A 125858-nucleotide genomic window follows, 5' to 3' on the forward strand; every position below is an offset into this window, starting at 1 on the left:
GTATGTACATACAAACAAACAAACAAACAAACAAACAAACACTGGCACTAGCTTGACTTACCCCCTGGGCTTTATGAAGCTAGCCCTGCAACTTGGCATTACCAAAACTGGGTCCAGGGTAAAAGGCGGATCTAGACGGATCCTCATGAATTCATATGATTTTTTCATTCAAATGAAAAAAAACCACCATGATACTGTAGACCACATCTCACTCTATATGTAGCATCAAAAAAAATCATGCATCCACTGTATTGTGGGGCCACAATGGTGCAAAAACTTGTTTAAAAAACACGGATCCTCATGGATCCTCATGATTTCTGCATTGGGACACCCCAAACTCACCGTCAAATCACATATCATGTCCAGGGGCACAGCCTCCACCACAAAAATCTGGGATCCATGGCTTCCTCGCGACAATATGGCGCAAAAACTTGGTTTTGAAGCACGGATCCTCACGGATCCGCACCCTTTTTGCATTGGGCTACCCCTAACTCACCGTCAAATCACACATAATGTCCAGGGGCACAGGCTGCACCACAAAAAACACGGATCCACGGCATCCTGGCAACACCGTGGATCAAAAACGTGGTTCTGAAGCGTGGATCCTCACGGATCCTCACCCTTTTTGCACTGGGCCACACCAAATTCACCGGCAAATCACACATCATAGCACGGGGCACAGCCTGCACCACAAAAAACACGGGTCCACCGCTTCCTGGCGACACCACGGCCCAAAAACGGGGTTCTGCACCACAAAAAACATAGATCCGAGGCATGGATCCACATGAATTCATATGATTTTTATATTGAAACAAAACAAAACCACCATGATACTCTAGACCAAATATTAATCTATAGGCAGCACCAAAAAAATCACGTTTCCACTATTCCGTGAGGCCGCAATGGCGCAAAAACATGGTTCTGAAGCACGGATCCTCAGGGATCCGCACCCTTTTTGCACTGCGCCACATCAAACTCACCGGCAAATCACACATCATAGCCAGGGGCACAGCCTGCACCACAAACATCATGGATTCACCGCTTCCTGGCAACACTAGGGCCCAAAAACGTGGTTCTGAAGCACGGGTCCTCATGGATCCGCACCCTTTTTGCACTGCGCCACATCAAACTCACCGGCAAATCACACATCAAAGCCAGGGGCACAGCCTGCACCACAAAAAACACGGGTCCACCGCTTCCTGGCGACACCACGGCCCAAAAACGGGGTTCTGAAGCGCGGATCCTCACGAATCCGCACCCTTTTTGCACTGCGCCACATCAAACTCACCGGCAAATCACACATCATAGCCAGGGGCACAGCCTGCACCACAAACATCATGGATTCACCGCTTCCTGGCAACACTAGGGCCCAAAAACGTGGTTCTGAAGCACGGATCCTCATGGATCCGCACCCTTTTTGCACTGCGCCACATCAAACTCACAGGCAAATCACACATCATAGCCAGGGGCACAGCCTTCACCACAAACATCATGGATCCACCGCTTCCTGGCGACACCACGGCCCAAAAACGGGGTTCTGAAGCACGGATCCTCATGGATCCGCACCCTTTTTGCACTGCGGCACATCAAACTCACTGGCAAATCACACATCATAGCCAGGGGCACAGCCTGCACCACAAAAAACACGGGTCCACCGCTTCCTGGCGACACCACGGCCCAAAAACGGGGTTCTGAAGCGCGGATCCTCACGAATCTGCACCCTTTTTGCACTGCGCCACATCAAACTCACCGGCAAATCACACATCATTGCCAGGAGCACAGCCTGCACCACAAAAAACACTGATCCACCGCTTCCTTTGCGACACCACGGCCCAAAAACCGGGTTCTGAAGCGCGGGTCCTCATGGATCCGCACCCTTTTTGTATTGGGCCACCCCTAACTCATTGTCACATCACATATCATATCCAGGGGCACAGCCTGCACCACAGAAAACACGGATCCACAACATCCTGGCGACACCGTGGACCAAAAATGTTGTTTTCAAGCGCGAATCCTCATGGTTTTTGCATTCTGGGACCCCAAATTCACCCTTAATTCAAACATCTTGTACATAACCACAGATCTGACCACAAAAAGCATGGATCTACTGCTTCGTGGTCCTGGCCAGATGCTGCCCTGGATATAATGGCCAATATTTAGGTCTGTGTGCTGGGATGCAGGAAATGGAGTCGGCTGAATCTCAATCCATTAAAGATGGGGGTCCAATGGCTTGGCCGGAATGATTTTGGTTCGGTTTGCCAGCTCCCAGCTCTTGATGATGCACAATAGTCACCTGTACCCGCCATCAGGAGTCTGGGTGTGATCCTGGATGCTTTTGTCTCTATGGAGGCACTGGTCACAAATGTAGCCAAACTGGCATTTTAAAATCTTTACAGGTTAGGCAATTGGTACTGTACCTGTACCCCTTCATGGATCACTGCCTTGTCGTGGCGAAGGGGCTTGAATTACTCAGGCAAGCTATGGACAGGTCAAGATGGACAGGTCATAGCGGAGAGTTTGGACCAAACGTGATCCACCTGGAGAAGGAACTGGCAAGCCGCTCCAGTATCCCTGCCAAGAAAACTCCATGGACAAAGACAACAGGCATATAAAAGATATGACGCTGGAAGATGAGCCCCTCAGGTCGGAAGGCGTCCAACTTGCTACTGGGGAAGAGCGGAGGACAAGTACAAGTAGATCCAGAGCTGATGAAGCGGCTGGGCCAAAGCCGAAAGGACGCTCAGTTGCGGATATGCCTGGAAGCGAAAGGAAAGTCCAATGCTGTAAAGAAAAGTATTGCATAGGAACCTGGAATGTAAGAACCATGAACCTTGGTAAGCTGGATGTGGTAAAAAATGAGATGGCAAGAATAAACATTGACATCCTAGGCATCAGTGAACTAAAATGGACAGGAATGGGCGAATTCAGTTCGGATGACTATCATATCTACTACTGTGGGCAGGAATCCCGTAAAAGAAATGGAGTGGCCCTCATAGTCAACAAAAGAGTGGCGAAAGCTGTACTGGGATGCAACTTCAAAAATGATAGAATGATCTCGATACGAATCCAAGGCAGTCCTTTTAACATCACAGTAATCCAAGTTTATGCACCAACTACCAGTGCTGAAGAAACTGAAATTGATCAATTCTATGAAGACTTACAACACCTTATAGAAATGACACCAAAGAAGGATGTTCTTCTCATTATAGGGGATTGGAATGCTAAAGTAGGAAGTCAAGAGATAAAAGGAACAACTGGCAAGTTTGGCCTTGGAGATCAAAATGAAGCAGGGCAAAGGCTAATAGAGTTCTGTCAAGAGAACAAGCTGGTCATCACAAACACTCTTTTCCAACAACACAAGAGACGACTCTACACATGGACATCACCAGATGGGCAACATCGAAATCAGATTGATTATATTCTCTGCAGCCAAAGATGGAGAAGCTCTATACACTCAAGACCTGGAGCTGACTGTGGCTCAGATCATCAGCTTCTTATAGCAAAATTCCAGCTTAAACTGAAGAAAGTAGGAAAAACCACTGGGCCAGTAAGATTCAATCTAAATCAAATTCCTTATGAATACACAGTTGAAGTGAAGAACAGGTTCAAGGATTTAGATTTGGTGGATAGAGTACCTGAAGAACTGTGGATGGAGGCTCGTAACATTATACAGGAGACAGCAACGAAAACTATCCCAATGAAAAAGAAATGCAAGAAAGCAAAGTGGCTGACCAATGAGGCCTTACAAATAGCGGGGGAGAGAAGACAAGCAAAATGTGAAGGAGATCGTGAAAGATACAGGAAATTGAATGCAGATTTCCAAAGAATAGCAAGGAGAGACAAGAGGGCCTTTCTAAACGAGCAATGCAAAGAAATAGAGGAAAATAACAGAATGGGAAAAACCAGAGATTTATTCAAGAAAATTGGAGATATGAAAGGAACATTTCGTACAAAGATTACCACAATTAAGGACAAAAGTGGAAAGGACCTAACAGAAGCAGAAGACATCAAGAAGAGGTGGCAAGAATACACAGAGGAATTATACCAGGAAGATATGGAGGTCTCATACACCCCAGGAAATGTGGTTGCTGACCTTGAGCCAGACATCCTGGAGAGTGAAGTCAAATGGGCCTTAGAAAGCCTTGCTAACAACAAGGCCAGTGGAAGTGATGATATTCCAGCTGAACTATTTAAAATTTTAAAAGAGGATGCTGTTAAGGTGCTGCACTCAATATGCCAGCAAGTTTGGAAAACTCAGCAGTGGCCAGAGGATTGGAGAAGATCAGTCTACATCCCAATCCCAAAGAAGGGCAGTGCCAAAGAATGCTCCAACTACCGCACAATTGCACTAATTTCACACGCTAGCAAGGTTATGCTTAAAATTCTACAAGGCAGGCTTAAGCAGTATGCGGACCGAGAACTCCCAGAAGTGCAAGCTGGATTTCGAAGGGGCAGAGGAACCAGAGACCAAATTGCAAACATGCGCTGGATTATGGAGAAAGCCAGAGAGTTCCAGAAAAACATTTACTTCTGCTTCATTGACTACGCAAAAGCATTTGACTGTGTCGACCACAGCAAACTATGGCAAATGCTTAAAGAAATGGGAGTGCCTGATCACCTCATCTGTCTCCTGAGAAATCTCTATGTGGGACAAGAAGCTACAGTTAGAACTGGATATCGAACAACTGATTGGTTCAAAATTGGGAAAGGAGTACGACAAGGCTGTATATTGTCTCCCTGCTTATTTAACTTATATGCAGAATTCATCATGCGAAAGGCTGGGCTGGATGAATCCCAAACCGGAAATAAGATTGCCGGAAAAAATATCAACAACCTCAGATATGCTGATGATACTACCTTGATGGCAGAAAGTGAGGAGGAATTAAAGAACCTTTTAATGAGGGTGAAAGAAGAGAGCGCAAAATATGGTCTGAAGCTCAACATCAAAAAAACTAAGATCATGGCCACTGGTCCCATCACCTCCTGGCAAATAAAAGGGGAAGAAATGGAGGCAGTGAGAGATTTCACTTTCTTGGGTTCCATGATCACTGCAGATGGTGACAGCTGTCACGAAATTAGAAGACGCCTGCTTCTTGGGAGAAAAGCAATGACAAACCTAGACAGCATCTTAAAAAGCAGAGACATCACCTTGCCGACAAAGGTCCGTATAGTTAAAGCTATGGTTTTCCCAGTAGTAATGTACGGAAGTGAGAGCTGGACCATCAAGAAGGCTGATCGCCGAAGAATTGATGCTTTTGAATTCTGGTGCTGGAGGAGACTCTTGAGAGTCCCATGGACTGCAAGATGATCAAACCTATCCATTCTTAAAGAAATCAGCCCTGAGTGCTCACTAGAAGGACAGATCCTGAAGTTGAGGCTCCAGTACTTGGGCCACCTCATGAGAAGAGAAGACTCCCTATAAAAGACCCTGATGTTGGGAAAGATGGAGGGCACAAGGAGAAGGGGACGACAGAGGATGAGATGGTTGGACAGTGTTCTCAAAGCGACTGGCATGAGTTTGGCCAAACTGCGAGAGGCAGTGAAGGATAGGCGTGCCTGGCGTGGTCTGGTCCATGGGGTCACGAAGAGTCGGACACGACTGAACGACTGAACAACAACAACAACAACAACAACAAGCAGATTCATATTTCTCTTCTTCTTTAATACTTCAGCATGAATTTGATCTGTTCTTGAAGACGAACCATATCTTGGTACAATATATAGTCGTACATTCTCCTCTTGGCTCTAATAAAAACGTTCCAGTGGTCACATTAACAGTGCAGGAGAGGGTATTTTTGTGTTTAATGTGGTGCAACATGATTTTTGTGGTGCAGGTTGTGCCCCGGGCTATGATGTGTGATTTTCCGGTGACTTCTGGGTGGCCCAAAACAAAAAGGGTGAGGATCCATGAGGATCCGTGCTTCAGAACCACGTTTTTGGGCCGTGGTGTCGCCAGGAAGCGGTGGATCCATGATGTTTGTGGTGCAGGCTGTGCCCCTGGCTATGATGTGTCGTTTGCCAGTGAGTTTGATATGGCGCAGTGCAAAAAGGGTGTGGATCCATGAGGATCCATGCTTCAGAACCACGTTTTTGGGCCGTGGTGTCGCCAGGAAGCGGTGGATCCATGATGTTTGTGGTGCAGGCTGTGCCCCTGGCTATGATGTGTCGTTTGCCGGTGAGTTTGATATGGCGCAGCGCAAAAGGGGTGTGGATCCATGAGGATCCATGCTTCAGAACCCCGTTTTTGGGCCGTGGTGTCGCCAGGAAGCGGTGGACCCGTGTTTTTTGTGGTGCAGGCTGTGCCCCTGGCTTTGATGTGTGATTTGCCGGTGAGTTTGATGTGGCGCAGTGCAAAAAGGGTGCGGATTCGTGAGGATCCGCGCCTCAGAACCCCATGTTTGGGCCGTGGTGTCACCAGGAAGCGGTGGACCCGTGTTTTTTGTGGTGCAGGCTGTGCCCCTGGCTTTGATGTGTGATTTGCCGGTGAGTTTGATGTGGCGCAGTGCAAAAGGTGCGGATTCGTGAGGATCCGTGCTTCAGAACCCCGTTTTTGGGCCGTGGTGTCGCCAGGAAGCGGTGGACCCGTGTTTTTTGTGGTGCAGGCTGTGCCCCTGGCTTTGATGTGTGATTTGCCGGTGAGTTTGATGTGGCGCAGTGCAAAAGGTGCGGATTCGTGAGGATCCGTGCTTCAGAACCCCGTTTTTGGGCCGTGGTGTCGCCAGGAAGCGGTGGACCCGTGTTTTTTGTGGTGCAGGCTGTGCCCCTGGCTTTGATGTGTGATTTGCCGGTGAGATTGATGTGGCGCAGTGCAAAAGGTGCGGATTCGTGAGGATCCGTGCTTCAGAACCCCGTTTTTGGGCCGTGGTGTCGCCAGGAAGCGGTGGACCCGTGTTTTTTGTGGTGCAGGCTGTGCCCCTGGCTTTGATGTGTGATTTGCCGGTGAGTTTGATGTGGCGCAGTGCAAAAAGGGTGCGGATTCGTGAGGATCCGCGCTTCAGAACCCCGTTTTTGGGCCGTGGTGTCGCCAAGAAGCGGTGGACCCGTGTTTTTTGTGGTGCAGGCTGTGCCCCTGGCTTTGATGTGTGATTTGCCGGTGAGTTTGATGTGGCGCAGTGCAAAAAGGGTGCGGATTCGTGAGGATCCGCGCTTCAGAACCCCGTTTTTGGGCCGTGGTGTCGCCAGGAAGCGGTGGACCCGTGTTTTTTGTGGTGCAGGCTGTGCCCCTGGCTTTGATGTGTGATTTGCCGGTGAGTTTGATGTGGCGCAGTGCAAAAAGGGTGCGGATTAGTGAGGATCCGCGCTTCAGAACCCCGTTTTTGGGCCGTGGTGTTGCCAGGAAGCTTTGGACCCGTGTTTTTTGTGGTGCAGGCTGTGCCCCTGGCTATGATGTGTGATTTGCCGGTGAGTTTGATGTGGCGCAGTGCAAAAAGGGTGCGGATTCGTGAGGATCCGCGCCTCAGAACCCCGTGTTTGGGCCGTGGTGTCACCAGGAAGCGGTGGACCCGTGTTTTTTGTGGTGCAGGCTGTGCCCCTGGCTTTGATGTGTGATTTGCCGGTGAGTTTGATGTGGCGCAGTGCAAAAGGTGCGGATTCGTGAGGATCCGTGCTTCAGAAACCCGTTTTTGGGCCGTGGTGTCGCCAGGAAGCGGTGGACCCGTGTTTTTTGTGGTGCAGGCTGTGCCCCTGGCTTTGATGTGTGATTTGCCGGTGAGTTTGATGTGGCGCAGTGCAAAAAGGGTGCGGATTCATGAGGATCCGCGCTTCAGAACCCCGTTTTTGGGCCGTGGTGTCGCCAGGAAGCGGTGGACCCGTGTTTTTTGTGGTGCAGGCTGTGCCCCTGGCTTTGATGTGTGATTTGCCGGTGAGTTTGATGTGGCGCAGTGCAAAAAGGGTGCGGATTCGTGAGGATCCGCGCTTCAGAACTCCGTTTTTGGGCCGTGGTGTCGCCAGGAAGCGGTGGACCCGTGTTTTTTGTGGTGCAGGCTATGCCCCTGGCTTTGATGTGTGATTTGCCGGTGAGTTTGATGTGGCACAGTGCAAAAAGGGTGCGGATTCGTGAGGATCCGCGCTTCAGAACCCTGTTTTTGGGCCGTGGTGTTGCCAGGAAGCTTTGGATCCGTGTTTTTGTGGTGCAGGCTGTGCCCCTGGCTTTGATGTGTGATTTGCCGGTGAGTTTGATGTGGCGCAGTGCAAAAAGGGTGCGGATCCGTGAGGATCCGCGCTTCAGAACCATGTTTTTGCGCCATTGCAGCCTCACGGAATAGTGGAAACGTGATTTTTTTGGTCCTGCCTATAGATTAGTATTTGGTGTAGAGTATCATGGTGGTTTTATTTTGTTTCAATATAAAAATCATATGAATTCATGTGGATCCATGCCTCGGATCTATGTTTTTGTGGTGCAGAACCCCGTTTTTGGGCCATGGTGTCGCCAGGAAGCGTTGGATCCGTGTTTTTTGTGGTGCAAGCTGTGCCCCTGGCTATGATGTGTGATTTGCCGGTGAGTTTGATGTGGCCCAGTGCAAAAAGGGTAAGGATCCGTGAGGATCCGCGCTTCAGAACCATGTTTTTGCGCCATTGCGGCCTCACGGAATAGTGGAAACGTGATTTTTTTGGTGCTGCCTATAGATTAGTATTTGGTGTAGAGTATCATGGTGGTTTTATTTTGTTTCAATATAAAAATCATATGAATTCATGTGGATCCATGCCTCGGATCTATGTTTTTGTGGTGCAGAACCCCGTTTTTGGGCCGTGGTGTCGCCAGGAAGCGTTGGATCCGTGTTTTTTGTGGTGCAAGCTGTGCCCCTGGCTATGATGTGTGATTTGCCTGTGAGTTTGATGTGGCCCAATGCAAAAAGGGTGCGGATCCGTGAGGATCCGTGCTTCAGAACCACGTTTTTGGGCCGTGGTGTCGCCAGGAAGCGGTGGATCCGTGTTTTTTGTGGTGCAGGCTGTGCCCCTGGCTATGTTGTGTCATTTGCCGTTGAGTTTGATGTGGCGCAGTGCAGAAAGGGTGAGGATCCGTGAGGATCCGCGCTTCAGAACCATGTTTTTGCGCCATTGCGGCCTCACGGAATAGTGGAAACGTGATTTTTTTGGTGCTGCCTATAGATTAGTATTTGGTGTAGAGTATCATGGTGGTTTTATTTTGTTTCAATATAAAAATCATATGAATTCATGTGGATCCATGCCTCGGATCTATGTTTTTTGTGGTGCTACAGCGCAGCAAAGTGTTGGATTCCCGTTTTTTATGCTCCACACTGTAGGCGTGGCTTCTAGATGTGATTTGACACTAAATTTTTTGCAGTTATTTGTAAAAATATGGAGGATCCATGAGGATCCGTCTAGATCCGCCTTTTACCCTTTTCCCATAGGAAATGAACCAATACTAATAATAATCGCCATAAGCGTGGCTCTCGGCGGGCCGCCCCCTTGGGCGCCGGGCCCCAGGGCCTTGGCCGCGGCGGGGCTTGTGTGGGTGTCCCGGGGGCTGAGCTTGGCCCTGGGCCCCAAATCCTGCCCGCCTGCCCCTCCCTGTCCCGGCTGCTGCTGAGGCGGCGGGGAGCCGGCGAGGCCCGCCGGTCGGAGAGGGCGCCTGGTTGGCCCAGCCCTGCCGTGCCTGCCGCAGCAGCAGCCTCCCCCGGCGGGCGGCGCCCCACTCGGCGCCGCTGCTCCGCCCCGGGCCTTGGATTGGCGGGAGGCCGCGGCTCCTCCCAGCGCGGGTCGGGGGCCGAGCGGGGGAAGCGGGACGGAGGAGACGTCGGCGAAGGTAGCGCCGGAGGAGGAGGAGGAGGAAGGAGGAGGAGAAGCGCCGCCGCCAGCAGAAAGAGAAGGAGCGTCGGAGGCCCCAGAGCCGCCCCCTCGCCAGGTGAGGCGAGGCCGCTCGCGGGAGGGCCCGCGCCGGGGGCTCGCGTGGAACCCGCCGCGGGCCTCGGGAACCACAGCGGGGGGGGTCTTCCTTCACCCCCTCACCCTTGGGAGCCGCACACCCCCAATTCCCGCTTTTCAGCGCTATAATAGGACCTGCCCCCCTTATATGAGGGTTTCCCTCCCCCTTGAAGGATTGTAGGGGAATTCTCCTTCCCTTTTTGTTGGGGGAGAGGTGATATTTGAGGCGGGGTCGTTCGGGTTCCAGCCTCATACTGGGAAGAGGAATCCCTGCTCCCCTGCACATATTTTGGGGTGTCTGTGGGGTGGAAATCGAGGCGTGGACTCGAGGTGTCTCCATCCTTTTTGGTGGGGGTCTGGACCTCCTTCTCTTTAGCTTTGGGGTGTGTGGGGACTTCTCCGTATTCAGGGCTTAAAGAGGGGGGGCCCTGCAGGATTTGGGCTGCCTTTGCATTTCAGGGTTGTTTTTTTTTGTGGGGCGGAGGCTTCTTGTCCCCATTCCCCCCACCCCCTGCTTGAGTGTAGGAGGACCCCTATATTTAGGATTTTGTCGTGCTTGGGGAATAAGGAGTTGGAGTCCCTGCTGCTTCCAGGGTTTGGGATGATGGGGAGATTTTATGTTTCCAGGAGGCAGGGATTTGAGGTGAGGACTCCTTTCTTCACACTCGTATTCTTTTCCCCTACCCCCTTTTCCCCTACTCTTTGGGATTTGAGTCTGTGCCTTTTGAAGGCTGCCCCTAAGCCAAACGGTTCCCTTAAATTCAAAAGAGGAGGATTTACACTCCTGCTTGAATTGCAAAGACCTCCTTGTTCCATCCCCTAGCACATCTCAGCCCCCTTCACATCTCGGCCCCATTTTGGCTTTGGGGATTAGGAAACTGGAGCAATTGCCGGGCTCCTTATGACGGGATGAATTTGCAACACAGAATGCACTGCCTGCTGTGTAAGAACTGGGAGCAAGCCCTGTTGAATTCAGTAGGATTTACTTCCGAGTAGCCAAACTGCGAGAGGCAGTGAAGGATAGGCGTGCCTGGCATGCTCTGGTCCATGGGGTCACGAAGAGTCGGACACGACTGAACGACTGAACAACAACAGCAGACATGGCGCTGTGGGGTAAACCACAGAGCCTAGGGTTTGCCGATCAGATGGTCGGAGGTTTGAATCCCCGCGACGGGGTGAACTCCCATTGCTCGGTCCCTGCTCCTGCCCACCTAGCAGTTCGAAAGCACGTCAAGTGCAAGTAGATCAATAGGTACCGCTATGGCGGGAAGGTAAACGGCGTTTCCGTGCGCTGCTCTGGTTCGCCAGAAGCGGCGTAGTCTTGCTGGCCACATGACCCGGAAGCTGTACGCCGGCTCCCTCGGCCAGTAAAGCGAGATGAGCGTCGCAACCCCAGAGTTGTCCGCGACTGGACCTAGCGGTCAGGGGTCCCTTTACCTTTACCTTAGACATGATTGTGATTATTTTGCTGTTGCATTTGTTACTCTCTTTTCTTACAAAGGTAGCTCTTTTGCACCGAAGCCAGTTAAAAGGCAATAAAAACCTAAAACACGGCGATTTGATGCAGTTAACAACAACAACAAAAAGGCTGGACTACAAGTCGTGCTTGGTATTGTGCTGTACGTTAATGTAGATGGGACTTTATTTGTTTCTGTCTGTGTCTGCATATAGTTAACTGGACATGCTTCCAAAGATTTCAGTGAGCTAGCATATATTTTGCCCTTCAATTTACTCACTTATTTTTGTAATTTTAAACTTGTTTTAAACTGGATTTAATAATGTGTTTTAATTGTTGCTTCCCGCCCTGGGATCTTAGCGTGAAGGGCAGGCAATAAATTGTAATAGTAATAGTAAGGGAAACCGTGTATGCCTGCGTACACAATTTTTCTCTTACCTGCACAGGTAATTGGCATGTGTGACTGTCATGTGTTTCTTTCCAAAGGGAAGGTTTGAGAAGGGACTGTGCACCCTCAGTGCTGGAGTCCTCAGTCTTTGCTCCTTGGCTGTAAAAATATAAGGTATATTCAGGCATCTCTGTTTTGTTTGAGCTATGAGGAATCCATGATGGGCATGACTGTTGCCTTTGAGTTGGTGGTAGAATAAGTGGGATTCCTGTGGTAGAATAAGTGACTTTTCACCGGTGCACACTTGTGGATATGAAGAATGAGCCCCATGGTGTTGACCTCTTACAGGATTTGTTAATGCATGTGTTTTGGGGTGCTCCCAGAGAATAAAAATGAATGGTGTTTTTGCTAATGCTATACAAATACTAGCATTCTTCTAAGCTAGTTATGCAATATGTGATCTCGTAAAATGTATTGACCACTGTACCTTAGAAGAGCTAGTTCTTTGGGGGAAAAAACCTACACCTTCCCATTGCTACCTCTATAGTAGATGTTCCCATGTCAGCCATTCATCCCTTTCCCTTTAAAGAACACCTGCCATTGCTACTGATGCTTCTGGGGAAAAGCAATTAATTACCCCATAACTAGGGTTCCTGCCAGCCAGTGTAACTTAGGAGAGCATTACCTGCCTGCTCCTTTTTCCACAAGGGCTGTCACACCAGTGTAGCTGTTGCTCCGGTGGAGGAAACAGATGAAACAAGAAGGTGATGCTGATAATAGGGTTGTCATATCTTGAAGAACACAAAAGAGGACAGCCAGAGCCAGGGAAAGAGGGGTGCTGGTGTGTGGGGCCACTGCTGCGCCAGTGTGCCTCTTTCCCCAACTTGGGCTTGGGTTGGCAGCGGCTGCAGTGTGCAGAGCCGCCTGAGCCAAGCCACAAATAAATACCCCCCCCCCCAAATCCCAGACATTTCCTTTAAAATATAATAATCCCCCGGATGGGCCTGTTGGTCCCCCCAAAAGAGGACATGTATGGGATTTCCCAGACATATGGCAACCCTAGCTGATAAAGAATTTGCTAATGGTACCTCATTCCCTTGAATCGGAATGGGGACCGGCTGCAGAGGTGATCTGTCAGTTTCGCTTTTCGCTCCTGCATTAGAGCCAAGCTGTGCATGCCTCATATTTTATCTTTAAAAATCTTCAGTTGGCAAGCTTTGTTCCCTTCGTCTCTGCTGTCCAGCTGCTACAGTTTTCAGGTAAAATGGTGCAAAGTTGAGAGACCCCCTGTCCCGACTGACACCAGCTACAAAAGCTGAGGCTGCTGAACAGGCTCTTGAGCTGCGGTGTTGTTTTGTTGGGTGTTGTTGTTGGGTTTTTGTGATTTACAGTATGTAGAAATTCTTCAGTTTGCTTGTTTATATTTTGATGTTTTATTTGTTGCTTATGACTACAGCTGTGTTGCAGTTATGTATTTTTTTCATGTTGTAAGCTGCCTGGAGTATGGTTCGAATTGTGGAAAGGTGGCAGACAAATAAATATATATGCATGCATGTATGTATCCAGTGTTTGAAATTAGTGAACAACATTTTGCACCTGGCTTCTGACCACATGCGACCAAGTGCAGATGTCCGGGCACCAGGATGGCGCATGATGTCTCCACCATCTGGAGGTGCATGCCTGGGGATCATTGGATCTGGACTGTTTACACACACTAATACCCCATCCTGTAGAATTCTGTCAGTTATATTTTATCTGCACAACAGAATGAATTTCTGGAACCAAAATGCTTTTTTCTATGCAGCCTGAGCAGGAGTGGAGCTTCATGCTCTGGAACCGGGGGGGTGGGGTGGGGTGGGAAGCAGGCGGGGGCGGGGCTGGCGTGCGTTCTGGGGGCGTGGCACGCTGCCTGCAGGGGCGGGGCGTGCGTTCTGGGGGTGTGGCGTGCTGCCTGCAGGGGCGTGGCGTGCGTTCTGGGGGCGTGGCACCCTGAGATGGAACCCTATCGGGATCTCGCTGCCTGGGGCGCCCCACCCCCTGCGCCCTGCCCTTCCTATGCCAGTGAGCAGGCGCAGTCTCCATTAAGAAGAAGAAGTTGGAATAGTCCAATATATATCTGGACTGTCCCTGGATCAAGGGACTTTTCTTCTTTAAGTTATCAAAGCTCCACACCTAGCTCAGGGTCTGAACTAGCCAAATGTTTAATTGATAATCAATCACAGTCAGTCCATCATTTGAAAAATAAGACATTAGAGCCATCTTCCCCCAAAATGGCAACTAGGTATTCTGTTTTGGCGCCTGTAACCTTGGTTTAAGGAGCCATTTTGCTCCTAGCTTATATACCGGTATCTGAGTTTCTAACGCCGAATGTATCATAAGCCATATATCAGTCAAGAGAGACCAAAGTGCTACCTTGGACCACACTTGAAAGATCATACAACTATGGCAAAAGCTCCAAAGATAATGGCTGGGAGAAATCTAGACCGAACCTTTCTCCCTAACATGCTAGATAACATTCATAGTTGAGTACTGAAATATGCCATTCCCACCTGCGGCAGCCTGAAGTGGCTCAATCCAGGAGAAGCTTTACTATTTGATTTTACTGAGAGTATAAACTGGTTCTTGCCAGTTTCTGTGTCCACAGTACCAAATTACCCATCTAATGTTAGGAATGAAATCCATGCCATACAAACTAGCAGCACAGTGTCTTAGCGGCAGCTGTGTTTTTCTAGGCGGGCTCTGCAAATGCAGTCTATTAAAATGCAGTGGACATTTTTTAAAAATAAAAAGTGATGCGTATCTTTTCATTCCTGTTTTCGTGCTTGTATGATCGATTCTGTTCCCTTCCCTTTCTTGGTCTCACTGCTGTGTGGCAGTTACATAAAGAGCGTATTGTGGAACTGGATTGGACAGAGTGTCGTCAGATGCGCAGTGACACTTCAGGATTCACTGACGATGCTCTGCAATGGGCTCGACACAGCGTGCACCGAGTGAGCTGGCACTCCTTTTCTTTTCAATTCCTTTTCTTGTAGCCTCAGCGTTGCGCTCATACTAATTGCATGGTTTTGGGTAGGTTAAATATGCTTATGCCATTTTTAAACAAAGGGCATAATGACAGTAGCTTGCGATTCTTGCTTTGGTGTTTGAGGCTTAAAGAATGTCTATGATGTGCGTTTTGAGCCGCGGTTCCAAATATGTTATTAGGATGCCAGCCTGAATCTTTTATTAACAAACGGAAGAATGTGACCCTAGGTTGCTGGGGTGGTGTGTGTGTGTGTGTGCGCGCGCGCCTGTGCGTAAGGATTTTTTTTTAAGTACAGCCTTTCTCTAATGGTTCTACCAATTAATAAGCCAACATGTTGCCATGAATAGAGTGATGGGAATTCACAGCGAATGCAAACTTGAGAGCCATATCAAAATGTGCTGCATCTCTTTTTCTATAGGAGGCACTTGCTCTTTATTTCCAGCCTGCCTTGCTTCTCCACCCTCCCACCCAAATGTTCTTCCATTAACAAATGGACTTCAGGACTCTCCCCAGACAATGCCGCTCACCAGCCCTGCTCCCCATCCTCCGAAGTGCCTTCACTGCCTTCACCTGGCTTTACCTGTGATAAAGGTAAAGAGACACCTGACCATTAGGTCCAGTTGCGGACGACTCTGGGGTTGCGGTGCTCATCTCGCTTTACTGGCCAAGGGAGCCGGCATACAGCTTCCTGGTCATGTGGCCAGCATGACTAAGCCGATTCTGGTGAACCAGAACAGCGCACAGAAACGCCGTTTACCTTCCCGCTAGAGCGGTACCTATTTATCTACTTGCACTTTGACGTGCTTTCGAACTGCTAGGTGGGCAGGAGCAGGGACTGAGCAATGGGAGCTCACCCCGTCGCGGGGATTCGAAACGCCGACCTCCTGATCAGCAAGCCCTAGGCTCTATGGTTTAACCTACAGCGCCACCCACGTCCCTTACCTGTGATAATTACTCCATATATCCTGGATGGAGAATTGTGTGTGGGTGTCGGGAACCTCTGACAAAAGCCAGAAGCCTTTGACTTCTGTGTTGCTGGAATACAGCGGACTGTACAAAAATAAGGCTTGCATCTGTTTCTCTGCCTACTTTTGCTTCTGGTCCCACCCACGATTTGCATGCGGCCCTTGGAAGATTGGCCATGGCGGAATGAAAAGTTTCCCTGTCACAGCTTTGACATGGTGGTTTGCGAGGTGGGCCCCTTCCTGCCTGCCTCCTAGTGAGCAGTCCTTCATTAAATACATTTTCATTCCCTCCTGTATACCCTGCTAGGTGAATAATAGAGCTGCTCTCCACATATCTGCTCAAAGTGCTTGGCTTCCCTACAAGCTGGAAAGGAAAACCGCTGTGTCACTACAAGGAGAGCAGATGCAGACACACACACACCCCATTATGTAGGTGTTGGTTGATTGAGAACACAACTATTCAATGCATCCTCTCTGTCTTGAGAGCTCCGAGCTTTTGCTGTTGCTTTTGACTCAAGAAATGTTCCTGGTGTTGTTGTTTTCTGGACGGCTGGGGTCATATACACTTCAGGGACCTCGTTTCAAACCTCAGCTTGGCTATGAGCATGCTTGTTGGCCTTCTGAAATGTCTCAAAGATGGAAGTATTAATGGCTTAAGCCAATAAGACAGTGTTAGAAACATAGTTATAAAAACTAGGCGCCAAATGGCTCCTTAAAGCAGGGTTGTTGTTTAGTTGTTTAGTTGTGTCCGACTCTTCGTGACGCAATGGACCAGAGCACGCCAGGCACTCCTGTCTTCCACTGCCATCCGCAGTTTGGTCAGACTCATGTTGGTAGCTTCGAGAACACGGTCCAACCATCTCGTCCTCTGTTGTCCCCTTCTCCTTGTGCCCTCCAACTTTCCCAACATCAGGGTCCTTTCCAGGGAGTCTTCTCTTCTCATGAGGTGGCCAGTGTCTTGGAGCCTCAACTTCAGGACCTGCCCTTCCAGTGAGCACTCAGGGCTGATTTCCTTAATAATGGATAGGTTTGATCTTCTTGCAGTCCATGGGACTCTCAAGAGTCTCCTCCCGCACCATAAGCAGGGTTACAGTCGCCAAAATGGAATGCCTAGTTGCCGTTTTTGGACCACATGGTTCGAAAGTCATATTTTTCAGTATGATGTTTTGGTTCCTGAAATTCATTCTGATTGTGCAGATACAATATAGTGAATAGAATTCTACAGAATGTGTGTGAAAACAGTCAAGACTCAAGGATCCTCAGGCATGCACCTCCAGATGGTGGAGACACCAGGCGCCATCCCGGTGCCCTGGCACTGATAGCCAGGTGCAAAATATTCCTTGCGCCTGACGAATTTTGAACACTGCAATAAGGATACTGTAAAGTCGACATAAAAAATGGGTGCAAAGCACCTTACAAGCTAAAAGCACATTTGAACTTTAGGGGTAGGGCCTGCCGGTAGTTTGGTTCCCAACTGAGCTCCATAATGAATGGTCTGGAGTTCATCGTTAGCCAAACCTGCATTTCCCATCTTCTCTTTTCCAGGGTTTGTTATGCTTACAGGATTATGTGTGACTGTGCAATGTTGTCTCGTTACTAAAGTGGAGAAAGCATGTTGTGCCTTACTTATACATAGAGATGAGCTGTATTTTTTGTGAATTAGGTTGGCTAGACATTTGAACCCATGAAATCAAGAGTAGCTGTGCCTCCGACTGTTGAGAAGTCTGAATCTGTTTGGAAACCAGCAGGGTGCCCTGGAGGGGATCTTGTAAGCAAGCACACAGAGAAGCCCAATACTAAATGAGACTTAAGGACTTCCGGCGGCTGGCGCCATTGCGGATGGTCCTGGGTTGCTTCGGTGGCGAGGCACCCAGTTCATCCCGGGGGTTAGGAGCCCTGCAGCCGCATGCAGGGCTCTGGTTGGGGCGCGGGAAGAGCGTCCCGCGCCCTGGGCTCCCCGGCTATGCCCGTTGTGCTCCGAACCCTTCCCCCGCGCCCCCTGTAAGGGGGGAGTGGGGGTGAAGGGACCACGGAGTCGGGCTTCAGGGGACATGCCCCAACCGGGATGTTTACATGCGGCGGCAAAGTCCGTGAGGAGCGTCTCTGTTCTACCTGTCATTAAGAAGTTGCTAAGAAACCAGAAGCTGTGAGTAATTGACTGACTCTTTGTACTTCGGGAAAAGCTCTGGGATCAAAAGAAAAGGCAGCCCGCCTCTCTCCCTTCGGGGGTTGGAAGGAATTAACTCTTTAAGTGACTGCTGCTACACTAATCACTTGAAAGTGCTTGGAATTTGAAAACTGACTCTGTAGAGATTCCCTCTCAGGGGTTAATTGAGGAAAAATATCTCCATTTGAAGTTTTGGTCTTTATACTCTGGCTTCGGAAGAAATGGCGGCGATTTGGAATTGCGCAGGAGAAAATTGAGACAAAGGAGGAAAAAGACAGGAAATGTAATTTGATACCCACCTCCCTTCCCCGAAGATGTTGGACTTTGCGCTCATGCTGGCACAGAAGGACTGGGAGGTAGAGGAAAAGCTCACTGTCTTTCAATTGGAGCTGGCTAATCGAAAATTAAGAGTCTTGTGTGGGATTATAAATGGAAATAATCTGTATTCCACAGAGGAGGCTTTCCAAAAAATTTACTCAATGGAAACAGACTTTTGCAAAGAGCTGGAAGATGTGCTGGAAGGATGGTCTGAGATGGCAGAGCAAATCCGATTGGAACAGGGACTGTTTTCAGGGGGTGGCAGAAACCCTGAAACGGAAAGTTTTTTAATATCTAGATTCCGAGGTGGCAGCTCGGGGTCGAGGGACAGAGAATTAAGATTTCTACAAGAAGAAGAATTTTGGTACAAAGCTACGGAGAAGCTCAGAATGCAGAGGATGAACATCTTGGAGCTCGATGCAGGGTTTGTTGTGGTTGTAACCTGGATCTGTGGACATTCAGAAGCATACAATAGGGGATTCGGTTCTGGTGAAAGACAGGAGAAGACAATGGACAAAAGGGGAGTGGGTTGAATTAATCATTGTATAACATAGATGGTCTGCCATGGTATCCGAAATCGGAGTGTGAAGTTTGTTAAATAAGTTTATTTTAAATAAGTAAGGAGATATTGAATTTAAGTTAAAAGCAGCATGCTAAATGATAGAAGAAATAAGTTTAGCTCTAAGAATATTTGGTTAAGTTTTAGGTTATAATGCAAAAGATAAGACAAAGGTGTTTTTTCTTTCTATATCAAGATAAGTTAAACTTCTATGGAGAAAAGATGTTAAGGAGAAAGTGTATTGTATTAAAACCGAAGGTGTATAGGCGGGGGAAGTCAAGTGTCAAGATTCGGAACTAGAATTTTTTTTTTTTTTTTTTTTTTCTATAGCAAGATATACAGATAAGAAGAAGAATCCTGACATTATGTGTATGTGTAATTGTATTTGTGTTTGTTTTGATATTTGTAGGTGTGGGGGTTGGGTTTATGTTGTTTTGTGAAAATGCCAATAAATTCTGTTAAAAAAAAAAAAAAATACTAAATGAGACTTAAGATAAGCGGTGAGAAGGAATGGTCAGGCACTGACCTCCTTAGCTTCAGAGATGGAGACTACACCACCAGGTGCCTTCAGAGCATCTGATAGCAGCTTGCAAGCTAATGATGGGGGATAATAAAACCCCCTCTTCAGATGCCGATCTGAAGTGTTGGTCCCAAGGCTGACATAAACTGGGAGTGGAACATCTGGCGTAATTTCTGATCAGCGCCTTCTTAAGAAGGTAGGCAATACACTGCAGCTTTTCTCTTACGGTTTATAGCTTCCTCAAGTCTACCATTGACTCTTCTCTCCCCAGTCATAACATGTAAATGCACTTGTTCCGCTCATAAACGTCGCTTCCCCTCTGGACTTTCACTTGTGATGAGTTTGGCCTTTGAAACCATAGCTGGCAAGTTCTCTGCCGTGCGTTTCCTCTTTAATAAATGGATAATCTTTTGCTTCGGGGACTGGGTGTGTTTGGGATACTGAGTGCAAAAGAGGGAAGGAGTGTCCAAACAGCTAGGGAGTGAAAGAGTCTCATTCACTAGTTGTGCTGGCACTGCATCCAGCATGTGCCTGCTGTTTCATGGCACTGCCTATCAGCGGTTTTTATTGGGTTTTCAGCAAACGCATGGCAGCAGCTGAAATAAAAACTTGGGTGATGAACAGTCATTAAACAATCAACGCCACTCCCTTACGCTCACCCTGTTTCTTCCTAGTCTTGTGTGAGTTGCTCCCTTCTAGAAAATACATTAAAAAAACAACAGCTGGGCTCAGATCTCTTTGCACACATTTCATCGTATATGGGCCGTTATTTTTGTTGCCATCCATCTGACTCAATAGACAATGGAGTGCGCCTCCAGGGGTGAAGTCAAACAGCTGTGTTAGCGGTACTGAAGCGACCTACCCGGGGTGCAAGCCTGGCCAGTGTGCATGGAGGCCCTGGGCTGCCCAGACGAAAGACCCCCCTCTTGGACTCACTGATGTGGTCCCAAGGAAAGCAGAGCAATACATTTGGCTGGAAGAGTCTCCTGTCTAAAACCCTGGCACATGGAAGATGGAACAAGCTTGTTTTCTCCTGCTGCAGAGGGTAGGGCTCGAAGCAATGGCTTCAAGTTACGAGAAAGGAGATTCCAACTAAACATCAAGAGTAACTTTCTGACAGATAAGAGCTGTTCAGCAGTGGAACAGACTCCCCCGGCATTAGTGCCTCCAACTGTGAAGGCAGAGCATAGCCATCGTGGCTAGTAGAGTCATCTTCAAATATCTGGAGGGCTGTCACATGGAAGAGGGAACCAGCTTGTTTTCTTCAGCTCTGGAGGGAGGACTCGAACCCATGGCTTGATGGAGATTCCGACTAAACATCAGGAGGAACTTTCTAAGAGTGAGAGCCGTTTGACAGTGGAACAGTCTCCCTCAGGAGGTGGCGGACTCTCCTTCCTTGGAGGTTTCCAGGCAGAGTTTGGATGGCCATCTGTCATTGATGCTTTAGTTGAGGTTCCTGCATTGCAGGGGGTTGGCCAAGATTACCCTTGGGGTCCCTTCCAACTCTACAATTCTACAATTCTATGATCCTGAAGGGCTGCTGCCATGAGTGTAGACAATACTGAGCTTAGATGGACCAATGTCCTTGACCTCCATATAAAGTAGCTTCCTATGTTCCTGTATCAGTTGCAACAGGACCTCACATGTTTATAGAACAAGATACTGGGCCATCATGAGAACCTACTGATCTAGACACTGCCTGTTTCCATTTTCAGGAGGGTTGGAGCTTGGGTGAGACCTGCTGTTTCAGCGGTGAAGCTGTTCAGACTGACAGCTGCTGATCCGTGCCATACCCACACTGGTTTCTGAATGTTGCATGTGGAATACCCCGTTAGCTGGGGGAAATCTTTTGTAGGAACAAGATCGGCCAGGTTTCTCCAACTGCGCCAGTCTGCAGGTGGCTAAAGAAGTGTCTCGTAGAAATCTGGTGGTTGACCCACAACTCGCACTTGGGGGCTTAGAGTTTTGTGTGGTGGAAGATTAGATAGTGTATTTGACTCTGAAGACATAGAGGGAGCGCACACAGGAGTAGTTGTAGATCATTTCCTGAAGTGAGGAGGGTAGGAGTGTAGTAAACTGCACCCCGAGTCGCATTGATTCACCCAGCCCCGTATTGTCCACATTGAGTTCAAGCAGCTCTCCATCCCTACCTGAAGATGCCAAGGACTGAAACTTGGAAAGTTGTGCTGTACCACTAAACTACAGTCCTTGAAAAGAAGGGAAACGTCACACCTGTTTGCCTTTTTGTGTTTTAAAACAGCTCTACTGCCCTCCTGCCTGTATCTGGATACAATTCAGAGTGCTGTTTTTAACTTTCAGGCACCCATTACGGCTATGACTCAGGGCACAGGTAAGGACTGCCCACTCCCATACAAACCACAGGCATTTGGGGGTCCCTTTTGGAGGCTGTTCTCTGGGTGTCTCCAACACTGGAGGGGCAGCGGGTGGCAAATGTGTTGGGTGCTGCCCTTTCAGAGGGCAGCACCCAACTACAGCATATCCTCTCCACAGAGAACACATGCAGGGTTAAGTTTTAGGTGCTTGGGTGATGACTTCACTAGCCTGTGCTTTTAATGAATGGTGGTTTCATAGAATCATAGAGTTGGAAGAGACCACAAGGACCGTCCAGTCCAACCCCCTGCCAAGCAGGAAAAGGTTTTGATCTCTTCTGCTGAGAACTTCTGCATGTTGTTGTTTTTGCTTCTTGATGGCTGCTTTTTTAGCACACCATTTTGATCTGACTCTTTTAAACTTAAAAAACAATAGCCATCTCTGTGTTGTTTCTATTGCACCACTGCTTTTGTTTTCAGTTATTCCCCATTCCCCCAAATGTACACGGTACAAAGAAATAAAAGTGAGAGACAGACAGATATCTTTGAAATGGACTGGAAAAATTTCAAAATGTCATGCTTATGCCTAGCATCCTGAAGCATTTCTCCAGCTGACATAGACCTAGCGGTTGTGTGTAGTTTAGCCTTAAAACCTCACGGTGCTGTTTTCCCGTTTGGTGTATGTGCACAAGGGAAGGGTAGGCTGGGAGCCTGCATAGATGTAGCTTTTTGCTATCAAAATGCTGTGTGTCTTTCGACCTTCTGATTTTATCTTTTTTAAAACAACATAAGCTGGGGAGACATGGTTGATGATTCCCCCTCCCTGTTTCTTATTGGAGCGTAGTGGCCCATGAAAATCCAAATACGCTTTCAGTTTAGAGAAATGCACAATTGCAAACAATAAGTGACTTTTTCAAAATGCCCTCCAGCGGCGGCAATTTCTCCTTGCGCACAAAGCAGTCCTGTTTACAACTTGGGAGAGTTATGTTAAGTGGTTTTTCCAGCAGATATTTTGAATCCTTTGAAGCTGCCTCCTAGCCATACAAGCCTAGAACATAGGTGCGAAAACCACAGGGGTACCATTTGCTGCTCAAAAGACCTGTTCTTTCCTTGAGGGCAGTTTTATTTTGCTAGTTGTTTTCCAGAAAACCCACATTATGCCCCCCCTCCCTTGTGAGCAGTTTGTGGGTTCAAAGGTCACAGTAACTTAAACATGTGTGCTTTTCTGTGCATTTGGCTGTCTGGAGGACCGTAGGAACTGAGCTGCGTGATTGGGCTGAATTAACTGCGTCTGTTGCGTTTCTTGTACTGCATTATTTTCCAAAAAGAAAATAAAAATGTGTTAACACAACCTGATTCCTAATTGGAATTTTCCCAACCTTGCGTCCAAAGCCATGGGTTGTACCCAACAGAGTTGTCTATTTAGTGCAAGGACTTCCCCCCTTCTCTCCCCACCCCCTTGTCCCCTTTTCCTGCCCAGATCTGCTCCAGAGGGTTGGTGGGAGGTCCAGAACAGACTGGGGCAGGGAGATGACACGTGAGCCAGTGTGGTGTAGTGGTTAAGAGCGGTAGACTCGTAATCTGGTGAACCGCGTTCGCGTCTCCGCTCCTCCGCATGCGGCTGCTGGGTGACCTTGGGCTAGTCACACTTCTCTGAAGTCTCTCAGCCCCACTCACCTCACAGAGGAAGGGAAAGGAGAATGTGAGCCGCTTTGAGACTCCTTGGGGTAGTGATAAAGCGGGATATCAAATCCAAACTCTTCTTCACGTCCATGGCTTCTTTAGATACAGATCCATGGACTTCTTTAGATACAGATCCATGCCACTCAATAGCAGTTGGTAGAAATCTCAAGTGGGGTTTGGGGCGCAGCAAATGACGCTGCCGGGTACCTTAGCCCTCAAGGTAACCCCCCTTGAGGTGACCGGGTCCGCTTAGCCTTTGCGCGACCCCTAATCCCCCTCAGTACGCTCGGAACTCCCGAGAGGGAATTTCCACGATCCGACGATGGCTGCAGCTCCACCGGAAGTCTTTAGATACAGATCCATGCCACTCAATAGCAGTTGGTAGAAATCTCAAGTGGGGAGAGGGGCTGTTGCGCTCAGCTCCTTTGTTCAGGCTTCCCATTGAGGCATCTGGTTGACCACTCTGAGAGCAGGATGCCGGACTAGATGAGCTACCGGTATTCCCTTTACCCAGAAGCCAGGCGCTTTGATGTTCTTAACAAGTGGATTTCTGCCCTTCGCTGCTGCTTCCTACGTGGGAATCTAGCTTGTGCCGAGTCAGACGATTGGTCCATCTAGATCAGTCTTACCTACACAAATGTTTCTCAGACTTGGATCTTCAGCTGTTGTGGGACTACAACTCCCATTGCCCCTAGCTAGCAGGACTAGTGGTCAAGGTCAGGGATGATAGGAGTTGTAATCCAGTAACAGCTTGGGAACCAAGTTTGAGGAACACTGTTCTACACTGATTAGCAGTGGTTCTTCAGGGTTTCAGACCAGGAGACTTTCCCATTCCTACCTGGGATTTAACCAGGGACCTGTTGCATACGAAAGCAGATCCACAAGCAGCCCCAGGACTCTCCAGATTGCAGTTTGAAAACCACTGGTCTGGCGGGATGCTTAGTTTCTTCTTATCTCCCTTTCTTTCCTTGCCATTTTTCGTATCCACAGCCAGGATTTTACCCTAGCAGTCTTCCTGCTTTGGTAATGCTGATTTTTTGCGTGGTGGGGTGTTTGCTTCTATCTGCTTGCAGTTCTCTCTTTAAGTTTGTGATTTTGAGCGGTAACGTCAAATGACACTCTGCTGCAGGAGAAGGTCCTGCTGATTAGAACCAGCTAACTTGTGGGGGAAAGTGAGCGTGACGCTGCCGAGGTCACGAGGGTTTTCAAAACAGCAGAATGCGGTGAGCTGCAACAGCTGCAAAAAGCGACGTGTTTAGATGACGCCTGGAGTTGGGCTCTTGCCAGTTTTTAAAGGATAATTGGTTGTAATTCGACAAGCAGTGCGCTGGTTTTGCGGTGCTTGGATGCACACCTGCGTCTCTTCCTGATGGGAGCCAGAGAGGACACTCGTGATTCAGAATTCGACAGATGACAGGGTTGGCTCGTTCACATGCTTCGTTCATGTGCGTATGGGGCTGGTTTCAGCCCTTTTACCGAATAAAGAGAGACTGATGAATGACCACGTAAGCTGCCGTTGTGATTGCTCATGCATTCCAGCAGAGTTCACACACCGCTGCTCTTGGTATTAGATCAGAAGGACTGCTTTGCTGTGTCAAACCAGTGTCAACCTATCCCGGCACCTTGTCTGCTACCGTGAACAGCCAGTGGCCTCCAGATGCTTACTAGCAGAACTTGGAAAAAGATGGCCACCCTCTATATCAGCCTTCCCCAACCCTGGCACCCTCCAGATGTTTGGGGCTGTGATTCCCATCAGCTGTGTTGGCTGGGGTTGATGGGTAGTGTAAATCCAAAATGGGTGGCACAGCACCTGTGAATTGTACCTCTGCATAACCAGACCTCCAGTGAGTGACAGGTCCCACTCTCATCCACAAGCAGTCCCCACTTTTGTTTGTTTGCTTATTAAATTTGTATACTGCCCTATACCCTGTAGGTCTTAGGGCTGTTCACAACACAAAGTTACAGCAGCACAAAATACTTAATAAAAATAATTACAACAATTAACAATACTAATGTATATAAACTAATAAAAAAAATACGCTCCCCAACAGAAGCCTCTAAACAATCCCCCAGCCCACCGATACCAATACAAAAATCCAAATTAACACGTAACATTTTTTAAAAGCCCCACCCTCCAGATAATACAACACCCACCCAAGTTAAAACCCCACCCCTGGTTAAAACAACCTAGCAATTTCCCGCTGGTCTGCTCATTTGCCCTCCACCAGTGCCTGCCTTACTCAAGCAGTAAAAACAGGAGGGTGGGGAAGCGACACAAAAAAGCAGAGTTTCTCTATCCCCACCCCCCACAGAAAACCCCTTTTTGTAGCTGATGCTCTGTTTGAGCTTTATCCTGCCCATCCTTTCCTTTCCAAAGGCGGGCGGTCTGCCTCGGTTACCCTTAAGGAAGAGTTTAGGCTTAACTCGCAGCAACGATGGCGGTGAAATCAAAAGCCATGGATGCCGAACAGTAGTGGCTCTGCTGCTTTTAGTGCATAGGAAAGTCCCTTGCCCGTTATAAGGGGCTGTGCTTTGCTCTGACATGCGATCCCTTAAGGTGCTGCCCATCTTGGCATATACTGAAAAAATGACAAGAATGTCTGTTGGAAATGGCACATCAAAATAAAATAAAAAATTCCTTCCAGTAGCACCTTAGAGACCAACTAAGTTAGTTCTTGGTATGAGCTTTCGTGTGCACGAAAGCTCATACCAATAACTAACTTAGTTGCATGCACATTTCTTCAGGTACAGGTCTCTAATGTGCTACTGGAAGGAATTTTTTATTTTATTTTGTTTTGACTATGGCAAACCAACACGGCTACCTACCTGTAACTGGAAATGGCACATCTATTCCAATGGAGTCTTGCATTTGCAGCTCCCATTATTTCCTCTGGCTGTTGTCTCTGGTGGGTCATCCTTGTCATTCCTTTTAGTACATCCCATCAGTTTTTGCCTATTGCTTCTCAGAACCTTTGCTTCTGCCGATGGGCGGGTCCAGATGCCAAAGTGGGTGGAGCAATGTATGTAAATTTTACCTTTGTTTTGCAGGCTACTTTCTGCACACGCTTGCACATGCATGTACCCTTCCCCCAAGCAAGAAGTATTATTGGAGTTCAGCTCGGAAGAGGGTGCAAAGCAGTGCCAGGTAGGGGTGTGGTCTAGGGAAAGGGGGTGTGGTTTGGGAGAGTCCCAGGGGCCAGATAGCGGAAGACGGAAGGGCCGCTTTTGGCTTCTGGAAAGAGGCAATTGAAATTCAGCAAGTTCAGATCTCTCATAATGTTTGAAGCTGCATTGGGTCTAGCCACACTTTCAAGTCTCAGAGGAGAAAATAATAAGAAGAAGAGTTTGGATTTGATATCCCGCTTTATCACTACCCGAAGGAGTCTCAAAGCGGCTAACATTCTCCTTTCCCTTCCTCCCCCACAACAAACACTCTGTGAGGTGAGTGGGGTGAGAGACTTCAGAGAAGTGTGACTAGCCCAAGGTCACCCAGCAGCTGTATGTGGAGGAGTGGAGCCGCGAACCCGGTTCCCCAGATTACGAGTCTACCACTCTTAACCACTACACCACACTGGCTCTCATATTTATTTGCTTTTTTTAGTTCTTGAAGTTCTTGATGGTGGCAAGTCCTACTTTTCCAGTTTACCTCTTTCTTTCAGAGATGCATGGAGGCCAAGAAAAATAAACCGGTACTTGCTCATTAGCTTTGACGCGAGGCACAAATAAGCTTGACAGCTTCGGAACAACTGATGCTATCAATAGTGGGGATTGTCGTCACTCTTGTGGTTTGCGGTGATCTCTTTATTATGATTTTGGAGATAATAAGAGCTTATTCATACATGGTAAGGTATGAATGGTTTTCTCTGCCGTAATAATAATAATAATAATAATTTATTATTTGTACCCCGCCCATCTGGCTGGGTCTCCCCAGCCACTCTGGGCGGCTTCCATCAAACATTAAAATACATTTAAAATATCACAGTTTAAAAACTTCCCTAAACAGGGCTGCCTTTAGGAATTTTATGAATGTCAGGTAGTTGTTTATTCCCTTGACTTCTGATGGGAGGGCGTTCCACAGGGCGGGCGCCACTACCGAGAAGGCCCTCTGCCTGGTTCCCTGTAGTTTTGCTTCTCGCAGTGAGGGAACCGACAGAAGGCCCTCGGCGCTGGATCTCAGTGTCCGGGCTGAATGATGGGGGTGGAGACGCTCCTTCAGGTATACAGGACCGAGGCCGTTTAGGGCTTTAAAGGTCAGCACCAACACTTTGAATTGTGCTCGGAAACGTACTGGGAGCCAATGTAGATCTCTCAGGACCGGTGTTATGTGGTCCCGGCGGCCCCTCCCAGTCACCAGTCTAGCTGCCGCATTCTGGATTAATTGCAGTTTCCGGGTCACCTTCAAAGGAAGCCCCACATAGAGCGCATTGCAGTAGTCCAAGCGGGAGATAACTAGAGCATGTACCACTCTGGCGAGACAGTCCGCGGGCAGGTAGGGTCTCAGCCTGCGTACCAGATGGAGCTGGTAGACAGCCGCCCTGGACACAGAATGAACCTGTGCCTCCATGGACAGCTGTGAGTCCAAAATGACTCCCAGGCTGCGCACCTGGTCCTTCAGGGGCACAGTTACCCCATTCAGGACCAGGGAGTCCCCCACACCCACTCGCCCCCTATCCCCCAAAAACAGTACTTCTGTCTTGTCAGGATTCAACCTCAATCTGTTAGCCGCCATCCATCCTCCAACCGCCTCCAGGCACTCACACAGGACCTTCACCGCCTTCACTGGTTCTGATTTAAAAGAGAGGTAGAGCTGGGTATCATCCGCATACTGATGAACACCCAGCCCAAACCCCCTGATGATCTCTCCCAGCGGCTTCATATAGATATTAAAAAGCATGGGGGAGAGGACGGAACCCTGAGGCACCCCACAGGTGAGAGCCCAGGGGTCTGAACACTCATCCCCCATCACCACTTTCTGAACACGGCCCAGAAGGAAGGAGCGGAACCACTGTATAACAGTGCCCCCAGCTCCCAACCCCTCTAGCCGGTCCAGAAGGATGTTATGGTCGATGGTGTCAAAGGCCGCTGAGAGATCCAGCAGAACTAGGAAACAGCTCTCACCTTTGTCCCTAGCCCGCCGGAGATCATCGACCAGCGCGACCAAGGCAGTTTCAGTCCCATGATGAGGCCTGAATCCCGATTGGAAGGGATCCAAATGGTCCGCATCCTCCAGGCGTGCCTGGAGTTGTTCCGCAACCACCCGCTCAATCACCTTGCCCAAGAATGGTAAATTTGAGACTGGGCGATAGTTGGCCATATTGGCCGGGTCTAAAGATGTTTTTTTAAGAAGCGGTTTAATGACCGCCTCCTTCAGCGGGTATGGGAAGACTCCCTCACAGAGGGAAGCGTTCACCACCCCGCGGAGCCCATCGCCCAGTCCTTCCCGGCTCGCTTTTATTAGCCAGGATGGGCAAGGATCAAGGACACAGGTGGTTGGTTTCACTCGTCCAAGCAGCCTGTCCACATCCTCGGAGGTAACAGATTGAAATTGATCCCATGAAACATGACTAGACAGAGCTCTAGCACTCTCCCGCCCCAGCCCTGCTCCCACGGTGGAATCTACCTCCTTCCGAATCTGAGCGACTTTATCTGCAAAAAACTTTGCAAAAGCATTGCAGGAGATCTTGGGGTCCCTACCAGGCCCCGATGACGATGGTGGTTCTGCTAAACTGCGAACCACCTGGAAGAGTCTCCTGCTGCTGTTTTCTGCAGATGCAATAGAAACGGTGAAGAAGGCCCTCTTCGCCGTTGCCATTGCCACTTGGTAGGCTCGAAGTTGAGCTCTAGCCAGTGTCCGGTCAGATTCAGAATGAGTTTTCCGCCACCGGCGCTCTAGCCGTCTCAGCGACTGTTTCATCGCCCTCAGCTCCGGGGAAAACCACGGGGCTGTCCGGGCTCCATGCAATCGGAGAGGGCGCTTCGGAGCCAGACAGTCAATAGCCCTGGTTAACTCCACGTTCCAGCGGGTCACCAGGGAATCAACTGAAAGGCCATCAACATGGGATAAAACATCCCCCACCACTCTCTGGAAGCCCATTGGATCCATTAAGTAGTGGGGGCGGACCATCCTAATTGGTCCTACCTCCCGGCAGAGGGGAAAGGTCGCGGAGAAGTCCAGTTGGACCAGGAAGTGATCTGACCATGGCACTTCTTTTGTTTCACTTTTACTTAATGTCAGATCACTAACATCCATAGAGGTGAATACCAGGTCTAAGGCATGTCCGCGGCTATGAGTTGGGCCAAACTTATTCAGGGACAGCCCCATGGAGGCCATGCTTTCCACGAAGTCCCGAGCGGCCCCTTGTAAGGTCGTGTCGGCATGGATATTAAAGTCCCCCAAGACAACCAAGCTAGGTGTCTCCAGGAGCACATCCGCCACGACCTGAAGCAGCTCGGACAGGGAATCCTTGGTGCAGCGGGGAGGTCGGTACACCAAAAGGAATCCTGTACTGCCCCTATTGCCCAACTTCCAGAACATGCACTCAGAAAACTCGGTCTTCCCAATAGGACGCCTGGTGCAAACTAATGACTTCCTAAAAATCACTGCAACCCCCCCTCCCCGCCCAGATGGCCTGGGTTGCTGTGCGTAAGAGAAACCTGGTGGGCAAGCAGCGGCAAGGACAGGCCCATCTGCTTCATCCAACCAAGTCTCTGTTACACATGCCAGGTCAAATCCTCCATCCACAATCAAGTCGTGGATGGCAGTAGTTTTGTTCATCATTGACCTGGCATTACACAGCAACACTTTCAGGTCATGTGGGTATCCCTTGTTGATTCCAGTATCCGTCCGGTCAGGACCAGACCCGGAGGCAGGGATAGTCCTCAAACAACGACTAAGCCTGCCTCCTCGGTAATGACATGGTCTGGTTTTAGCGTGACTCCTCCTCCTGCCCATGATCACTGAGATCGGGTGTACTAGTGCATCCCCCCCTGTGGAACATGCCCCAGCCATTCTGTTGGCTGAGGCCCACTCCCAGGCAGCTCTGATCCCACCCCTTAAAACAAAACAAAACTATACAACAACCAATAAAACAAAAACAGAACAATTATACTAAAATTAATCCCCAACAAAATATCCACCCCACCCAGCCACCCCCCCCCAACAACCCAAAAGGAGGAAAAAAAAGGAGGAGAAAAATTGAAATGCCATCGACAGCTTAAGGACATTTTCTAGCCCCACTCTCTAAGCACTAGAGTGTCATTTTTATGGCTGGGAGTGTGAGGTTTGGGCCCCGCCCCCTAGGCCAGCTGGAAAAGGCCTTGGAAGGGAGCAGGCCCTGCAGTCCTCACCACAGCCGCTGATGGTCCAACAAGAGTTGGGCCTACGTAAGGTATTGCGGAGAGAAGGTTAGTAATAACGGTAGCTCCTCAGAAGGATATTTGTCCTCATGGTAATACATAGCCTATGAAAGCTGTGGCTATCACTATTAGAAGGAGAAGGATTCCAATGTTTCAGGTTTCAGTATAGATGTAGGAGCCATAGTATAACCCACGTCCAATGTGGAGGTAAATGCAGATAAAGAATATGGATGCGCCGTTAGCGTGTAGATTACGAATTAATCATCCATGTTGTACATCTCGGTGAATATGGGCTACAGATGAAAATGCAGAGGAGATATCTGCAGTATAATGTATGGCTAAGAAGAGGCCTGTAATGGTTTGAATAATGAGGCATAGGCCTAGTAGTGATCCAAAGTTTCATCAAGCAGAGATGTTAGATGGAGTTGGGAGGTCAATGAAGGAGGCATTGATGATTTTAAAGATGGGGTGTTGTTTTCGTAAATTAAGCGTCATTGGTTAATTTTAGTAGTTGAATACAACGGCGGTTTTTCAAGTCGCAGGTTTTGGTGTAAGGCCAGATTAAAATGGTGATATACCTCATTGAGTTTTTTTTAGTTTGTTTTGTTATTAGTTTAGTTGGAATTGCGTGTAATCCATCTCCTTATTTTGGGGCGGGAAGTTTGGTTATTGCTGCTGGCTTAGGGTGTGGGGTTTTAATTTTGTTAGGAGGCTCTTTTGTGTCTCTTGTACTCTTGTTAATTTATTTGGGTGGTATGTTAGTTGTTTTTGCTTATTCTGTTGCTTTAGCATCAGATCCATTTCCTGAGTCTTGGGGTAATTTAGGGGGTTATTTAATCAGTTATGTTTTTTTAATAGTATTATTAGTGTTCATGTTTGGTGAAGGGGAATTTATTAGTTTAGGGGTTAGTGGGATAGATTCGTGTGGGTTATCCGTTGTTCGTGTGGATTTAAGTGGTGTGTCATTATTATATTATTTAGGTGGAGGAGGTTTGTTGATTTGTGGTTGAGCATTATTGTTGACGTTGTTTGTTGTATTAGAATTAACTCGTGGGTTAGTGCGGGGGAGTCTTCGTGTTGTTAGGTTCATAAAATTGTGATGAAGCATGCTGAAGTAATGATGAAGATTGAAAGATAAAATTTTATTAACCCCTTTTGTGCGGTGGTACTGGCTTTAATGTTAGGGAGGTTTAAAGAGATGAGTCCTTTTGGCCCCGTTTTTTCTAGTCAAAGTAGATCGTTAATGTGTAGGGCTATAGTTTGTCCTGAGAATAGGGAAGTTAGTGGGAAAAGGCGATGTAGTGTTGGATTAAAAAATCCTAGTTGGTTAGAGAATTCTTGATATTTTAGTCGTTTAGTGGTTATAAGTCAAGTCGTTTTTTTTGCAACTTGTAGGGCAAATAGGGCTCCTAAAATGGTAATAATTAGGGCACAGAGTTTCATGGTAGTAGGCATTGTGGTTGGGGTAGGTTTTGTTGGAAGTAGGGTTGTTACAAGGATTAGGCCTGTTAAAAGACTTCCAATAGCGAGGCGAATAAGGGGATTAGTAAGGGTGGGGGGTAGCTCATTTATGGCTGATGTTGTTGTTCGTGGTGTATTAAGTTGAACATAAAAGACTATTCGTATCGTATAGGTGGCAGTTAGTGTTGTTGCGAAGAGTGTAATTGCTAGGGCTCAGGCGTTTAAGTAGGAGCTATTTATAGTTTCAATAATTGTATCTTTTGAGTAAAAACCTGATAGGAAAGGAGTTCCTGTAAGGGCGAGGCTTCCGATAGTTAGACATGTAGCTGTGGTTGGTAATATTTTTTGTATGCCCCCTATTTTTCGGATATCTTGTTCGTCATTAAGGTTGTGAATAATTGCGCCTGAACATAGGAATAGTATGGCTTTAAAGAAGGCATGGGTAGAGATGTGAAGGAAGGCTAGTTGAGGTTGGTTAAGGCCAATAGTAACTATTATTAGGCCTAGTTGACTGGAAGTTGAGAAAGCAATAATTTTTTTGATGTCATTTTGTGTTAGGGCACATAAAGCTGTAAATAGCGTAGTAAGTGCCCCTAGACATAGGCAAATAGTTAGGGCAATTTCATTATTTTTTAAGATAGGATGAAGTCGGATTAGAAGGAATACACCGGCAACAACTATAGTGCTGGAGTGTAGTAGGGCTGAGACAGGTGTTGGACCTTCTATAGCTGCAGGGAGCCATGGGTGTAATCCGAATTGAGCAGATTTACCGGCTGAGGCGAGGATTAGGCCAAATAGAGGCAAGAGGGGTGGATTTTTGGTTTGAATGGTTATTTCTTGGATGTTTCAGGTTGCTAGATGTGATGCTAGTCAAGCAAGTGCTAGTATTAGTCCGATATCTCCTACGCGATTAAAGATAATGGCTTGGAGGGCTGCTGTGTTAGCATCGGGGCGTGTAAATCATCAGCCAATTAGTATAAAAGATATAATACCTACTCCTTCTCAGCCGATAAATAGTTGAAATATGTTGTTAGCTGTTACAAGTATTAGTATGGCTAATAGAAATACTAGGAGATACTTAAAGAATCGAGTTATATAAGGGTCTGATGATATATACCAGTTGGCAAACTCAAGGATAGATCATGTGACGAATAGGCTAATTGGGATAAATGTAAGTGAGTACATATCTAAAACAAGGCTGATATTAATGTCTATGTTGGCGATATTGGTTCATGTAAAGTTAGTTATTGAAGCTTCTATTCCGTAGTTTATAAAAATGGCTAGAGGGATTAGGCTGATTTTGAATGCTAGTTGTACGGCGGTTTTTGCGTAAAGTATACCTCATCCTATTATAAGAGGGATGGGGTTTATTGTTGTGAGAATAGGGTGGATTAAAATGAAGAGAACTGTTAGTATGGTTGAATGAAGGAGGAGGTCGTGCATTCTTACTTTTACTTGGAGTTGCACCAAGATTTTTGGTGCCTAAAACCAATGGATTACTGCTTTCCTATAGAAGTAAGAGGTCTAAGGATTTTATTCTTAGTTATTTGAGTTAGCAGCTCTAATTGTTCATACACCTCTTGGTAAATAAGAAGATCTTGCTTCTATCTTTAGAGTCACGGTCTAATATTTTGATAAACTATATCTACAGGTGAACAAGCCTGAAATCAGGGTTGGTTTAAGAATAAGAAGGGCTATAGGTAGAAGATGGAGGGTTAGGATTAAATGTTCTCGGGTGTGGGTGGGGGAAAATAGACGGAATTGAGTTGAGATAACACCCCGTTGGGTTATTAAAAATATGTAGAGAGAGTAAATAGCGGTAACAAGTGTTCCAGTTCCGGTAATAATAATAGTGGGATGTGATCAGTTAAACAGGGAAGTAATAATTGTAAGTTCACCAATAAGGTTGATTGTTGGTGGTATGGCTATATTAGTTAAGTTAATAAGAAGTCATCAGGTTGATATTAAGGGTAGGGCAAGTTGTAAGCCTCGAACAAGGAGAAGAGTTCGGGTGTGTGTGCGTTCGTAGTTGGTGTTTGCTAGGGTAAATAGGGCTGAGGATGAAAGACCATGTGCAATTATAAGGGTTATAGCTCCAGTTAGGCCTCATGGTGTTTGTAATATGATAGCGGTGATTACTAGGCCTATATGGCTTACAGATGAGTAAGCAATGAGGGCTTTTAGGTCTGTCTGTCGTAGGCAGATGGAGCTAGTTATTAGAATACCCCATAGGGCTAGAATTATAACTGGATACATGAAGGTTGATGGGTGGGGGTTTAATATGGGTAGTATACGAATGAGGCCGTATCCACCGAGCTTTAATAAAATTGCGGCAAGTACTATTGAACCAGCGATCGGGGCTTCTACATGAGCTTTTGGAAGTCAAAGGTGAAGACCATACAGTGGTAGTTTAACTATAAAAGCTAAAAGAGAAGCTAGTCAGAACATGGGGTTAGGGCTTGTAGAAGATAGTTCTGGTTGATTAAGGTAAAAAAGTTCTATTGAGGTGTGGGCATATTTGTTGTTTAGATATAGTATAGCAATTAGAAGGGGTAAGGAGCTTGTTAGTGTATAAAATAAAAAGTAGAGGCCGGCATTTAAACGTTCGGCTTGGTTTCCTCAACGTGTAATAATAATTAAAGTAGGAATCAGGGTGGCTTCAAATAGAATATAAAATAGAATAAACTCTGAGGCAGAAAAGGTTAAAATAAGAGTTGTTTGTAGGGTTGATAAAGTCATTAAAAACATGCGTTTTCGGTATAAGGGTTCGGTCTTTAGGTGGTTTTGGCTTGCCAGAATTATAAGTGGAAGGAGCCAGCAAGAGAGGATAATAAGAGGGGTTGAGGTAGTGTCGGTAGTAAAATAAGTAGTTGCATTGGAGATTTTAAGGAGTATTGGGTGATTAAACATTAAAAGGCTAAGAAGGGATAAAAGTATCGAATATCCAACTATGGTTGAGAAGAGAATATTTGGGTTGAGTAAAAGAGCGGATGGTGTTAATAAAGCTGTTGGAATAATAATTTTTAACATTTTAGGAGATTAAGAGTTTTCATGTGATCTGTTCCGTGTGTTCGAGTTGTAGCAACTAAGAGAGCTAGTCCTGTGCTGGCTTCGCAGGCTGATAATGCTAAAAGTAGAATGGGTAGTATGGCAGTAGTTGGGGTGTTAGTAGAAGATATAAGTGTAGTTATTATTAAATATGGGATTAGTATTATTGCTTCAATGCAGATAAGAACAGATATAAGATGGGTGCGATGAAATGATAGGCCTAATAAGCCAAGTAAAAATGAGGTGTTTAATAGAAAAAGGATTGTTGACATGTTAGGGGTTCTGGTATATCAGAATTTATTAAGTCGAAATTAATGGTCTTGTTTAGACTAACCCCTTATTCGGCTCAGTCTAGACCGCCTTGTGTTCACTCATAGATGAGGCCTAGGGTTAAAAGGGTAATAATTGTGTACACTCATGTGATTGTTATCGTAGGGTAAGGAAGATTTGTTGCTAAGGGGGTTGGGAGTAAGAGGGCAATTTCTAGGTCGAAAAGAAGAAATAAAATGGCTACTAGAAAGAATCGGATAGAGAAGGGGAGTCGTGCAGAGCCTAATGGGTCAAACCCACACTCGTATGGGGAGAGTTTTTCTATGTCTGGTAGTATTTGGGGGAGTCAGAAGCTAATTAAGATAAGGATTGTTGAAATTAAAGTAGTAATAATAAGTATTGTTACAAGGTTCATTACTTTTTCTCAGGTTTGTGCTGAGGTTGGATGAGTGGAAGTCATCTATATTAATTATATTAAAAAAGTATGAGCCTCATCAGTAGATTGATACATATAAGAATAATCATACGACGTCTACAAAGTGTCAATATCAGGCAGCGGCTTCGAATCCAAAATGGTGATTTGTTGTAAAATGGTGAGATAGTTGTCGAATAAGACAGACAAGAAGAAAGGTTGAGCCAATAATTACGTGAAGGCCGTGAAACCCTGTGGCTACGAAGAAAGTAGCGCCGTAGACGCTATCTGAAATTGTGAAGGGGGCTTCATGATATTCGGCGGCTTGAAGGATTGTAAAATATAAGCCAAGTAAGATTGTTAAGGTAAGTGCTTGAATTATGTCTTTTCGTTTGCCTTCTATTAAAGCATGGTGGGCTCATGTTACTGTTACTCCAGAGGCTAATAGGACAGCAGTGTTAAGCAGTGGAACTTCAAAGGCGTTTAAGGGTTCAATTCCGGTCGGTGGTCATTGGTTTCCTAGCTCTGGGGTTGGGGCTAAACTTGAATGATAAAAAGCTCAAAAGAAGCCTGCGAAGAATAGTACTTCTGAGGTAATAAATAAGATTATGCCATATCGTAGTCCCTTTTGTACGGGTGCTGTATGTTGTCCTTGATAAGTTCCTTCACGGATGATGTCTCGTCACCATTGTTGTATTGTTAATAATAAGACAACTAGGCCGAGGTATATTAGGTTAGTGTTATTAAAATGAAATCATGCTGCTAGACCTGATGTCATTAATAATGCGGCGATAGCTCCTGTTAATGGTCAGGGACTTGGGTCTACTATGTGAAACGGGTGTGCTTGGTGGGTCATTAAATGTTTTCTTGTAGGTAGAGGGTTAGAAGTAGTACAAATACATAGGCTTGGATTAAGGCAACAGCTATTTCTAGGCAAGTTAGCAGAATAAGTACAACTAAGGTTATGGATGCTGTAATGGTTATAGTATTTAGGAGGGCAAATACTGCTGTTGAGGTAAGTTGGATTAATAAATGTCCGGCTGTTAAGTTAGCTGTTAGTCGTACTCCTAATGCAATAGGTCGGATAAGTAGGCTAACAGTTTCGATTAAAATTAGCATAGGGATAAGTAAAGTAGGGGTGCCTTCCGGTAGAAGGTGACCTAATGAGGCGGTAGGTTGATTTCGTAGTCCAATAAAGATAGTTATTAATCAGGTTGGGATAGCAAGGGCTATATTTATTGAGAGTTGAGTGGTTGGGGTGAAGGTGTAAGGTAGCAGGCCTAGTGTGTTGAACAGTATAAGTATCAACATAATTGTTACAAAGGTGCCTGCTCACTTATGCCCTGTGGTGTTAATTGGTAATATCATTTGTTTTGTAATATAAAAAGTGAAAGAGGATTGAATGGTTGAATATCGGTTTTGGATGAGGCGATTTGTTGTAAATCAAATAATTAGAGGGAACAATAAAGCTGGGATTATTAAAGGAATGCCCAGGATGTTAGGGATACTAAATTGATCAAAGAAGCTTAAAGTCATGGTCAGATTCAGTGGTGGTTACTAGGTTGCTTATAACATTGTGAGGTTGTGAGGGGGGGGTTGTTATTTAAGGTTTTTGTAAAAAATATGATGAGGAATACTCAGATTAGAGTAAAGACTATAAATCAAGGGGTGGGATTAAGCTGGGGCATTTCACTGAGGGAAACTGTTTTCCCCTCTCTAGCTTAAAAGGCTAGTGCTGAATGTAGCTTCTCAGTGATGAGTTTACTATTAGTTTAGATCAGTCTTCAAAGTGTTTTAGGGGTGTTGATTCTACTACGATGGGTATAAAACTATGATTTGAGCCACAAATCTCTGAACATTGGCCATAGAATAGACCTGGGTGGGATGTAATTAAGGTTGTTTGGTTAAGTCGACCTGGGACTGCGTCTGTTTTAATACCAAGTGCTGGAATTGCTCATGAGTGTAGAACATCTTCTGCTGAAATTAAAATTCGGATTGGTGATTCTGTAGGAATTACAACTCGGTGATCTACTTCTAAGAGGCGAAAGTTTCCAGGTAATAGGTCACATGTTGGGGTCATATATGAATCAAATAATAGGTTTTCGTAGTCTGTGTATTCATAGCTTCAATATCACTGGTGTCCAATAGCTTTAATAGTAAGGTGGGGGTTGTTGACTTCGTCTATGAGATAGAGGATTTGAAGGGAGGGAAGTGCAATTATAATTAAGATAATTGCGGGAAGGATGGTTCAGATTATTTCTACTTCCTGGGCATCTATTGTGTTAGTATGAGTAAGTTTTGTTGATAATATTAGGCTAATAATGTATAGAACTAGAGCGCTGATTAAGAAGACAATTATTAGTGCATGATCATGAAAGTGGAGGAGCTCTTCTATAATAGGGGAGGCTGCATTTTGGAAACCTAGTTGTGCTGGATGTGCCACTAAGGTTCACAGGTTTTAATCTGTAATTTAGCACTGACAGAGCTATGTAATTAATTTACTAGAACCCTATAAGGGGAGAAACATAAGAGGGTGTGTGACTAGCTTGAAACTAGTTAGAGGTGGTTCAAGTCCCCCCTCCCTTGAGGTTTGTACATAGGTTGCTTCTTCATAGGTGTGGTATGGAGGTGGACAGCCGTGAAGTCACTCTAGGTTGGTGTTAGTCAATTCGAGGGTAAGTACTTCTCGTTTAGCTGCTAAGGCTTCTCAAATAATAAATATTATTATAATTACAGCTGTTAGTGAGATTAGAGAGCCAATTGATGAAATGGAGTTTCAAAGGGTGTATGCATCTGGATAATCAGAATAGCGTCGGGGTATGCCTGCTAATCCTAGGAAGTGTTGTGGAAAGAATGTTATATTGACGCCAGTAAACATTACACCAAATTGAGCTTTTGTTCATGAGTTGTGCAGAGTGTATCCTGTAAAGAGTGGGAATCAATGAACAAATCCGCCTATGATGGCAAAGACAGCCCCTATTGATAAAACATAGTGGAAATGGGCAACTACGTAGTATGTATCATGGAGGACAATATCTAATGAGGAGTTGGCTAAAATAATGCCTGTAAGACCCCCCACAGTAAATAAGAAAATAAACCCTAGAGCTCAAAGTATGGCTGCATCTCATTTAATGGTTCCACCGTGAAGGGTTGCAAGTCAGCTAAAAACTTTTACCCCTGTGGGAATAGCAATAATCATTGTGGCTGAGGTAAAGTAAGCTCGGGTATCGACGTCCATTCCTACTGTAAATATATGATGAGCTCATACAATAAAGCCTAAAAAACCAATTGATATTATGGCTCAAACTATACCCATATAGCCAAAGGGTTCTTTTTTTCCTGCATAGTATGTGACAATGTGAGAAATTATGCCGAATCCTGGGAGAATTAGGATGTAGACTTCAGGGTGCCCAAAGAATCAAAATAGGTGTTGGTAAAGAATTGGGTCTCCTCCTCCTGCAGGGTCAAAAAATGATGTATTTAGATTTCGGTCCGTAAGAAGTATTGTAATACCTGCGGCCAGTACGGGGAGGGATAGAAGCAGTAATACGGCTGTAATTAAAACTGATCAAACAAATAAAGGGGTTTGGTATTGTGTTATATTAGGGGGTTTTATATTAATGCAGGTGGTAATAAAGTTAATTGCGCCTAAGATTGAAGAAACCCCAGCTAAATGTAATGAAAAAATAGTGAGGTCAACTGATGCTCCTGCGTGAGCGAGGTTTCCGGCCAGGGGTGGATAAACAGTTCAACCAGTTCCGGCGCCAGCCTCAATACCGGAGGAGGATAAAAGCAGAAGAAGAGAAGGGGGTAGGAGTCAAAAGCTTATGTTATTTATTCGTGGGAATGCTATATCAGGGGCACCAATTATTAATGGAACCAATCAGTTCCCAAATCCACCAATTATAACAGGTATAACTAAGAAAAAAATTATAACGAAAGCATGAGCTGTAACAATTACATTATATACTTGGTCATCTCCAAGGAGGGTGCCAGGTTGACTTAATTCTGTTCGGATTAGAAGGCTAAGGGCTGTGCCGGATATACCAGCTCAGGCGCCAAAGAGTAAATATAAGGTGCCGATATCTTTATGGTTTGTTGAAAATAATCAACGAATAAGTGACACAGGTAGGATGGCTGAGTAATTAGGCAGAAGGCTGTAAACCTTCTTACGGAGATCTTAACTCCTCCTATCAGACCTAGTTCCGAGGTGTTTACGTCAAAATGCAAATTTGAAGACGCACCCTTAAAGGTGCCGGGGCTTCCCCCGTTTTTTTTCTAACGGGGGAAGAAGACGGATGGAAGCCCGCTGGGTAGGGTTTTTAGCTGTTAACTAAAGTTTTGCAGGATCGAAGCCTGTCCATCTAGTTAGGCCTTAGCTTAATTAAAGTGTTTGGGTTGCATTCAGAAGATGTATATTAAAATTATACAGGTCTTAAACAGAAGCTAGGGATTGGTTCCCTATTTGAGGCTTTGAAGGTCTCTGGTTTGAAGTTAACCTAAGTTTCTAGATTAGAATTAATGGGGTAATGGGTAGTAGGAGTAGTGTGGGTATAATTAATGGGGAGGGGTTGATTGTTTTAGTGGGTTTGAATCGCCACTTTATTGAAAGATTAGTTGTGTTTGGGGAAATAGTTAGTGTTGTAACATATGTTAAACGCATGTAGAATATTAAGCTTAGTAGGGAGGTCAGGGCGATTGAAGTTGCTAGAGGGGTGAGATGATTAATTGTTAATTCTTGTAAAATAAGTCATTTAGGAGTAAAGCCAATTAATGGAGGGAGGCCGCCTAGTGCTATAAGGGTAATTATTGTAGTTGTAGAGAGTGTGGGGGAGGTTGCTCATAATACCCCTAAGTCTTTAGTAGTTTTTGCTGTTGAGAAAATTAGTGTTATGAATATGGAAGTGGTTATTAGTAAGTAAATTATAAGGGTGAAGAGTAGAAGTTCATTGGAGATGGTTGAGATAGTAAGTATTCAACCCAGGTGAGCAATTGATGAGAATGCTATAATTTTTCGTAGTTGGGTTTGATTTAAGCCAGACCAACCTCCAATTAGGACTGATAAAACAGCTAGGAGTAACACGATTATAGTTGGAAGTTGGTGAGTAGTTAAATATAGTAGTGCTATTGGTGGTAGTTTTTGTCAGGTTGTTATGATAAGGGCAGTTGATGTGTTGATTCCTTGTATGACCTCTGGGAGTCAAAAGTGTATTGGGGCAAGGCCTAATTTTATAGCTAAGGCAATTGTTAATAAGGTAGGGGTGGGGTGTGTGGTAAGTTGAGTAATATCTCAGGTTCCGGTGTGTCAGGCGTTAATGATGCTTGAAAGTAAAATGATAGATGAAGCTGTTGCTTGGATAATAAAGTATTTTGTTGCTGCTTCAGTGGCTCGTGGATGGTGTTGTTTAGCTAGTATTGGAATAATGGCTAGGGTATTTAATTCTAATCCAATTCAGGCTAGAAATCAATGATAGCTGGCAGCGACAATAATTGCTCCAAGGGCTAAGTTAGAGATAAGTAGGGATGAAATGATGGGGTTCATTAGTAAAGGAGGGGTTTATACCAACATTTTTGGGGTATGGGCCCAAAAGCTTTATTAGCTGACTTTACTAGAAGATAGTATAATGGGAGTACGGAGGGTTTTGGAGTCTCAGGTGTGGGTTCGAATCCCATTCTTCTAGAGGAGGTGAGGGGTTGTAATCCCTGTCGTTTACTCTATCAAAGTAACCCCTAAGTTCTCGGGCACACATCCTAGTAGGATTAGTTTATTGGTGGAAGTCCTGACAGTGCAATTGGAAGTGAGATATATCAAAGGTATAGAGCTAAGGTGGCAGGGAGGAACTGTTTTCATAGAAGATGTATTAGTTGATCATATCGGAATCGTGGGTATGAGGCTCGAGTTCATAGGAAAACCATGGTTAGTAATGTGGTCTTAATTATTAGGTTTATTGTGAATAGTTCTATTTGTATGGTGGTAGTTGGGCTAAAGAATAAAATGCATGTTAGTGTATTTATTATTAGAATATTTATGTATTCGGCTAAGAAGAATAATGCGAATGGTCCGGCTGCGTATTCGACGTTAAATCCTGAGACAAGTTCGGATTCTCCCTCAGTTAAGTCAAAAGGTGCGCGATTTGTTTCTGCTAGGGTTGAGACAAATCATATTATTGCAAGGGGTCATAATGGGAAGATTAATCAGGTGTGTTCTTGTGTGGTTATTAGGGTGTGTATTGTAAAAGCGCCGGAAAGTATAATAACAGAGAGGAGAATGATGCCTAAGGTAACCTCATATGAGATTGTTTGTGCGATAGCTCGTAGGGCTCCGATTAGGGCATATTTTGAGTTTGATGCTCATCCAGATCATAAAATTGTATAAACTATCATACTTGAAAGAGCTAGTAGGAATAGAAGGCCTAGGTTTATATCTGCTAAGGAGTATGGCATCGGTAGTGGAGCTCATATTATTAGGGCTAATAGGAGGGCTAGGGTTGGTGCTAAAATGAATAGAATAGGAGATGCCTGTGTTGGGCGGAGGGGTTCTTTAATAAATAGTTTTACACCATCAGCAACGGGTTGTAATAGTCCAAGGGGCCCTACTACGTTTGGACCTTTTCGTAGTTGTATATAGCTTAAAATTTTGCGTTCAAGCAGAGTTAAGAATGCTACAGCAATGAGGATGGGAATAATATACAGGATAGGGTTAATAATATGAGAAAAAAGTTTATGCATTATTAAGAAGGGAATTTGCTTCCCTGTAGAAAGATTTTAGGTCTTTTGCATTACTTGACTCTGCCACCTTAATAAGCCCTTGTTTAGGGGGAAAGGGGTGCATGTTTAATACTTTAGCAGTAATCAGTAACTTTAATTAAGACGTTCTTTTGGAAGAGGTCTTACTATCTTGGTCCTTTCGTACTAAAGATAGTGCTGCATAGATAGAAACCGACCTGGATTTCTCCGGTCTGAACTCAGATCACGTAGGACTATTAATCGTTGAACAAACGAACCTTTAATGGCGGCTGCACCATTGGGGTGTCCTGATCCAACATCGAGGTCGTAAACCTCCTTGTCGATATGGACTCTAAAAGGAGATTGCGCTGTTATCCCTGGGGTAACTTGGTTCATTAATCAGACTAACAGTTAGTTGCTGGGTCTAGTGGGCTAATTTTGGTGTGTTAACCTTAATAAAATTTATTTCATTTTGGAAGTTTTTTTATATTCCGAAGTCGCCCCAACTAAAAAATCCAAGGAGCATGCTGGGTGGTTTGGTTTTGAAGCTCCACAGGGTCTTCTCGTCTTATGAGTATATCCCAGCTTTTGTACTGGGAAATCAATTTCATTGGCTGGTCCGTAAGAGACAGTTTAGTCCTCATTTAGCCATTCATTCTAGTCCTGATTTAGAGGACAAGTGATTATGCTACCTTTGCACGGTTAGGATACCGCGGCCGTTTAAAGAGTCACTGGGCAGGCGGAACCTTTAATACTTGTAAAGCTAAAGGCTATGTTTTTGGTAAACAGTTGGGACAATATATTGCCGAGTTCCTTTTACGGCTTTTTACCTTTCTTTTTTGCACACCTGTGTTGGGGTGACAATGTTGAGTCAACATTTTAGCTGGTATGAGAAGGGGTTGGTTTTTGTTAAGTATCAGTAGTTTTTCTGTTCTGATTCAAGGGGGTGCAAAGAGAAATAACTATTTCTTATTACTAATTTTAGCATTGGTGCTTCTATTTTGGTATAGAATAACTCAGACTATATCGGGAGGATGTGTGGGTTATTGAAATTATTTTGTTTGTGCTGTAACGCAGTTTTTGGTGGCTGCTTTGAGGCCTACTAAAAGGGAAATAAGGAAGTCTCTCGGTTCGGGCTGTATTCCGGTTCAATAGGGCTGTACCCCTATTGAATTTCTTTAGGTTGAGAAGGAAAAGTTTAAGAAGTCTTATAAAAACCTAAAGTTGAACTTAAATTCTTTTATGAGTAGCCAGCTATCACCAAGCTCGATAGGCTTTTCGCCTCTATTTTTTGGTCTTCCCACCCTTTTGCTACAGGGACGGGTGTGCTCTATTTGCTGCCAAAAAATAGCTCGTTTGGTTTCGGGGAATCAGGCTAAAGTTTCTCTTTGTCTGATGATGTTTTGCTAGACCATGATGCAGGAGGTACAGGAGTTTATCTTTGCTATTTTTTGCTTAAGTTTTCATTATTCTTTCATTTTTCCCTTGTGGTACTTCTGAGGCCAAATGGTGGGGTTTAATCTCATTTACTGGCCGAAATAAATGTTTTGGTTAGGTTTTAAGGCAGGTTTGGATGTTTGATTGGCTTGTTTTTAGGCTCAAAAAGGTCGTAGTGTTTGACATCTTCTAGTTGTAAGCTAGGTGCTTTTATAAGCTACTTTTTGTTAAACCAAGCACACCTTCCGGTACGCTTACCATGTTACGACTTGCCTCCTCTATTTAACTTTCTTGGATTATAAAGATAGTTTATGTTGTTTGAGGAGGGTGACGGGCGGTGTGTACGCGTCCCAGAGCGTTGTTAAAATAGACACTCTTATCTGTTTTACTACTAAATTCACCTTCATGTACAGTTTCATAGTACTTTTCGTGTTTTTTATTATAAAAAATGTAGCCAATCTCTACCCTAACATTTGCTACACCTTGACCTGACGTACTAGCGGTGATGCTATTGAGTCTACTGTTAGACCTTCATAGGGTAGGCTGTCGACGGCGGTATATAGGCTGATATTTTGCTAGTTAAGGTTGGGTGAAACGTGGAGTATCGATTATAGGACAGGCTCCTCTAGGTCGATATGGGACACCGTCAAGTCCTTTGAGTTTCAAGTTTTTCACTTGTAGTTCTCTGGCGGAGAAGTTGTATAATGGCTAATCAATGTTTAGGGCTTAGCATAGTAGGGTATCTAATCCTAGTTTGTTTCTAAGCTTTCGTGTGGTCAAGAATTTAAAGCAAAAATATTTGTTGATTTTCTTCATTATCTGAGTGTTTTACGACTAGGTCATGGGTTTAAATATTTTTAACATTAAAAGTCTCTAGTCACATTTTACGCCGTTTGTCGTTGTTTTGGGCTTTTCGTATAACCGCGGTGGCTGGCACGAAATTAACCAGCCCTATTAATCATAACTGGGTCAGGCTTTCACCTATGGCCCAATGTTTATTACTGCTGATAGCCCGTGGGGGTGTGGCAAAGCAAGGCGTTGTGGGCTTGAATTTCAGTGCCTGATGCCTGCTCCAACTGCCTTTTTAAGGGTTAAGGGCATTTTCACTGGTGTGTTGAAACTTGCATGTATAATTTTGAAAAAAAACAACGGTAAGTCTAGGACCAAGACTATTGTCTGTGGAGGTTTTCCTTTTCCTCATCTCGGCATCTTCAGTGCCGCGCTTTTAAAAAATAAGCTACAATGACATGTTTTTGTCCTGAGATATATAATAAAAGTTGCTAAGGGCATCAAAATTTTAATATATATATATGAAGCAAAAAATTTTTTATGAAAATGTAGTTTGGTCCAAACAAACATAATAAATCATATAAAAGGCTTTGTAGTTTGATCCTGACAAAGCTAACATATTTTTTACAAATTAAACAAGTTTTTTATAAGTGTGTTAGAAAGTTTCAGGTAAAAAAAGTTTGATAACGAATCAAATTTTAACAAGGGTTTGAACAAAAAATTATAGTTGTATCATTTGTAAAAGAATGTAGTACTGACTGTAATTAACCGATAATTGATCAGTTTAGTTGAATCTCGTTTTAGGGGTTTGGCGAGAAAAAAAATTTGACTAAACATGAAAAATCATTGGTAGGGGGGTAGGGGGGTTTGCCATAAAAAAAATGTATTTTATTTTAATTAAATTTAAATATTTATGATAAGTTTTAGTAGTATAATAAATTTGTTTATTGTAGAATATTTATTGTTAAATTTTTTTGTTTTTTGTAATGAGTATGGATCGCGGGTAATGATGTTAATAAAATTGTGTTAGAAAGTTTTAGGCTAAAGTTTTAAAAGTTTGTTAAAAGTTTGTTAAAAATTCGTTAAAAATTTATGAAGTTTTTCAGGGGTGCTTTGTTGGTGTTAAAAAATATGTCTACCAAGCATTAAGACAATAATACCATATAGGAAGCTTGCGCGAAGACCATTGCACTGTTAGCTCGGGCTAGAAACCGGATAGGTAGGAGCACTTGAGATGTGATCTGAAGGGAAAGAGAAATAAAAAATACCAGCCGCCAGGAAAACCAGTTATGCTATGAGCAAGGGTACGAGGGTAACTAACCCATTAACCAGAGGCCTTGGAAAAGGTGAGAAAGTGGTGATGGAGAGTAGGATGGTCCTGACCTAACAACCAGAGGCCTTGGAAAAAGTGAGAAAGTGATGCAACCTCAAGTTATGGACGTGATACTAGGGAGGGGGGCCTTACTGACAGGGGTTGATGATTCTCACGTGAGAAGCCAGATCAATAAATAACCATGTATAAAATACACTTCCGTGTTGAAGAGAAATATTTCAGGTAATGTCCAAATGTAAGATTATGCAGGGTAGTGATTAGTGGATATCCATGAGTTTATACAGTAATGCACGATATATATAAAACGTTCTTAAGTCAAATATATAGGATATAATACCTAAATAATAGTCGTATGGTATATAATAGTATGTACTTAAAACAGTTATGTATTATGTAAAATATATAGATACTAGTATATATAAGGATATTCATGGGGTAAATATATTAATGCATAATTATACATATATGTATTATGTCTTATTAATAGGATAATGTACTAATAATTTTTCATGGGGTAATTCAGTTAATGCACTATATACATAATAGTATATAGATCATCACCTGTAAAAATACTAAAGCAAAGTTGAGCGGCGGGGTGTAAAGGCAAAAAAGCCGCTCTTTGAGCGGCATGATATGGAGGCAAAAAAGCCGCTCTTTGAGCGGCATGATATGGAGGCAAAAAAGCCGCTCTTTGAGCGGCATGATATGGAGGCAAAAAAGCCGCTCTTTGAGCGGCATGATATGGAGGCAAAAAAGCCGCTCTTTGAGCGGCATGATATGGAGGCAAAAAAGCCGCTCTTTGAGCGGCGGGTTCAAAAGATAGTTTAGAAAAAATACTAGTTTTGGGGGCTAGTGATGGGGGATTAGAGCCTTCTCTTTTGATGGCATATGTGTTGGTGTTGTCCTAGGGGAGTGAGTCCCATTTTTGGTTTACAAGACCAGTGCTTTGTAGGTTTAAGCTACTAGGGCAGGTTATCATTTGAGAAGCTTATTTTCTAGTAGGGCTAGGGCGGGCATAAAGAGGAGAAAAATTATAAAATAAAGGGTGGAGGCGAGTTGGCCAATAATAATGAATGGATGCTCTACTGGTTGGCCTCCAATTCATGTTAAAATAATAATATCTGAGATAAGTAATCAGAATAGTATTTGAGATAGTGGGCGGTATGTTAAGGTGCGTTGTTTTGATAAATGAAGTATTGGGGAAGTAACTAGGATTAGGATTGAAAATAAGAGGGCTAAAACACCACCTAGTTTGTTTGGAATTGAGCGGAGGATTGCATAGGCAAAAAGGAAGTATCACTCTGGTTTAATGTGTAGGGGTGTTACTAGGGGGTTTGCGGGTGAGAAATTTTCTGGATCGCCTAAAAGGTTCGGTAAGAACAGGGCTAAAGATAGGAGGCATATTAATATAAATAGGGCACCGAAAAGATCTTTATATGAGTAGTAGGGGTGGAATGGGATTTTATCTGTGTTGGAGTTGAGGCCTGTAGGATTGTTTGATCCTGTTTCATGAAGGAAGAGGAGATGGACTATGGAAGTGCCTATAATAATAAAGGGTAATAAAAAGTGGATGGTGAAAAAGCGAGTGAGGGTTGCGTACTGAAATTAACGCCCTGGAATTCTTTTGATAGTCAGGCACACCCCGTTTTGGACCATTCTGGCTCATACACAGAGAGAGCACTGTGGTGTAGTGGTTAGAGTGTTAGACCAGGACCTGGGAGAGCAAGGTTCAAATCCCCGCCCAGGAATGAAGCTCACTGGGTGAGTCTCTCAGCCGAACCCACCTCACAAGTTTGCTCTGTCAGCATAAAATGGGGAGGGGGAGAACCATGTATCCTTCCTTCAGCTCCTGTTTATAGGTCTGGAAACTCCATATTTTGGAGATGATAACCTTGATATTTCTATATTCAGCAATATGGTCCCTTTTCTGTGTTTTTAACTGCTATTCCCATCAGGTCCAGCCAGTGCTGGGGAGGGCTCCAGATTGCTGAAGTACTGGCTTACATGGTCAGGGATGGAAGAGCCAGCGTTTTCCGTTTTCTTTGACCAGATTGAGCCTTAGAACGATCTATGGGTAGGCTGTTCAGTCTCATGTGAAAGTGAATGCCAAGATGTCCATAACTATCGTACTCAAATGTAGGTTTCCATGTGTCCTGAGACATGGGTGTTGTGTGTGCCAGTGACAATGATTAGTGGAGTGGCTCTTTCAGCTTCCCCCTTCATATGGAGGATGATACACCTACCCTCCAAATTCCTAGAAGTTCACCTTATCAGTGCCTCTTAGTCATGATGGCCGTATTCTATGGTCAGTGTGCTCATTAAGGAACAGAAATGGATGCTGAACAAGGCATACCTTTTGTCTCATCCTGCCAGGTTCTTTCATGTCCTCATGTTTTTCTGATGACTCCAAAGCAATCTGAATTAATGCTTTTATTTCACCTTTAAAAGCCTGCAGAATCCACATTTGATGACAGCATTTTCTGTTACCTCTTAAATGAACCTGGATGAAACAGATTCCTTTTGCAGAGGATATTCAATACCCCCTTCATTGTTGGTATCATTTGTAGAGGGACGTTGTTCCTTCGTCTGTGCTTCTTAACGTTTAACAACCTGGGGAATTTGTGTAACCTTTCCAACAGCATTAAATCTCTCTGACGGAGGGCTTCTCCGATTTATCTTGTTGCTGCTGTTTTAGTGTTCCCAGCATTTCTGAACTATTTTTAGCTTGGCTTGTCATTTGGTACTAGGTGTTCTTGAGAACTATTAATTATTAAGTTCACTGGAATTCTTTTGTTGTGCCACTGCTGGTGTTGCTGTGCACACACACACACATACACACAGAGAGAGATCAGAACATAGATTTTTCACTAGAAGATTTATTGCTCTGGGTCGTCCCCCCCCCGTATTTAGCAGGCAAATTAACTTAAAGCAGGTGATGTAGTCTTAAAGCAAGGCTTTCCCATAATTTTCATAAGAACTTAGGAAGTTGCCTTATACCAAGCCAGACCCTTGTCCCATCTAGCTCAGGACTGTCTATACCAGGCATGTCCAAAGTCCGTTTTGGGGGCCCGCTGGTCGATTTAATCTGGCCCCTCCCGTGGCAGTACATGCCCTGGGGTAATTCAATCCTAAATAAAGCTTAACAACTTTGGGATAAAATTGTAAAAAAAAAGCTTAACAACTTCAATCCTAAAAAAAGCTCAACAACATGTTCACTTCATCAAATCTGGCCCTCTTTGGAAAAAGTTTGGGCACCCCTGGCCTACACTGACTAGCTGCCAGAGTTTCAGATAGGGAACTTTTTTAACCCTACCTGCAGGTGCTGGGGATTGAATCAGAACCTTCTGCACACAGATCAGATGCTGCTATTCTCCGTTCTTCTTCTTCTTCTTCTTCTTCTTCTTCTTCTTCTTCTTCTTCTTCTTCTTCTTCTTCTCCTCCTCCTCCTCCTCTCTCTCTCTCTCTCACACACACACACACACACACCTTTTGGTCCTTATTAGTATCTTGCATAAACTAAATTGGTTCCTTTCTGGAAAGTGTACGCTATTACATTTACATACATTTAATACTCCGCTTTTTTTTGTTTGTTTGTTTCTGGTGTCTTTTCTCACCTTTTCAATAAGGAGCAAGTGAAGCATAACTTTTTATTACATCAAATAATACCGAACATGCTGGCAATGACAGCTCTCGATGCTCTAAGAACTTCTTCAGGCATGTCCAAGGATTTTCTAAAAAAAAAAAAAAAATCAAATGTATTGCTTAACTTAAAGTCATCCCCTGCCCCAGTTAAAACATGGAGACAATAATGGCTCGGTTCTTGTAGACAAAAGTGGTGTTGGATAAAATCGACCTATGCCAGTTTTATTTACTCACCTGAGAGCAGGTAGTGTTTTTGCTTGCCTGACCATCAGGTCCAGTTGTGTCCGACTCTGGGGTTGCGGCGCTCATCTCGCTCTATAGGCCAAGGGAGCCGGCATTTGGCCGCAGACAGCTTCCGGGTCATGTGGCCAGCATGACAAAGCCACTTCTGGCAAACCAGAGCAGCACATGGAAACGCCGTTTACCTTCCCACTGAAGCGGTCCCTATTTATCTACTTGCACTTTGACGTGCTTTCGAACTGCTAGGTGGGCAGGAGCTAGGACCGAGCAATGGGAGCTCACCCCGTCATGGGGATTCGAACTGCCGACCTTCTGCTCAGCAAGCCCTAGAGTCTGTGGTTTAACCCACAGTGCCACCTGGGTCCCTTCTCTGCCAGGTTGGTTGTTCACAAATGCTACCACAAACCCAACCTGGAAAAAAACAGGGGGTCTTGTCTTTTCTTTTGCAGAGCAAACCTCTAACCTTTTTGGTGCTGGACATCTGATCGGTTCCTTGCTGCTTCTGTTATTTAAGCCAGGAATGGGGATCCTGCGTCCCTCCAGCTGTTTGCTTGACTCCGAATCCCATCTGCCCCAGCCAGCATGACCAATGGTGAGGCATGATGGGAGTTGCAGTGCAACTGCATCTGGAGGGTCTACATCCCTCCACCACTCTGTGGCTGATTATTATTAAACTTGGATGTTAGCAGCTAATTATTATTTTATTATTAAATTTATAAAACGCCCTTCATCCGAAGATCTCAGGGCGGTTCACAAGATAAGAATACAGGATAAAAGCACAAAATAAATAGTTAAAACAGTAAAAAACAAAACATAAAAACCTTGCCACAAGCACATTTAAAAAGCTGTAGAGAATATTAATTGGCCACTGAGAGCAGCCTCCCTGAGATCCAAGCTGCCTAGAGAGCTTGGGATAGGAGACACTGCACAGTAGCCGTGTGGATCTCTGTGGGAGAAGAGGATTTTGGGTTGCGGAATGAAATCTGGAGTACGGGGAGTGGTAGAGAAGGAATCTTGCTCTTTGGCTGTTGTGTTTTATGTAAAGCAAAACACAGAAAAGGACGCAAAACCCAAATAGGCCTCTGCTCCAAAGCAGCAGTTTCTGAGCCAAGCATCTACCGGTATTGAGGTTAGATGGGCTTTTTAACCGGGGAAACTATTAAGAGTCTTGATTAGGACTTCCAAGGCTTCCAAGACGTCCTTTCTTTGCTTGACATATTTATTGCAGCGCTGTGGTTTTAATAAGATGCTGAACGCCAGCATCCCGAGGACTTTCGTACGCAGGGAATATTCCTCCCTTGCACGTCCAGCTGTCCTTCCCTTGCGGAGCCGGTAGTGTGGGAAGCCGTAATGCAGACCTGCAAGCTGCTGACCCTGTTCCAAGAGAGGCAACGAGGCCAATTTTATAATAAACGGCATGGGATTATCTGTCATTCTGTGCTTGCTGCAGAGCAATATTTAATTGCATTCTGCACGTCTAAGCAGACTTCAAAGGAAGGTTTCACTTTTTAGAAAATCATTCCACCACACCCATGGTGCTGTAATAACTTGCACACAGCTCCCAGTGAACTTGGCCTATTAAACTTGCTGGATTTGTTATCCCACCCCAGGGTTAGAATAAATAGGCCTCCTGTGCTTCTTAGATGCTCTCCATTTCATAATCCACTTCCTAGAGGGGCATGACGCTTAATGCAGTGGTAGACCCATTGACAAATCCCTTTTCCCTTTGGCGGCTGTTGGTGTGTAAGGAGGTACAGTCATACCTTGGGTTACGGCCGCTTCAGGTTGCGCGATTTCAGTTTGCGCACCGCGTCGGACCCGGAAGTAACAGAACGGGTTACTTTCAGGTTTTGCATGTGCAGAAGCGCTAAATTGCGCTATGCACAGAAGCGCCGAATTGCATCACACGCATTTGTAGACGCAGCGGCGTGGGTTGTGAACGTGCCTCCCGCGCATTCACAACCCGCCCGAGCGTCCACTGTAATTTTCAAATTTTACACAGAGTTGCAACTTCCTGCTTTATTTGCCCAGTCTTCTTTTCATTGTGTTAGTGGGCGTTTGAATAATGTCTGTGATGTGGAATTAGTGGAGGCAAACAAGGAAACTTAGATTGCAGCAGGTAGATCATTAACAACTTGTGTTTTCCTTACGACTTAAAACTTCCTCCTCCTGAGCGAAGCTGTTCTGTGGCATTCATCCCCATAGATGCTTAATTCTCTAATAAGGAAGTGGATTTGGTGGACGCCAGCTGCTGGGAATCGGAGGGTGGGGAGAGTGCCTTTGCTCTCAGCTTCTGCTTGTGGGCTTCCCATAGGGGTGTCATGGTGGCCGCTTTCAGGATAGGATGATGGACTAGAAGAAGAAGAGTTTAGATTTGATATCCCACTTTATCACTCCCCTTAAGGAGTCTCAAAGCGGCTAACATTCTCCTTTCCCTTCCTCCCCGACAACAAACACTCTGTGAGGTGAGTGGGGCTGAGAGACTTCTCTGAAGTGGGACTAGCCCAAGGTCACCCAGCAGCTGCATGTGGAGGAGCGGAGACACGAACCCGGTTCCCCAGATTACGAGTCTACCGCTCTTAACCACTACACCACACTGGCTCTGCATGACTAGATGAGTGTTTCGCCCGATCAGTGGTTTTGGTAGTGGTAGAATGAGATTCATAGCTGTTTTAAGACCAACATGGATGCTATCTTGTTCCGCCTGTCTTTGTTTATTTTATTTTTTATTTTTTTGAGACATGGGACCTGTTATGTTTTGCAGCCCGCATAAGGGAGAAAATATCTGTTGCGCTCAGCTGGCTGTTTTAATCACTGTTTGCACAGTAATTTGAGCCTCCCAGAGGCTGGGAGCCAAATTTGCCGGTCTCTCCCTCTTCATTCCGGCTGGGAATGCAGGTCACTGGGCAGCGGATGGAATTTTTTTCCGGCTGGGTTTACTTTTTGCTGTTCAGCGAAACAACAAAGGAACTCTCTCACCCGCTTAACAGGGTGGCTTTTCCCGTGGTCTTGCCCGTAATGCCCCTTTGGGTCTCGTTCCAGTTCCTAACAGACTGTGAGACTCTCCAGGCAAGGACCAAACGGTTCCTGGGATCTGCTGCTTCAGATTGCTTTTGCATGCTTGAATGTTGCCTCTGTGGGGGTGGGAGGAATTTTTAAACACGTGGAAGACAAGTGTTATTGGGGAGAAGAGCCTTCATTATACACCCATAGCTGTCAACCATCCCTGCTGTTTCCAAATGCTATAATAAGGGAATTTCCCGCAAAAAAGGAAAAGGTTGACAGCTATGTACACCTTTAGGCGCCAGGCAATAAGTTCCTTTTTAACCAGGCCTATGGTTGATTTGATTGACATCCTGTGCCCTTTTAAAATGTGCTTTTTTGGGGTGGGGTTATTGGGTTGTTGTTGTAGTTTTTCCTTTGATTATGTATTTTGTGGTTTTGTGATTTGATTTGATTCTGTGAACCGAACTGAGACCTGCAGGTATAGGGCGGCAAATAAAATAAAGTAAAATAAAATAAAACTTTCACAACATCTGCTTTTTGAACCAAGTGGAATACAGTCAGTTCTCGAACGGCTCCATTTTCGAACGTTTCGACTCCTGAACGCCGAAAACCCGGAAGTAATTGCTCCAGTTTTCAAACGATTTTCGGCAGCCGAACATGCTACGCCGCTTCCGTTTTGAGTTCCCCTATTGTATTGAGGCTTCTGCTTTCAATTTTCGGTTGTCGAACGGTCTTCCGGAACGGATTACATTCAACAGTTTGACTGTACTTAGTTATGTGATCTCCCCCCTCACCTGCAATCTGAAGTGGTACAGTCCAGGAACATTTTACCCTATGGCGAGCAGTCCCTCTGGCTCAGTGTTGTCCACACTGACTGGCAGCAGCTCTCCAGTGTTTCAGGAAGGAGTCTTTTTCCAGGCCAGCTAGAGATTGAACTGGGGACATTTTTCATGCGAAGCAGAAGATCTTCCGCTGAGCAGGACCGTTCCAGAATATATCTACACCTATCTCTCTGTACGTATGTGTGTACCCCACCAAGCATGCCACATGGAATCCTGAGTGATTCGAACACCACAATATAAAAACAGCATTAAGCAACACAACATTTAAATAGTATTAATCAAAAGCAGTACAGAAGTGAGTGGAACCAAATGGAAAAACCTGCCCAGCACAAATGCCAGTGTCAGCTCATAGTGTTCTGAGATGCCACTCGCTTCCCTGTGCTGGCACCCCTGAGTATTGCATGCATGCGCAGCCCGATGGAAGCACAGCACACTCATTCCCGTTGCAGAAATGAACTGCCCTGGGATCTAGAGATGAAGGACACTATGCAAAATAAACAAATAAACCAGTAGCCTTATGCTGATCATGGGCCGCTTAGCTGGTGCTTCCTGGGGTGGGGGTGAGCTGTTACATTCAGGTGCCGCTTGCAGGCTTCCCATGGGCACCATGTGGGGCTTTGTGAGAGCAGAGTGCTGGACCAGAAGTGCCCTTATTAAGAATTACATGTGCTTTTCAACTAGAAGCATCCGAAACGGTTTTTCCTACAGGCATAAATGGCTCTGCAGAGGCCCACCGAGCCCCTGTGCCGTTAGATGTTGAAAAGCTGTGCGCCCAAGAGAAAATAAGTGAGCTCTGTGCAGCATGGCTTTCCCATGGCTGAAAGCACTAACCCCAGAAGCCTGGCAATTAATAGCACTGACAGCGGCGTGGGCTTTTTCAGTGCAGTGGGCTCAAAATCTTCCAACAGGCAATGTGCAAAAAAGGGTGTTCTCCCTCTCAACCCCCCTACATGCACACTTAATGAATTTTGGAAGCAAACCAGCTGCGATCTGAATAAAGAGCAACAAAGGTTTTTAGCTGGCCACAGTTACACGTTTCACTTCTGGTTTGCTGCCATCTGCTCTCTTGCTGTGGAGTTAGCACTTTCCTGCTGCTGGTTGAGTGTAAAAATCCAAATTAGTTTCCTCTGGGAGATCTAGCAAGTAGTTCTGAGGCTCTCTGGAAGTGGGAGTTTGGGGGGGGGGATGACATTAGCGGTATAATGCAGGCAGGTCTAGTAATTTGGAGCCGGCTGCTTCTGTTGCTGTAGAAAGTGAATATAACCTCATCTTGTTAGCTCTCAACTTCATAGAGGATTTCTGTTTCCAGGATAAAGTGTGGGAAGGGAGAAACTGGTGCAAAAAGAGAGCAATTTTGTCAGAGTAACTGAAGCTGGAATAGAAGGCGGGAAGTGAGCCTGTAAAACAGCTCAGAGCTTGTTCAGTAGCTGGCAAGTGGCGAGAAACAGCTCTTCTCTTTCTAAAGGCATCTTCAGAAGCCCTGTTTCTGGAGCCTTTGCCCTGATTTGCTTATACAGCAAATGTAATATAATTTGCTTATATAATTCGTTCCGCAAGTGCTACCGTATAGCGGAGATTTCGTCTTGCGAAGCACGGTCAGAGGAAGCGCGGCTTTACGGGGGGGAAACCCGCAAAACGTTTTCGTTTTGCGAGTCGCGGCCATAGGAAACTTCGTCTTGCGAAGCACCCTTTCGCTAGCGGATGCCTTTCGTCTAGCGAGTTTTTCGTCTAGCGAGGCATTTGTCTAGCGAGGTACCACTGTACAAAGCTTATGCAGCAGTTAGATGATTCCCAGTCTTTATTCAGCATTTGTTTATGGCAGGGGTGTCCAACTCCTGAGAGACTGTGATCTACTTTCAGAATTAAAATCTGGCAATGATCTACCCCCGTTTTCTGGGGGTTCAGGTCAAAGTTGCTGAGCTTTTTTTAGGAGGAGGAAAGCCTCGTTTTTATACTAATACTTTCTTAGGAGGGAAGTTCCATTTCAGTTTCAACGACGCTGAGGCAAGGGAGCCGGAGATCGACCTGCAATCTACCAAACCTTCGTGGGGATCTACCAGTAGATCGCGATCGACCTGTTGCACATCCCTGGTTTATGGAATGGTTAGATGACAATGACCATTAATTCTGATTTGCTTGGGCTTTGCTTACAAGTCCTCCTGTTAACAATTCAGTCACTCCACACCCCTTAGTGCCTTTCCTCGCAACTTTCCTAACTGCAAAAAGTTCATTTTTTTTTTTGAAAGAGTTATGCTATGGCGACAGAACGTTTTACCCATTTTAATTGTGCAAACCTAAATTTCCGGCATGCGTTTGAATCCCTTCTGGAAAAGAGTGACTGTCTGCGGGCCCCATAAAACTGTCTTGCACCTCCTGTTTTCTCATTTAATGCTCAAAGGAGCAAAGTAGGTCGTAGCCAGTATAAAAGCTTTTTAGAAATGAAATTAATAATGCTGCTAATAATAACAACAATAATAACAAATCTCATTGTAAAAAAAGGCACCTAGACATTCAGTTGTGGTGACTGTAACCTAGGATTAAGGTGCTATTTGACGACTAGATTAAATATCTTGAGTTTCTAACACTGCTTGGAGGGTCTCTCTCTCGCTCTCTCCCTCCCTTTCTTTCTCTTTCTCTTGTAGCCATAAGTTTATTTAAAAGGTGTAAGGTCCGTGTGGTGGTTGCTCGCGAGTAATGAGACAAAAGTCCAGCCTGTCTTTTAACAGGTTTATTGTGCATACTATGTACAGTGCAAAGCTACAATTCCATGTCTGTTTCAGTTGCTCGCAGAATCCGGGAGTGGCCCCTTCCGGTTGCGACCCCAACATAAGAATTTCGGCACCCTCAGTCTCCGCCTCCCCTCCTTGTGTTTCACCCCTCTGTGCGGTTCAGGCGCCAGAAATGGCGTGCCTCCCTCCTCGCCTGTTGGGCGAGAGGAGCGCAGGGCCTCTACAGCATCCCCAGAGCCCCTATGCTCAGTCCTCTGCTGGAGGAGGTGCGGCTGGGGCTCCCTGTAGCCTCCCGAGAGCCCTTCCACCACCTTGCGCTGAACCGGGACAGTTCCCTGACAAAAGGCTTGCAGTCGAATCATGTGCACATTTACCTGGAAGGAGGTCCCCCTGTGACATTTAGGAAGAGAAGTAGCTACTCAGCAGGGACAGACTTCTAATTCAAAGAGGTGCAGCCTTGGGTGGTTGGTCTGCAGTAAGCAGTCTTGATTCAGTAAGGGTGGCATTTCCCCCTTTCCTATTTTTGACGGTGTCCCCTTTTACCAACCCTGGATTTCGTTGTTCCTCCCTAGATGAGCTTAAAAGAGAGAGAGGGAAGCACATTCCTGAGAATGTGAAATGCCAAACAAGGACCCTAGCTTCTTGAATGCGAAACGGTTTTTGTTTGGGTCCAGGAAGTGTTGTGTGGCGTTGCCTTCCTTACGGGCTCCTACATCTTGGTCTATTAATAAGCTGCGGGTCTATACTTAGCCGAGCAGCAAGGGGTGGGTGTACCGCTAATGCTGCTGCTGCTGCCGCCTGCCAGGGCCTGGCGTTCTTGGCCTACTTCTGTGCAGCAGAGTGTGTTTGATGGAATCGTGCCTGCAGCTTCACAGCCTGCCGTTGTGGTGAGTGAATGGGAAGGTGCATCGCATGCTTTGCTGCACTCAGGGCACTTGAGGTATTAGAACGGATTGCGCTGTTCGTTGTTCTCCTGGTATTCTTCTGTACAAATGTCACACATCAGACGCTTCAGCTGCCCAGGCAAGTTCAGAATCCGGAATAAAGGCTTCCGCACAAAATGTGTAGACGTAACAGGATTGGGATGAGCTGTGCTCATGTAGAAGATGCAGGGCAGTTAAAATACAGGACTTCTTCACACCGTGCGTGGCTAAACTGGAATTCTCTCCCACAAGAGGCAGTGATGGCCACCAACTTTGGATGGCTTCAAAAGACAAATTCATGGACGATAAAGCAATTGTTGGGTAGGAGCCACAGTGGCCGTGTTCCTCCACCCTGTTGCAGGCAGTAAATGCCTCTTGGATGCCAGTCGCTGTGAGGAGGAGAGTGATCTTGTCCTTGGGTCATGCTTGTGAGTTTCCCATTGCGGCATCTGGTTGGCCACTGTGAGAACAGGATGCTGGGTGGGCCATTGGCCTGATCTAGCAGGACTCACCTTTCCTTCTAGCTAAACTAAGGAGGAAGTGCCCGAGCAGCCTCTGAAAGGGGCTGGTGATGTCAGAACCTGGACTCCCTCCAGGCAAATCACACACTGTACTCAAGGTTTCAGGGGTGAGCTCCTGCTGCTTTGTCCCAGCTCCTGCCAATCTAGCAGTTTGAAAGCATGCCAGTGCAAGTAGATAAATAGGTGAATGGCATTTTCATGCATTCTGGTTTCCATCACGGTGTCCCGTTGCACTAGAAGCGGTTTAGTCCTGTTGGCCACATGACCCGGAAAGCTGTCTGTGGACAAACGCCGGCTCCCTTGGCCTGAAAGTGAGACGAGCGACACAACCCCATAGTCACCTTTGTCTGGACTTAACCATCCAGGGGTGGTTTTACCTTTTTACCCAAGGTTTGTTCTTGACTTGCTGCTTGGTTTTTTTGTCTAGGGGAGACAATCTCTGTAAATGGCAAAGAGTCTCCCTCCCCTCTGAAACTTGAGGAAGGGGAAGAAAACCTCAGATTTTCCTGAGTCACTGGAAGGCTATTGTTCTAGGGCTGCCCCTGTAGGGTCTTGGGATAAGCTGGCAGGACTGGGAAGGGCTGTCACTCCGTGGCAGAGTTTGCCGTGCTTTGCACGTGGACTGTCCCAGGTGCCATCTCAAGCATCTCCAGAAGGTGACCTCTGCCTGCTTCTTTGTCCCAGCTCCTGCCAATCTAGCAGTTTGAAAGCATGCCAGTGCAAGTAGATAAATAGGTACCGCTGTGGCGGGAAGGAGGGGACCTCTGCCTGAGACCCTGAAGAGGTGTTTCTAGATGAACTGATCACATGAGTTGCATGAATAACACTGAATTAGCCGAAACAATGGCATTTGGGGCATTTCTGTTGTGTGCAGTGATTTTGCCCATACACTGAGTGTATGAAGAAGATGATGATCCGTCCATCTGACTGGGTTTCCCCAGCCATACACTACATATTTTGCAGTGGTGTTTTGTGACTGTCCTTGAGCTTTCTGTGTCGAGGAGAGCTATAAATATCCAGGAGACGAGAGGTTGCGGCTGCTCTTGCCTACCGTAGCTTTTGGAAATTCATGGCCCTCTCTTTCCACTTTGAGTTGTCATTCCCAACACCCTCCAGAGGGAAGAGGCCTGTGATGTTCTGGGCGGCAGTGCTTTTAATACATCTGGTTGATTGTGTCCTCTGGTAATTTTTATGATGTGTCCTTTTTATAAAGATGGAATGTTTGCTGCCTGCTAATTGCTTGCTGCCCTCTAACCTCCCCTTCCCTTTTGCTTTTCAGAAATGCCCTTCAAAGGATTGTGCCGAACACCGAGGGTGCTGTGATGTCTGAAACTGCGCAGAGGGGCTTCTCCCTGAAGGTACTGCTCTCAATTTGCCCCAGCGTGGTGCCTATGTGCAGCTCTACGTATTTGTTTTTGCCATTTTGGGGGTGATGTGCAGAAAATCTCTTCCTATTTATACAGTTTGGATGCTGACGTTTTTATTTTTAAAACGGGTGGGGAGGGGATCTTTCATTGTAGCAAGAGACTGCTTGGGAGCTTCCTTCTGTTTTGCACTTTACATGTTCCAGTCAAGAGGTATACCCAGATCTGGTATTTTTTTATATTGATTGATTGATTCATTGAATTTATAAACCGGCCTATACCTGGAGGTCTCAGGGCGGTTCACAGAACAAAATCAACAACCCAATAACCTCTCCCCCCCCCCCAACAACCCTACATTTTAAAAGGGCATAGGTTGTCAATCAAATCAACTGAAGGCCTGGTTAAAAAGGAACATATTTGCATGGCGCCTAAAGGTGTATAATGAAGGCGCCAGGCAAACCTCTCTTGGGAGAGCATTCCGCAGACGGGGAGCCACTGCAGAGAAGGCACCTTGTCTGCATCCTCGAGCCTTGCCAACTAAAACTCATCCAACACAACAGGACTAGACTGTGCTCCGGACAAAAGGCCCTGTAAAACCTGGAAAACCTCTGCCGGATGACATAATGAGGATGCAAATGGAGGCAGCAATATATGCCTTCTTTGCTGCCTTCACTACCACTAGGTAGGCTCGATAATGTGCCCTTACCAGTGTTTGGTTGCATTCATTCATTCATTCATTCAGATCTCTCCTCCACTTGCGTTCAAGCTGTCTCCCAGCTTGTTTCCTCGCCCTAAGCTCTGGAATATACCATGGGGCCAAACGGGTTCCATGAAGTGGGAGAGGATGCTCTGGGGCGATCGTGTTAATAGGCTGAGCTGTTTCGGTGTTCCAGAGGTCAGCCAGGGCTTTAACAGGGGTGCCAGTCATATCAGCTGGAAACACACACCCCCACGAGCCGTTTGGAATCCCACTGGATCCATCAGCCTCCGAGGGCGGACCTTCCTAATAGGCCCACCACCTCTGCGTAGGTGGAAAGTTGCTGACAGCCTAAATCTCAACAGGAAGTGATCTGCCCATGACAAAGGACTGGTGTCAATGTCCCCCACTTTCATATCAACCTCTGCCCAGTTGAGAAAACAAGGTTCAGAGTGTGGCCTGCCATGTGCATTGGGCCAGTGACATGTTGAGACAGCCGCATAGTTGTCATGGCGGTCATGAAGTCCTGAGCCGCCCCAGAGCCAGCTGCCTTGGCATGGGTGTTGAACTCTCCCAGAACCAGCAGGCTGGGAGTCCTCAACACCGCCTGCTCAGGCAGGGAGACTGCTGGTGGGTGGTAAACCAGCAGAATCCCTCTTGATTCCCCCCCCCCCAAGTGGACAGAGCACCTGGAGATAGAGAGAGAATCTCTATAGACCACAGCAACTCCCCCTCCCCAACCCTCAAGTCTGGCCTGATGCTGCAGCAAGTACCCAGGTGGGCACAGCTGGGTGAGACCAACTCCACCCTGTTCACCCACCCGGGTTTCAGTGAGACATGCCAGATCAGCCTCTTCACCCATAATCAGATCATGGATGAGGGAGATTGTTTCCTGGGCTGATCTGGCATTGCAACAGCAGCAGTCGCAGACCCCAGGGCTGGCTGATATGACAACCACAATTCCCCAGTTTGGGGGAGGGACTGGCACATGGCACAGCACAGTCACTAACTGCCTGTGCTGTGTGCCCCTTACCTGGTCTGCCCCTCCTCCAATGCCATACCTCCCCCTACCCAGAACCACTGAAATTGGGCCTCCCCCTTCTCTTCCCCGCTCCTCTCCTCCCAGGAACATCCCATGAAATGCCCTTAAAACCCACTTAAAAACAGTTTAAACACTAAAAAAAACCAATTTAAAAGGATATAAAAATCAATTTAAAAGCAATTTAAAAGAAAAAGCCCTCTCTGCTCAGCAGCAGCAGCAGCGCTTATAAAACCTGTCAGGCCCTGCCCTAGGCCTGGTGGAGAGAGGCAGGAGCAGAACCCTCAGGGTCTCATTTATTTATGACTTTTTTCTTCCAAGGAGCTGTCCCAAGGTGATGTATGTGGTTCTCCTCTCTTTCATCCTTAACAACAACCCTGTGAGGTAGGTTAGACTAAGAGATGGTGACTGGCCCAAGGTCACCCACTCAGCTCCATGGCTAAGTGCGGATTCGAACCCTTCACTCCCAGGTCATGGTCCAACACTGAACCATTATGCCACACTGGCTTTCATGCAGAAGGTAGCTGGACACAAGCAAATATTACAAGTTCAAAAAGGCAAATTCTTTCTAGAATGGAACAGTAAGATGCATGTCCCCAGTTTTAATTCAGGAGAAAACTGGACCTTGGCTGTCTGAAATCTGGGGAAACTTGTTGTTGTTTAGTCATGTCCAACTCTTTGTGACCTCATGGACCAGAGCACGCCAGGCACTCCTGTCTTCCACTGCTTCCCGCAGTTTGGTCAAACTGTACTCAGTGCAGTTACAGGTAGGTAGCCGTGTTGGTCTGCCATAGTCAAAACAAAATAATAATTAAAAAAAATTCCTTTCAGTAGCACCTTAGAGACCAACTAAGTTTGTTCTTGGTATGAACTTTCGTGTGCATGCACACTGCTTCAGATACACTGAAACAGAAGTCCAGTTGGGGAAACTGTACTCAGTGCAGTTGGGGAAACTGTACTCAGTGCTTATTGCCTGCATTGGGATCTTAATTAGTAGAACTTGGGAGAAGTTGATCTCCAAGAGACAAATAAATCACAGGTGAAACTCACACCCTCCCTCCTAAGTGTTGCACATCTACTACCACTGCTGCTAGGTGAGCAAAAAGAGACAGTCTTCAAGCCGCTACATTTGGAGAGGTCACATGAGAAGCTTGTTGTGCAAGCAGTTGAACCTGCCTTATATTGGCGGGGTGAGTCCTGGGTAGATCTGAGAGCTGGCTGGCTGAGCTTTGGAGTTGGTAATCAGCTCAGACTTCTATAAACCACCTGAGGTGAGCAAGACTCTCCTTCAGGTGACCAGATGGAGCTTTGTAAAACTGGAAGTGCTTAGGCGTTTGTGGTGTTGGTGTCATGTTGTGGTTGGGCCTTCAATGTGCTGCAAAGTTCTGTTGGCAGCTGGGCGAGTTAAAGTTTTGTGGATCTATTTGCAAGGCTAGCACAGTTTGTTAAGTTGCCTGGTGGAGTGTCTTGGTTCTGCCCTACTAAATCCCAGGTGTGTAGGAGATGTCTACAGATACTCAGTCATGAGGAGAAGGCGTACTTGGTTCATACAGAATTGTGGGCCTTGTTTCTAGAGTTTTGGGGGTACATTTCTCATCATCCCTGACCGCTGGTCCTGCTAGCTAGAGATAACTGGAGTTGTAGTCCAAAAGCAGCTGGAGACCCAAGTTTGGGAAACCCTGGTCTAGACTTCCTTGCTTCCAGCTCTGTGATTCTGTGAGCTGTCTCTGATTCTGTGAGCTGTTTCCAAAAGCAAGTGAGAGAGAAACAACAACAACAACAAAAAATTCATTAGCACCTTAAAGACCAACTAAGTTTGTTCTTGGTATGAGCTTTCGTGTACATGCACACTTCAGATACCTCGTGAAAGCTCATACCAAGTACAAACTTAGTTGGTCTTTAAAGTGCTAATGATTTTTTTTTTTTTTAAATTGTTTCTACTATTGCAGACCAACATGGCTACCTACCTGTAAGTGAGAGAAAGTATCTGGAATGTAAGGTAAAGGTAAAGAATCCCTGGACAGTTAATTCCAGTCAAAGGCAACTATGGGGTTGCGGTGCTCATCTTGCTTCAGGTTGTCCACAGATAGCTTTCCAGGTCATGTGGCCAGCAGGACTAAACTGCTTTTGGCGCAGCGGAACACTGTGATGGAAGCCAGACCGCACGGAAACGCTATTTGCCTTCCCACCGCAGTGGTACCTATTTATCTACTTGCACTAGTGTGCTTTCAAACTGCTAGGTTGGCAGGAGCTGGGACAGAGCAAAGGGAGCTCACCTTGTGGCGGGGATTCAAACTGCCGACCTTTTCGAGTGGCAAGCCCGAGAGGCTCAGTGGTCTAGACGACAGTACCACCCACATCCCTCAATCTGTAAAGCAGACCTGGATTTAAATGGCAGGTAGACCTTGGGTCAACCAATATTCTGGCCCCTCATCTTGGATTCATAAAGCTTTCCATGTTCTTGTCTTCTTGTCTACACGAATGACGCCAGCGATTTTTGTTTGCAGCTGTGCAGAATTACATGGTGCTCTCTCTTTCCCTGACTCTCCCTCTGACATCCCATGTCTCTCTGGAGGGTAGCATAAAAGTAGACAGGACCCTACAAGTTCCCCAGTTGCGCTTTACCTGGAGATGCTGATGTTTGAACCCGGGGCCTCCTGTGGGCAAAGCTTGGGCGTGCTCTGCCACGGAGCGACGGTCCCTTTCTGCACAGGAGGCATTTCAATACCCCAGCCTGCCACCGTGCAACAGATTGCTTTCTGTCTGGACAAGCCTTGCCCAAGAAAAGGCCCAAAGTTGGGTGCGAGGAGGGGGCTCTGGACCCGTCTGTGCCTCACTCAGGCAGGAGTTGGCTCTGCTGCCTGAAGCTGCCGTGGTTCCAGAACACGGGGTTCTCCGCAGCCCCCATCATTCCCATGGTAACAGGCTGATGTCACATCTGGTGAAGGACGTGGTTTCAATGGCTGGATGACGCAGGGCTCACGCGTGGCTCAGGTGGAGGAGCAGATGGACTTTTTTTGCGGGGCTGAGAGTCCCCCGAGAAGGGCGGGAGGGAAGCAGGGCTGTTTCCTGCGCTGATGACTGAAACTGGGCTTGCAAAGAGGAAAAGGTGAATGTGTGAATCGGCTGCTGTTGCTGACCGACCTTGTAGAGAGGATGGCTTGGTGCAGGTAAACCCTTTGAAAACAAGACTTTATTCAGTGCTGGGCATGGGTGCAGAGAAGAGGACGTTTTCTTTGTCATCTCCCAAGTTTCTGTTTGCTTCCGGGGGGGGGGGGGAGCTTTCCAATGTAGTCTTGTTTTAATTCTGTTCCAATTGCCTCATTTGTTCTCTGAGCCACTCTCTTCCCCGCCCTGCCTCCTCCATTTGCTCCCCCCCTCCTCTTATACTTATTCGGAAAGGGAACTCTCTCCCCTGCCCTCTTTGCATGATGGTCACATTTTCCGATATCCTATGAGCAGATTCCAAGATTGCAGAGTGGGGTCCCCACCCATTTGATTTGGCGGCAACCTTTTGCTCCCGTGAAAGCAGGGGCCGATTGTTCCGAATCCCTGTGTATATGTGCTTTGGCAAGGCTTGAAGGCACTTCCAGTCACGGCTGCCCATTGTTGGCTTGCAGAAGTGGCTGCAAATGAAAAGGGTGAAGCCCCAGGGCAGTAAAGATTATGGGATGGGATTGTTCTCCTCCCTTGCCCTACTACTTGTTTCCATGACATGCAACTTTCCCTCCAGCACTTCCCTGCTGGGACTTCACTCCAAAGACCACTGCTTGGTGGACAGGGAATCTTTGCATTTCTCTGTCCCCGCCTCCTCCCCAAATATTTCTTAGTTTGCTCTCTTTCTTTTGCACCCAACGTTGGGGATTTCACAGGTGTTGCCCTTGGCCTCATTCCCACGTTTTGGAAGCTTTTTTATGCCGAGACAGCTTCTTGGTTTAAAAATAACAACAGATATCAAACAATTGAAATAGCGCACAGCTGGGTCCCATTTTCACACGGCGCATTGTTGAGACAGGAGGCGAAGCAGCCACCAATTTGATTAGGGGACGCGGGTGGCGCTGTGGTCTAAACCACCGAGCCTAGGGCTTGCCAATCGGAAGGTCAGTGGTTCGAATCCCCACGACGGGGTGAGCTCCCGTTGTTCGGTCCCAGCTCCTGCCAACCTAGCATAGAATCCTAGAGTTGGAAGAGACCACAAGGGCCATCCAGTCCAACCCCCTGCCAAGCAGGAAACACCATCAAAGCATTCCTGACAGATGGCTGTCAAGCCTCCGCTTCAAGACCTCCAAAGAAGGAGACTCCACCACACTCCTTGGCAGCAAATTCCACTGGCGGACAGCTCTCACTGTCAGGAAGTTCTTCCTAATGTTTAGGTGGAATCTTTCTTGTAGTTTGAATCCATTGCCCCGTGTCCAGTTCGGAAGCACATCAAAGTGCAAGTAGATAAATAGGTACCGCTCTGGCGGGAAGGTAAACGGCATTTCCGTGCGCTGCTCTGGTTTCGATAGAAGCGGCTTAGTCATGCTGGCCACATGACCTGGAAAAAACTGTCTGCGGACAAATGCCAGCTCCCTCGGCCAGTAAAGCGAAATGAGTACCGCAACCCCAGAGTCGTTCGCAACTGGACTTAACTGTCAGGGGTCCTTTACCTTTTAAAGAGAGATTAGACAAATTAATGGAGGATAAATTGGTAGAGTATAAGACTCTAGGGTCATGGGTTCAAGTCCCATGTTGGACAAAAGGGTTCCTGCACTTCAGGGGGTTGGACTAGATGATCCTCGTGGTCCCTTCCTACCCCACAATTCTATAATTTCTATGATTCTAAGGGCTACTGGATGCCATGGCTATGCACTGTCAGAGGCAGTAGTAAATGCCTCTGAATACCAGTTGCTTGAAACTACAGGATGGGAGATCAGAACATCTCCCATCCTGCAGTTTCAGGCAACTGGTGCTCAGGTTGAGAACAGGTTGCTGAAACAGACAGGCCTTTGGCCTGATCCTGCAAACTTTATGTTAAATTCATTGGAGTTCCTGCTGGTCTGAGTTCAGAACATGTACTCTACCATTGAGTATGTGGCCCTTCTCTAAGAGCCTGCTAATAAACTCCAGAGCTGGAAGGGCAGCTGAACAATATACCGTACCTGGCATTTGGGCTTCCCTTTTTCGTGATGCAAAACCTCTATTTTAGAGCAAAGTTTAACCAGTCCTAGCTGGATCAAGCAGTCTACTTGTTTCTGGGATTCCTTTAAATGAAATGTACTTCATTTAAAAAGGAAAAGGAAAGGAGAAGCTGAGTCATGATTTGTGAACATGGTGTTACACAGAGAGTGATCTTTGCAGTGCTGTCAACAAAAACTATGTAATTACTACGAAAAAGGGCTCCGGGCTGAGCAGTAGATCACCTGTGAGATTGCAAAGAGTTTGCAGGATGTTTACCTCAAGGTTTTTGTGTTATCCCTCCTTTCTTCCTTGTTCCTGGTCTGGTGTCATGAACCAATATTCTAGTGGTTTGATTCTCTGCGTTTTGGGATGGGACGGCGTGTTATCAGGAATCTTTCAAACCCCAGACTTCAAAGGCAGTTATTTCCAGACTTAACGAGAGGCTTTCATACTCTGAAACGCAGTTTGTGCTGTACTCTGTGTGTATGTGTATGTGAGATTGCTTCATTTCAGGGGGTTGGACTAGATGACTTTTGGGGGTCCCTTCCTACTCCTGTCCCTTGCTAATTCTGTGCTTAGGTCCTGCAGATGCTATACTACCTAGAGCTAAGCCATGGCTTGACGTAGCACTGTGTCCAAAGCTGCGATCATGGTCTGTCTCCAGCTACAGCTCGTGGTTTGTTTGGACTGGAGCAGGAGAAACCACAGCCCTGGGTTTGCACGCAATGCTAAGCCAAACCATGGCTTAGCTGAGGGTAGCTGAGCAGTAGCAGAATCAAGAGAGGGTCAAAGCAGGCAGGATTTGTCCTTTGAGTACCAGCCTGTTCACCCATTCACACCTAGCCATGGTTTGGCTTAGTGTTCCGTGTGAAGCAGGTCATTGTATGAAACTGATTTAGTGATTTTTACCGTGTTTTAAGAACCTTGCTTATACAGTCATACCTCTGGTTGCGTTCGCTACGGGTTACGAATGCGCCGACCCCGAAAGTACCGGAACGGGTTACTTCCGGGTTTAGGCGCATGCGCAGAAGTGCTAAATCGTGCTAGGCGCATGCGCAGAAGCTCCGAATCGCACCGCACACATGCGCAGATACGTCGCTTCAGGTTGCGCTCTTTTCATGTTGCAAACGGGCCTCCGGAACGGATCCTGTTCGCAACCAGAGGTACCACTATATACCACTTTTGAACATGGGTGTTAAATCAGTGTCCAGTCCAGTGTTGGACTACAACTCCCATCAGCCCCAGTAAGTGTGGTCATTAATCAGGGATGATGGCAGTTGTAGTCTGGCAGCACATTGGCTACTGCACTATACTAGAGTAAGTCTGTGTCTACACACACAAACACACACTGAATCTTTCCTGGGATCCACAGCTAGTTCTTGGCTTCTCTGCAGTTAAAAGGAAACAGTTCTTTAAAAAGTGGAGTGCATGTGTCTTGCCTTTTAAAGAAAACAATCCTGAACGGGGCAGTTTTTTTGAAGCCATTAGTTTCCCTGGTGTGTGTGTGTGTTTGCAGCGCAACTCCTCTCACAGCCATGGGCTTTTTGCTGGTGGTCCAGCACATCATTTCATTCCTCTGTGGACTTTCCCCCTCCATTCTTCAGGGTGTGAGGCTCTTCCAGCGACTTTCCAGATACTTGTCAGTGTGAGCTGGGAGGGTGTTTGTTTTTAGTAGCGGCGATGAAAACAGCAACCCCCAGCTGGAAAACCGTCTCCAGTATCGGTGCTGTAAAACAATGCAGGGAACACCCAGAATGGAAAAAGCAAGCGACTTGGATTTCTACTCTCTCTCTCTCCCTCTCCCCCCCTCCCTGGAAGTAAATGGCCTCAGTCCAGTATACTTGAAGGAGCATCTCCACCCCCATCATTCAACCCGGACACTGAGGTCCAGCTCCGAGGGCCTTCCGGCAGTTCCCTCCCTGTGAGAAGCGAAGTTACAGGGAACCAGGCAGAGGGCCTTCTCGGTAGTGGCGCCCGCCCTGTGGAACGCCCTCCCACTAGATGTCAAAGAGAAAAACACCTGACTTTCAGAAGACATCCGAAGGCAGCCCTGTTTAGGGAAGCTTTTAATGTTTGTATTTTAATATTTTGTTGGAAGCCGCCCAGAGTGGCTCGGGAAACCCAGCCAAATGGGCGAGGTATAAATAATAAATTTTATTATTATTATTATTATTATTATTATTATTATTATTATTAGTGATTTGTCCAAAGTCTTGCAGACTGTTTATATGGGGCAGCGAAGACACTTGGAGGCTTCTGTTTGCCCCTGGTCCTCTTTCTCTCTCTCCAGCTAAGAGGCTTGGCCAATCCCAGCTGGGAATCATAGAACTGTAGATTTGGGAGGGACCCTGAGGAATACGCAGCTGTCCCATACAGGGATCAAACCTGCAGCCTTGGTGTTAGCAGCGCCACGCTCCAACCAGCTGAGCTATCTGGAATCTCCCACAACTGTGGGGAACATGCGACCCCCCCAGATGCTGTCAAACTCCCACTACCCCAGCCAGCATGGCCAGTGGTCCTGGGGTTGATGGGAGTTGTAGTCCAACAACCTCTGGAGGGTCCATGGTTCCCCATGCCTGGTGCACTACAAAAGGAAGAGGCTGTGTGTGTGTACAACATACACATACGCACACGACACTCAAACGGAAGTGGCCCCCTTGCTGCAATGAGAGAGAGAGAGAGAGAGAGAGGGATACCACAGTGATTTATTGCTTTCTCCTTTTTAGAGCCAAAACAAAATAAAATAAAAAATTCCTTCCAGTAGCACCTTAGAGACCAACTAAGTTTGTTCTTGGTATGAGCTTTCGTGTGCATGCACACTTCTTCAGATACACTGAAACAGAAGTCACCAGACCCTTATATATAGTGAGGGAGTGGGGAGGGGTATTACTCAGAAGGGTGGTGGGAATGGGTGAACAGCTGATAGGTGTGGTTAGAGGTGGGGTTTTTAGAGGTGGGGGTTAAACTTTTTTTAGAGGTGGGGGTTAAACTTTTTAGAGGTGGGGGTTAAACATTCACAAACAGCCATTCTTGATGTAGTTCTGAAACAACTGCAGGTAGCCGATAGTGTAACTTACCCAAATTCTCCCTGTAGTTACCTGAAAGTTTGGTGGATGCAGAGTCTGGGGTTGGTGATGGGCATGGGCTGAGTGCTTCCTGGTCCTATTTCCCAGCTCTTTCGGATGCTCTTCTAGACAGCAGGGGAAACCAAGATCCCCTGAACCTTTTTTTTTTTTTTTTTTTTAAGTTTCACGGTGGGGCGTAGGAAACACCTAGCGATGAGGCAAAGTAACAGACAAGAGATTCTTGCTTGTCCTTTGGCTTCCCTGAATTGTGAACAGTGCACTCACAATTCAGGGAAGCCAAAGGACAAGCAAGAATCTCTTGTCTGTTCACAAGGATCTGTTTCCAGCGCAACCTTGGAGCATCAGTTTGCATGGTCCACCTGCAAGCCATCCTGTGTGAAGTAATTTACGTGGCGGTGTGTGGATGTGCAAACCAGCCATAAGGTTCTCAGAATTCAGACAAGACTCCGAGGCCATAGGAAGATGACATCTTTCTGCAGGGCCTGCAAGGCGGAGCTGTTCTGCCTGGCCTTTGGGCTGGACTCAGTCTAACCCCCCCCCCCTCATTTCTTCTTCTTCTTCTTCTTCTTCTTCTTCTTCTTCTTCTTCTATAGAACCCCTTATATGAGATTAGTATATATATTTTCCCTCGGCACTTTTTGCTGGCCCATGTAGGACCAGCATGGATAGTTGGCCCGGGTGAATATTTGACGTTTTCTCCTCTGGCTTTGATCTATAGGCTACAACTAAAACGAGGCTGCATTCTAAGCTGCATTTTAAACTGTATTCTAACTTATATTTTAATCAACTGTTTTGTTTTGAATGTTTTTACTGTATTTATATTCAGTGTTAGCCGCCCTGAGCCCGGTCTTGGCCGGGGAGGGCGGGGTATAAATAAAAAAATATTTATTGATTTACTTATTATTATTATTATCATTATTATTAGATGGCAAGCTGCCTCACATTGAGTCTAGCCATTGGTCCATCTAGCTCAGTATTGTCCACACTGACTGGCCGCCGTTCTCATAAGGTTTCAGGCAGGGAATCTTTCCCAGCCCTACCCGGATATGCTGGAGACTGAACCCCGGAGTCTTTTGCATGCAGCTCTGCCTCTGAGCTGCTTTTGACTTTCCTCATAGTGTTTCCTGGGCATACGCTGCCTCCCATATAGCTGGATGGCTCCCAGTTCCCTTTTCAGCTCTTAAATCTTCCTCCCTTCTTGCTGCATCAACAGCTTGGCTTCCAGAAGCAGCAGAATCCAAATCCTGCCAGACTGGAAATGTGTGTAGATTCAGTGTTTGCAGTGACAAGCGCTTTGCCAGCTCTTTCAACCAAGGCTGGAGGTGTTCCCCATTTTGCCTTAAAAACAGGTTATTCAGGAGCACTTGAGAGAGCAAGTGGGAAATAAAACCTCAGTTATCAACATTCCTTAAGCTGTAAGTCACTTACTGCTTTCGATGGAAAGTTAGCAATGTGGAGAGTGGCTGCCTATTTTTCTCCCAAAGCCCCTGATCTGCCTGGAGGTGGGCACTGCTGCTGTTCTTGTATAGTCACCCCGGGCATCTCCTAAGCTTTGGCCCTCGTTAGATTTGAATCTCTAAAGTACCTCATGACTTTTTGAAAGGCCAATCAGGTTGAGAGGCTTTGATTACCAGAACAGATAAAACATTTAATTGAATTTCCTGGTTGAATGTCTTTCATCTACCACATCAGGCCACCCTGAGGCCTAATTAAAGGTAAAGGGACCCCTGACCATTAGGTCCAGTCGCGTATGACTCTGGGGTTGCAGCGCTCATCTCGCTTTATTGGCCGAGGGAGCCAGCGTACAGCTTCCGGGTCATGTGGCCAGCATGACTAAGCCACTTCTGGCGAACCAGAGCAGCGCACAGAAACGCCGTTTACCTTCCTGCCAGAGCGGTACCTATTTATCTACTTGCACTTTTGACGTGCTTTCAAACTGCTAGGTTGGCAGGAGCAGGGACCAAACAACGGGATCTCACCCCGTCGCAGGGATTTGAACCACCGACCTTCTGATCGCCAAGCCCTAGGCTCTGTGGTTTAACCTACTGCGCCACCCGCGTCCCTGAGGCCTAATTGGGTGCATACAAATGGCACCCTCTATTAGCCATGAAGCAGCACTTTTGAAGACATAAGGTGTCAGAAGACTCTTTGTTTCTGCTGTCACAGATTACAAAGACCAGTCCCCTAGAAATTCTTACTGAGACTGAGGGACCTTCAGAAACAACCTGCAGCAGAAAACTCCTCGATGTGAAATGGTTGTAAGGAGCCTCCAAACTCTGTCACAGGTGATGGTTATACATGCTTGCATGTGTGGGATTGGAGAGCCTTCGCCAAACCTTGTGGCCAATTGTAGCTGTGTGTGTTTGTGCAGGTGCAATGTTTCTGTATGGCAGGGGTAGCTAATGTGCCCTCCAGATTTTGCTGGACTGCAGCCCCCATCATCCTTGATCAGGGATAGGCAAACTAAGGCCTGGGGGCTGGATGCGGCCCAATCGCCTTCTAAATCCGGCCCGCAGAGGGTCCTGGAATCAGCTTGTTTTTACATGAGTAGAATGTGTGCTTTTATTGAAAATGCTTCTCTGGGTTATTTGTGGGGCCTGCCTGGTGTTTTTACATGAGTAGAATGTGTCCTTCTATTTAAAATGCATCTCGTGAGTATCTGAAGAAGTGTGCATGCACACGAAAGCTCATACCAATAACAAACTTAGTTGGTCTCTAAGGTGCTAATGGAAGGAATTTCTTTATTTTGTTTTGACTCTGGGTTATTTGTGGGGCATAGGAATTCGTTCTTTTTTTTTTTTCAAAATATACTCCGGCCCCCCACAAGGTCTGAGGGATGGTGGACCGGCCCCCTGCTGAAAAAGGTTGCTGACCCCTGACCTTGATCATTGGTGTCCTGAACCCGGGCGTACCTGGCGACCAGTCCTGCTGGTGTATACAGTCCCAAGGGCAAATGCTGGCAAGTAGTCCGGAAATACGGTCCAGGTTCAATACAGCAAGCCAAGTCCAAAGTGCGACAGTCAGGAAACGCAGTCAAGGTTCAGTTCAGTGTCACAAACTGGCAGGACAATGGGGATGAGGAAGGGGATCCCAGCGAGGGGTGCAGCCGTGACTGGTACACCCCGGGGCAAGCTGGGGACGGAGAAGGAGAGGTTGGGGGCTTGGAAAGTACTCACAGGGCAACAGAGAAGGGCAAGGGGATCGGGGTCAGTGCACTTGCACCAGGGGCCTCCTCCTCTGTTAACACACAAGCAGGAATACGAAGGAGGAGGAAAACAATGTGTAGAAAGAAAACTCCCATAAGAACCCGTGATTAAAAATACCGATGCCCTCCCCTGAGCTTTTAATATTGGATAACTTAAGCATGCTCATAAATCAAAAGTTTTGTCTCTCTTTGCAAAAAATTGTATAGTTTTGTGTGTGTTTTGTGCTTTCCGTTGCATAGGGAGCAGTGGCAGGTACGCTCTGGGACAGTGTTTCCCAAACTTTGGTCTCCAGCTGTTTTTGGACTACAGTTCATCCATCATCGCTGACCACTGGTCCTGCTAGCTGGAGACCCCAGATTGGATAAACCGTGCTCTGGGGGGGCTGAGGCAGGCAAAGGCCCACAACCCAGCTCCCTAGCTGGCCAGGTGGGGCTCATTAGCTCTGGGAGGAGGGTTGTGATTCCTCAGCTGGATTAGGCTCAGGACAGGTGAGGTTCCCCTGGCCTCATCAAGCCCTGATGCTGCAGTCAGTCAAGCCCAGATGCTGCAAACCCAGCACCTCAGCTCTGCTCCCCTTTTAACCCTTGACTCCGAGGCTGCTCGCTACGTCTCAGAACCTGCCATGTTTGTGGAAACAGGGCTCCCTCTGGTTCCTGTGCACTGACCCCCATTCCCTCACCGTTCTCTGTCGCCCCGTGAGTACCACCTACACCCCAGCTGCTCTCAGGGGGACCTGAAGGGGTCTTTTCTCACCACCGAGTTGTATCCCACGCTGAATTCACATTGCCTGCTGGAATGGAAGAGTTCAGGATGCAGAGCAACCTTCTGCAAAATTGGGACCGGTTTGAGGATGGTCTTGCGCTGCTTCTTATGGGAGTAACCTTGATGGAACAATCAGACTGGGGACTCAAGCCCATTTCATCAGGTACACGAAGGTGGCATCTTAGTTGGCAGGTATAGAAAGAAGAAAAGTTTTAAGGTGGGAGTTGAATGGCAATGAGATGCAAAAATTACAGCCGGTGATAATTGGAACTCAATATATATGTTAACTAGGCACACCTTTAAGCCTTCATAGTAGCAGATTAGCGATTGCCACTGAGATGATTGTATTAACACCTGCACATTTGCAAGAAACAGTCCAAGATAGCACAGATATTGCTATCTATTTAAGCAAGTAACACATTTGGTGTGTTTTTTTTTTAAAAAAAATCATTTGTCTCCAGTTAACCCACAAGTGACGGCATTAAACGTCTTGATGAATTCGGCAGTTTCATGTTGTCCTTCAGTTGTTCCAGAGCAGCCACTTACAGAGTGTCCTGGGAGGTTGAGATGTTCTTCCACTAGCTTTTATGGATATTGCCATTCCGATTTGCATCCACTCTTCAGCAGGCAAGATGCTATACAAAGTAGTGGGTGAGGGGCAAGAGGGGGGAAATTGTACAAAAATTAGGCTGCCCTCATGGCTTCAACCTAATTTTTGTGTCCCCCCCCTTTCTTTTGTTTTTTATAAAGTCTCTCCTTTACTCTCCTGCTTTGAGTAACATTTTTTCCTGATGAAGAGTCCTGGAGAATCCAAAAGCTTGCCACTCTTTTGTGATCGCTTGGTTATTCCCATAAAGTTACTGCTAAACTGTTGGTTTTCTTCTCCTTATGGACTAGTACCTTTATTTTCTACCCCCAACCCCAAAATATATATCTCTCTAAATAGTAACACAGGGGTGTGGCTGATCAGAAAAATTTAATAAGGGTGGCTTTCCAGGAAGAAGAGGTGGTGGCAGGGCTACATTCTGCTGCTGAGTTCAGTTGCTTTTCACAGGGTGAGATAGGCTAACCACCTGCTCACATTTGATTGAAAACACACACATATGGGCTGTGGCTTAAAAGAGTTTATTTCCAGAAAAACACTGCAGATAAGAGGCAACACAAAGGACAAGATAGTACACTATTTTTCAGAACTGGCCTTCCCCTACACAAAGGAGGTGTGAGTGAATTTCTATCGGGAAGAATGCCATTCAGCATCTCATCTGTTCCACAAAGATAACGCACGTGAATTTGCCCCTTATCGCCATCCCTCAAATGGAGAGTCATTTTCCATATAGCCAGACAGGGTACAATAACACAGAGTCTATCACTGCTGGTGGTATTCTGCAAATATCCCAGCGCCTCCTGTTGGGGTTTGCTTGTGCTTATGCCGCCTGCATGTTGGAGGAGGGCCGGGTTAGGGCTGAGAAAGGGTCCTCAGGCAGCAATATCTTGGAGCCACCTCTGATGCTACTGCATTTGTCCTTTTCCCACCGAATCTTTATCAGTATTCAGCTATGGTCTCAAAGCCCTGTTGGTGCCCAGTACTTCTCTCATGTTTTGTAAAGTGCCTTCTGGAGAACAGTATGAAGGGGACAGCAGAGTTGGGTCTAGAAGGCATACAGTTCACAGATATTGAGCTGAGATGGCAATGGGAGTAGGAGCAATGTGAGGAGGGCAAAGTGCGGAACAGGGCACTGGTGATGCTGCCTCCCAACCATTGCAAGAACCCTTCTTGGGTTCTCCATCGTCATGAGGCACCGTAAAAGCATTTCAGAGCTTTTCAGTTTGATCGCGAGGACTAGGCACACCCTGTTTTCTTGCTAGATAATAAAACTGTAAGTCTGTCATCTCACTGCAGTTCCCATGGCCACCAACAGGTGGCCATGGCAGTTCCAATGTGATGACAGACTAGCAGGAAAACAAGCAGGCAGCACGGCTGGCAGGCACCCAAAAAGAGCTGTATAAAGGCATGTGGGAGGCACATCAGAGGCTAGTTTGGCAAACGGCTCTCTGAAGGAGAACAGACTGCGCTTGGGCAGACGGCTCTCGGAAGCGCCTTCCACCCTCCTTTAAAAGATGTTGGGGGTTGGGACAAACCGTGACGGGTGGTGGCTCCAGGCAAGCTGTAAGGGGGAAGAAGAGGGGTGGTTAAGGTATAAAGGGAGGGGCTTTGGCCAGGTGTAGGGGAAAGGGCTTGGCAAAGAGGTGGCAGCCCCTTGTTTAAAAGGGATATCTTGTAGTAGTAGGGCTGCCTTCAGATATCTTTGGAAAGTCATGTAGTTACTCATCTTCTTGACATCTGGTGGGAGGGCGTTCCACAAGGCGGGTGCCACCACCGAGAAGGCCCTCTGCCTGGTTCCCTGTAACTTGGCTTCTCGCAGGGAGGGAACCGGCAAAAGGCCCACAGAGCTGGACCTCAGTGTCCGGGCTGAACGATGGGAGTGGAGACGCTCCCTCAGGTATACTGGGCCGAGGCTGTTTAGGGTGTTAAAGGTCAGCACCAACACTTTGAATTGTGCTCGGAAATGTATTACAGTTTCCTAGTAGTAGTATGGTGGCAGACCTATGCTTGTGTCTCTTAGTCAGGGATTTTAGATCTGCAGAAATCTGGACTGAGTGCAGGAAGAAAGTCTAAACAATGCTGTCATTCTGAAGCGCTTGACAAGATTCTGGATGCAGCACTGCAGAGTTGAAGGCTTACAAAGCTACACTGTTGTTGTTGTTGTTCAGTCCTTCGGTCGTGTCCGACTCTTCATGACCCCATGGACCAGAGCACGCCAGGCACACCTATCTTTCACTGCCTCCCGCAGTTTGGCCAAACTCATGCTAGTCACTTTGAGAACACTGTCCAACCATCTCATCCTCTGTCGTCCCCTTCTCCTTGTGCCCTCCATCTTTCCAAACATCAGGGTCTTTTCCAGGGAGTCTTCTCTTCTCATGAGGTGGCCAAAGTATTGGAGCCTCAACTTCAGGATCTGCCCTTCCAGTGAGCACTCAGGGCTGATTTCCTTAAGGATGGATAAGTTTGATCTTTTTGCAGTCCATGGGACTCTCAAGAGTCTCCTCCAGCACCATAATTCAAAAGCATCAATTCTTCGGCGATCAGCCTTCTTTATGGTCCAGCTCTCACTTCCATAGCTTTAACTATACAGACCTTTGTTGGCAAGGTGATGTCTCTGCTTTTTAAGATGCTGTCTAGGTTTGTCATTGCTTTCCTCCCAAGAAGCAGGCGTCTTCTAATTTCGTGACTGCTGTCACCATCTGCAGTGATCATGGAGCCCAAGAAAGTAAAATCTCTCACTGCCTCTATTTCTTCCCCTTCTATTTGCCAGGAGGTGATGGGACCAGTGGCCATGATCTTAGTTCTTTTTTATGTTGAGCTTCAGACCATATTTTGCGCTCTCCTCTTTCACCCTCATTAAAAGGTTCTTTAATTCCTCCTCACTTTCTGCCATCAACGTTGTATCATCAGCGTATCTGAGGTTGTTGATATTTCTTCCGGCAATCTTAATTCCGGTTTGGGATTCATGAATTCTGCATATAAGTTAAATAAGCAGGGAGACAATATACAGCCTTGTCATACTCCTTTCCCAATTTTGAACCAACCAGTTGTTCCATATCCAGTTCTAACTGTAGCTTCTTGTCCCACATAGAGATTTCTCAGGAGACAAATGAGGTGATCCGGCATTCCCATTTCTTTAAGAACTTGCCATAGTTTGCTGTGGTCGACACAGTCAAATGCCTTTGCGTAGTCAATGAAGCAGAAGTAGATGTTTTTCTGCAACTCTCTAGCTTTCTCCATAATCCAGCGCATGTTCGCAATTTGGTCTCTGGTTCCTCTGCCCCTTCAAAATCCAGCTTGCACTTCTGGGAGTTCTCGGTCCACATACAAAGCTACATGCTGCCACCTAATTGCCAGTACGGCCTGTTTAGCAACTCAGTGGCACAATTTCCTAGATACCAACCAGTATTTAACCAGATGACATTCCACTGCCTTGGCACTGACTAATCCATATATATTTTTTCCAGCTCAGGGCTTGTTTTCCACCCTGGGCTCTGCCTGAAGGTCACGTGTTTGTGTCTGACGTTTTCCAGGCTTCCCTCCAGGTTCTCTCCAGTGTGGAGGCAAACGCTCTTATGTGGAAAAACAACAATCCTACACTCAAGTGAATTTTTTTTTGGGGGGGGGTGCGTGTAAGAGGGAGAGGCACACATGCTGTAAGGAGCAGATTGGGAACAAGTCCCCCAGCAGCTGTGCTTGTGCTCATTCTGCAGTCTCCTCGGCCCAAGGGGCCACGAAGGGCAGCCACTCCTGCTGTGTGTCAGCCTGTACTCCTCTGAAATCCAATATGTTGCCTGGATTTGGAAAGTCTGCAGCATAAGCAGTTCTACTGCTCCTACTTTCTGCTTCCCTATAATATGAGGGGTCCAAGGACCAGAAAAGGGGTGAAACATCGTATTACAGGACCAACCCATCCTTTGCCAAAAGACAATGGCAAGCTGTTCGATGCCACAGCATCCTTCTTCCCAAGGTGCAGTTGTTGAGAACGTGTGTGGCTGTCACAGGAGATAGGGGCGGGGGGAGGATGGGACATTAGACTGCAGCTCAGGAGCAGAGTATATGCACTGTGTGGGCAGGAGGTCCCGGGTTGTTGCCTTCGCTCTGTCCTGAGAGACAAGGAAGCGTGCCTCTGGGGGCAAAGTCAGTCTGCTGGAGAATCAGATTAGACAACTGATTAGACAGAGAATCAGATTACACAACTGGGCCAAAGCAAACAAGATGAATTTTAACAGGGATAAATGTAAAGTATTACACTTGGGCAAAAATAAAAATAAAAAAATGAAAGGCACAAATACAGGATGGGTGACACCTGGCTTGAGAGCAGTACATGTGAAAAGGATCTAGGAGTCTTGGTAGACCACAAACTTGACATGAGTCAACAGTGTGATGCAGCAGCTAAAAAAGCCAATGCAATTATGGGCTGCATCAATAGGAGTATAGTGTCTAGATCAAGGGAAGTAATAGTACCACTATATTCTGCTCTGGTCAGACCTCAGAGGCCTGGAAACGATGCCTTATGAGAAGCGGCTTAGGGAGCTGGGTATGTTTTGCCTGGAGAAGAGAAGGTTAAGGGGGGATATGATAGCCATGTTCAAATATATCAAAGGATGTCATATAGAGGAGGGTGAAAGGTTGTTTTCTGCTGCTCCAGAGAAGCGGACACGGAGCAATGGATTCAAACTACAAGAAGGAAGATTCCACCTAAACATTAGGAAGAACTTCCTGACAGTGAGAGCTGTTGGACAGTGGAATTTGCTGCCAAGGAGTGTGTGGAGTCTCCTTCTTTGGAGGTCTTTAAGCGGAGGCTTGACAGCCATCTGTCAGGAATGCTTTGATGGTGTTTCCTGCTTGGCAGGGGGTTGGACTGGATGGCCCTTGGGGTCTCTTCCAACTCTAGGATTCTATGAATCACAGCGCCTGCTACAGTTGCAGAGACCAGCAACTTGTAACTGCTGCTTCCTGCGTTGTTTTTGCTGCCCAAGTGACATCCCTGGGTCTCAAGCCTGGATGGTGCATATGGATGCCCTGGGCTGCCCAGATGACAAGCGCCCCCCCCCCCCCCCGGCCTGGCTGATGTGGTCCAAAGGAAAGCAGAGCAATGCGTTTGGCACCGGCTTGGCTGCAGGAATTGCCGCAAGGAGGTGTCCAAGGCACCATCCAACAGGCTTTGTGTCAGGTTTACTCCTTAGCCTTTTAACTCACCGAGGGTTTGACACCCATCAGCTCCCCTCACCTGGTTTAGCCGCTCAGTTGAAACTGTTTCCCGGGGTGTGGCCACTGTCGCATGCAAACAGCTTCTAGGAGCCACAGGCGAGAGCTGAGTGCAGGGGACCGAAGGTGCACAAAGTATCCCAGAAAGAGCACGATGTGTCTCCCAGCAGAGATCCTGCCCCTCTCCCTAACACCCCATACATTGCCAGGGAGACAAAACTCCTATCTGAAACCCTGGAGATTTGCTACCTGTCATTATAGACCAAGTGCGGCAAAGCTGCATCCCTCCAGATGTCACCGGCCTGCATCTCCCATCATCCTTGACCGCTGGCCATCCTGTCTGGGTGCAGTAACAACTGGAAGGCATCAGGGCAGGGCAGGCTGGTGGGTGTCAACTCTGTCTGCTGCACCCAAAGTCATATATAAGCAGGGGTGGGGAACATGGTGCCCTCTGGGTATTACTTGACTGTAGCTCCCATCATCCTTGATCACTGGGGAGTTGCAGTCCAACAACAGTGTGGTGCAGTGGTTAGAGTGCCAAGACTAGGATTTGCAACACCAGGGTTCAAATCCCCACTTGGCCATGAAGCTCCCTGGGTGACCTTGGGCCAGTCACTGCCTCTCAGCCCAATCTGCCTCACAGGTTTGTTGTGGTAGTTAAACAAGGAGGGGGAGAACCACCTTGTATTCAGCCTTCAGCTCCTTGGAGTAAAAAGTGAGGCATAAATATGATAATGTGATAAATAATAATAAATAGACATTGCTGCAGGAGGTGAGCCAGTTGCCTGACCCCTATAAGGCACCTTCCTGTATTTTTATGTTTAAACATGCAGTTCACTTAATAGCAGCTGCTATGCCGCTGGTGTGCATAATGCACAATGGGTTGTGTATCTTTGCTGCGTTCTAACGACGCCTCTCTGTTTTCATTTCCCCCCAGCGTTTTTTAGGTGCCAAAGACCCAGTTGACCGCCGCGTGGAGCGAGATAAGTTCAGGCAGGAGCCCCGCCAGAGGACCGGGATGGATTGGCTGTGACAACCTGCCACAGGTGGAGGTGGAGGGGAGAGTTATGATGAAGAGTTCCTGCCGAGCTGGCCTCCACCGGGAACTGCTGAATTCCACATCCTCCGCGTTACACCCGGTCAAACGGTACGGTTAGATGCAAAGCCTGGATTCCTGGCAATTTATAGACTTCTTTTGTGTCCCAGGTGACTCTGATGTCTCCTACGATGAAGGCGGTTTGTGTCAGAATTGCAAAGGGAAAGGCTATGGCAGGGGTATAAGGCCTGTGAGCCAGATGCAGCCCATTCACCTTCTCAATCTGGCACATGGACGGCCCGGGAATCAGCGTGTTTTTACATGAGTAGAATGTGTGCTTTTATTTAAAATGCATCTCTGGGTTATTTGTGGGGCATAGGAATTCATTCCACCCCCCCCCCAAAAAAAAAATAGTCCGGCCCACCACATGGTCTGAGGGATGGTGGACTGGCCCACGGCTGAAAAAGGTTGCTGACCCCTGGGCTAATAGCTATAGTCTTTTATAGACTGGGTAGCTGACTAGAAAACAAGAAGCAGAGGATAGGAATGTCCACTATTTTCCCAGTACGTACAGTCGTACCTTGGAAGTCAAACAGAATCTGTTCCAGAAGTCTGTTCGACTTCCAAAACGTTTGAAAACCAAATCACTGCTTCTGATTGGCTGCAGGAAGCTCCTGCAGCCAATCAGAAGCCATGGAAGCCCCTTCGGACGTTTGGGTTCCAAAAGGACATTCGCAAACCGGAACAATCACTTCTGGGTTTGCGGTGTTCGGGAGCCAAAACTTCCGAGTTCCAGGGCATTCAGGATCTAAGGTACCACTGCACTTCATTATAAATATTTGTGTCCCTTGCCTGCCAAAGTAGGACCCTTGAAACAGCTTATGACAACAATGATCGGTTTAAAAAACCCAACACCCTAGGAAGGAAAAGCCGCCCTCCTAAGATGTGTCTGGGCCTTCATTCCTAACTCCCTCATGCTAAGACAGAAGATGCTGGACTCCTCCAAAAATTCATGGATGCTTGAGAAATCATGCTAAGGTTGTTAGAGATTTCAGAGTTGCCTACGTGCAGAAATGCAGCTGCCTTATCTCCAAGCAATTAACTAGTTGGCAGAAAGCCCAGATCTGCTCTCTCTCAGACCCTTAGCAACGACCTGTGATTGGTCAATGAAGTTCCTAAAGACTCAGCTCTGTGTGAGAGCTGTGTGGTTAGTGTGTGGAGAAAGTGGTCAGTGTAGAGAGAGAGAGACAGAGAGAAAGATTTTATGTTTTGTTTCTTTTATTTTGTAAAGTCTGTAAATAGTAACTTATGGATACTAGTTGCTTCAATCAATAAATACTGTATATAGTTATCCAGTGAGTTCCTGAGTTCCTGCGTTGAGCTGTCTAGTCAATTATAGAATAGCAAGAAGCTTCCAGAAAAGTCTGTGTCTAACTCTGCGGTGTCCAGAAATACGTTATACTCCTGACACTAAATCTTAAGAAAGGTCATGGCTTAATTCTGGGTCAGCATCCTCTGCTCTGAAGTCCCGACAGGATGACGGGTCTGCCGCTCAGCCTTAGAAATAAAATCCAAACAAATAATCAATTTGAAAAATGAACTCAGTCTTGAGAGGCCGAAAAGACTGTCTCTCTCTCTCACACACACACGTGTTTATGAATATGTGTTTATATGTGTGTGTCTGTGTGCACGCATGTGCGTGTATGAACACACAACTCCCTGCCTACTCTATAAAAAAAGTATCCCATCTCCTCTTGATCTCTCAGCTCTCAGCTCCTTGTGTACGAAAGCACACTTCAAAAATTAGCAATGGTTTCGGTTTTTAATGCGTGTATTTCTCTCTCTCTTCCCTAGAATATCTGGCATGCACTTAAAGCCCTATCTCAAGTTACAGAAGAAAGAACGGCCTCTCGAAATAAGCCTGGACCCTCCCCGAAGCCCACCAATGAGCCAGCCGAGGTTGGCAGAAGAGGAGAAGCCCAGCAGCCCCGAGCCAAGCCTCTTTCCAACCCCATCTCTTCGGAAGCCATTGGGGTCCCTCTCCCCCAACACGATCGGCGGCAGCAGGAGCCACGCGGAAGGGCCCGGCGGGAAGGAGAGAAGAGCCGCCCTCCCGGCCACCATCCACCAGGGGGACGACGGAGAGGGGCCACTGGACATCTGGGCCATCGTGAAGCCGGGGAACACTAAGGAGAAGGTCGCCTTCTTTGCGGCCCAGCAATGCGGCGACCGCAGCCGGGTGCTCTCCGTGAAGAACAAGAGCACTTGGGACATCGACGGGAGGTCCACTAAGCGCAGGAAAAAGTCGCTGGATATCAAGAAGGCGAAGGTCCACCTGGAAAGGATGAGGGAGGCGAGCGGGAGGTGCTACCAGCCTGAGCCATTTGCCTGCGGCATTGAGCACTGCTCTGTCCATAATGTGAATGATGGCCTGGAGGGGGGCTTCCCGGGACGGCCCCTGTCGGTCGTCGAGATGGTTGCTTTCTTGGAGCAAAGAGCCAGCGTCTTGCTGGCCGACTGCTCCAAAAACTGCCCCAGTGCCTCTGCTGTGACCAAGTTCCCTGGCCAGCCCAAAGCCGCTCCCCTAGCCTCTCCCGGACCTTTCCCCACCCCAGGAGCCTGTGAAGCTCCCTCTGAAAAGGCAGCCTGTGGGGGGAGCAGCGGCGGCAGCGATGGGAAGCAGCAGGCAGAGCCCCTTCGAGTGCTGGACATGGTGGCCAAGCTGGAGTCCGAGTGTCTCCGGCGCCAGAACGAACGCGAAGCCGGATCTCTCTCGAGGAACAACAGCTTCCGGCGGAACGTGGGGCGGATGCTGCTGGCGAGCGGGGCGCCCCCGGAGAACGACGCCGGCAAGGCGCCCCCAGAAGCTCCCGGCCAGGAAGAGCCCCATGCGCCGCTGGAAGGCCAGCTATCTTTGATCGCAGGTGCCCATGCTGGGAACGGCCATCTCACGCTTGAGCAGGGAGGGTCGGTCTCCTCCAGCCATGGCTGGCTCAGTTCTGAGAAGGCGAGCAAACCCACATATCCGGAAGCTGCTCAGGCACCCCCACATTCCTTGCACAGCAGAAAAGCGACGGTTGATTGTACGCCGAAGGAGCCAGCGACTCTTCCCAGCCTGGCTCCCAACGCACGAGTGAGAGAGTCCGTAAGCATTAGCATCTCTGTCACCAAGAGGGACGCCGGCTGCAGAGCCGCCCAGCCTTGCGACGCCGCCTTGGGCGAAGACCCTCTTCCGGGAAGACTCTTCTTGCTCCTGTCCAGGTGCGAGCCCCCCCAGGAGTGCCTGCGCTCGGGGGAGACCCTCCCCGAAGAGTGCCGAGTGGGCCCTCAAGGGAAGGAAACCTCCCTGGGCGATGAATCCCTGCGCCTGCCCGCCCTCGCTCCCGGGGAGCCCCAGGAAGCGCCGTCGGAAAGTGCCCCGCAGGCTCTCTCCTCCTCGCGCCTGAAGCGGCAGAGATCTCACGACTTCCTGGAGACCAGGTTCAAGATCCAGCAGCTCCTGGAGCCGCAACAGTACCTGCTCTTCCTGCCGCACCACATCATCGTAAAGATCTTCGGGCTGCTGCCCACCCGCAGCCTGGTGGCGCTCAAATGCACCTGCGGGTACTTCAAGTTCCTCATTGGGTACTACAACATCCGGCCGGCGGACTCCCGCTGGGTCCGCGACCCCCGCTACCGGGAAGACCCTTGCAAGCAGTGCAAGAAGAAGTACACTAAGGGCGACGTCTCGCTGTGCCGCTGGCACCCGAAGCCCTATTGCCAAGCCCTGCCCTACGGACCCGGCTACTGGATGTGCTGCCACCGGTCCCAGAGGAGCGTCCCCGGCTGCAGGCTCGGCCTCCACGACAACCACTGGGTGCCTGCCTGCCACAGCTTTAACCGTGCTCTGCACAAGAAACCCAGGGAGGCGGAAGAGGACTGTTAGCATGCCCTCCCTGGCGCAACCTTTGTGGAGTCTCATATCTTCGGTGGGGAGGGGAAAAAGATGTTTTATGCCTTGTGATGTTTACACTGTATATAAGTTTGTGGGTGGTCCTTTTTTTTGTCCCGTCCCCCCCCCTTTCTATTTCCCGCTTCCACAGGGCTATGAAGAAACTGCACATAACTTCTAAATCACAAGAGCCTTTTTTAACCTTTTAGAGAGAGAAATAGCCCTTCCGTGTACATAATGCTCCCAGAATCTCCTTGCCCGTCAGAGTGACTTGACAGCTGGTTGACCAACGTTGAAGATCACACTACAACGCAGCTACGAGTGTGTTGCGGCTACAGTCCCGTGTTGTCGTCGTTGTAAAGAAAAACAACAACTGTGTCTCATTTTCAAATCTGTATATCCTGTACAAAAATATACATATATAAATATATATAAATATAAATATATATTGAAAATGTTTCTGGAAGGAAACTCTAAATAGGTAAAAGAGGAATCTTCGAAAAGATGGTTTAACTGGACAACCTTAAAAAAATAGGCTAGAACAAATATTTGTTATATCTTAGGGTGGCAGCAAGTGAAAGAGGGGTGTTTTTTCTTAGAGCAAAGAGTGTTGAGAAAAAGCTCTGGCTTCCAATGCCCACCTCACCTGGTTTTTGTTTCATTTTTTTTTTTTACCGTAAAATAAAATGTGCATTCTGAACCTTGCTCTTGCTCACCTCTCTTTTCCTCTCAAGATTTTTCCTTGTTAATGCTCTCTCTCTTAAAAAGGGGTGGTATTGCAAACATTCTGGCTGTGTGAAAGTCATAGAATCAGAGTTGGAAGAGACCCCAAGGGCCATCCAGTCCAACCCCCTGCCAAGCAGGAAACACCATCAAAGCATTCCTGACAGATGTGCTGTCAAGCCTCCACTTAAAGACCTCCAAAGAAGGAGACTCCACCACACTCCTTGGCAGCAAATTCCACTGTCCAACAGCTCTTACTGTCAGGAAGTTCTTCCTAATGTTTAGGTGGAATCTTCTTTCTTGTAGTTTGAATCTATTGCCCCGTGTCCGCTTCTCTGGAGCAGCAGAAAACAACCTTTCTCCCTCCTCCAGATGACATCCTTTGATATATTTGAACATGGCTATCATATCACCCCTTAACCTCTTCTCCAAAAGTGTTCTGCATTACGGTCAGAGAAGCAGGGCCAGCCCAGGACACTTTGCTGCCTGGGGCGGGATGGTGCGCCCTCCCTTTTCTGCATACCCAATCCCATGGACTGGTAGTTGGGTCTTGCTATGCAGCCACCAGACTCTCCCACTACACCGGAAGGCAACAGGCTAGTTTAGGGAGTCCAGTACAGGCCACGTAGCCCTGGTGCATAGGTGGGCTGTCCAAGAGGGTGCAGCTACCTCTCCACCTGGGGCAGTTGCCTTATTTTGCCTAATGAAGGCAGCTGATGTAATTGTGGGATCTTGCACCAGGAATGTTGCCACCTGATTTTGAATGACACTTCCACCATCCTGAGCTTGTGTGTGACTCTGCCCACACGGTCCAGGAGGAATCCCAGGCCTATAGAAGGGTGTGTGTATGTGCAAGGGTTTTCAGGGAGAGGAGTGAAAGAACAAGATACTGACAAGCTGGAACGTGTCCAGAAGAGGGCAACCAAAATGGTCTAAGACCTGGAAACGATGCCTTATGAGGAACGGCTTAGGGAGCTGGGTATGTTTAGCCTGGAGAAGAGAAGGTTAAGGGGTGATATGATAGCCATGTTCAAATATATCAAAGGATGTCATATAGAGGAGGGTGAAAGGTTGTTTTCTGCTGCTCCAGAGAAGCGGACACGGGGCAATGGATTCAAGTTACAAGAAAGAAGATTCCACCTAAACATTAGGAAGAACTTCCTGACAGTGAGAGCTGTTCGGCAGTGGAATTTGCTGCCAAGGAGTGTGGTGGAGTCTCCTTCTTTGGAGGTCTTTAAGCGGAGGCTTGACAGCCATCTGTCAGGAATGCTTTGATGGTGTTTCCTGCTTGGCAGGGGGTTGGACTGGATGGCCCTTGGGGTCTCTTCCAACTCTAGGATTCTATGATTCTAAGATTGGTTGCATGAACGTCCACTCATGCAGCCATTGGATACAATCCCTCTGTATTTAAAAGTAACTGGATTTTGAAATTTAAATGTGAATCTTAGCCATTTCCGATTTAATTTTGCAAATGTCAAAAAGCAGGTGTGCACGTATGCTATGGAATGCACACTCGATTTTCAGGCATTCACGATGTTTCCTGGAATGCTCAAAATCAACACGGGCATGCTGATGTTTTCCAAATATTTAGGCATTCAGAGTTACATAACCTTCATAGAGTTTACTCCCGACTAATAGGCGCTTGAACACTTTGATCAAAGGCAAGCTGCAGGTGCCTCGAGCGCAGTCACTTCTTGCCACACACATGGATTTGACTGTTGGAACCTTTTGTTTTGAGTAGCAACTTCCCTCCAGCTCTGGAAGCTAACTTTGATGAATGAAAACGTGTGTATTTTATTAGTAGAAACAAGTAGCAGATTAAATTATGTAGCATATGGACACAGTATTCCAGGTGAGGTCTGACCAGAGCAGAATATAGTGGTACTATTACCTCCCTTGATCTAGACGCTATACTCCTATTGATGCAGCCCAGAATTGCATTGGCTTTTTTAGCTGCTGCATCACACTGTTGACTCATGTCAAGTTTGTGGTCTACCAAGACTCCTAGATCTTTTTCACATGTACTGCTCTCAAGCCAGGTGTCACCCATCCTGTATTTGTGCCTTTCATTTTTTTTGCCCAAGTGTAGTACTTTGCATTTCTCCCTGTTAAAATTCATCTTGTTTGCTCTGGCCCAGTTCTCTAATCTGTTAAGGTCATTTTGAAGTGTGATCCTGTCCTCTGGGGTATTAGCCACCCCTCCTAATTTGGTGTCATCTGCAAACTTGATCAGGATGCCCTCAAGCCCATCTTTGCTACCAGTTTGCTAGCCCACTTTGCTACCAGTTAAACTGCTTCAACCTGGCTATAGAGATGGTTGGCACTTTTGTTCCTACATGAAACACAACCATGCTTCTTGTTGATTTTCAAATTAATTGCTATCTATGAAACACTCCCATGTTTTCTAAAACGTTTGCTGCTCATCTTGGTTTGGTGTCCTCAGCCATCTGTCAGGAATGCTTTGATGGTGTTTCCTGCTTGGCAGGGGGTTGGACTGGATGGCCCTGGTGGTTTCTTCCAACTCTGATTCTATGAAAGTCCTCTGAGAAAATATCTAACTTAGCATGAGTCACCATGACTGTATTATGCAAGGCCTGTGTTTTAGGTTCTCCTTGATGGGCCTGGTTTCTGAGATAGAGAAAGCACTATTACTTTGTTCCCTGTGGGGAATACATTTTCACACTGGAAAGGGGAATGTTGATAAGGTGGGGGGAAATTGAGAAGAGCTTCCAAGATGAAAAAAGGTCAAAAAGGTTTGTAGCTCAGGGGCAGAGCATCTGCTTTGCATGCAGAATGTCCCAGGTTCAACACTCAGCATCTCCAGGCAGGGCTGGGAAAGGTTCCCTGCCTAAAAATTCTGCAGAGCTGCTTCCAGCCTGTGTAGACAGTACTGAGGTAGATGGAACACTGGTAGAATCATAGAATCGGAAGAGACCACAAGGGCCATCCAGTCCAACCCCCTGCCAAGCAGGAAACCATCAAAGCATTCCTGACAGGTGGCTGTCAAGCCTCCGCTTAAAGACCTCCAAAGAAGGAGACTCCACCACACTCCTTGGTAGCAAATTCCACTGTCCAACAGCTCTTACTGTCAGGAAGTTCTTCCTAATGTTTAGGTGGAATTGTCTTTCTTGTAGTGTGAATTCATTGCCCCGTGTCCGTTTCTCTGGAGCAGCAGAAAACAACCTTTCTCCCTCCTCTATATGACATCCTTTTATATATTTGAACATGGCTATCATATCACTCAACCTTCTCTTCTCCAGACTAAACATACCCAGCTCCCTAAGCCGTTCCTCATAAGGCATCGTTTCCAGGCTTTGGACCATTTTGGTTGCCCTCCTCTGGACACGTTCCAGCTTGTCAGTATCCTTCTTGAACTGTGGTGCCCAGAACTGGACACAGTATTCCAGGTGAGGTCTGACCAGAACGGAATACAGTGGTACTATTACTTCCCTTGATCTAGATGCTATACTCCTATTGATGCAGCCCAGAATTGCATTGGCTTTTTTGCATTGGTATATGGCAGCTTCCTATGGCCTGACCAGTCACAAGTATTAGGAAGAGAAGGGAGAACATTTTTTTTTTTTAGTCGGCTAGGCCTCTGAGAAGGAACAAAAGTTAATAGAATCTGTTTTGCAAGTTGAAAATCACCTCCGGCAGCAGAGAGCCAATCTACCAGTAGCAATGACATAACTGATGGCGATTTGCCCCTATCCTGGCTGGGGCTGATGGGAGTTGTAGCTCAAAACACCTGGGAAAACCTATTCTGCATAGGCAGCCCCTGCAGGAGAGCACCTGTTTTCTTTGTACCCAGAGACTAGTACCACCATTCCATCTTTGAATTAGTGAATTTCGTAGCTTAACCACATGCCGTGTGAAGAAGTCCCTTTTTTCCCTGTACTGAAACTTCCAGCGTCTGGGGGTGCCTCCCCGGAAGGAGATCCTGATGTGAAACAGCGGATTTGCTGCTACTTCCAGGATCAGAGGCAACAGTTCTCTGGGGCCTCAGCTGAAGATACCGGGGATTAATTCCAGGACCTTCCGCTTGGAGAGCTACAGCCAGTCCGATTGGTGGAAGAACCACATACACCTGCCTTTGCAGGTGAGAGCAGAATAAAACCATGAGATAAATAAATGGGTGGGGCTGCTTGACAACAGTAGTGACAAGAAAAATGTTCCCTCTACACATCAGGCTTTAGGGAAAAGGTGCTATTTGCCGTTGATCTGGGGGAGAAGACAATATTGCTCAGTATGCATGAGAGGGGCACATTCCACAAGTAGAGAGGCAGTTCTTTCCCTGTTTCGGTGCATTGCATATGGTCTCCCAAATTAGCCACAGAAGCATAAGGGGCCCTTTTTTGAGTCCACGGCTCCCTTGACCAACTACATTCTTTCTGTGGCACCCCAGCGAGGCTCAGGAGCCCTGTTATGCCACCGCTTGCCTGCAGAGCTGGCAGCCTCTCGCCCTTTTCCAGACACCCTTCCTTGTGGAGTGTCCCCTCAGCCTCCTCTCTTCTCTGGGCAGCAGCTGCTGCCCCAAAGAGAGGTGCCTCCTCACACCGCCCCACGGGGGCCCGGGAAGAGGAGGCCCCCAGCCTTTGTGGCCCAACAGAGACTGGCCAAAGGAGGGAGGCGGCTAGGACAGCAGCAGGGCTGCTGCAACAAACAGCTGTGCAAGCCTTAGGGAGGCAGAGATGCGAGGGCATTAAGAGGAGGGAGGGAATAAAAAAAGATAGAGGTCACTGTTGCCCGCAGCACCCCTGACCATCATTCAAGGCACCCCAGGGTGCCACAGCACACTGGTTGAAAACCACTGTATTAGGGGGTCACTTTTGTGTTCATAGCAGTGGAAGATGACAGACACCCAGATGTATACAGCACACAATACTGCCATCTTCGTAGCGTTCCTTACAATTTTAGAAAACACACGGGGATTCCCAGAACTAGTCTCTCCCAAGTCAGAATGAATGGAATAACGATTCAAAAAAAAAAAAAAAAAACATCACACCAGCCAACCTTAGGAAAACTCCTGTTAAAAGATTTATTGCAATGATACAATAAATTTTTAGAAAAACACACACGCATCTGTTAGGGTTACAACCCTACCTAGTCAGAAAGTGGCGCAAGGTTTGCTGAAAAGGCAGCCGGGGGTTGGGGACCTTCAACCATAGATCCCCCTCGGAGGGTGGAGAGCACTCCTCATTTCAGAAGCTTCGCTCGTTTTATCTTTTGAGGCCACTGACCCTAAATGCGCAGCCTTGCCTCTGTGGCGCCACAACTATGACCCCGCAAGATGCTCAGCCGGCTGTCTTCAGCCACAACAGTCCGTTAATGGGGAGCCTCTCTGCTCCTCGCCATTCAAGCAGAACACAATCACACCTCTTCTCAATTGCACTAAAGTTTTGGGCACACTCCCAGTTTCTCCACATAGCTATATATGTGTAAAAACATATGTGTGTGTGTGTGTGTGTGTGTATCTATATATACATATGAAACAAAAACCAACCAAAAAAACCATCGTTACACACAAAAAATATGAGTTTCTGGAAAGGATTTCACACCCTAACGTGTTACAATCCTTGGGGTGCACCTTTGTGAATTCCGAGTGGATGCTACACTACGGCGCTAGAGGCACCGTTTTAAGACGAAGAAATCAGGACTGACAAAAAAGTTTTGTGGTTTACTGGCATTTCCTATTAAGAGGGTTTCCCCTCTTTTTTTTTTAAACAAAACAAACTATAAATAAGCAGCAGAATGGTTGAAACACAAGGGGCAGGGCAGGGCAGGGAACAGAGAGTTATATTTACAAGGGGGAAAGGGCCCAGGGCCAGCTGGGAGAACCCAGCAGCTATAAGCCCAGTGTTTAGCAGCCTAACTCCGTTGCAACTAATAAAGTGCCTTCCTTCACAGGACCTCCTTCCACACGTATCGTTTTAGACACAGGAGAGAATCGCAGGGCAGTATCCCATGTTGAGTATCCTTTGAGGCAAAGGCCCTGCACCACCCGGTTTCCCTCCGGTCTCTCGTGGCTGGACAAAACCGCATCGGGAGCCTGCGACGATGGAGCAGGCTGCATTACATCGCTGCTGTCCTTCTGCGTTAAGTCTTCGCGGGCTGGGAAATCCCGCCCGACCGGTTTAAAACTGAAAACACTGAACCGGCGGGATCTTTGGTTTATTAACAGAAATGCGCAGAGCCCCACCTCCCGCAGGTAAGTCTGCCACGCAAGGTTCCCCACGCCACCAACTTACACCCAACTCCAGGCCAAAGTGAGACAGGCGGAGAAACGGAACAGAAACGCATCACAGAATCGAAACGGCCAAGAGGCAAATATTCGGCACCAGCGGCTGGAACCCTCTCCTGAAGACGGCGTAACGGTGCAGAAATGCCCACCAGCCGAGGCCCATTATCTCTCAGGAGGAAGCTATTTGCTTGGCAAGATTTTGGTCTTGGCGTGTGAGCTACTCTACAGAAGCGGATGCCCACAGGACTGCAGCACATGCACTCTGAATCATGGCAGAAAAGCATCTGGGCTCACACTGCTGGGAGTGGCATGGGCAGGGAGTCTGCCTGTCTGACTGGCACCTCTCCCCCAAGGTGCGCACTTGGCATTTTAGGCCGCGGTGGGGTTGCGAGAGAGCAACGGCAGCAACAGAAACCCACAGCCAACTTCTCTCCTTTATTGTTCTGTAACATGTTGGGGGATTGCTACATCGTGCCGCTGGATACTGGACTTCAGAGCTCTCCATCTGTGGTGGAACTCGGGGCCCCAATTTCCATGGTGGCGTGGGGGCACGTGTCCCCTCCCCACCTGCCCAGCCAGCATAGGCCCGTAAAGCCTGACTTGCATCTTTCGCCAAGACCTGGCCTCCATGCACATAGGGCCTACATGGAGAGATGGATTTGCGTGCTCTGAATCCCCACCCACTAAGTGCCTGAACCAGGACTGGTTTTTTAAAGGGCTGAACAAGGGGAGGGTGCATTGCCAGAAACAAAATACTCCTTCCCCACCCCCCACCCCCGCAAGCCAGGCTGAGGTCCAAGAGGCACCGTGCTACATCCAACCAGAAGCCGAACTTGATGCAAGAACCAGGAGGATTTCATGGGGGTATTGACCAAGGAGGAACACAAACCTCATGCTCTCAAGCATGAGGAGCGCAGGATTTCTTTTTTTTTAAAAAAAAAACTCACATGGAACGTGGACCAAACTTCAAAACGAAAGTGCGGCTCCTTTGCACACAAAGAGGATTTGTGACAAGACAAACCTTATTGTAGCAGTAGAATTGCTCTGTATTGGCAAATGATTACAGTTCAGCCTTTCTTTGGTGTCGGGCAGCCAGAGCAAGAAGCCAGGGAACTCTTGAGCGACTCGGCATGAAAAACGTTCTGCAACTGGATCCACAGAATGTGTGTGCGCACGCGCGCACAAAGAAGGCATGACCTAACATCTATTTTCTCCCCTTAAAAAACAAATAACCTATTGATACTGAAGAAACATGATGGTTTTCTGTATTAAAATTATGGCAACAGAGATCAGGGACCACCCAGAATTGATGCAGCAACCGGCACATCTTGCCAGAAGGCCCTACAAATGTGCATTTTGTGCTGGCTGTAAGTTTTCTCCCCTGTGCACACTTTTAAAATAAACATACACACAAATGTTACCCAAGAAACCTGCTGGGAACTAATCCCAGGGGATGTGGTGGCCTCATGCACTGGCAGAACTGCCAAGATTGTTCTCTCTTTCAGTCTTCATGCTTCAAGATGATTTGCCAGGCCACATAACCCCAGATCTATTTCTTTCTTTCTTTCTTTTAAAGGGACTAAACTAAAAAATAAACTGAAGTTAACAGACAGGATCCTCCTTTCACCCTCAGCAGAACACGTGGGACTCGGCAAGAGGCAGAGAGTTCCATTTTTTCAGGTGTCCAAAATGCGTGCCGAGAGAGAAAACGAGATGCAAGGTGACTGTTGCACAGTCAAGCTTGGGCAAACCGAAAGCATCTTTTGGAGGGGAGTGCGTGTTACGCGATCAGAACTCTGACCCTCGATGTTCCAGGCAGTACTTAGCAGAATCGGGAAGGTTTACTACAGTGATGGTGGGCGGGATGTGGGACAGGTACTCCCCCCCCTTCCTCCTCCCCGCCACAGAGGTCCGAGTGTCACCCTAGCGATGTCCAGTGTATGCTTTGAACCAGGAGGTAACGGAGGCTGCGGCCGAGGAGATCATGCCTCCGGCGCTGCTGCTGGCGATGGGCTCCCGCGAGGCCAGCGTGCTCTGGCTCTGCAGCATCTCCACCGTCTGCGAGGGGATGTCGCAGAACCGGGGGCTGGGCAGGTTCTCCCAGTCCGTCCCCAGGTCCGTCTCTTCGTCGCTGACGTGCTCGTCGCCGCTCTCGTCCGTCTCGCCGGCGCCGCTGGGGTCCACGAACTCCATCGAGTCCTCCAGGTCGGCGCTGATCTCAAACGGACCGGACCTGCGATCGGAAAAAACTGACTCGACTTACGGGGAAAATGACTCGCAAATCGGGACCGGCGAGAGGAACGAAGGTACCTTTTGCTACACTTACAAACTCTCCAGAAAAAACAAGGTTTATAACTGACTAGTGGATCACTTTGGCCACCTCATGAGAAGAGAAGACTCCCTGGAAAAGACCCTGATGTTGGGAAAGATGGAGGGCACAAGGAGAAGGGGACGACAGAGGATGAGATGGTTGGACAGTGTTCTCGAAGCGACTGGCATGAGTTTGGCCAAACTGCGAGAGGCAGTGAAGGATAGGGGTGCCTGGCGTGCTCTGGTCTATGGGGTCACGAAGAGTCGGACACGACTGAACGACTGAACAACAACAGTGGATCACTTAATAAGGATGCTGTTAGCTGTGGTGTAGGGACAGGAATCCAGGTTCTCATATTATTTTGGAAGGTCTCCAGCGAAATTTAAAGAACAAAAGTAAGGGAAAGGGTGTCACAGTCTAACCCTTTGAGGCCAGGATGGATCGCCAAGCCTCTTACGCTCTGACCGGAGCTGAAGGGAAACCAAAGGAATGAAGCTTGCTGGGAAAAGGCCCTAATCCCCTCTCTACCACGGTGAACCGCAGACACTCTCTCCCATATTAAGGATACACTGCAGTCGGGCAAAAGGACCCAAGGGGGCTGGGGAGCAGGAATGCAGAGGGGGCATGGCCTGGGAAGATTCCCCAGGGTGAAAGAAATAGACTTGGATGGCTACATTCAGCCCCAAGGCCTGAGATTCATCTCCCCTTCAGGTAGAAGGTCCGGCTCAGCTTGTGGGTGCCGAGGAACCATTTCCCTCCAAGCCACAGAGGGTTGCTGCCAGCCAGAGCGGATTCTCCTAGGCTATGTGGACCGCTCCTCTAGTTCAGTATAAGGCAGTTTTAGTTGCTGAATTTGGCACTCTGTTCGGTCGTCATGGTCCCATTTCATAGCTCAGGCAAAGCTGAATTAGGAAAGGAGGCCCCGAGACAGCAGAGGGAGAGGGGGGGAGGTATCCTGGTGGCATAGGGATGGGGAAGGCTGTGCCAGGCTTAGAAGTGGCACAGAAAGGGGACAAGGAGGGAGAGGGGGTGATGGCAGGGCGCAAAAAGAGGCTGGAAGCTGCCTCTTACCTTCCCAAATGCTCTGTCTCGGGGCTGACCAGGTACATCAGGTTCCTGAGTGTATGGAGAGGATGCAGGAGGTCTAAGTTTACGTGCTGGAAGAGGAAGGAAGCAGAACATCCATCAGGCAAAATGTGCTGAGACGAGGAAAGGAAAGTGTGAAGCCACCCGAGAGGTGAAAAAAAGAAAAAATGCATTCACTGTACCTGAGAAAAGCAAAGATAAAGGATATTGGCGTTCAGCTTTTTCACTGCCCACGTGAACTTCCTCCTGCTGAGGTTTTCCCCGCAGAACTCGCTGCAAGACACGTTGTTGTTTTTTAAATTATTGTTTTTATTGCAAAAAACAAAACAAAACAAAACGTCAGCTCACCTCAACAACAAGAATAACCCATCAATTCTAACATTGCAGGTATAAAAGTACAATTTATATACATATGTTCTATGTTTCATCAACTTCTCAGAAAAATCGAAAGTCAAAATTAAAAAATAAAACCACAAAACAAAACAAAACAGAAAAAAGACCACCTCTTCTCAACTAAGTACTAAAACAGACAAACAAACATTTAGACTTCCTATCTTTCCCCAATGAACAATTATTTTCTACTTGTGAATGTACTTAACCTTGTTGTCTTCTCCTTTATAACCTTTCTAATACATTCTTAGAACAGGACTTAACCTTAACTTGTCACCTTCAAATTTTACAACTCCAGGGTCACTCAAAGGCCGCCATAGACTTTATACCATTGTTACTGCTTTGTAGGTATTTTCTATACTTTTCCCATTTTAACACAAAAACTTGTCTTGTATTTCCTCTTAAGCTATTCGTTAACTGATCCATTTCTGCATATTCCTGTAGCTTACTTTGCCAGTCCTTTTATCGTTGGGATATTTCCCCCCTTCCAGTTCATCGCTATCAGGGTTCGTGTTGCTGATGTGGCATATAGAAATATATCTCTTACCTTTCCCGGAATATCTTTACCTACAATACTCAGAAGGAAAGCTTCTGGCTTTTTTAAGAAAGTTAACCCAAAAAGCTTTTTGAGTTCCTCATATACAAGACACGTTAAAAACACACATACGCACAAACTGAAGAGCGAGCTCTCAATGAGAGGATCCTCTCGCCTTCTGCAACGCTAGCAAATCAACCAAATCTGGGCAAAACGATGGCTTTTATTCGGCCAGCTGGCAGGAAAGGGAAAAGTGTGCATCTTGCCCATCTCCATTTCTGGAAGGAGGCACAGCTAACTGTTCGGGCACTTCTTCCATACAGAAAGGAATCCCTTCGAGAGGGGAAGGGTTAAGTCAAAGCTGCAGGCCCTGCCACCCAACCTGTATGAATTCACCCCAACCTCTCTCTCTCTCTGTGTGTGTAGGTCCTGTTCATTAAGCAGAGACCCATGAGCCACGTTTCCCAAACCTGTCGCCAGCTGTTTTTGGACTACAACTCCCATCACCCCTAGCTAGCAGGAGCAGTGGTCAGGGATGATGGGAGTTGTAGTCCAAAAACAGCTGGAACCCCAAGTTTGGGAAACGCTGTGCAAGAGGTCCCTCCCTATACCTACAGAATGAACCCGGGAGCAGCTATTGGGGCTTTCTGTTTTCTGTGGGAGACCTATCGAATGCACAAAGAAAAGGTGAAATCCACGCCGCTCTCTAAAGCGGCGTGCAAAAGAAGTATCTCAATTTTTTGCTTCCTCTCCACTGCTACCAACATTGGGGTGCTCAAGGTGTTTCGCGTATAGTTTAAAGAACTAAGTAGAAATTTTTTATTAAAATGGTATAGAACTCCGGCACAAATGGCGTATATAGTGAAAGGGTTTAGTCCCAAATGTTGGCATTGTGGTCAGGAAAAAGGATTTTATTCCCACATGTGGTGGGAATGCAGTCTGGTTAAGGAATATTGGCAAAAGATTACAAAGGTAATTTCTGGATTATTTCAAATAAATATAGAAGTGAATAGGGATTTATTATTTTCGGGAATACTGGGAAATAACAAAGTAAAAAGTAATATGCAAGAGCTGTATAAGATTATGATTCTAGCCGGAATGGCAGTTATTGCACTGGGATGGAAAGAAAAGGCGAAATGGGAAATGGGAAAATGGAATGATTATGTTTTTGAATACATACAATCTGAAATATTTGTACAGATAGCGGCAGAGGATAGTTGGGAAAATAAATGCCAAAGAATTATAAATAAATGGGCAATTTACAGGAACTGGATAGAAAGGGGTGAAGCCAACCCAAACATACAAGCTAGAATGAACAGACTGTGTACATGGTTAAAGATCTGAAGAACGAAGTTCTGTCCAGAGGGGAGGGTGGGAGGGGAGGGGGAGGGGGGGGGAAATCTCCTAAAAAGCTTAGTTGTTTACTCAGGTATATTGGAGATGTTTGAGAGCGCTACTTTGTTCAGTGGCTGTTTTAAATGACGCATTCGAAATGTATTAACTGTATTCTGAGCTTTGTACATATCTTACTGTATTTTGATTTTTTTTTTATGTAAATCAGCTGCAGATTTTTGTTAAGCGGTATATCCATCTTCTGAATAAATAGTTTTTTTAAAAAAAGGTGTTTCGCGTATACTCCTTTGCAATTGTTACAATGTGCAATTGTACGGAGAGTCCAGCTGTTCAGCTGCATCTGCCGCATCGGAACTGCCCTGCAGAAAAGTTTTTTTTTTTTCCCCAAAACGTTGCACGTGGAAGAAAACCCCAGAGTGTAAACTGGGGGTTCATGCACTTATAGACCTGGTGCTCAAAACACAAGATGCTCCCCTCGCGTCGCCCGCCGGGTTATTCCAAGACAACTTGCCTGTTGTACAGCTTCTTGGGAAGGTTTACGTCAAGTATATGCGACAAAATGTTGACAAGCTGAGTTGCATAGCACAGGGCAGCACTGATGGTGTAAGCGGGGTTGTTATGCTCCATCTCTGGAAGGGAAACAACAACAACAGGCCCCCCACATCAGTAGGTTGTAAAAGGGAGTATCAACAATATAGGTCTCCCCAGGAAACAGCCCCATCGAGACGGGAGCCTTAGATCCCGGTGTAGCATAATAGTTAGGGTGCTGAACTAGGACCTGGGAGACCGGGGTTCAAATCACTGCTCGGCCATGAAGCTCAATTTTGGGCCCATAACTGCCTCTCAGCTCAGCCTGCCTCGCAGGGTTGTTGTGGGGATTAGAGAAGGAGGGGGAGAACCACGTAGGCTGCCTTGAGCTCCTTGGGAGAAAAGGGTGGGGTATTGTAAGGACGTTTAGTGGTTGCTCATGAGTAAAGCGCCAAACGCAGAACTTCTAAAACTAAGTTCTTTATTGTGCACAGCTATATACAGTGGAGCAAAAGATCAAACGTCCATCTCATCCCTCCGCAGAGTCCAGGAATGACCCCTTCCTGTTCTTTGTCCAGCAAAAGGGGCGCGGGATTCTGAACCCCCGCCTCCCCCTTCCACGTCCTTCCTGCCTGCGCCCTCGGAGCGTGGGAACCTGACCCCGTTCCCCGCTATCCCCTCGGTGCTGAGGCTCTGCGATTCTCTCAGAGCCCCTGCACCTCCTTCCTGCCTCTGACTCCCCCTCCCCACTGGAGGAATGGTCGCTTCCGGTTGAGGAGGGGGAGGACGAGCTGGTAAACAGCTTAGGGGGTTCTCCATATTGCAGACGCTCCTGCGACTCTCCCAACCGTGGGGAGGGGGGGGTTTCCTGACAGGTATGAATGCAATAAACAAATACAGTGGTACCTTGGTTCTCAAATGCCTTGGAACCCAAACACTGCAAACCCAGAAGTGAGTGTTCTGGTTTGCGAACATTTTCCGGAAGCCGAATGTGCTCCGTTTTGAGTGTTACGTTGAGGTCTGTCTGTTTTTGCTATTTATTTTGCATTTTTGTGGCTTTTTTTTTGGTTTTGTGACTGTGTGGAACCCAATTCAGCTACTGATTGATTGTGTGACTGCAGTACATTGCTTACTGCTTTCATTTTATGGAACAATGGTCTCATCAGATTGTAAAATTCATGCTAAATTGCTTTTTAGGGGTTGTTTTTAAAAGTCTGGAACGGATTGATCCATTTTGCATTACTTTCTTTGAGAAAGCGTGTCTTGGTTTTGGAACGCTTTGGTTTTGAACGGACCTCTGGAACGGATTAAGTTTGAGAACCAAGGTACCACTGTATGGAGGGGCAGAGATGACAGGGAAGCACATAACCTGCACATAACTTCAACTCACTTTGTCCATGGCTGTGATGTGAATCCTGAATGCTGCCCAGCTCTATCTCAGGGCCCCTAGGACTTTTGCTTCCACACCCCCACGGATAGGACACAAGCACAAATTAAAACTGTGTCGCGAAAGGGTGTATGAATTCTACAAGTTATTTATCTTCTCTGAACCCCAAGTCACAAATCCCAAACCCCAGTTGACATTTTTGCTGCCGTTCCGGCTTCTGAGAGTTCTGCAGGCGAGGGACTAGCCGACATGTTGTCACAGCCATGCTGCCGAGAAATCTGCTCTGCCTTTTTTTTCCAACCAGGAAAAAAAGGAAAAGGAAAGGAAGTCAAAATTCTTAGGGAGCTGAATTCTGGGCCTGGACGTGTGGCTCCACAGCTTTGTGCTGCTGCAGAATCGCAACCATAGAATCATAGAGTTGGAAGAGACCCCAAGGGCCATCCAGTCCAACCCCCTGCCAAGCAGGAAACACCATCAAAGCATTCCTGACAGATGGCTGTCAAGCCTCCGCTTAAAGACCTCCAAAGAAGGAGACTCCGCCACACTCCTTGGCAGCAAATTCCACTGTCCAACAACTCTTACTGTCAGGAAGTTCTTCCTCATGTTTAGGTGGGATCTTCTTTCTTGTAGTTTGAATCCATTGCCCCGTGTCTGCTTCTCTGGAGCAGCAGAAAACAACCTTTCTCCCTCCTCTAGATGACATCCTTTGATATATTTGAACATGGCTATCATATCCCCCCTTAACCTTCTCTTCTCCAGGCTAAACATACCCAGCTCCCTAAGCCGTTCCTCATAAGGCATCGTTTCTTGGATCATTTTGGTTGCCCTAACCCACGGGGAGCCCTGCTGATGCACTCCCAGGCTTTCCCAAATTCAGTCTAAGCTATGTGCTCTGCATTGATGTTAACCACATTTTACGAGTGAAGGAGTGAGCAGAGGCTTACTCCCAGTGAGCGTAACTTCAGCCCAGCCAGAGGCTCTGTGGAATGTTTTTTACCTGGCCCTTGAGTGGTCTTCTTCTCTTCCACCCAGTTGTAGTAAGCAGAATAATCTCCGTTGTTGGGAAGGGTGATCCAAGGCCCCGCGATGCCGATGCTGGTGTCTCCGTTGTGGTCGTCACACACCCATCGCCCGGACAGGTAGGTGGTCCTCCTGGCTTCCGCAAGCTTGCTCACAGTGCTAGAGGTCATGGCGTTGTCGCTCTCGGACGACATGTCTGCGGGGTCCCTGGAATAAAGGCAAGAGGCTGAATGCCTGTCTCTAAGGAAGGATATAGCCACCCCCACTAGCAGCTGCTACTGGTGTCCCTCCGTGAACTGGGGTAAACTGTGCTCAACGGGCTCAGAAACTGGGCAGAAAGTACAGAAATAAATGAACTCCTTGGGACATCGTCCCAGGAGCCCAGCTTCTCCTCTAAAAAGCGGGAAAAGAAAACACTGTGGCTAAAATTAAGCACATTGCTTTCAGTGGAAGAAATAAATCCATGCTTAAAACTGAACACTTAAGGAATTAGCGTCTGTCAAAGAAAAGCTGAAAACAGGCGTAAGACAAACAGGTGTTGAGGCTGCAACCCCAAGCAAACTAATTATCCCCACCCAACCAGCTACCTAGAAGCCACCCTTTTGACCACACGGTAAAACAGAGAAAAATTAAGAACGATGCATGTCCCCTTGAGCAGGATAAGCCTATATGGGATAGCTCAGTCGGCAGAGCATGGGACTCAAGCCCCACATTGAACAAACAGATTGCAGGGGGTTAGACTAGAAAGCCCTTGTGGTCCTTTCCAACTCTACAATTCTTTATTATTATTATACAGTCGTAACTCGGAAGTCAAATGGAATCCGTTCTGGAAGTCCGTTTTGACTTCTGAAACATTCAGAAACATTCTGAAACATTCAGAAAGACGCAGCTTCGGATTGGTTTACAAATGTGCAGGCAGGCATGCCGGAAACAATAGCGGAAGCCGCAGTGGACGTTCAGCTTCAAAAAGACGTCCAAAAACCGGAACACTCACTTCCGGTTTTGGATCGTTCAACTCCCAAGGCATTCGGGAGCCGAGGTACGACTGTAATAATGTTATTGTTTGTACGCAGCCCATCTGTCTGGGTTGCGCCAGTCAGAATTCTTTGATCCTAAGACAGAAACGTAGTAATTTTTTTAAAAATGAAGCTGTAAATCCCACTGCGGCTCAAAGGGACTTTCACCCAAGTAAACGTGATTCTGGTTTGGGTACAAACCGGGTGACGTTAGGAGAGGGAAGGACCGTTTCAACACATCCCCTTGTCCCCAGTCCCCATATTCCCAGGGCATCTCGCAGACCAAGGAAGTGAGCACCGCTTCCCAAGAGGGCAGCTCACCGCACCGGCTCGGCAGCTGCTCCTTCCTTCCCTACCTCATGCCAATCTTCACCTCCTCGATAGGGAAGATGACGGAGGTGAGTTCCAGGACATGCAAGCGCCGGAGGCCTGCAAGGTGCTCATGCTGGCTTCTCAGGTCGTAGTTCCTTTTCTCCACCAGCTCTCCCAGCTTGCGGTTGTGCCTCTGGATCTTCTCCTTCTTCTCCTGATGCCGCTGGGCCCTGCGGTACAGCTTCTGGTTCTCGTCCTTAATTCGGAGAAGCCACTCGGAGTCTGGGGCAGAGCAAAGGCAACGGTGAGCTTTCAGGATGGAACAGACATTTCTTCAAACTGGTGCTGCAACCGGCTCATTCTTTCTATCAGAAGCGGCCAGTCCTAGGAATTAGCTGGCTAACTAACTATGATTTTTAGTTACAGGTAGGTAGCCGTGCTGGTCTGCCATTGTCAAAACAAAATAAAAAATAAAAAATCCTTCCAGTAGCACTTTAGAGACCAACTAAGTTTGTTCTTGGTATGAGCTTTCGTGTGCATGCACAGGTATCTGAAGAATTGTGCATGCACATGAAAGCTCATACCAAGAACAAACTTAGTTGGTCTCTAAGGTGCTACTGAAAGGAATTTTTTATTTTATTTTGTTTTGACTATGATTTTTAGCTTCAACTTGATTTTCCCCCCAGCTGTTAACTTTTGACTAATAAAAAAGGGTTAGTGACATTGCTCTAGCACAGGGGTAGGCAACCTAAGGCCCGTGGGATGGATGCTGCCCAATCGCCTTCTCAATCTGGCCCGCAGACGGTCAGGGAATCAGCGTGTTTTTACATGAGCAGAATGTGTGCTTTTATTTAAAATGCATCTCTGGGTTATTTGTGGGGCATAGGAATCCGTTCATTTTTTTCTTCTTCAAAATATAGTCCAGCCCACCACATGGTCTGAGGGACGGTGGACCGGCCCACGGCTGCAAAAGGTTGCTGACCCCTTCTCTAGCAGCTGTTTCCCCAGCTGTTGTTGGACTACAACTCCCATCATCCCTGACCACTGGTCCTGCTAGCTAGGGATGATGGGGAGTTGCAGTCCAACAACACCTGGGGACCCACTGCTCTGATGGTTATAACTGGTTGCTTGAACCACTTTATGCCAACTGAAAAGGGCCCCCTCAAATGTGCCCAATGCTGTTCCGCTACTGAGGATTACAGTGGAAGACTGACAAACGAAGGCCAAACTTTCTTTCGGGGATGTTGCCCGCCATTACTGATCTTATCACCGAAGAAACCCAGATAAGCTTCTGGGGAACGGTAAGGTCACATAGCATGCTTTGCAAAACCGTTTCGCTATGGGGCTGTGGGAACAGGAGCGCCCCAGAGGGAGCCTGCCAACACTTCGACTGCACGAGCATCACTTACTTCGTGCCATTTCTTCGTTTTCCTTGCAGATCGTTTGCTTCAGCTGCTCAACCCTCATTTTGCAGGACATTATTTTCCACCTCTGAAAGAAGCAGAGCAAGTAGAGGAGCTGCCCCAAAATCCACCACCTCAACAGCCTTATAATCAACCAATCAGTTTTGTTTCAGGGCCCAAAAGAACAGCACCTATTATAGGGCTTGCCCCCTGAACTGCACATTGCAACGTTTTCAATCAAGAGGCTTCTTGAGCCCCTCACTAGGTATAAACATTAAATTACTGTGACCCAGAGTCATCCTGGGGCTGGTTGAGTGTGGTAATTCAGTGCGAGAACAGCACCTTTTGCTTTCCCCAAAGGCGTTATTATTTTAGGGGCAAGTGAGACAAGAGATAAATCTATTCTCTCAACCAAATTCGCCTTCAGCAAAAAAATTATAGGTCTTGCTTATTTGCCAGCTTTTTGGGCATTGCCTTGGAAACAGAAAGACTGGATGGAGGCTACACCAGACAGATACTTTTAGACCTCTAGAACAAAAAGAAATTCCAGCCAAAGTAGCTGTAATTAAGTTATGTTCTGTCCTTCTTCCAATGAGCTCAAACCATTGCACATGGTCCTCTTCCAGTTCCTGCTTTCTCCTTGCATCAGCCCTGAGAGGTAGGTTAAGCTGGGAGCGAGTTTGGCTGGCCCAAGGTCACCCAGTGGGCTTCTTGGCTGAGTCGGGATTTGAACTCGGGTCTCTCAGGTCCTAGTCCTACTTTCTAAAGTAGAACACTACACTGGTGGAAACAAAGGATAAAAGCAACTCTCCTTTGCTACACTCAACAGGTAGAAGACACCCAACGAATTTAAGCGTATCTGATCTCCCCTTTTAAAATGTAGGTTTACTTTGGCAATTGGTAGAGCATCAGCCTCTTAATCTCAGGGTCACGGGTTCAAGCCCCAAGTTGGGCAGAAAGATTCCTGCACTGCAGGGGGTTGGACTAAATGACCCTCGTGGTCCCTTTCAACTCTACAATTCTGTTATTACAGGACACTGCGCTCTGTAATAGGTGTGTGTTTATCCTTCTCTGAAATCATTATTTAATGCCGAAAAGGGACCTGAGGTTTAGGGATCAACCTTACAGGGTTGTTGCACGGCTTACCAAGATAATGTGGATGTTGTGATTCGAACACTTGGGGGGGGTGTTATATAAATGCAAAATATTACTACTGGACTGAAGCTGGTGCCCCATGGTACAACCCCACACTCCCCTGGGTATGCATGCACAAGAGAACCACAAGGGCAGGGCTGATATGCGGTTCCTTCTCATGTGAAGAAAACAGCGTGGGTCTACACTGAAAAGAGGGCGCTGCACTTCAGTGTGAACTAGAAGACTTCCACAGGACTCACCAGCTGGTCAGTTATCCATTTCCCCTCCATAGCTTTTAACAACCTACAAGAAGGGGAGCGGAAGGAGCAGAAGATTAGCTGGGAACCAGAACCACGCTTTCAGCAAACATCAGAGGTTCGAAAGATGATCTGCCTGTGCTTTAAGCCAACCAAAGCTGGTAAAAGAAACTGAACTGGGACTTACTGGGACTGGAATTCGTGCTGCTTGTTTCTAAGGTGCTTCAATCTCTCCTTCTTTTCAGAAAACCTAGAAAAGAAAGAGGTTCAAAGTTGTGGACAGTGACGGAGATGTGCTGTTTAACAGCCAGCCTGTGTGTTTGTTTTTTAAATCTCCATAGGTAAAGGTAAAGGTAAAGGGACCCCTGACTATTAGGTCCAGTCGCGGATGACTCTGGGGTTGCGGCGCTCATCTCGCTTTATTGGCCGAGGGAGCAGGCATACAGCTTCCGGGTCAAGTGGCCACCATGACTAAGCCACTTCTGGTGAACCAGAGCAACGCACGGAAACGCTGTTTACCTTCCCACCGGAGCGGTACCTATTTATCTACTTGCACTTTGACATGCTTTTGAACTGCTAGGTGGGCAGGAGCTGGGACCAAGCAACGGGAGCTCACCCCATCACGGGGATTCGAACCACCAACCTTCTGATTGCCAAGCCCTAGGCTCTGTGGTTTAACCCACTGCGCCACCCGCGTCCCTTAAATCTCCATACAGCACTTTGAAATTTAGGTGCTTTATACAGTGGTGCCTCGCAAGAGGAAATTAATTCGTTCTGCGAGTGCTGTTGTCTAGCGAAAATTTCGTCTTGCGAAGCACGGACGGGGGAAGCGCGGTTTGACGGGGGGGAAAGCGAAAATTTTTTGTCTTGCGAGTCGCGCCCTTAGGGAAATTTGTCTCGCGAGTCACCCTTTCGTTAGCGAATACCTTTCGTCTAGCGAGTTTTTCGTCTAGCGAGGCATTCGTCTTGTGAGGTACCACTGTATATCTTAGCAACAGCAGAGCACCAACCTCATCCACTGAAGGAGTAAAAAGATGGATGCACCAATGTCAGACATTTTAATCAGTGTTAGGAAACCCCCAGGTGCCAGGCACATTTTGTGACTGGCACAGGTCCACTTGCGACAACGTGGAGATCTCTGAATGGCACATTCTGCGAATGACATCTCCATCTGGCTGAACACTCCAGCTTTCTTTAGTAGGTAAGCAAAAGAGCTTATTTATTGTGCTGGTCTCCCACCTTTTTCTCCAAGGAGTACATGGTTCACCCTCTTTCTCAGTTAACCTCTACAACGACCCTGCGAGGTAGGCTAAGAGGCTGTGACTGACTCCAAGGTCACCCAGTGAGCTTCATGGCTGAGTGGGGATTTGAACCCTGACCTCCCAGGTCCTAGTCCAACCACTATACTATGCTGGCTTCCTACAGTACTTCCACTATGCGGCAGTTATATATATTAAGTAGGTAAATAAATAAATATGAGGAAAGCAAAATGTCACTTAGAGAAGGATCTGAAATATTTTCCTTGCTACTTGAATTTGTCTTATTCTGAATTGTTTTATTAGATGTTTTAATGTGTTGTAAAGCGGTATAGAAATGAAAAGAAGAATAGTAGTAGTAATAATAATAATAAGAAAAGGCACCTAGATATATGTAAAATAACCAAGCAGGTGTTAGAAACCACCCCGGAATTGTTCTTACTAAACATCTTCTAAGACAATAATGCCCACTTCACCACAAAGAACTCATAGCCCACCTACTCTCAGCAGCCAGAAACATCATAACCAGACACTGGAGAGACCTGTCAGGAGTAAGCATGGACCAATGGTACCAAACAGTATGGGAAACAGCCCTATTAGAAAAATTAACCAATAAACTGAAACTGACACGGGGACAAATAGAAGAAGACGCCTTCACCACAGTATGGCTCCCCTTTATCACACACACAGCCCAAAGAGACAACGACAAAAATCTACCGACAGCATACAAATCAATATGGCTAACCTGATCAAAAACACCCACCCACCCCACTCACACAGGAAACCAAAGACCACCACAGCCAACCACAGATGAACAATCACACCCTACGCCAACCCCAACCTCTCTCACCGCTAATGGAGCACAAGCGAACAACAGAGAACCTACACAATCAATGCTACACCAAACCCTACATATATCAAGGAAAATAGAAACATCGTCACCCCACCTCACCCATTCCCGTCCTCACCTCCTTTACCCCTTCCCTCCCTAATGTCTCAACAACCAAATCTGATTTGTAAAAATGTTACATGGAAAAAATACGAGAGAGACTTTGCACACCTAGATATTCTGTTGTGGCGACCATAGCCATGGTTTAAGGTGTCATTTGGTGATTAGCTTATATATCCGAGTATCTAACACTGTTTAGAGTGTTTTTTAATTGTGCCGAATCCCGATTCAGCTCATTTTATTGGTTATATATGGTTTTTATCAGTATCTGTAATGTGTCTTTTTGATGCAATGGCCTGTAGGCTATGCAAATAAAGTTTGTTGTTGTTGTTGTTTAGAGTGTTTTGGGCACAGCTGTTCGGCTCAACTTAGACCAGGAGTTTGATGAGGGGCAGCTTCTGTTTCACTGGAAGACTGCCAGCCAACTTCTGACAGGTCACCTCAAGGCTGACCGTGGCCTGAACCTGCCAGACAGTCCTCATGTACTTGAGCAGGAGCAGGATAAGAGATTGGGAATATGCAACCACGTGCTGTATCATTTAATGCACCACCCATGGGATTCTAGCAAAAATAGTAACACCACAAGACTGCAGTCAGGCCACTTGTGACCTAAAGAAGTGATGAGCTGTTAAAAGAAGAAGAAGAAGAAGAGTTTGGATTTGATATCCCGCTTTATCACTACCCGAAAGAGTCTCAAAGCGGCTCACATTCTCCTTTCCCTTCCTCCCCCACAACAAACACTCAGTGAGGTAAGTGGGGCTGACTGGAACTATGGAAGGCACCACATTGAGCCGCATGAAATGGAAGATACCAAGAACTAACTTAGTTGGTCTCTAAGGTGCTACTGAAAGGAATTTTTGTTTGTTTGTTTTATACTTCGGAGAAGTGTGACTAGCCCAAGGTCACCCAGCAGCTGCATGTGGAGGAGCGGAGACGCGAAGCCAGTTCACCAGATTACGAGTCTACCGCTCTTAACCACTACACCACACTACACCACATACAATCATTTGGAAAGAGATGTGCACTCAAAGGTATACTGATGACAACTATTGGTTAAACGATTTCGCACCCTTCTTCCCTTCTGTTTCTTTATAACATCGGTATATTTAAATTTATTGAGGGGTGTTGTGTTTTCATCAACAGTAATTTCTGCTCATTCTTGGGAAGGCAGTCCCAAATTCCTACAATTTCCCCATCCTACTGCAACCCCCCAGCAACCCCCCCCCCCAGTCCACAGGAACAGAAGGGGGCCACAGAGGGGAAAAGGAGAGAGGCAGGGTAGCCTGAGGATTGAGCCGCACACCTTGACAAAAGCATAAAAACAAACATAGCAAACATAGCCAAAGAAATAAAATACAAAAAGCAGTAACCAATCTAATATGTAAAACTGACAGAACTAAAGGAACCAGGAATAAATCAGAGGAAAAGCAGTGCATTTAAACTAAAGACTTGATGGAAAACAAGCATATTCAAGTTACAGGTAGGTAGCCGTGTTGGTCTGCCATAGTCAAAACAAAATAAAATAAAAAATTCCTTCCGGAATTTTTTATTTTAAGCATATTCAAATTATGACAGGATACTAGAAGAGCAGGAGGAAATCAGACCTCGGACAGGGAGCTCCACATGGTAGCTTAATGTTTTGAAAAAAAGAACAGTGGCGGAACTCGAAGGGGACCATTTGGGACCCTCTTGTCCTTTGTATCTCTGTTTTCCTCTAGTATGTGCATTTGCTGTGAACTTCCTTGAGCTCTACAGTTATAGTGCAGTAGTATAATAATAATAATAATAATAATAATAATAATAATAATAATAATGTTTTGCTGCTCTTCTTAACAGCCATTTCTGAAATATGTTGCAAGGCATGCCCAGAAAGAACAGCAAGACAGGAAAGAAAAAAAGAAGTGTGCAATTCTTGCTAAAAGTAAACTTTTTGGTGCGCAAATAAGAGAAAGAAGTGTTTCCACTTATTTAGGAAAAGGCTGTGCATTGGTAATTAGAAATTTGGGGAACTGTGATCTGTGGGGATCAGGTCAGAAACAGTTAAACCAGATCTAGCCTCAAAATGTGAGTGTAATACAAATCAACAGTGTACTGTATGTTCAAAACCTTCTTTGTCGATCACTCGTAGTCGAGTAAGATTGTCTTCCACAGTCTTAACACTGAGCCCATAAGTGACTGTGGAGGTGAAATTAACCATATTGGTATTCATATGAATCCAAATGTTGAAATAATCTCCCCAGCAAACTGGATTATTCTTTTTTTATGACACATGCCTGATTCCTCAGAGACTGCTCAGGTTCTCCTCAAGAGCACAACACACAGCACAATCTGACAGAATGGATAGCAAAAATGTGGCATAACAGGCATCACACATATTCTCCAAGGACTTTCATACAAATGCCCAATACAATCAGCATAGAAGCTGTACCCAAAAAAATGATGGCAGTGTTTACGTTGCCTCTAGGTTATACTACCCCGACATACCACAATGCAAACTCATATCAGTTGAAAATTAACTGGTTGGGCATTTTTAACTGGCACACATCAAAAACTTTGTGAAAAATATATATTTACATGACTGATCAAGTAATAATTTTCTATGACGTTTTGTCAGGTCGGAGCCTATGCAAGTTAACAACCTCCACTATGTCCAGTAGGACTTACTCCCATAATTGTCTACAAGATTGCACAATCCTATGCACACTTAGTGTAGTAATTTGGAAAGAACCTACCAGGGCTTACTGTACTTTTGAGTAAACTTGCATAGCAGCACATGTAAACACTTCTCCAGTTTCCAAAAGATGCTGAACATTTTCCAGTAAATGCAAAGGCACACAAAACACTTACTGAAATTCATTTCTTTTTTTAAAAAAAGAAATCTTCCACTACTAACAGCCCATTCTGCTGCTTCTCATGCCAGGCAGAAACAAGTCACAATCTCTGGCTTAATTTTAAATCTGAAATTGAAACAGGAAATGTGATTTGTTTCATCCTCAAGAAAACCACAATCTGCAGCCAAACTCTGTTCTGAAGGGCACCAGATTGGCAAAGACTGCTTTAGCTATTATGTTACGCTATTTTTGCTAGTTCCTGGAAATAAGTATTTTCACCCCCCACAATGTACTTCTCAAAACTATGACACAATATTCAAAATACCCTGCACAAAACAAGGGGAGGAGGTTGCCCTTGTGTTTTTACTAACAGCAGGACTTCCTGCCAAACAGTGATTCATCACCGACAATTAAATGTTAACCAAGCTCTAACCTCTTAACAAACAAAGTGTTGGAAGAACGTTTCCTGAAACAAACACTGCCTTTATAAATCCTATTGAGATCCAAGTGACTCAAACTTATGTGAAGTTGAGAGTTGAGAAGTAGGAGTTACGACAGCTATGCTATGTAATATTTTGCTCTTGTGACTTCTTCCTGTTTACAATAAACTGTAATTAACCCATGGCATATGTGAAATCATAAATATGATTAATTTTAACCTTTCTCTCTCTCTCTCTCGGAACAGGTACGTAACTTGGGGTGCTCCTGGATCCATTGCTGTTACTTGAAACCCAGGTGGTCTCGGTGGCAGAGAGTGCTTTCTGCCACCCTTGGCTGCTGACCCAGCTGGGCCCCTATCTGAACACAGATAGCCTAACATCTGTAGCCTGCACTCTGGTAACCTCTAGGTTAGATTACTACAAAGTGTTAAATGTGGGGCTGCCTCTGAAGACGGTTCAGAAACTTTAGCTGGTGCAAAATTCAACGGCCAGGTTGCTCACCAGAGCATAAGGAGCTGAGCATGTAACACAGATCCTGGCCTGACTGCACTGGCTGCCAATTCTGAGTCATATTCAAAGTGCTGATGCTGACCTATAAAGCCTTAAATGGCTCAAGGCCTCATCCAGGGCCCTTCTCTATGTCCCCCCCCTTCCCAAGAGGTTCAGAGGGCAACAACATGAGAACAGGCCTTTTCTGTGGTGTCCCTGTTTGTGGAATGCTCTCCCAGGGAAGCTCACCTGGTGCCATCATTACATGTCTTTAGGTGCGAGTCTTTCCCAGCCCTACCTGAAGATGCCAGGGATAGATTCTGGGACCTTCTGCATGCAAAGCAGATGCACTTCCACTTATCTACTATGGCCTATCAAGGAGGGTATTGGGACTATAAAGCTTACCAAAAAACCCCTCAATTTCTATGATACAACATATGCTCTTGCATCTTGCTTAAGATGCAAGGCAGCTTGCTTAAATTAACAAATGTGTACGGTCACCTAGGGTCATGTAAAGAGCCGTATGTCCCTGCTACGGCACTGGAGAAATCCAACACCTGGGCAAGTATAGCCAGAAGAACCGGGAAACAATACCACCGGCCTGAAGATGACTTTATGCTGCCAGACCAGGCTGGGTTTCCTTCAGTGCTAGCAGTAAGAAGAGTACTGCTGAGTGCATCCTGTTTCACACCAGGGCAAGCCAGTTCCCTTTCAGAAGCCCATAAGCTGGCCATGAAGACCATGGACCATCCCCCCAATGTTTGCCCCTGCTCCCACCAACAGATGTCCACAGGTACACTGACCCACGACGATAAAGCCACTATCAAAATTTAATACACAATAACAAGTTTACAGACAGGAGTCTTGCGACTCATAAATCACGGAGTTGAAAGGGACCCCGAGGGTCAACAAGTCCAACCGACTGCAATGTCGGAATCCTGCCCACAGCATCCCTGGGTGGGTTGGAACCACCAGTCTCTTGGTTAACAGCCAGACACGCCAACCCCTTGCGCCCTGAGTGGCCGGCGAGGTCTATTGCCGGGTCTTAGCCCTCGACCTGGGGGGGGGGGCAGCGGCCACCTGTCGGCACCGAGCCGCGGGAGTGCCTTTGAGCATGTGCAGAGAGCCGGAGCCACTTATACACACTTTCTTTATCCTGGAGAAAGCCTTAACTGCAACCGGCCCCACCTGGGAGGCTGAGGTGAAACGGGGGTTGCCGAATTTCCCGCTTGAGGAGCCCCCCTCAGGAGAAGCGCATCCGAGGGGGCCAGAGACCCCGGCGAAGGGAAAGACGGGAGGGGAGGGGAAGAGGGAGGGGGGGAGGTCCTGGCCGCCCTCCTCCTCCGAGGCACCCACCGCTCCGAGTCCCGGCCGTCGAAGAAGACGAAGTCCCCCCCGCGGACGCACTTGGCGCAGGTGAGGCGCCGCCGCGTGGTGTTGCAGAGGGGGCAGCGCTCCACGGCCACGTACAGGCCCTCGGCCCGGGACTCCGCCTCGGCCCCGGACTCCGCTCCCTCGGCGGTGGCGGCAGCAGAGGCGGCGGGGGCCACAACCCCGGACGGCGGCGGCGGCGGGCGCTGCTGTTGCCGCCGCGGGCGCTGCGCCGGACCCGTCCAGCCGCCGCCCCTGGGAGACGCCATGTTTGCCGACGGGCTCGCGGCGCCCGGCGGTCACGTGGGACTTTGTTTTCAATCCGGGGCATGATGGGAAACAAAACAACCGCGGAGGGAGTGGGCGGCAGGGCTTCGCGGGGGCGGGGCTTAAAAGGGAAAAGAACGACGGTGACGCATTACGGAGGGGCGGGGTGCGGTGGGGGAATCGGCTCCCATTGGCTAATCCCAGACGGGCCTACGGGCGGAGCTAAAGGGGAAGGAAAAGTGGTGACGCTCTAAGGGGGGGCGGAGGTGGATGCGGGGGAGCGGTTCCTATTGGCTGCCTCGCAGCCCAATCCCAGGCAGGTGTGGGAGCGCAGCTAAAGAGGAAGGAATGGAGGTGACGTATTTTAAGGGGCGGGGATGAATGGGGGCGGTGTTTGATGGGGGAAGCAGTTTCTATTGGCTGCCTCCCTGTCCAATCCAAGGCAGACTTCGTTTCCGCTGGATTTCATTCTTGCCCTCCATCATAGGATGGATGGATTTGGGAGTTTTTTCACTTTTACTTACTGGGTTGTTAATAATAATAATAATAATAATAATAATAATATTTCTCTGCGCATTTTTTGCATAGGGTTTAAAGGTTGCCAGCTGCCGAAGGGAGAAGCTGCCTTTGGAACCGCGGAAAATTAAATTTATGAGATTATGAAAGTTACATATAAACTCAGCGGCAGACAGGGAGTTAAAAGGTTCGCGTTGGAAGCCGATTTTGTCAAATTCGCACTTACAGGAACAAGAGGAAAACCAAAACGCAGCCATTCTCTGACACCTGCGCTCATCCGGATTTTACCATGTAGTTCCCCAACCAACGTTGTCAGCAATATGCTAATGACACACACCTCTGCTTCTCCTTCACAGGAGTAAATGCTCCGTTTTCTGTTTCCCTGCCTCTTTCCTTGCAACAGTGGTGTGGACAGTCATATTTAAGACTGTGCTCATGGAAGACAAACATACTCGGCTATGAGTGATCGCCAAAGAAATACAACCTACTGAACTGCTGATGCGCTAGAACTAGGCCTTCCACACTAACATTCAAATTCAGCCAATATGGCTAAACTACATACTGTTTAACGAATAATTAAAAAAAAAAACAACTACACCAGTACTTTAATAGTGTGGTTTATCTTTATTTTAGACAAAAATACATTTAAAAAATGGGGAACCTTTTGATTCCAACAGTATTCCAAGACGCTAACCCATTCCCTAAAGTATTCTTACACAACTGGTTTCTGTATTTCATATCTCTTTTATCACATTTCACACTGTTCAAAATTCATAGCCTTTTCTGTAAGAAATTCACAAGAAGAAGAATACGATGAAACGGACTGATGGCGTCAAATTGTAACAGAGGCAGTATTTGACTGTCAACAGTCAATTTGTGTGTTTGAGAATTTTATACTTGATGCTAAAACTCGCCTAAACTATACAATTTATCAGGAAAAAAATTAAGAAGCTTTCTTAAAGCCCTTCAGGATTGGATAGATGTTTTCAAATGCTTCATATATTTCAGAACGGTATTTGGCACCTAGGAAAAAATGGTTTTGAAATTAGCATTAATAACATGCATAAGAAATGCGGGTGTGCGTGCATGCAAGTGGGAAAGAGAGACAGAAATGGGAGGATAGTTAGGAGCATTGCCCTAAAAATGTTCTCTGAACTCCATTATCTTCTTTTGAACTCCATTATCAGAGTGGGATGGTTTTCTATCATCTCCACTAGACTGGTTGAAAAGCCTACCATAGTAGATGACACCTTCCTTCCTTGTCAGTTCCTGGCTTATAATGTTAATTACCATGTCAGTTTGGACAAACTGTTTTTCTAGCTCAGCATCTTGCACCTCTGGCCTGAACAGAGACAAATCTCTCACATTTATTTTCCCTAGTCACCACCACAGCATTCTGATTGGGTTCGTTTTTCTTAAACCTGCCAGCTATCCATTTCAATGATAAATCAATAGTTTTTGCATTAAGAATTTACACTGTTCACACTTTCTCCAAAACAGCTATCCCATTTCCCGCTTCTCACATGTGGTGTGTGTACACACACACACGCACAAACACACACACACACACTTATCCTATCACCATTATGTATCTTGTAATATTTTTGCAGGCTTCAGAAAAGGACCTTAAATTCTTTTCTTCCTTATAGTTTTAGGGCAGAAGTGATGCTTAAAATGCTTTCCGCATTTCACATGTCAGTAAGCCGAGATCATCACACTACACTGATCTGGGTGTATAGCTCAGCAGTTGGGCTCTCTCTCTCTCCTGCATAAATTTTCACAAGCAATGCATTCCAAGCATAAAAAAATAAAATGAAACTGTTCTTAGGCTGCAGTCCCATACCACTAACCTATGCATAAGCCCCTCTGAATTCAGTCAGACTTCTTAATAGATAGGTACAGGATTGTACTGATTGTCACATGGAAATGTTTTAGTAGAACAAATGTAAGATGTCCCATTTTACGGCTTCCATACAGGCTCGCACTGGAGATGTTTCCAACAGACTGTGCCTATAGCCTTTTCCTCCCCTTCACATGCAAACTCCTAGTTTGTGCTGTATACACTTACCAGTTAATACAACTTTCCCAGACACAAAGATAAGCAATACAATCCGTGGTTTGACCATTCGATAAATGAGGCCAGGAAACAGTTCTGGTTCATAGCTGTTTAAGAAAGAATTAAAATACATGAAGTTAGAAAGTCATCTGACATTGTATGTGACTAATGGGAGGGTTTTATGTGACTTTGGGGTTTAATGCATCAGAAGGGGGGAGGGTGAGATATCAAAAGAGCGTCTACCCTCTTCCAAACGAAAAGGGAGGAAGCAGCTTCTAAAAAGGTTATGAGGGACACAGGTAGCCCAAGTTAGCAGAAACAGCAAGCATCAGTGTGGAAATATGTGAGAGAATACAATATCAACACCAGGCCATGTTCATATGACCGCTTACTCCAAACCCATTGCACACCACAACGATACAAACCCTCCATTCACAAGCAGTGTAAAGCAGCAGAGGACTAGAACGTGATCTTGCCCCGAGGGCAAAGTGCTCCCCAGTTTGCAACACCCCCAAGCTGTATACAGCATCTGCCCCCCAAACAGGAAGAGCAAATGTTCTGTTTTCTCTTTCTTTCCAACAGCGGCATGGATGGACATACCTACTGAACTGCTGATGCGTTAGAACCAGGCCTTCGAGCCGGATGGGAAATCTCACATCGCAGCTGCCCACCATGTTCTGTATTTTGAAATCCAGGAACTTAGCAGGGAATCCAAGCTTCTGCACCACACGGGCGTACTTCCTGGCTGCCAGCCGCGACTGTTCTTCACTGCAGGTTCACACACACCAAAAAAGGGGTGGGTGGCATGGGACAGAAATCCAGCCACCAACGGTTTCAGGAGGGCTATAGGTTGGTCTTTGCTTGGCAATGATTCCATCAGGTTACAGCAGAAGGGAGAGAAGGCAAGAGGAGCACCATCTGCTTGGCTGAGAAGCCAGCTCTGTCAGGCTCCCCCTCCAACAGCTGTCATTGGACAGCACACCTTCCATCAGGCTGCTGCAGAAGGAACCAAGGGAGGCAGGGCCACCCCATTGACTCTGGTGAGAGGCTGCAACTTTTGACTCCTCTCCTTGAGCCATTTCCCACCCCAGCTGGTCTAGTGGCCCGAGTTTGCTCCCTGCTCCCCATTAAGTGTAATTGTACATCGAAATGGAAAACGACTCTGTATGTGTATTGCTGCAACGTTGGAAAATTCCATCGAAGCTAAGCAAGAGGAACAGAGAGCCTAACAGATGATAATTAACCTAGAATGTCTCCCTGCAAGCTGTCACGGGGAGTTTTAACTTAGATCACATGAGAAAGGTATTTGGCTGCAAATCTCCGTTTTGTGTGAGTTGGTCTTTGGTCTCTCCCTGGAAGCAGCCGGAGAGAAAGGCGCGCAATTGGTTCTCTCCAGGAACGAAGCCTCAGAGTATAATACAGGCTGTGGAAGAGGCAGAGTTTTGTTTTCAGCTCTGGGTGAAGTAATTTCATGTTTCTAAGGTGTTTAACCTATGCGTGGACAAGCATACAAGCATATGTTACTATGCAATACTGTAGTTTGGATGTAACATTACTGTTGCAAGTCTGTTTTGCAACAAGTTCTGTTAGTAAAGCTGTTGAACTGTATTTTTGGACTGGGCAATTTTTATTTCAAGAAGGGTCTGTTTTTATTCACCCTACTGCTTCCAAATGCACAATATCAATAACCCCCCCCCCAATAAATCTCTTTTCCTTTTGGCTCGTTTCCTTTATACTGTGGGCCTGAGGGCAGAGACAGGCTTGTTAGTGATATTTGTAATGTGCTCTGAGAGCCTTTTTCAGCTACTCTGTGGGGTAAAATTGCTTACAAGCAAACAAAATGTTTCCCACATTGTTCCAGTTGTTCCTATTTATTTATCTGTCAGGACAGACCCTATTTCTTTGTACTTGTCCAGAGCTCTTGGAAAATTATAACTGGGGCCTGAGAATTGGGGTGTTGCAAGCATGTCTCCCTTTTCTTCTGTGAAATGTGCAATGTAAACATTATTCAAATCATACAAATCTGTATGTGCTGACTTTCAACCATTTATTACAGGCTTTTTGCTATCCTTTGGGAGGGACAGAGGACCATGTGGGCAATGAAAAGCCCCACTGTAAATCTTACTAATCGCAACCCAGCCTCCAGAATATCACTTGCGTCACCCACAACACTTCCAACCCTTATATTCAGAGTCACGTGTCTAGGCAAAACGTATTTAAACGGAAGGAGAGAAAGAAAGCTAAGATTTGCAGAAAGCTCAATCCTGCCCGCCATGTCAGTGCTACGTTTATTCTGGGTTCATAGTAAAGTTCTACCTTTTTGCTCCTGTGCAGACCATTTTGCCGGAACTAAATATGAGGGCTGTTGTCCTTGGTTCTCGAATTCGCATGATCACAGCAGCAAACCTCTGAAGTTCAGGAAAAAAACAGATTACTACCTTGTGAATCCATTTTCACAAGTGTGCCTAGAATCATAGAATCCTAGAGTTGGAAGAGACCACAAGGGACATCCAGTCCAACCCCCTGCCAAGCAGGAAACACCATCAAAGCATTCCTGACAGATGGCTGTCAAGCCTCCGCTTAAAGACCTCCAAAGAAGGAGACTCCACCACACTCCTAGGCAGCAAATTCCACTGCCGAACAGCTCTCACTGTCAGGAAGTTCTTCCTAATGTTTAGGTGGAATCTTCTTTCTTGTAATTTGAATCCATTGCTCCGTGTCCGCTTCTCTGGAGCAGCAGAAAACAACCTTTCTCCCTCCTCTAGATGACATCCTTTTATATATTTGAACATGGCTATCATATCCCCCCTTAACCAAGACTCCTAGATCCTTTTCACATGTACTGCCCTCAAGCCAGGTGTCACTCATCCTGTATTTGTGCCTGTATTTGTGCCATGCTCATCCTTATTTCTGAGGCTCTTGCAATGAAGGAATCTACAAGACCCATTTTCCACAAGCCCTTTCTATTATTACATTTAGATGCCACCTTTTCTCCCAAGGAGTTCAAGGCTGTGTACAAGGTTCTCCTCCTCCCCAGTTCATCTTCACAACAAACCTGTGAGGTAGGTTAGGCTGAGAGATAGTGACTGGCCCAAGGTCACCCAATGAGCCTCATGGCTGGGTGGGGATTCGAATCGTGGCCTTTCAAAGTCATAGTTCAACATTGTAGAATTGGAAGAGACCACAAGGGTAATGTACTCCAACCTTCTGCAGTGCAGGAATCTTTGGCCCAACGTAGGGTTCAAACCGATGACCCTGAGATTAAGAGTCTCATGTCTTACCGACTGTGCTACCCCAGCACCTCCATATCTAGAGTCCACCAAGTCTGAGCCCAACCAGAATCTCAAAGGGGAACAATTTCTCAGAGGAATGGCACCAAACAGCTTCCCTGGGGCTTACCTTTGGATTGAATTCTGCATTCCTAGCTTGAAGGGCTATGTTCTTGAGATCCAGCTTGCAAGCCAAGTTTACAGTGGCCACTATATTCCTAGGAGAACAAGGGGGAAACATTGCACATTTAGGATTTCATTTACGAGGGGATGCAACAGATTGACAAAGGTGCCCTTCCTTCAGTGCTCAGAAGTGGCATGGATAAGTTCATGGGATGCATCACAGCAAATCTGCCATTCCTTTCAGTACTGAGCCATAAATTGAATGTCCATCATACTCCTCCTCCTCCTAACTCCTCCTCCTCCTTCTTCCTAGATGGAATTGGTTCAGGGAAATCAGCCACATCTGTTGGGATTGCATAAATTTGACCTTGCTAGTTTGGGCACATTCAAATGATACAGTGGTACCTCAATTGAAGAACAGTCCAGTTTAAGAACGATTCGGTTTACAAACTCCGCAAAACTGGAAATAGTGTTTTGGTTTCAGAACTTTACCTCGGTCTAAGAAGGGAATCTGAATGGTGGAAGGGCACCGGCGGTGGGAGGCCTCATTAGGGAAAGCGTGCCTCAGTTTAAGAACGATTTTGGTTTAAGAACGGAATTCCGGAACGGATTAAGTTCATAAACTGAGGTACCACTGTACATTCAAAGCAGGTCCAACACACATTTTAAACAACGTACCTGAGAGCTAAAGATAAGCAAACAAGAGCGAAGAGAACATGCTGCCATTACTTAGCAACCTTGTGGCAGTCTCCCACTTCCTCAGGGAGAAGGCCCCAAAGTGGCTAGCAGCAGTAGTAGTAATACCCTGCCTTTTTCCCCGACGGAAAGGTGACTTGCAGATAAAAATAAGAACAACCAAAAACATAGAAAAATAATAATGAATAAAAAAAAATTAATGATTTGCTGGATAAAAGCAACCATATTTCCATCTATTGATTTTGTACTTAATACATATATAACTTTAACCCACCGGGGGCACTGTTTGTGTAGAAATCTAACCAGAATTTGTTGGTAAACCTCTGTGTTTAAGTTAACTTCATCCCTTAAAAGCAAAGCCATTTGTTGTTTGGTGTTTTCTCCAGATGAGATGTCTGCTTTTTTTCTCCTATCTCCATTCATCCCGTAAACAGTTCCTGCATAAATAAAGCCTTTGAACTCTGCAAACTGCAAGAGATCTTTTCAATCTAAGTCACCCAAACCTCAAGGCGTTCTAACAGGAATGAACCTACTGCAACTGTGGAACGATGCCAGAGGAACCTTCTGAAGCAGAGGTCATAGGAGTCATCGGGTTCATGGGAAGACAAGTCCCAGAGGCATCGGGCATCCCAGAAGCATCGGGCAATGGTTGAGTTGCATTTTCATCCCTCTCTTGGGACAGGTCACTACCATTCAGGAAGATGCCACTGTCTTGCGATCCTGACTGAGAGCTGTGCTGCTCCCCCAATACTGTGCCACGGCCCTGGCATTTGTTATCCGGGCTTAAATAGTCAGGCAGGAAGCTGAGGTCAATCGAGAAGTTGTGGGTCTGGTCGGGTGGAGAATGAAACGATGCACCCGGGTAGGAGGAAGGAGGCAAGTCTGCCGCAAAGGGGCTCATGGGAGCAGAAACTTGTGGGCTGGTTGGTGGAAAGTTATCCTGTCACAACATGGGAGAGACAGAAAACAGTCATCACACTTCTGCGTTAATAGGGCATAAGAGCCTGCTGGATTAGGCCAATGGCCCATCTAGTCCAGCACCCTGTTCTCACAGTGGCTTGCCTGTGGGAAACCAGCAAGCAGGATCTGAGCACAAGAGAAACTCTCCCCTCCTGTGACTTCCAGCAACTGGGATTCAGAAGCACGGTGCGACAAACCTCCCTGTCCACTACCCCTCTGTTACTGTCAGGAAACCCCCCTCACCCCAACAGGTAGCATTCCCAGATCCGTTGCGGTACAGGGAACCACCTCCCCCTCTCCGCAGTTCGTCATCCTCCGGAGGAGACCACTCCTCCAGTGGGGAGGGGGAGATGGAAGCAGGGAGTCGGGACAGGGGCTGTGTCAGGATCACAGAGCCTCAACACCAAGCAGGAAGCGGGGAACAGGGACCTTTTCCCGCGCTCCGATCTCGAAGGGAGGAAGGACGTGGAAGGGGGAGGCGGGGGTTCAGAATCCCGCGCCTCCTGTGCTGGACCAAGAAACGGAAACTGTCATTCCTGGACTCTGCTGAGGGATGAGATGGACGTTTTTACTTTAGCTCCACTGTAAATATTTGCACAATAAAGAACTTAGTTGTTAGAAGTTAGGCTTCTGGCTGATTACTCATGAGCAACCACTGACGATCTTACAGTTACCAAGTGTATAATTTCTGAGGTGTTCCGGGTCACTTTTTCTATCCACCCCACCTCGATCCTGGAGGTCCGTCTGTGTGGATAATCACCCTTTTATTATAACTAGGGATAACTTAGTAACGGGGTTCTCTTGTCCAGCTGTTGTGGCCTGTTTTATATATATATTTTGCTCTGGGCTCCTGGGTTGAGAATACTTCTCAGCTCTATCAGTTCTGGGGCTCTCTCTCATTAGATCCCCCCCCCTGCGTCAGTTAGCTAAACCCTTTTAGTAACTGCTGTGTAGCCTTACTGAGGTTTCTACCGCTTTGCCCCTCCTGAGGGAAACTCCAAGACACAAACTATCACCCTGCAGGTCAGTTTTGTCTTTTCCCTGAGATCACCTCCTCATGAGCATCCATATATCGCTGGACCAAATGAATGCCTCTTTTCTCTTGGGTCAACAAAAACAAGTCTTTATTTATTTCAGAACATCATGTTTCAAGTACTTCAATAGGTCATCAGCTTAGTTACATCTAAAGTATAAACTCTTTCAGTATAACCGACTGATCTTCATCCTATCCTAGCCTAACCACCATTATCCTGGCCCCACACCCCTCTTCTTCCCTGTCTCCACACACACCCTCCCTCTTCTCAACTGCCAAAACGGGCCCGTTCCCTCCTTTTAAACCAGGGATTGCCCCGCCCCCAAAGGATGAACTGTCCGTCAAGACAAAAGTGGCTTAACTCGTTCTGCACTGGGATGTCATACCTCCTCCACCCTAGGGCCAATCCATCACACATGGCTGCCTCCAACTGCGGAGGCACAGCATAGCCATTGTATAGCCCTCTCCGCTATGAATTTGTCCAATTCTCTTTCAGTGCCATCAAGGTTGGTGGACATCACTGCCTCCTGTGGCAGTGAGTTCCATAGTTTAACTGTGCACTGCCTGTTTTCTTTGATCTGTCCTGAATTCCCCCACCATTCAGCTTCACTTGAGGTCCGTGGGTTCTAGTGTTAGGAGCAGGGGGAACCTTTCCTCTACGCCAGATCCCCCCCAAATAATACGTTCAAAATACTCTGCACCAACAGAGGACCACAATTCTAGCAATGCCATGGCTTTCCCCCTCACAGGGCCATGTTTACCGCATTGAATCCACAGCTACTGCACCATGTAAAGGCATTCCCAGGTGATCTGTTTCTGGGCATTTTTTCTGATTTGACTGGGCACCACAGTTTCAGTTCTGGGCACCACAGTTCAAGAAGGATACTGACAAGCTGGAACGTGTCCAGAGGAGGGCAACCAAAATGGTCAAAGGCCTGGAAACGATGCCTTATGAGGAACGGCTGAGGGAGCTGGGTATGTTTAGCCTGGAGAAGAGAAGGTTCAACTGTGCAGCAATGGCAACAGAAAATTACAGAATACATGGAAATCGCAAAAATTACAATGAGAGTCAGACAGCAAGGGGAAGAAACGTTTAGAAAAGAAAGGGGAAAATTTATAGATTATTTGGACAAGGTGTGTAAGATATAAATGGATGGCATAAAACACTCGGCGTAAAGTTATTTAATGTAAAAGGATATTTAAGAAATAAGGAAAGACACTAAAGACGAATACGAGAATGTGAGAATAAAAAGAAATCCGACAAGGGAAAACTTTATTAGAGGTAAAAGGAATTGATGTGCAAAACATAGAAATATGATTTAGAGAAGACATAAGAAGGAAGAAGGGAAGGGATGAAAATTGTAAGTGTAAAAGATAAGAGTGATATATATTCTTTGTAATATAAGCTTTTTATATTATTTGTATTTACAAGTTCTATGTTGTATTTTTTTCTCTTCTTTTTCTGTTAAAATTAAAGGAAAAATCAATAAAAATTATTTACAAAAAAAGAAAAAAAAGAACTTCCTGACAGTGAGAGCTGTTCGACAGTGGAATTTGCTGCCAAGGAGTGTGGTGGAGTCTCCTTCTTTGGAGGTCTTGAAGCAGAGACTTGACAGCCATCTGTCAGGAATGCTTTGATGGTGTTTCCTGCTTGGCAAGGGGTTGGACTGGATGGCTCTTGTGGTCTCTTCCAACTGTAGGATTCTATGAGGTTAGATGGTGTTGTGCTATCCCACACATTCCAGCACACTTTCCCTTCTTAGAAGGTCCAACAACACTCAGCCTCAGCTCGCTATCTGCAATTTTGGAACACTTAGATTTGCCCACCTTACTTAGCCGTGTTCATAGTGGTGCAGCACATACTTTGAATGCAAAAGGTCCCAGGTACAATCCCTGACGGGGGACTGAGACCAACTCCTGCCTTAAACCCTGCTACCAGTGTTGAACCTACTGGCCCACATGGACCAATAGGCCGAATCAATATTGGGCATCTTCCTGTGTTCAACATCAACTTCGTTGGACTGGTCATGTTGTGCGGATGCCTGATTATCGTCTTCTAAAGCAACTACTCTATGTAATATAAACACCAACAATTGGGAAACACTGGCCTGCGAGCGCTCCAATTGGAGAACAGCCTTTACCAAAGGTGTCATGGGCTTTGAAGACACTCGAACTCAGGACCCAAGGACGAAACGTGCTAAGAGGTAGGCACGCTTGGCAAATCCACACCGCGATCAACCAATGCCTCCACTGTGGAAGGACGTGTGGATCCAGAATTGGCCTCCACAGTTACTTATGGACTTACTGTGTATCTGAAGAAGTGTGCCTGCACACGAAAGCTCATACCAAGAACAAACTTAGTTGTTCTCTAAGGTGCTGCTGCAAGGAATTTTTTAAATTTTATTTTGTTTTGACTATGGCAGACCAACGCGGCTACCTACCTGTAACTGTTAAGACCGTGTTCATGGAAGACAATCTTACTTGGCTACGAGTGATCGCCAGAGAAGATGTCCCTAAACACTAAGCAATATGAGCAGTACAGAAATAATATAAACAGAATCATTCGAAATAAATGTGGAAACAACACACTCGCTCAACTTGTTCCAATAGCGTGACTGTGGGCTTTGCTAGTTGCACAGTAAAAAGCAGGTAGCTGCCCTCTTACTAAGGGGAGTAGAAAGGCCTAGAGGTTTTCCTTGACTCTCTGACAATACTAGGGGAGAAACCAGTTGCCCTTTCAAAATAGATTAATCCCCAGTATCCTCCATTTTACCTGGCTTGTACACTGGTCCAGGTAGTTTTCCAGTGATAAATCCTCATCCATGCTTGGTTTCCCTATTCCACATCACAACAGAAGAGCAGGTCAACGGTTCCCAGTTATAGTATCAATGGAGAAAGAAGCTGGAAACTGCTGTGGCAACCTAGAGATCATCTCTCCAGCCAGTGGTGTTGGGAGTAAATGACTACAGGTGAGTTGAATTAAGAAACCCCCTTAATTGGAGAAAAGGCAATCAGGTGGTCTAAGGAAGCCTGAGCAGCTATTCACTGGGAGATTTCTTCTGGCTGCTCTCTAGATCTGTTGGTGTATGCAGGAGAATCTCGTAGGCTTACCCAGGCAAAGCTGTGCTGGTCATACTTTAACACCTGACTTCCAATTGACGGTGTGCAACCAGAACTTGAGTCATATAAAGGCTTCGCAATTAAACTGGATTCAAAAGGCACAACTTTCCCCAGTGTAGCCTGGGAATTGTAGTTTAATGTGCCCCTTTACATCACCGCAACAACCTCCAGCATTTCTCCACGGGGAGCCAAATAGTTAAAACAGGCATGAAAATATGTCGTCGTAAATATGAAATTGCAGTGATTAAGTTGGATATGATGATTTAAAGCAATGATTGAGTTAATAAGTAGAGTATAAAGAAATAGATATTAGAAAATAATGTGGAGGGTTTGGCCCTAAAAGGCCAAAATGTTAAATGAATGGAAAGACAAATGTGAAAGTTTTTTCCCCAATGTATTTATATAAAAACAATAAAAATAATATTAAAAAGAAAGAAAAAAAGGGGGGAGAAAAAAAGAAAGAAAATAGCTTGTCTGTGAAAAAATGTGTCTGCTCAGATGCTGGTTCATGGACATTTGCCAATGTATAAAGCATGCATCTCAGCGGCAAGATAATTTTGGACATGGCCTCCTGGAGAACAAGAAGAGTCTTTGTCTTGGGTCACATCCACACCATATATTTCAAGAACATGGCTGGGAGCTGTAGTTCACACCCCTCACTGAGCTACAATTCCCAGTACCCTTCACAAACTAGTTCCCAGCCATGTGCTTTGGGTGTATGGTACGGATGTGACCTTCTGGTTTTCTTCTTCTTCTTTTTTCTTCTGGTTTCCCTCTGTTCCTCCGGAGATCTTTGAAGGCGACGAAGAGCAGGTCTTGGAAGAGCAGATAGCCAGCTGAAGCTGCATTACCGGTTGGAAGACTGGTCGTCTACCAGAGCACTTCAACAGAAGTAAAAGAGCTTAGAAGGACACCCACAAAGCATTAAACATGTGGCATGTCAGGTTGGCAGAATCCAAGCGCAGAGGCTTTTCAGATGAATAAAGACGTCTTGGGATTTGTTGGGATTAAAAGTAACAGACCATAAAGTTTGACTTCCGTTTTAATCTGTGGCAGAGAACACAGGAAGGTGCCTTCCACCGAGTTACACCATTGGCGCATTTAGCTTGGCAAGGTATCATGGTCTTGGCAGTAGCTTTCCAGGGCTTCAGACCGAGCGCTGTGTTTTAAGCCACTGAGCCTCTCGGGCTTGCTGATCAGAAGGTTGGCAGTTTGAATCCCCGCAACGGAGTGAGCTCCCGTTGCTCTGTCTCAGCTCCTGCCAACCTGGCAGTTCGAAAGCACACCAGTGCAAGTAGATAAACAGGTACCGCTGCGGCAGGAAGGTAAACGGTGTTTCCGTGCGTTCTGGTTTCTATCCCATTGCGCCAGAAGCGGTTTAGTAATGCTGGCCACATGACCCGGAAAGCTGTCTGTGGACAAATGCCGGCTCCCTCGGCCTGAAAGCAAGATGAGCGCCGCAACCCCATAGTCGCCTTTGACTGGACTTAACCATCCTGGGGTCTTATACCTTACCTATATATACTACTGAGCTATGACCTTCCCTTAAGGGTGTTAGAGAGGCCTTCTGTTAAGTTGTGGGTGGACACAGCAGACGACACAGTGATTTTCAGGCAGCTCTTGTTTATTCTCAGGCTGGAACAGAAGTGAGCTGAAGGGCTCAGCAGCCTGCTTATATAGAACTCAGCTACAATGCAACAGTAACAACTTTCTGTAGTTACCCAATCCCTGAACGTCACTTTTCAATCCTTCATTTGCATGTGCGGACCTGAGTGAAAACTGCAGCAGAATAAACTATATACACACACCCCTAGTGGCCTAGGGTGAGAACGTCAATACATAACACCTTCCACTCCATCTCGGCTCCTGAAAGGTTCGGTTTATTTCCACTTAATGGACCAGGAACCAGTTATAGACTAGACTTTGGCAAGGACAGATGTCTTGGTTCGTCTGTGCCTTACAGGGAGGCTGGCGTTATATTGGGCGATCGACATTAATACCGCAGGCAGTGCTTGTGTTTTGGCTGATCTACCAGGGCACAAGGCCTTCTCTGCTGTGCAGTCTTCACCGAGACGCTGAGTACTGAGTGAAGGGGAGAAGATGGCCTGCCTCCTCGGAGAGCGAGCATGCCAGAAAAGATGGGAATGCTAGTGCCCTCAGGGGCATGTTGGCCACTCACACTACCAGATACAGAGCAACTGCAGCGCTGTGAAAGAGACAGGTACAAATATCTGCTGGAAATGGAAAGGAAAAAAAAAGGCACCTTTAACCATATGTGGTGGCCTTGTAAGATAATAAAAGCATTCTGGGAAAGGATATATAATGAAGTGAAAAAAATGTTTAAACTAACTTTTATATAAAAAACCAGAGGGTTTTCTATTAGAAATTGTAGGTGCTGATATGAGGGACTCTGGTAGTGAGCAAGTGAGAAAGACAGTACTGTTTAATATAAAGAAAGTGTTTTCTGGTACCTTAAAGACTAACAAATGTACTGTGGTGTAAGCTTTTTGAGGACTCAAGGCCATTTCATCCAATACAGAGGTGTAAGATTTCACTTCAAGCCTTTGGCAAAGTAGGCCTGAGAACACGAAAAAAAAACCTCAAAAAGGGGGGAAACTTCCAGAACGGTAGAAGTGCTAATCTGTGCAGGAAAAGCCAA

At 46.6% G+C, this 125858-nt stretch overlaps 3 protein-coding genes and 7 pseudogenes across 4 annotated transcripts; 1 reads left to right on the forward strand and 9 right to left on the reverse strand.

The window, feature by feature from the left end:
• Positions 1-9655: 9655 nt before the first annotated feature.
• On the forward strand, positions 9656-84831 carry FBXO34 (F-box protein 34). Of its 2 annotated transcripts, XM_033167058.1 has the most exons (4): positions 9656-9865; positions 59311-59389; positions 80098-80307; positions 82051-84831. In XM_033167058.1, exons 3-4 carry the CDS (start codon positions 80228-80230, stop codon positions 84119-84121), a joined length of 2151 nt encoding a protein of 716 aa, XP_033022949.1. In that variant the 5' UTR covers positions 9656-9865; positions 59311-59389; positions 80098-80227; the 3' UTR covers positions 84122-84831. The 2 variants fall into 2 exon arrangements, with proteins under 2 accessions (XP_033022949.1, XP_033023039.1); XM_033167148.1 differs by lacking the exons at positions 9656-9865; positions 59311-59389 and adding an exon at positions 59555-59608.
• Positions 31147-33541, reverse strand: LOC117056743 (annotated as a pseudogene).
• LOC117056665 lies at positions 31618-35851 on the reverse strand (annotated as a pseudogene).
• Positions 35915-37390, reverse strand: LOC117056900 (annotated as a pseudogene).
• On the reverse strand, positions 37599-38289 carry LOC117060373 (annotated as a pseudogene).
• LOC117060384 lies at positions 37599-40207 on the reverse strand (annotated as a pseudogene).
• Positions 38354-44172, reverse strand: LOC117056820 (annotated as a pseudogene).
• Positions 47098-48511, reverse strand: LOC117060391 (annotated as a pseudogene).
• Positions 84832-93014: 8183 nt separating the features above from the next.
• ATG14 (autophagy related 14) lies at positions 93015-111428 on the reverse strand. Its single transcript, XM_033172624.1, has 10 exons — positions 111145-111428; positions 104011-104073; positions 103827-103869; positions 102439-102520; positions 101074-101311; positions 99679-99908; positions 97278-97395; positions 94671-94761; positions 94474-94559; positions 93015-93324 (listed from the first exon to the last, which is right to left on the reverse strand). The coding sequence occupies exons 1-10, from the start codon at positions 111426-111428 to the stop codon at positions 93015-93017; spliced, it is 1545 nt and encodes a 514-aa protein (XP_033028515.1).
• Positions 111429-112560: 1132 nt separating this feature from the next.
• On the reverse strand, positions 112561-123153 carry TBPL2 (TATA-box binding protein like 2). The gene is made up of 7 exons (XM_033172913.1): positions 122853-123153; positions 118620-119026; positions 117398-117485; positions 116315-116406; positions 114599-114766; positions 114011-114105; positions 112561-112965 (listed from the first exon to the last, which is right to left on the reverse strand). The coding sequence occupies exons 1-7, from the start codon at positions 122901-122903 to the stop codon at positions 112886-112888; spliced, it is 981 nt and encodes a 326-aa protein (XP_033028804.1). The 5' UTR covers positions 122904-123153; the 3' UTR covers positions 112561-112885.
• Between the last annotated feature and the right edge of the window lie 2705 nt (positions 123154-125858).

Source organism: Lacerta agilis, chromosome 1 (genome assembly GCF_009819535.1).
Source record: "Lacerta agilis isolate rLacAgi1 chromosome 1, rLacAgi1.pri, whole genome shotgun sequence".
NCBI classification, from domain to species: domain Eukaryota; kingdom Metazoa; phylum Chordata; class Lepidosauria; order Squamata; family Lacertidae; genus Lacerta; species Lacerta agilis.

Bases quoted from the DNA above. Each gene is read 5' to 3' on its own strand.
- FBXO34 (XM_033167058.1), top strand. From the start codon at position 80,228: ATGATGAAGAGTTCCTGCCGAGCTGGCCTCCACCGGGAACTGCTGAAT. The intron at 80,308-82,050 runs GTACGGTTAGAT...TCTCTTCCCTAG, and splicing joins GCGTTACACCCGGTCAAACG to AATATCTGGCATGCACTTAA.
- ATG14 (XM_033172624.1), bottom strand. From the start codon at position 111,428: ATGGCGTCTCCCAGGGGCGGCGGCTGGACGGGTCCGGCGCAGCGCCCG. The intron at 104,074-111,144 runs GTGGGTGCCTCG...TTTCTTTTCTAG, and splicing joins GACGGCCGGGACTCGGAGCG to GTTTTCTGAAAAGAAGGAGA. The intron at 101,312-102,438 runs GTAAGTGATGCT...GCTCTGCCCCAG, and splicing joins AAACGAAGAAATGGCACGAA to ACTCCGAGTGGCTTCTCCGA.
- TBPL2 (XM_033172913.1), bottom strand. From the start codon at position 122,903: ATGGATGAGGATTTATCACTGGAAAACTACCTGGACCAGTGTACAAGC. The intron at 114,767-116,314 runs GTAGAACTTTAC...GTGAACCTGCAG, and splicing joins GTCTGCACAGGAGCAAAAAG to TGAAGAACAGTCGCGGCTGG. The intron at 114,106-114,598 runs GTATGTCCATCC...TTTCTTAAACAG, and splicing joins ACGCATCAGCAGTTCAGTAG to CTATGAACCAGAACTGTTTC.